At 42.9% G+C, this 131,002-nt stretch overlaps 7 protein-coding genes across 16 annotated transcripts in view; 4 read left to right on the top strand and 3 right to left on the bottom strand.

The window, feature by feature from the left end:
* Positions 1-10,795: 10,795 nt before the first annotated feature.
* Positions 10,796-16,318, bottom strand: opn8c (opsin 8, group member c). The gene is made up of 4 exons (XM_071528756.1): positions 16,219-16,318; positions 13,681-13,974; positions 12,225-12,556; positions 10,796-11,284 (listed from the first exon to the last, which is right to left on the bottom strand). Exons 1-4 carry the CDS (start codon positions 16,316-16,318, stop codon positions 10,796-10,798), a joined length of 1,215 nt encoding a protein of 404 aa, XP_071384857.1.
* Positions 16,319-18,587: 2,269 nt separating this feature from the next.
* Positions 18,588-61,091, bottom strand: ppp2r5a (protein phosphatase 2, regulatory subunit B', alpha isoform). Of its 3 annotated transcripts, none has more exons than XM_071528759.1 (13): positions 60,935-61,091; positions 41,670-41,866; positions 33,145-33,246; positions 32,948-33,040; positions 27,106-27,236; positions 25,072-25,131; positions 24,236-24,344; positions 23,280-23,333; positions 23,052-23,102; positions 22,835-22,954; positions 22,373-22,500; positions 21,678-21,779; positions 18,588-20,584 (listed from the first exon to the last, which is right to left on the bottom strand). In XM_071528759.1, exons 2-13 carry the CDS (start codon positions 41,808-41,810, stop codon positions 20,329-20,331), a joined length of 1,347 nt encoding a protein of 448 aa, XP_071384860.1. In that variant the 5' UTR covers positions 41,811-41,866; positions 60,935-61,091; the 3' UTR covers positions 18,588-20,328. The 3 variants fall into 3 exon arrangements, with proteins under 3 accessions (XP_071384860.1, XP_071384858.1, XP_071384859.1); XM_071528757.1 differs by lacking the exon at positions 60,935-61,091 and adding an exon at positions 59,378-60,480; XM_071528758.1 differs by lacking the exon at positions 60,935-61,091 and adding an exon at positions 59,378-60,480 and having other exon boundaries at positions 20,385-20,600.
* Positions 61,092-61,365: 274 nt separating this feature from the next.
* Positions 61,366-67,942, bottom strand: dtl (denticleless E3 ubiquitin protein ligase homolog (Drosophila)). The gene is made up of 15 exons (XM_071528778.1): positions 67,827-67,942; positions 67,277-67,414; positions 67,094-67,186; positions 66,942-67,003; positions 66,607-66,727; positions 66,120-66,185; positions 65,863-65,978; positions 65,688-65,761; positions 65,494-65,597; positions 65,296-65,400; positions 64,414-64,526; positions 64,233-64,322; positions 63,879-64,023; positions 62,758-63,440; positions 61,366-62,178 (listed from the first exon to the last, which is right to left on the bottom strand). Exons 1-15 carry the CDS (start codon positions 67,876-67,878, stop codon positions 62,113-62,115), a joined length of 2,028 nt encoding a protein of 675 aa, XP_071384879.1. The 5' UTR covers positions 67,879-67,942; the 3' UTR covers positions 61,366-62,112.
* A 979-nt stretch (positions 67,943-68,921) lies between these two features.
* ints7 (integrator complex subunit 7) lies at positions 68,922-77,649 on the top strand. 4 transcript variants are annotated; one of them, XM_071528772.1, is made up of 20 exons: positions 68,922-69,077; positions 69,250-69,379; positions 69,470-69,616; positions 69,966-70,103; positions 70,234-70,280; positions 70,488-70,687; positions 71,154-71,276; positions 71,376-71,493; positions 71,694-71,828; positions 71,992-72,089; positions 72,299-72,538; positions 72,977-73,114; positions 73,998-74,204; positions 74,438-74,632; positions 74,724-74,827; positions 74,940-75,008; positions 75,550-75,640; positions 75,952-76,050; positions 76,618-76,803; positions 77,228-77,649. In XM_071528772.1, exons 1-20 carry the CDS (start codon positions 68,984-68,986, stop codon positions 77,519-77,521), a joined length of 2,853 nt encoding a protein of 950 aa, XP_071384873.1. In that variant the 5' UTR covers positions 68,922-68,983; the 3' UTR covers positions 77,522-77,649. The 4 variants fall into 4 exon arrangements, with proteins under 4 accessions (XP_071384873.1, XP_071384874.1, XP_071384872.1 ...); XM_071528773.1 differs by having other exon boundaries at positions 75,550-75,682; positions 76,012-76,050; XM_071528771.1 differs by having other exon boundaries at positions 75,550-75,682.
* Positions 77,650-79,016: 1,367 nt separating this feature from the next.
* On the top strand, positions 79,017-114,848 carry lpgat1 (lysophosphatidylglycerol acyltransferase 1). The gene is made up of 9 exons (XM_071528780.1): positions 79,017-79,283; positions 80,052-80,304; positions 90,580-90,698; positions 95,613-95,708; positions 98,782-99,061; positions 104,082-104,208; positions 107,972-107,979; positions 114,475-114,573; positions 114,697-114,848. The coding sequence occupies exons 2-9, from the start codon at positions 80,067-80,069 to the stop codon at positions 114,846-114,848; spliced, it is 1,119 nt and encodes a 372-aa protein (XP_071384881.1). The 5' UTR covers positions 79,017-79,283; positions 80,052-80,066.
* An 8,881-nt stretch (positions 114,849-123,729) lies between these two features.
* Positions 123,730-128,688, top strand: nek2 (NIMA-related kinase 2). Of its 4 annotated transcripts, none has more exons than XM_071528769.1 (9): positions 123,730-123,971; positions 124,864-125,081; positions 125,292-125,532; positions 126,224-126,306; positions 126,404-126,530; positions 126,648-126,882; positions 127,634-127,688; positions 127,793-127,839; positions 128,160-128,688. In XM_071528769.1, exons 1-9 carry the CDS (start codon positions 123,876-123,878, stop codon positions 128,390-128,392), a joined length of 1,335 nt encoding a protein of 444 aa, XP_071384870.1. In that variant the 5' UTR covers positions 123,730-123,875; the 3' UTR covers positions 128,393-128,688. The 4 variants fall into 4 exon arrangements, with proteins under 4 accessions (XP_071384870.1, XP_071384871.1, XP_071384869.1 ...); XM_071528770.1 differs by having other exon boundaries at positions 127,793-127,844; positions 128,192-128,688; XM_071528768.1 differs by having other exon boundaries at positions 127,793-127,869; positions 128,184-128,688.
* Positions 128,689-130,481: 1,793 nt separating this feature from the next.
* Positions 130,482-131,002, top strand: part of slc30a1a (solute carrier family 30 member 1a) — a 5,502-nt gene continuing 4,981 nt past the window's right edge. For both annotated transcript variants that reach the window (XM_071528765.1, XM_071528764.1), the window contains exon 1: positions 130,482-131,002. This exon is cut by the window's right edge and continues 420 nt beyond it. In XM_071528765.1, coding sequence (XP_071384866.1) covers positions 130,837-131,002 — 166 coding nt within the window. In that variant the 5' untranslated portion in view covers positions 130,482-130,836.

Here is a 131,002-nt window from a genome sequence, read left to right as displayed (position 1 = left end):
CCCCAAATAGTATGGCAAAACATTCTAAAAGCATGTTTTCAATTTGCCATTGTGATGTATTCTGTGTAGATTATTGACAGAAATCTCAATTTAATCAATTTGGAATCCAGGCTGCAGCACCACAACATGTGAAAAATGTCAAGAGGGTTGAATGCTGTCATCCACCACAGCTTCAAAACACTGTATGAGAAACACAGAAAACAATATATAAACAGAATTTTCCACCTCTGACCTCTGACCTCTTCAGCAGGGAGAGGTGACATTTCTGTCCTTGGTGCCAATGGAATAACACTGACTGTAATGAATTCTATGTTCACCACGTGTGTTCAAGTCCTTCAGTCGATTAAGAAGGCTATGAACACGTGCTGACAATCACAAACAGTCAGTCAGGATGAGTATGAAGCCTGTCCATGTGCTTTGGCTTCACATGCTCTGATGAAGGCTAATCAGTTCATAGCTGAAACGCATCAGCATTTTTTTTTTTTTTTTTTTTTTACCTCACCCTGGATTAAAGTCAAGTAAAATGAAGACGTGTCTCTCTGCATGGAGTGCTGTAAAGTGCTGTAAGTAAATTCACAACTTTTAATAATATTAACTGATGATAGGTAATCAAATAATTATATGTAGTAGTTACATATTTGTTTAAATAAAGTTACAGACTTAGTTACAGACTGATGTGACTTGATGTGACTTCCTGAACATAATATCATTACAAGAATACACTGTTTTCTTAAAGTAGAACTATTAAAACTAACGAACGGATGAAAAGCGATTTTATGAACATGCAGAAAATTGCAAATATCATAAATGTTATTATTTTGTACAGAAGTTGAAAATTAGCACTTGGAAATTTAGGCAAAAACACTGAAGTTTATTGAAAACAAAGCGGTCAAAATGCATAAGATTCCCTTTCATATCCATATTTTTTGTGTTTATATAGTGAAAGGCCTAAGCCTCTTGTTGAAGCTCTTTGAAACAGCGGAGCAGAGCCAAACATTTACATAGTGTGACATGTGATGTTGCAGCATATAGATCCTAGTGATCCTTCCTGCTATTTACTCACTGATGTTCACGGACAAAGCTGTAACACATTCTTAGTTCATCCTGAGAAAATCTTCACTACACTCTATATAACTCTGTATTGAAGAGACGCAGCATCGGCTTTAAAGGAAGCACTCCGCTGCCCGTCTTCCATTGAGTGCCTTTCCCTCTCATCATGCCACAGGGTCAGAGGTCTGTCACATCCTCAGCCTTTCCTTCACCCATACAGTACGTGCTTCCCTCTAGAGAGTCGCGCCACAGTCAGTTTCGTTTCCGCTGGGCTGTTCGAAAGGTCTCATGCAGTGAAATGGGAGTGGGGGGGGGGGGGGGGCAGTATTTCTCAAGGATTTTTCAGCAGGTATGACCACACTCTATCCATTGAGCTATAAAGATCCTCATTATTTTGTGTGTAGCAGAGCTTTGTGAAAAAACATAAATCGTAAATAAACGCCATTCGAGACGACAATCAATGCAAATAACTATATTTTTCTTGATTATATGACTGTTTCCATTATGTTCATTCGTTCATTCTGTAAACACATCAACATGGTATTGTTCATTTGAGCCACTTGCAATCAGAGCAGAAGCACTTTCCCAGCGTGCTGAGAGAAAATTAAGAGATTCTCCATGTTGTTGTTGTTGACGCCGCTGCGCTCTAATTGCTCCATGCGAGACAGACAGAGAAACTGGGTTATGTTGGAGTGAAGAGAAGAAGAAAAAAAAAAAGGCGAAACAAAACAAACAAAAGCAAAGATACTTGACAAAGCCTGTCTTTCTCCGCTGGGTTTCTGGCCTCTCTCTCTCTCTGGCCTCTCCCTTCACCCAGAGCCAAGCTTGGCACACAAGTCCGCTGAATCATGATGGATCAGCGGTGGGCCACAAAGGGCCGGGGTGACCCACCTAGCTCAAAAGTCCAGGACGCACGCAGGCATGTGATGTGTGCGCTTCAGTGTGAATTATGAACATACTACAGGTCACAGCATCATCTCTAAAGGAAAATGCCAGCTGTGTTTACCTGCAAAAACTCTCCCACAGTAGAAGTTAGAAGCTTTACTTGCATGAATGACAGTTGTTGTTCAGTATCTTTTTTTCCACTTATGAGAAATTGGATTAAGCGCTTGCCATAGCCCTTCAGTGTATCTGTCTATCAAATGTATCGAAACCCACACAAAAAAATACCACATTTGAAGAAAAAAATCAAGTGACTCTTTCATCTAAAACATTGCTTCACGCCCACATTTGCAATATCAAAGTGTATCATGTTGGCAAAGGCCTTGTAACCAAGCGAAATGATGGAAATGGAACTCTTAATGTAATCATTCCCAATTCAAAGTCAGTTTGCATGTTCTTATTCAGTGCACATTCTGCTTTGTGAAATATCCGGTCTGCATGGTCAGAGGCAAAATAGTGCACATTTATCGAGTAATGAGCATTAGTGAGACTGTCTAGCTGAGAAAACGCTCACGTCTAAGATGACATCTATGTGAGCCCTATCTATCTATCTATCTATCTATCTATCTGGATCCATCTTTGTGTTGTATTGTATCTTCATGTAATGGGATGCGCTGTTGAAAACTGAATACCAAAATGATTTGGACGTTGAAAAGCTGAAATTCAATCAATTGACAGATACCGCAGTTGAGAATAAACACATTTTCCTTATTGCCATTCAAATCTACTTTATCAAACACATGAACTGAAGCTGAAGATCAAACAGCATCTTAACATACAGAGTGAGATCAAAAGGGCTTTATGCTGTTTATGCTGCTCTCCTCTCAGGTGTGTATCAGCACTCGTTGCTAAGTGTGAGGCTCAATTGATGTGCTACCAGGAGAAAAGGCTCCTACCATTATCAACAGATTAGTGCCGCTATGTTATTATTCTGGCTGAAATCATTCAATGCGTTTGGTCTCTGTCTGGTCGATACTCACGGGACGCAGAGAGGCTGCGGCATCATCGTAGCTTCCCCTCCTCATAGCCGCCGCTCCGTAGTCTCGGCCTCCGGTGTCCATGCTGGTGTCTCTGTCTCCTGCAGCGAGCGACCCCAGACTCCTGCTGTCCTGCAGTTTCTGTCAGAGTCCACACCGGTGTTCGCCGTTTACGTCCCGTAGTGCAAAGCAGAGGAGGAGCAGCAGCAGTAGGAGTCCCTAGTTTGTGTTAATGAGGGTTAGAACAATGGAGGCCCCGGCACACAAAAGAGGAGAGGGGCGGAGGTGGGGGGGGGGGGGGGTTCTGCCTGACCTGGACCTGCGAGTCCCACTCTGATCTGAGCCTCCCACTCTGCTCCCACCAACCAAAAACCGCAAACTCACTCCCTCTCTCCATCCCCCCCCCCCCCCCCCCCCCTGTCTCTCCATCCCCAGCCTGTCCCGTCCCGTTCCGCTCCAGCGGGGCGGCTTCCTCCCGTAATGAGATCGCCGTGCGTCCCCCAAACAAGGCCCACCGGCTCGCCCCCATTTCCAGGCTTAACAAGGGTGGGATGCCGTGACAGTCGGGGCAAACAATGCTTGTGGAAAAGCAGGGGCTCACATATTCCCCAACCCCCTCATGTGTCTGTGTGTGTGTGTGTACATGCACACACACACACACACACACACACACACACATACACATATACTACGACAGAGCGGGGCCCTTTCAAGCTAGCAGGGTCAGCCATCAATTTAGCCTATTGTTGTTGAGACTAATATCGAGTTTAGAAATTATTGGTTCATGTTGTGCATTTGTGGCGCAAGTTTACACAGCAATGACGTGCAGGAGGTCAAGTTCAACATCAACCCAAATGAGCACAAAAAGGGCGAAAGTATTGCATTGCACTGCTTAAATGAACAGTTTTGGTGACTTTTAAGAGAAGAATTTTATGATAAGTTTGGATAAAAATCCATCTTTCTGTTTTCATTTAGCCAGTGTGTGTGTCTCTGTGTGTGTGTGTGTGTGTGTGTGTGTGTGTGTGTGTATGTGTCCCTTGACAGTCTTGTCTTGTCTTCACTCTCCAAAGTTCTCAATGTCTGGGATTTTGGAGATGAGCAGACTGGATTTTAAATTGCTCTGGAGGCAGAAATAATCTGATTGGTTAGTTAAACCTCAGTGGGCGGAGCCAAAGAACCACCGTCTTTCTGGCTAAGTAACATTAGACTGAAGCCCAGTTAAACAGCTAAGAGGTAATAGAAGAGTTAGCTAATATCACCTTGACTGGTGATGTCATTGAAACACTAGCTAACTAGCTAACCTAGGTACAACATTATCTACATTAGCTAGCTGACCCTCCAAGTTCAAACTAGCCATACTTGCCATGCTATATAGGTAAGCTAGTTAGCTAGCTGCTGACCTTCCGCCATCATGAATGCCATGGTCATGAATGAATGAAAAATTAAGTAATTGTCATTTATAGTTGTATTTATATTTTGACCAGAGTTTGCCATTTAAGTTGTTAGCTAACTTGCACTCCAAAAACTCCAAAAAAGAATTGCTTGCAGAATTAAAACTCCAATCTTCATTACCCTAAAACTATACAGATCCTCATATCCGAGGCGTTCTTGGCTGATGTGGCTTGGATGAAAGTGCATATGTTACAGTCATATTTCACTCAGGTATATTTTGAGGTCACACACGTCTATAAGAGTTCACAGACGGTCCTCCACCCAAACTGACTTCTCTTATCGTCAGTACCACTTTCTTGCTTTCATTTTGAAAACCTAGGCTAAAAATCATTTCTAACACATGTGCATACAACAAAAATTGGACTCAGGGAATATTATTAAATTCTCTGTCCTAGATCTATGATAGTAATTTTATTTATCAGTGCATGTATTGCCACAGAGCTGTGGGGAAAATCCCTGAGATAACTGCTGTCCTACAAGATCCCCAAGCAACTGTTATTGGAGGTTTGTAAGATGAAAAGTGAAAGTGGTCTGCGGACGTGAACTGCCACGTTACATAAACAGATAGATACAGTCTGCGCTATACCAGAACATCAGCTAGGTTTCCATTGTAATATCAGGAATATTCAGTTTACGCAGGTATAAGTAGATACATGTGTTTAGATATGATGTTGCATATAGTGTATTCCGAATCAGACCTATATATAGATATATAGGTCTGATTCAGGTCAGATATAGATGATAAGACAAGACAAGACAAGATGAAACGTTTCTGATCTCCTTGTGTGTGTCTTATGTGTGTGTGGATGGTCAATTATACATTGATGGATTCAGTAGATGGACTTAAAGGCTTCACCTAAGACGCTGATGTTTCATTCACCAGAGTGATCTCCAATTCTTTCCAATTTACATCAATCACCATCACATCTTTTCGTGAGAGGCAGTCCAGATTTCCAAGAACAGGCCTTCATTCAGCAGGGATAATATTCCAACATTAAAAATCCGCTCACGACATTCAGATCTTTTTGTGCTTCAGAATACAGGTTCTCTTTACTGCAACCACTGGACACTAAACACACCATTTGCAACTTGAAATTACACTGAATGCATGTACTGCATCAGGAGCTTTATCAGTCAATGCTTTATTTCTCGCTCCATGTTAGCAGGGCTACTCTTTTATATTTCTGAATACTGATTCGACCCTGGAGAAATTTGGAACCAATGGTTGAGCTTTTGAGTTCTATAGAGCCCACACACCGGTTAATTAGGTTACATAAAGACTGAATAGCAGCACAGAGGGAATCTGTTGTTCTCCTAATCACGGCTATACTCATTCATTTTCTAAAGAGAATGTTTTACTTTTAATTCACAAGTTCATTCATACAACACAAATAGCAAAGACTGCATCCGCCCACCCGGTTTCAGCTTCGTTTTTGTTTTTGTTTTGGTTTTATGTTATGTTTTATGTTTCATTCATTGACAGTTTGGACTTGCTTTTGTATTTTCAACCCATAAGGAGTTTGCTTCCCTCCCTCAGCTTTCATGGTAAAAGTGCTGTGACTTTTTGTTTTCAATAACTAAACTGATGAATAATAAATTAATAAATTGTTGACATGAATGCACCAGTGCCACCAGTCTCCTGTTGGTAGTTTTTAGCAATGCATGTCAATGTGGTATAAAATGATTACTCTTTCCCAAAACGTTTACACATACTTCCATAGCTGGAATAGTTAGAAGATAACATTAGGTAAGATGAAACTTGGAGAGACTTCCATATGATTTTGAGAGCCCAGTTCCTTCTTGTCCTGTAGGCCTTTTATTCTTCTCAGCTACCTACAGAGATAATTTGTCAGCAGGACAACATTCAAATAGACAAATAGCGCTTATGATCTTTTGTTATTAACCTTCTGAGTTGGCCCTTAGTCTTGTTGTGGGAAGTTAATGGTTCCAATCCAGTAGAGAAAAGCCCAGCATGTAGCCAATTCTAAGCGTGTCGCTGTTTTCATAACTGGTTTGATCTTGGCTGTCTGGTAGAGTGGCAGAGATGGACAACAGTTACTTTATCACTGAAGTCAATTATTCTAAATACTGTAGTTTATTATGTTGTATTTAAGCAGAGCAGATTGTAACCTGCGCTGCCTCCTAAACAAGGGAAAAGCTGTTTGAAAAGCAGATGGTGCTGGAAACGCCGTTCATCTGTGTGTGTGATTGGCATGAGAGATGAATTAAGCTGCTACAGAATGACATGCCGTTCTCTAAAGCCTTCCCTGGCCCAGACATAACATTGTAGCTATCTCTTTTCATAGATTACTGTTTGAACATACTCACCAAAGGCTGCTGAGCACAATGTGACCCAGCCATGCAAGTCCTCCCTTTATTATAGCTGATTGCTTGTTCATGTTTTCCCCTTTATTTTACAGCGCTTTATAACTTCTAGGTAAGTGCTTGCAACGCTTCTAATCATGATTATCGTTAATATGATAAAAACTTGGATAAAAACCTTTGATGGGTTTTCACAGGGAAATGCAATTAAGGCGTAAACAGAGCTTCTGTGATTAAGGCGGGGGCTGATATTGATGGTGGGGGGAGATACTGATTTGCTCTGCAGCTATGTTCATCAATGCAGCCTATTGTGGAGACGTTATATAATCTGTGGCACGTAGCAAAAAGCCTGGCCGGGCATCACACTGCCCACCGGAAGAGGCCTTTCACCAACAACAAGCTCTCACAGACAGAAACCACTGAACTTCTCACAGCAGCTAAGCATTGTTTGGGTTTTTTTTTTTATTGAAATGGCAGTGTGTTTTGTCCTTGGTTCAGTGTCTGAATTCAGCCTTTCACTTCCTTGTATGTGCATGTGACTTGCTCATCACGAGTTGATGTATGTAAAGGCGGGTGGATGTTTACCATGGGAAAAATCCTGCAGCAGTAAATGATGGGGCAGTAAATAATGCCTTGAGAAAGCATGCTGCCAGGGCCTATAGAAACACCATATTGAATGGCATGTTACACCACATACCGCATACTGTCTACTTCAGATATGCTGTTGTGATGATTCTCACATTTTCTAGCCCTTACTTGAACAGGCGAACATGCAAACACCACACAGAAAGAAGGCATTCTTACATATAGCAACGGACTGGGAGGATGGTGACATCTTGTTTGCTGGAGTTGAAGAGCATCATTTAGTCATTTCCTTCCCCTGCTAAACTGCCTTAGATTCAAACTGGCAACCTCTCAGTCACAGGCTCACTTCTCTATACTTCAGCCTACTGTCACATTTCAAGCTAATGCAGTGCAGGGAGCCACTTAACCAGCGAGAGAGCAGGACAGAATAATCACAATGCAGCTCTGTCATTAACATGCATGACGCTGTCAAATTAGTTGGACTGAGGATTAAGAGATTAGAAGGAGCTGACTCTACTCTGTGAAGGAATATTATATGAAATATATTATACATTTCTTTCCACTTATCCCTGCGCCTGTGAAATCACTAGGGAATTAGCCTCTGGACTGCATGAAATGTGAGGAGGACATTAGAACACAAGGAGATTTCATCTGTTTATTATTCATTATTCTCTATAAACTATATTTGGCATCATTTTCCAGGATTAAATGTAAATTAAATTAAAATTAAATGTGTAAATTACAGAAATAAATGCCAGTATGGCAAGTTTCTCACATGAATTCCATGTCACAAGGAAAAATTTTGACAGCTTTGAATAAATACTACCAACCCTTTGATTACTGTGGTCAGAACACAATGGAAAACAAAATCACAATTAGGACAACAATCACAACTTTACTATTTATTCATATCTGAGAGCCAAGAACTGTAAACAGCCACTATACATCAGTTAGAGAAATAATTAAAATGCACAATTGGTGAGCACATATTTAGCATACACTCACACACACACTTCATAATCGCAGTAGAGTTAATGGCAGTGTTTTTGGTAGTAGCTGCAGGCTTGGCAGTGATGGTTTTAGTCTGTTAGGACGCTTGGAGGATGTGGGAGGGAAGCACAACAGCACTTAACAATGAATAAGCAGAGAGCACAATGACACTGAAATGAATTGAAAAAGCGCCTGGATGCTGGTGTGTTGATGAGAAAGCAACAAGTGCACAGCAGTAATCATGTGTGTGGGTACAGTGGGGCTGCGGAACAACAAGGGTTGTTTTAAAGATGAGACATCCACCATTTGAAGAAAGTGCCGGCCATTATTATGAGTGGTTGACAGCAGAAAATGAAAAGAAATTATTAGTCTTTTTATAGGATAAATGAAGCCCTTGACTGACAATTTGATTACACTTTCACAGATTGGATGCTCTATATTATATGCTGAATGATTGACTGAAGGGATATTTAAAAATATATATATACCACCAGTAAGTGTAGAGAAGCATAAACAAATTCAGTAATCAGACTTTGAGTGTCCTGCCAGAAGTATCTTTGCAAATTAATACACAATAAATTTACTGAACCATGTTTGATAACAGCACCATTCTTTCAAATGACATAACTGATACACAAAATTGATTGATATGGCAGTATAAAGGGAAAAGTAACTGGAACATGACTTGTAAAATCAATAATTGTTTGTGGAACATCTGAAGAAGTGAAATCTGCAGTGTTATGTTCTCTTTTCTTCTTTCTGTGGTTCTTTTTCCTTGTTGTGAAAGTGTACAAAGAATTAAGGTGGACATTGCATTATACCAACATGCCATTTAAGACGGATCATATTTGCATACATGCAACCAGTGGTCACAGTCAGTCAGTTTCCATGTGGATCGTGTCACTACAGGATGTCCAGAATGATGCACACACACTTTATATGTAAAAGATGGAGCAGATCACTGAAAATTGTCATTGTGTCATGTTTTGTGCCTCAGTTATGAGTCAAATAACAGCAAAGGGCACTCTGTGTTTCTCTCTAGGCAGGGAGGAGGATAAACAATTTCAATCCAATCTGATTATTGTGCATATAGACATGAGCATTGTTCCCTTATAGGCTGGTCAGGTACTTGCCACATACAGCCGACTCACTAGTGATGCTGCCAGTTTCTCTCTTTAGGCCAGTGTTACAACTGATGTTAGTAGTGAAAATGTGGCTGCATAAAACCAGTGAAACTGATTTAGGGAAAATAAAGGCAAAGAATTTGGGAATTAATTGCACTTTTTGTGATTTGCCAGCAGCACCAACTGAATTTAAAGTCACCAACATGGGTCTTTAATCCTTACTATTATTTACACTGTTGACAGCAGAGATGGCCAACTATGTACAAGTTGACATGACTGGATAATAAAAAAATAAATAAAAAATTGATGTTCAGATTTGGCACACCAACAACCTCAAAATATGCAGTTTGGATGTAAATGAATGAGTGGTGAACTCTGTTAGTATTTTTTATTCTTGCTTAGCTACGCTTATCTGTGTGTATCTACAGTATGCTGGCTTCCAGTGAGTTACAGCGTACTCCTCTCACTGCCCCAGTCTGAACAGCCTTCTATACTACATGTACACCATGGTACCACTCTGTGTATCCTATACCTGGTCTACACAACACTAGTGTGGCTATATTCTGCTTCAGTCCAAGTGTAGCTCCGACCCTTGACCTTTACCTGAAAACACATTCAGATGATGTAGCAGAGAGGTAGATGATCAGTTAGGCATAACTGTGTCCAGTTCCGGACACCAGTGGTCAGAGTTCCCTACCAAAAGGCAAGTGACGTACATATTTGAGAAGTTAAATATAAAATGTCATTAATATCTAAAGATATTTAAACATATAAAGACAATCATTTATGAACTTGGACATGGACATGTAGCGCCAATCCTTAAATTGCATTTTGGCTGACGGTGTCTTTATGTAGAGGATCCATAGTTAAAGGGGGATGAAACCTTAAATTCACTTTTTCAGCTGTCAAGCGTGAAGGAGGGCACAATTCCACTGTCATGTGTGAAGGTGGAAAAATGAATATCCAATAATAATATACAATATCAAGCTATCTTTACTTTATCTTTATCTGGTCGTGTACGACCCACAGCTGAATGGAACAAGCTCACGCCTGTTCTCTGTGGGCTGTTGAAGAGCATTCTGGGAACCATAGAAAATCACTAACAGAAGCAGAAGTAGACAAAGCAGGTTGAGGGAAAGTGAATACAACGAAAAGGTAAATTACAACACTTCATCACAAAGTAACTCCTGGAATGCATTGAACATCACAGATTGCTGATATATAACAGTACTAGAGTATCCAAAGGGATTTTCCTTTAAGAAAACAGTACAGGATGAATTATATTCATTAGAGTGACTTTGAATTTTTGGTTGATCGCTGTCCAGAATTGGACAGCACCCGTTCAGTCAGAGTTCACGTAGAGACGGGCAGGAACTCTCTGACGGGTTTGTGCTCCACGCTGGAGGGCGTCACCCTGAGTTTGGACCCCCAGGCGGGGTACACCATCCTGCCGTGGAGATGGTTGCTTCCCGAGTGCCTGCTCTTGCTCCGCGTTTTTTCCTGCAACAAGCAGCTTCTCCTTTGGACGCAGCCTCGCTCCTGGAGCTGAATGTGGATGGGATGGGGGGCTTGGAGGTCCGTGGCGGGGCAGACTCCCACCCGGTTCCCCACCAACCTGGGGCAGAGGGAGCGGAGCAGGCAGCGCAGCTCCTGCTGGAAAGCCTTATTGAAGTAGAAGTAGATGAAGGGGTTGTAGATGTGGGAGCTTTTGGCAAAGAGGGCGGGGAAAATGAAGCCCTCGGGGGCCATGTTCCAGTTGTCCTTATGGAAGATGAAGAGGAAGGAGACCACAGCGTAGGGGGCCCAGGCGCTCACAAAGCCCAGGCTGATGCAAAAAAACATCTGGAAGAAGAGGTACCATAAGATTACAACACATCATGACTGAAGACACATCAGCACTCTAACAAACAAAACCTTACTGAACCATTTCTTATGACCTACCTAGCACAGATCTTTAAAGGTGCGTTCACACCAAGCATCTCTGGAGCATTTACTCCTTTAGTTTGGTTTGTTTAGGCAAGTGAGAAAGCAATTCAAATTAGGGAGCACCAAATAACTGAACTGAGACGCCTCTTTCAAGCAAACTACAGGGCGGTTTGTTAGGTGTGAGAATGTAATCTGAACCAACCACAGGAAACGACTCCAAAACGCAAGGGATTATGGGTATAAGGAGATGGATGTTGACATCTGACATCCGGCAGCAGGTACTCATGCTTGGAAAGCCTAGTGTAACAAAATGAACTGAGGAATGATTGTGTAATGACCACAGCAGGTAAATTACAGCAAAAGGCACAGACAAGTCCGTCATGCTTAGCTTAAGTTACAGGGACTGGAGTCAGATTTGTTTTGACTCTTCCTCTGCTGCAAAAATCTCTAACCAGGCAGGATAACAGGTCACCAAAACTCTGTCCAATAGACAAGCTACTTCCATGTGACTTTTGTTTGCTTATAATTTGGCGGTGTGAACCCAAGAAAACGGAATACAAAAGTTAACTTTTCCACAACGGACCCAGAGAATACGGACTGTAGGTGTGATCGCGCCCTAAATTACTTAAATCACCAAGCACAATCAATGACAAAGACATATTGAAGACTTCAGTTTCACAGTACATAATGTCACACATGGTGCAAAGACAGCACCTCACATATAGTGTAAGGCACAGTAAATGACAGTAAATGACAGTAAATGACAGTCAGTGACAGTCAATGACAGTAAATGACAGTACAGGCAGCAGACTGCACATACATACATGACAGAAATGACAAAACCAACCCGGCTCACCATGGAGAGGCGTTTTTCAGCATAACGCAGGTTGTTGCGGATGCCTCTGGCAGACAGAGAATAGGAGAAGCGGTATACCTTGTAGAGGATCTGGCACTGGGACACCACAATGAGCAGGACGGGAACCAGCGTGAAGAAGGCGAAGGAGCAGATGACGTAGACGGCGTCCTTCACCGAGGTGTGATAGTTCCTCCAGGCGATGGTACAGGACAGGCCGTAGGGCTCCGGGACGTACTCCCCCCAGCCGAACAGGGGCAAGCAGGACCACACCGTGGCGATGAGCCAGGTGGCACAGCACACCAGCCGGATGTTGGCTCCCTCCAGCCACACAGCTGTGGAGGGAAACAAACGCCTTTATGCCTCAAGGCTTAAAAACCTTTCTTTAACCCGTCTCCTCCCTTTCATCTCCCAAGGGTTACGGTTAGGGTTCATTTGAATATGAGATATGTTTGAAGTATCATGTTAATCAAAAGGATTGTTTTCTATATATATCACAATATGGCTTACGTATGCAAAATCACGTTAAATAATCAAACTGATGTTTCATGTTTCATGTCTCATTTTGTCAGAGTTTTTAAATAAAATTTGCTTATCATCTTCAATTTAGAATTGTGTATTACGATATCACAATATCATCATATCATCTCGATATGATTCCACTGAAAAACGATATACGATTATATTGAATTATGGCCCAGCACTACAACTCCCCTTCTTGACTGAAGAGGATTTAAGAGGTGAAATCAATAAGGGATCATGCCTTTCATCTGGATCCAGTTGATCAGTCTTTTTTAGGGACTGAGTATATTTTATTGGTTCACTCAGTGTATATTCCACAGCTGTAAGTGGTTGGTTAGGGTTTTATGCAAGTGTTTTCTGTTGAAGTAAATCATTTCTCTTGCCTGGAGAGTCAATAATACGGAGAAACCGAGGACAAATTGGATTGGAGGAATGGCATTCAAGGAACTGAAGAGTAATAAAGGTGCTGTCTCATGTATTCTAGCACCTAGCTACCAAAAGTATCAGGCTAAAATGAAGGTTGAGATGGTCTTTGTGATGTCACTTCAAACCTTTTTCCAAAGCTGTTTTAATATTTTTTTTTTACCATGCCATAATTTCATATTGTGAAAATTGTGTGCTCATTTGGGTTGACATTGAACCTTCTGCACATCACCGTCAGTTCAATAGTTGCAGAGTTATATCATTTATTTTAGAAGGCTATGCAACACCCACTTCCCCTGTTTGGAAAAGTAAAACAATTAATAACAGTACCATAACATCTCAGTTGGATTTTGGCCTAACTTTGACTAGGCCAGTCAAAAACATTCAAACTTTTCAATTTCATTTCATATTCTTCAAGTAGAATGAAAGTCTTTGCCCTGTCCCCTTGTCCTCTAAAGTGATGTGAAAGTGTGAATAGTGCTCCAAAATGCCCGCCAACAACAACCCCCTTTACCGTAAACCAAGCTGTAGCAGGTCTTCAGGTAGCGGATGATGCTGATGGCGGCGATGGTGAACATGCCGCACAGGCCGAAGATGTAGCAGCCCAGGCCGTAGTACACGCAGGTGGCGTTGTGTCCCAGCCAGGCGTGGTTGAAGGAGGACAGGATGGAGAGCGGGTAGAAGCAGATGCAGGACAGGAAGTCGACCACGGCCAGGTTGACGCACAGCAGCTCCGAGCCCACCATCTTCTTCCTCCTGCGGTAAGAGATCACCAGCACCAGCCCGTTGCCCACGATGGAAAGCAGAACTGCACAGCGGGACAGAAGTTTTCTCTTTGAAATATTGCTATGAAATTGTCCAAAATAGGGTTTTGTAATACGATTGGTCTAAGGGGAAACATTTTCCAATTCACACACTGTGTAAATCCCTGTCAAGGCACTACACCTCTACCTGTTCCCAGCTGTCCCTGCTCTCTGACAACACATTCCTAATTACGCCATGTGTAATATGCAATTAAAGTGCTCTACAAAACCTCTATGGGTCATTAGCTATGCTCATGAATATGCAATATCACAACCAAGGGATTACATTGTTCATGTGCCATTTTCATGACTGCTATGTCCGACTGACACAGCAGGTAGGCCAACCTTTCTGCTGTTAAATGGTGTTTCCCCTCACTGCACAGCCCAAAGTCAATAAGTAAACAGAGGAGAGGTGTTAAAGATACTTCTGCAGGAGAGAGACTCGATGAGGAACTGTGGGGATGGATTTCCTGACGTTAGAGTCTGACCTCTGCTGGCATGGGCACTACAGTGTGTTTCCAAAGAAAACTATTTACCAGGACTAAAGTATCACGATACCAAATCTACCACATCTACTGCACTGCAATATCAAAGACTCTTATGTTGCATATTGAAAGAGTTCTAAATAAAGCAAAAATCAAATGTCATGATCCATAGAAGACAGCAGCTTCTGTGTTATTATATATGAAACAAGAGGCATCTTAAACACTTGTGCCATTAACTGTCTGTCATATCTAACACTGCTCCAACCTCTGAATATTAGTGATGTTTTCTGTACTTTTTGGTGATGCAATGCTGGTATATTATCATTTGATAAAATTGTGGTATGGTTGTAACATCACTATGTGCTGTGACTGCATGAATGTCAGTCATGGTGGGAGGGTTAGAAACTGCCTGCAGGGTCAGATGAGTCACGCAGCATGTAAGGAAGCAAACCTCCTCTTCCTCTCCTGTACTGCCCTTCACTCTCGTGTGTCACTGCGGAGCCACAGATGGATTCACCCTTCTCCTCCTCCTCCTCCTCCTCCACAGTGGCTCAGGAGGAAGGATCTACCATCCTTTGGCTGGTATCTAGTGTGAATTTCGAGCCCTGCTTGAGGGTGCAAAGTGTTTATTTTTATGCTTACAGCATAATGTTAGGGGGGGGAAAAAGGAATTGAAGACTATTTTGAAATGATAAGCTGAGATGGTAAAAGATGTATCCTTGTTTTAATGCAAAAAGATCTGCTTTCATCTAAAATGCACAATTGGACCTCAAAGAAGTATAATTTTTACAGACAAAACACAAACACACACACACACAGTTACTTTGAGGCTAAATACACCTTCACAGATAATGACTGGAGTGTGTTTTGTTTGTGTAAAAGCATGTGTGGCAATTAGACTTGCACCTAGCACAAAACATCCATCTTAACAAGTCATTTCATCTAGCATTGAGTGAAAAAAAAGTGAAAAAATCCACCGGTGAAGTGAGATAATTTCACTTCATTCCAGTGCAAATCAGGAATTTTCATTTGTTTCAGGAATTTTCTCAGATCAACTGGCATAACCTTGATATTAGAGGAATAATTTGGCTTTTTTCAAGATAGTGTCACTCGTTTTAAGAGAATGTGAAACAGTCTCACCCCACTGGCAGATTTGTTTTCAGGTGTTTAAAGAAAAATCTGATTTTCAGTAGAGGACTAAATTGCTTATTAAGATGGATATTGCTTGCATTGCAGATTTACCCTAATGAAAACTCACTATAATGTTCCTATAGGGACTTACAGTGACATCTGTAGTAATCAATAATGAGTTTACAGTGCCTTAATCATACTTGATGATATTCTATCTCCTTTGGTATCACAATAATATTCCTATAGGGACTATCTGTGGTACGCAATAGTGAATTTATAGTAGCTAACTTTATGGTATTTTTCCATCCTCAATGGAATCACTATAACATTCCTATATTCCAACAGGGACTTACAGTGTAGTAATTAATAGTGGATTTACAGTACCCTTATCGTACTTAATGGTATATTTTCACATCCTATAGCATCACTATATTATTCCCAACATATTTCTACAGAGACATATATTTTGCTGTTACATTTGCACACTATCCATCAACAATGTATTGCTATAGCCTAATTATTTTTGGACCAAAGATTACAGATCCAATATACAGCAATAGGCTAAATATGTTCAGGTGAGAAAGACGTTTTAAACAAATGAAGAGAGAGTAAGTAAAGCCAAACACAACATACCGACCGAGAGTATGGCAAGTCCTACACAGATGTCAGCAGCAGGAGCCAGTTTGGAGGTGAAGACAGAGACGGTCCGGTTATCAGAGGAGTTCACAGGCATGTTGTTGTTGCTGTTATTGTTGTAGCAGCAGGTAAAGTCCAGTCAAGGTGGGAAACAGCAGAGCATCAGCAGCAGTGACATCCCTGCTCCTGACAGCTCACAGCACAGCGCCGCACTGAATCACATGCTCCCATACCTCACCTGCATTAGCATAAGGTGGACTGGACTCATCTCCGCCACCAGCCTGACGGACAACCAACTCCTTAACTTTTCCCACAGCAAACACTCCCACATAGCCTACATACATACATACATACATACATACCGTACATACATACATACATAGGCTAGGTACATTAAACCACGGACCTGCATTTAGTAAGACCGCGTCCTGCGTACCTGGAAGATCCGTTATTTCAAAAGCGAAGCGAGTGTTTGAGATACAAAGACCTGCATTCCGGTGACTTTTTATGAACAAAATAACGATAAAAATGTAGGACAATAACTGCATCTGCGTATTTTAATTTCCAATAAAAAAGTTATTTATTGATTGATTTATTTCTTAAATGTAAATAAATTCCTAAAATCATTATAATTTCACTATTTGCATCTCGCAGGCTAATTCGTTCATATTAACTAATTTTTTCTTTTGCTTTTGCTTTTTTTGCACGTGCGTTTGACTCGCACCATCACTGAACTGAAACGTAACCATGGAAACCAGTGAACTCCATTTGGTGCAACGTATTTTGTTGACCGTTCGGAAACAACAGTGATAGTAAGGGAGCTAGATGTTTTGTGTTGCTATTTTTAACAAATGTAGCCGCCTATATGAGCAGATTTTGAAATTTGATCAAAATATGGGAGAAAACAGTCATCCTTATACATTCATTCGTTATGCCCACATCTAGTGAAATAATAGGCTACTGAAGTTCAACTATGCCTCATTTTGCTGGGACCCCATGAACTCACCTAAAGGACCCCTGCTGGTCCCCGGACCCCAGTTTGGGAACCAATAATACAGCCCACTCACTTAAACCACTGTTAGATACTGAAGTAGCAGAGGCTTCAAGTCCAGCTGAATTAAAATTTATATAACCACTAATTAGAAGAAGGGCCTTTACAGAGAATGTGTGGGCCTCCTTCAATATGTATCTATTTGTTAATTTGTAAAGTCATAAAGTCTTAACAATGATTATATATGCTATGCATGGCAGCTTTGTTTTCCTACAGTTTTGAGTGGCAACATCTCACAGATGAAGTGACAATGACAAGAAATTCTGTCAACATCCATTACAGCGTAATTTTTGATTGCCTTTTGGATAATTCAAATAAACTCAGAAAGAAAGCACTATAACAGGTCATGGATGTGAGTAGAAAATAAGGATTAATGCACTATTCTCTCCATGCAAATACAAGTATCTACTGAAAACCAGACAGGAGGCTGGAAAGCTTCTTAGCTTCTAATGTTAGAGATAGTGGGATTGGGTGCTCCACTTAAAGAGATTTAAGAGACCCAAGGCAGTCCAAAATAGGTTAAAAGCCTTTATTCTATTTAGCTATTCATTATGAAAACCATGTCCAATGTGTTTCAGCCTCACAGCCTTCAGTAGGGTCTAGTGCCATGGAGCTGTCATTCCTCATACTTACATTTATTTTTTTGCCAATATGTCCCATCTAAGCCTTTGCCATGTTGCAATAAAAGAGATAGGACTTTAAATTCCAGTCACTATCATGCCTGTTGATCACATAGGAATTGCTGTTATTGTAGTAGGACAAGCCTGCGGCCGACTTATCTGGATAGACAATTCTTTTAAAGGTGATATGACCAAGAAGTATGCAACATGTTGCAACTGCCCCTATCACTCAGTATTACTATAGTATTGATTTAGTATTATCTCACTAGTATGAACTGCTGATGTTTGTGTGGCAAATCCCATGGAACTGAATCATGTATTGCAGTTTCACCTACATTTACATTACATTTTGTAATTTAGCTGCATGCTTTTATCCAGAGCGACTTCAGTCATTCAGTAGATATAGATTCAGTGTTTTGGTGAACGACGCCTTGATGGGACATACTACTGTTGCAGAAATTTAACCTATGACCTTTCGGCTCTGGGAAGGTCTCTCTAACATTTTAGGCCAAGCTTCAGACTACACTTAGTCAAAAGAACCATCTGACATTTAAAAACAGGAATTATCCTTAACTATTGTCTATGAGCTCTATGCTGGTAGGCAAGAGGAAACAATCTTGCACCATCTGTTGACCTCCATGATGTACTACAGCTCAGTACACCCTGAAAAAACAGACACCAGATGTTGTGCTTTGAGTAGAAAGATAAAGTAGACTTTATTTGATGGCGTTGAAAACCTAAATAAGGTCTGCCATTACAAAACAGGTTCCCCACAGTTGTATGTCACAGAGATTGGAATGGTGTACTGACAGAAAGGCATCGGAAAGACTGGACCTAAAATATGAACTTAAAAGTAGAGAGCAGACACTCAGGTTCAGAGGGAACACCATTCAATTTAAGAAATGTTATATTAGTCCTATGATCCAGGACAGTCCAGCTGATTTTATGAACACAAGTAACAAGATAGAAATTGGAGAATTAAAACTCATGACATCAGGTATGAAGTCTGGAGATAAGCCATAGAGTGTGAATAGGCAAAGATGGCAAAGGTGCCTTGTAAAAACTGGTGTTAAGGAATCATTTTCTTATTCAGTACTGACATCACTACGATATAATGAAGTTCATTTGGATATAAAAACCTAAAAGCCTCCCATCTTCATTGTCCAATACCAGATAACATCACAAGTTTGAGTCTTAGTTCTTTGTTTTCTGGCTTTGGGAAAATACTGTTCATATTCTCAAATACTGACTGAACTGTCCCAGACCACAGAAATAACATGAATAAAATCTTAATTGAGTGGCAATTCCCTTTAAGTAGACTCCAACCTCACATACACATAAACACACAAAGACTCAAGCACATCCTGTATCCCATAATATTTCATCTGCAAAACTAAATCTGTTACCACGTTCAAAATCTTTGCCTCGTTAATACTCTGGAAAAAAATATATGGCTCATTTATTTATTCATCTACTGTTATTAATTAATTCTAGTCAGGCTGGAAAAATACGGTGTATATATATCTGTGCCCGTTTCATTCGCTCTCTGAAACTCCCAGCTCATCTCAGTACTTTAGTGTAAATATGGCTGCAGGTCGTGTGTTACAACTATTAAGTTCAGCTTCATGTATTCACCAGATAAAAAAAAATATATACCGACACCCGAAACACAAGAAAGACCTCACGAATATGACATTCTCTAATGTCTCCAATGGAGACTTTGAATAAGGTTTATCTCCAAAGTCGTAACCAGAGTCATTGATAGAGATATCGATCTATATCAGGGATGTGGTTTCTCAGGATTTTTTTTTTTTTTCACCTCCAGTGGGAGATGACCGTCTTCTGGCTTTTTTTCTACTCCTGATCGCGCACCCCTGCTATGTACATCAATAGATACGTGTCTATGTATGGGTCTGGTCCCATCTGCCCCGATCTTCCCAAAGCTCACACCTCCCTTCTCCCTTAAGGTTTGCACCCCTGTGTTGGCAGCAGTGAGGAAAAGCACATAAAAAATAGACAAAATCTTAAAATAGCAATTCAGCTTCTCTAAGTGCAGCACAATCGGAAACATTAATTTCAAGTCATTATTATTTTCTCCCCTCCCGTATATCATACAATGAATATCACAAAAAAAATCATTTTCAGTTAAGAAACTAAATGTGAAAGATTAATCTTTGATCAGACAAAAAAAAAAAAATGAACAATATACTGCAGCCACACTAACATCCAAAAATAGTCTTAAGTTGAAATATATATTTTCTGCCAAAGAATTGCTGGCATTTTAAGTCACTCTAAATAGATTTAATATACTGATGAGGTGTAACTTGTGTTTTTACCATCTCTTTAAAGTTCCTCCCTCTTTCCACCCCCCACCCTCTCCCTGACAGTCCGTATACGGTGTAAAACCGTTATGGAATAGAAAACTTAAATCCTGTGTCATTTGGCACATGGGGTGCTCTCACTGGTTGCCGCGGTGACGTCAGGATCTTTGTCGTCTGTGGCGACGGCAACGGCGTCGCTCTTGTCCTGGTTGTCATGGGGATTATTGTTGCTATTGTTGTTGTTGTTGTTGTTGTTGTTCTGGGCGTTCTGAAGCCCGTGGCTGTTGTTCTGTACCAGAGCGGTGTTGCTGAGCCGCAGCTCCTCAAGCTTCTTCCATAGCTCCTCCCTCTCCTGCTCCTTCTTCTTCTCCCTGGGAAGACAACACACTGAATCCAATTATAATTTACACAGGATTCAGATAGTACAGAGGTTCAATGTGGTTGAAACTGCTCTAGGCAACTTTGAACATAGGCAGCTCCAAATGGCAGCAAGAGGTAGCCGTTTCAACTTCAATACCCACAAATTATGTAATGTTACATTACTGGGGGGGGATTAGGGGGAAGGGGACGCTCTTCTCTATTGCAGCCCCACTTTGTGATTTAGGCTGAAGCGATGGGTGTATTTTTACATAAAAATCTTGCCTTGTGCAACTTTGAGGTTTAACACACATACAACCACACCTGAACATACATGCACACACACGTATTTTACGGGTTTTGTTTTGTGTTTTGTTCAGTGGTTTAGTTTGGTGGTTTTCTTTCCCATGACTACATCAAAGGGCATGAAAAGCATAGGACACTCAATACCTGAATGCTCACACTGTTGCCATTGATTATACAACTATAGCAATGTTATCAGAGGCAGGCAAAAAGTGACGGTTGTTTCACATATGAATCTTTCATCATTGCTTAACTGAGAAGTTCACATTTACAAACATGCAGAAGAGAGATTTTATAATATAATTAAACACAATCATTAGATCAGTGGTTTTCAAATCCTGGTCCTCTGGACCCAAAGCCCTGCTGGTTTTCATTCTGGCCATCTAATCAGGGACTGATTTACACCTGGTATGCCAGGTGAATGCAATTAACTAGCTGGTATAGGAGAGAAAACCAGCAGTAGTCTGGTCCTGATGACCAGGATTGAAGACCACTGCATTAGATCAATTTACTCTTTCAGAGAAAAGTCTGGATTTTTTTGATGCATTGTACATGAGTGTACATGACATGATCCTGATAGAGCTTTGAAAACTGTACATTGTGCACACTTAACTTTTCCCAACTGGTACAAAGGCCTTAGGGATAACCATTGAAAATGGCCCAGTTGGCAACAACTAATATCAGGTTAAAGAGTGTTCAATTTAATTCATCATATGCTTCATACCCTGTAAGTATTACATCTGTTTTAGGCAAGAAAACGACAGCTGTTGCTCATGTTGCTGCTGAGACATGAAGTCTACTCACCGCTGTCTGTCTGCTTTATAGGAGGCTGTCAACTCATCAAACAGTGTGCTGTTCATCTCCATCAGCGTCTTCAGCACATTGTAGACCAGCGCTACAATTGTCCTTCAACACACAAGAGATGTGCTGGCATCAATAACATGACTATAAAACATAATACACAGCACTCATTGCATGCTAGATAGTGGTCATTAATGTTGGGGTCAATTCACTTCAACATGTTAACCGAAATAGAAGTTAATTAAATGATAGAGAATTCATTCTTAATAATCTGTTGATAGGTTGGACAGGACAATCTTCTCCTGTCAAAAGTAGTTCAGTATTTGAATTTTGAAGAAAACTCCTTCCTGAATTAAATTTAGCATGTCTCTGTCCTGATTCAGTGGCAGCACACAAGATCCTCATTCTGACTGGGATGGGTTGAAATACAGGGCATAATCCTATATTACTTTTGGTAATGGATCACTTTCAGAGAAGCTTGGGGCTGTTAGGATTTTATACAATGGTTACTGACACATTCGTAGTGTATGAAAACTTCTCTTCAAAGTGCTGTACATACATTAAAAAAATAGGATAAACCAAGATCACTACCTAGAATTAGCATGGTGCTTTATGGGAATTAACAGCACGGTTAGACATATTTTTAACCAGTCAGACTGCTTGGCTGAAAGCAACTCTTTGTATACTAGAGTACTTACGGATTCCAGTGCTCTTTGGAGATTCTGTACAGGCTACCGAACATGATGGGAAGGACCTTGTCGATGTTCTCCTCTATGAGGCTGAGAATGTACTCGTTATTCCAGAAGTATAGCGCTCGCTCAGCTACCTGTGAGGACAGTGACAGGAAAGAAGATGGACTGTTGGTGAACAAGTAAAATGCACCCATGAAATGTACAAAATTTTAGGAACACTTTTCCATGAAACAGATTGACTGGGATTGACTGTGCAGATGAAAGCTATAGACCCTGTGTGGTTTCATCTATTGAATCCACTACATTCAGGAAATAGAAGTGTAGAAGAAGGGGCGGAAACAGGAGGAAGAAGGATTTTAAACCCTGAAACAAATGAAACATTGATTGTGCACAAGGGAGTGGAAGCTCTGTGTGTAGTTCTCTGTGTGTGTGTGTGTGTGTTTGTGTGTGTGTGTGTCTTCAGCGTACCTGAAAATGGGGGTTGGCCACACATCTAGAGATCTGTTTGAACAATGGCTCCTCAATTTTCTTGAATTGCGTAGGCTCAATGACATCCAGAATCTCCTCAATTTCACCTAGGAACATCACCTAATTGGATAAGGGATGCAGAATGTCAGGATCTGATTGGCTGCTGTCAGAACAGTGCCAGACAGCGCATGGTGTTTTTTATAGACAGATGTAATACCTCTTTCTGGCTACAGGTTTTAGGCCAAAACTTCAACAGCCCACGGATCACCTGCATATGCAATAGAGAATTTGTTTTAAAGCATGTCCAAAACAACAAACAAAAAAAACAGCCTGTTTGAGTGGGTGGTTGTTAGTGTCCGCTAGAAACTTCTCTGCAGTGTAGAGCAAGTCAAAGATGCTCCAAGCTGTGTGCCATATTGAGTGGGAGGAATAATAGAAGAAGTACCGGCTCAGTGAGGGTGGGATCCTTCTCCAGGAACTGGACAACGCAGTAGGCCAGCTGAATAACAGAAAACAACTACTGTAAATGTACAAACTACACACAAACACTGACATAAACTGTCTGTAGTTTAAACTAGGCAAGAGTTATCCAACTTTTTCAGGTCAAGGATTCACAGGCACACCATCTGAAAAGACTTCTGGTGTTAGAATTTAGTTTACAGTTGCAAAACTGTCTATACTGTCTACTGTGTCATTCTTATATGTGTCATTATTATATATTCTCTCACTCATAACTTCTAGGGAGAGAAGAAACAGTGAAGAAAAAGTATTTGTATACTTTATTATCACCGTGGGGAAATTTGTCCTCTGCATTTGACCCATCCTATACACACACTAGGAGCAGTGGGCAGCCGCAGTACAGCGCCCGGGGACCAACTCCAGTTCTTTTGCCAGTGCCTTGGTCAGGGGCACTGACAGAAGTATTAACCCTAACATACATGTCTTTGATGGTGGGAGGGAACCGGACCACCCGGCGGAAACCCACACAAACATGCAAACTCCACACAGAAAGGACCTGGGACGGACCGGGGTTCGAAACCAGGAAACTTCTTGCTGTGAGGCAACACTGCTAACCACTGAGCCACTGTGCCTATTCCTTCCTATTCTTTTGCTGGGGACCCCTGGCCTCTCAAGGACCTGTGGTGGTTCCTCGGCTCCACAATGGGAATCAATGAACTGGAGCTTGTTCATTTCACAGCCACTAGAAGGCGCTGTAATCCAAGGATTCCATTATGGCCTGCTTCATCCTGCTCACACAGTTCTTACTAACAGCTGTCTAGTTTAGTTACACATGACATCAGTTCCTTTCTGTTCAGTTTTGAATGATACAAATTATTTAGAGGATATACAGCCGCTATTACTGGTTATAATTAATTGGACAGTAAGGAGAATTTTCCCTACCTGGGCATGAAAAAGGGCCAGTCCTTTAGCAGTATGCATAGGGATGAGCACCTTCATCAGAAACTGCTTGTGCTCGGCCTTCAGAGGCAATGCAAACCCATTGATGATACTGTAGAAAAAATAACAGCACAATGTTATTACAGTAGCATGCAGACACACAAAACTGCAGCATGAACCTTATGCTCAAAGATCAGAGCAAGAGGTAGCTGTGCCAATGCAGTAAAGAAATATGTAGAAAATTAAATGCAATAATAGCACCAAAATGATAGGAGAGAAGAGAAGACAGGGGGCCTGAGGGGTCTTTTAGCTTTTTTTAGCTGGAGAGAGCAGACGTCCTCAGTGTGAATGGACTTGGTATGATTCTGCTGAAGGATGTTTAAAACCTTGAAGCCTGGATTAACTGCAGTGAAACTATGACGGAATGACAACCAAGTTGTTACGATACTTATGTGCAAATTAATTCAATTCCACTTCATAAGTTGATAAAATGTTCTTCCCTGAGTGAGATATCCACCATTTAAATAAAAAAATAGCACGATTGCAAAATGCCTGGTAGCAAAAAAGTTTAAGAAAATTATATTACTTCTTAAAGGACAGCAGGCAACTTGAGTTTATATACTGGATTCTCAGTATTTTTGCGAGTCATGTTTTACCCCTAAATGAGTATATAGCATTCTTAAGAAGTCTTAAAGTTTTGTTAGTAGGGTCTCAGAAAAATAATCCTGAGTGGGGTAAGCAGTTAAAGCCAAAGGATTTTGATGGCGATTGTTCTGCATGACTGAGTTTGGTCATGTGACGTCTGGCTTTGTGTCACATGACCACACGTCCTTACTCACCTTCCCAGGATCTCTAGGAGCTCAGCCACTCCGTTAAAGTGGTCAGTCTCATAGATGAACCTGCAGCAGCAACAAACAAAATCGACAACAGAAATTATGTAACACATATGAACCCAAACAAGCAGGACAGCTCTAAACACAGAGTGCACTGATCAGGACAGTTGATCGAGGCTGTTTCCATTTGATATACCTCCAGTGAAGAGAATACTGCTTAGTTTCCTCTTTGAATTTTGTTAAAGCTATGCTCTGGTGTTCTCTACAGAAATATTTATAGATGTGGAGGATGGGGATGAGCACCACTAAATTAATAAGGACTTTGTTGTGTGTCCTCATGGTATGCAATATGACACTGATGTACAGCTCTGTGGAGAATGGAGTGGAAAACATGTAAAAGGTACCTATTTGTACCCAGGGTGAATTCCTAGAAAGAAAAAGGTACTCTCAAAGCACCATTTAAGTCTATCTGGATGTGGATGTTCAGACTAACATCGTTGGTCTCTGATTCACTGTCATTGGAGCAATAGAGCAGCTCCATGTTGTATGACATGGATTACAGTCTTATCTCTAGTTTTAGTAGACAGGTGTTTAAGATAAACTACTTTGACTGACCTAAGCCACAAGAATAACACATGTAAATTCTGAAATTCTCGGGTAATGCCCTTTAACTGGCTGAATAATGGTTATGTGGAAAAAAATTAAACGTGTTTAGCCATGGGCCTTAAATCACTGCCTGTTATGCAACCTAATGACCCAAAAGCATTCACCTCCCCAAAACAACGCTTTGTTGGGTAACCCGTTTTCATCTCGCTGGGCACCCATGGCATGCAGTGCCTGACAACTGTGCCACTATTTTTAACCCCAGCGGCAGATGGTCAAAGCGGGTGCAACCGTTTCGCCATGCCACTTTGCCTGTTGGAAACGACATCAAGTGCCCCCTCTCCCAGTCACCTAAAGCCCATTGTCTCACAGCAACCAGAGAGGTAAAGAATCAAAATGCTGCTGTTGATACTATCTGATGCCTACACCCGTGTTTTTTTTTTTGGGTTACTGAAAAAAGCGTATTAGGGTGAATTATGTTTGGGCCTTTTACTGTCAGTGTACAGTAATGATTTTTCCCCACAAAATCATGATTCAACCAGTTAAAGTTGATAACCAGGCCAACAGATTACAATTTTGCTGTAATGTAAAGATGTGAAATGAGTGGACTATTTATTAGAAACTTGAACCATCAAATTAGGACCAATCACACGTGCAATGTGTTAGGTAGACAGTAATAGAGAATGGGGTCAACCAAAAACCAAAACAGAAATATCCGTTACATCTTGTCACATGGGCACTATGGCTTTGACACTTGCACTCCTTACTGTAGGTTGCTTTTAATATTGGTGATCTAGGAGTTTAAACTAATTAATCTGTTGTACTCATGGTAAGTTGCTCTGGGTCAGAGCGCCATGCCTAAAAATGTAAAGTGGGACTGATGTGAAAAGTGCTGCGATACCCAGTGAGTCGCTGTGGACTTCTGCCTTTCATGATAACAGTGAAAACTGTCTCAAGCTCACGTAGGAATCCTCAGTGTGATTCTTGATGCCTGACCTAAAAACATTTAATCTGCAGATGTGCAGAGGCTCTGCAGCGGGCTCACGCATGTCCATTGATCGTCAGCCCCAAGCTGCTGCCCACAAAAGCCTGACTTCCTACCAAGGACTCTCTGAACATAAAAGTTCAATTTCCCACCTCAGCTGGGTGATGACAGTTAAAAAGAAATGAAGGGGGCAGGTGTAGGGATCTAAAGACTGTTAGGGAGGTAAGAAAGGCTGCAATGTGATTTTTCAGTTTTTTGTTTGGACACACAACACCCATTGATTTCTAGCAGGGGATTAGTTTTCCTGCTTTTTAAAAAAAAAATATTCCTGATCACATGCTTAACCAACACACAGGTACCCCCTTCCTGTTACTGCAATAGGATTTCAAACACAGCTTGGTGAATCCTGGTGTGTTTCCTCCCATTTGTTCCCAATTGAACATTTCTCTCACCGCAAGAAAATGTTGTTGATCTGCTTCCTGATGAAGGCCCGCAACCCCAGGAACTTCCCATAAATCCGATGCAAGATGGTCTTCAGGAAGTCCCTCTCCCTTGGGTCCTCACTGTCGAACAGCTCCAGGAGCTGCAAGGATGGACAGAGATAAAGTTTTGAGCTACATTACAAGCTGTGACTTGTTTATTTTGGATTCTCCGGGAATTCTCCTCAGTGAGTCAAGGGCAAAGTGCAGAGGACTAAACTAGATGAACCACTTAAAAGAATCAGTGAAAAACTGGGGATGCATTTTTCCAAACAAAACAAGCAGTATGCCCACTGCATAGCAGTCATTTGTGAAGTCAAGTAAGTATAAATAATCAAATCATATCTTACCAGCTACCAACATCTTATGTAACAGCCATATGTGAGCCTGAAGGCTCTGTATTGTATATAGATCTAAACCCTGGCATAAAACAGCTATTTTCAGCAATGTGCGATGAGTCATTATTACAACACTGTTCAGGACAGCCAAGCAGTTTAAGAATATGCCATTGAGCCCACAGGAGTATTTCTCAGTTCAGGACAGCTTCAGTCACACGGTTGACAACTTGACATTCTTTTTTTAAAATTGCATTTATCCAGGAAATGGTTTCACTGAGCATGCATGCTCTTTTTCTGCACTACCCATGCAGTTACACACATTCACATCTGGGAGCTATGTGGTACAACCAGTCTTCCACTGTTGGCAACTGAGCAGCTCCACTGGAGCAACTGGAGGTTTGCTCAAGGGCATCTTGATGAGAGTTATAGAGGGGAGGGAAAGCATTACCCGTTTCCTTTCCCCAACCAGATTTTCCCAGCACACCTGGGAATTCAAAGTGGTGAGCCTTCCAATCACAAGCCTCCTTAACTAACCTTTAAGCTACCATCACCGCCTCCCATTACAAATAGGGCCCTATAATGTAATTACACACTCTTCCCTTGCTTACATCACTCCACTATTGCCAATATTACAAAAGCAAAGACGCTGTTTCCAGTACTGTCACCTCTATCAGGATGCAGGACAACTTCACTTAATGTACACAACATTAAGAACACTTGCTCTTTCTATGAAATAAGACTGACCAGGTGTATCCAGGTGAAAGCCACAAGCCCTTACTGATTTTACCTATTAAACCCTCCTCATGAAGGCGGGATCTAGATGAAGGGAATGAGATTGGTTAAAGAAGGACTTTAGCTGTGAGACAAATGGTATTTGCAAAAGGCTGTGCAGCTCAAAATTAGCCAGGTGTTATTAATATTTCTACACTCAGTGTTAGTGTAAAACTTGCATCCTTGCTGACCTGACTGGACAGATGAGGTTTTGATCTCTTTACTGCACGGCAGATAATCAGTGAGGAGGAAAGGGGATATAGACATTGGACATGGCAGTATTGGGAAAACAGACATGCAGGGTGCCTGAGGTAAGGGTCAATATTCAATCACAATAGTCACAGAGATTCAATCTCTCTGTTTTGATCACACTGGGATTTGGGATAGGTTTTCTCCTGAGCCTGACCAGTGCATGTCCCTGAATAACACATCAGCTACTGTAGGACTTCCTTGAGAAAAAAGCATCAATTTATATCCATTTGTAGCAAGACATCTGGCACAATGATAAAAGCAGGACACCAAACAGAAGGATCTAGAATGAGCCCACAAAGTCTCACAAATCAGACAAAACCACAGAATAATTTCACCTTAATGTCCTCCATGCTTCCTCTCATCCATAGCCTCATTTGACAAGGCTCTGATCACAACTAAAACAACTGTTAGATCAAGGCTGCATACAAATGTCTGATTTAAAAACTTGATGGCACTTTAAGAGAGTGCAAACCTGCACCAATGCTGAGCAATTCTCCAAGCTGCAGTTACACCTAAAAACATCAGTCCCATCACTTACATTTTAAGTTAAATTGATTTCTTGACCCTGCAAACACACCCATAGGATTTAGAATCAAGTCTATTTCCATTATTTTCGTAGTTATGGCAAAAAAATGATAATCGTCTAATGACAGAAATACCAAATCTGCATCACCACCAAAATCTTAATATGTTGTTCCTGTCCACCATATGTCATGGAAATCCGTTCATAAGTTTTTGAGATATCCCGCTGACAGACAGACTAACAGGGACAAAAACATAACCGCCATGGCAGAGCTAAAAAAATTGTTCACATAAAAGGACTGGATAATGGATATTTAATTTTTTCTCTTTATAGCTTTAACGGCATGACAAAAACACCAAAAAAAAAAAAGCATATTTGTGAAGGGCAGCTCAGTTAGAAAACCTCTATACTGATTCTCAAGCAAAACAGCTTTCTATTTTTAAAACCTTTCCCACTCTCCCACTGAGACTGGATGGAAAATGTCATTTTTTTATGGCTAAGGTTAATCTTGTACTGCATCAAGCCTATTAGTAAATGCAATTTAATGCAACTAAGATAACAGATGAGAATAATGCCATTTTGTATCTGAATTCAATTGAGAAATTAATTGACCTTAGGATTCTAGTGAAAATACACAAGTTACATTTGTTATTTAAATAACAATAATAAACAGCCTGTGTCATAAACACAAGCAAATATAAAAATCCATGATTAAAAATAACACTGTATGTGTCTCACACCTTGACAAACAGCGAGCACGATGCACACACTGTAGGTAGGAAAAAAAAGTGTCATTTTATCTGTATGTGTGAAGCTGTCAGGTTAATGTGTGAGTGTGTGTAGCAGTGTGGTGTGTTGATTGAAGAGGCTGAGGGAGGAAGCCTGTCTGGGGCAGCTAGGTAAACATGCTGTGTATCCACAGGGAGGTCGTGACCTCCGGCACTTCCTCTGCACAGAACCCTCTGCCTCAGTGCCCCCCAAGGTGCAAACAGCCTCTTCTCCCCTTTTCCTTTCACTGCATGCCAGCGGAGCGATGGTGCGGTTTAACAATAACCCCCTATGCATCAGGGCAGGAAGCTAACTTTTTGTCTACATGCCAGAGTGGCTGCTAAGGTCCAAAATTCAACAACCTCCAAATGATGGTTACTAGCCATATCCAAAGACACCAAAATATAGTTTTCAATTTAAACTGAGAAGGGTTTTCATGTGATTCCTTTAAATCTTTAGTGGGAATAAGTTACGCCCAAGGCAATGACAAGATTTACTGAGTCAAATTATGAGTCAAATACCATTTCGCATTTCGGGATAAAAATGATCAAAGCTGACATTCTCTACACCAAAGTCTGAGCATGGAACATACAAAGGTCAAGACTGAAGAAAAGAACAACATAGATTGGAAGTGTGTAGGGACCCCCATCTCCAAAACAGGTGCGTTTCAATTAAGAATCTTCATAAACACGTCCGAATACATTAACTGAGGAACTAAGTTACATGGAAATGAATGACAATCCTATCATATTGCAGTGAATTAGGTATGAATTCAAATGTATCAAATGATAACATGCTTCTGAGCATCTCAGAATTTTATATTGTAAACCATAAACTGAAAAAAATAGACCCTCCACACACACTAACATTTTACCAGTCATGTGGGGGGATGCATTTTCCCTGGCAGAAATGCCTTAAATACACCCTAACCACGTGCCAAAATAAAATGGGACCACAAAGCTGTGGTTCTGCTCTGAACTCCACATATGGTTCTTTTCCCATGTCAAGGGCTGTTTAGTGAACAACTACAGGGAGTGGAGGAAAAAAAAAAAACTGAAACACTTAACAACATATGAATATCAAGTACCTAATAAGGAGGAAGGCAACCCCAGGGTTTCTGCCAGGAAAGTAGTTAGTGGAGGTGCTAAGTGCCTTGGAGGGAGGAGGCAAACAGCAGCGCAAATAATAATCACCGCTAAGGAGCTTTGCTAAGTCAAGCAAGGCTGGGTAATTGGTGTGATGTGCAATTTCATATTTGACAAGCCAGTATAGGCATCTAAAGCCACCAATGATGGGAATGGATGGATCAAATCTGAATCAAATCTGACCCCTACAACATTTCCCATGTGGAAAAAACATAATAAACTTCTTTGCTCTTCCCAGACATTACAGGGTGTACACCATAGGGTGCACCTGATCCGGTGAAACGGCCACATATTCCTTGGCAGTTATACAACCATGCAGTGTAATCATCAGACCTAATGACTCCCAGGAGATGGCTACCCAAACCATTACAGATCCACCATGTTTAACCTTTGGTAGCAGACACTGTGAATTTAGGCATCTTTTGGATTTCTCCAAACATAAACCGGTCCAGATATACGGAAAAGGGTGAGAGACTCAGGCCATATTACGTTTGTCAACTGCTCAGGGTCCAGGTTCTAGGTTCTGTGTTCCTTACACCAGGCTATGTGTCAGTGCAACCTCGGATAAAGCCCGGCCATAAATTATGGCTTTTTTGTTGAGACTGTGGCACGGAGGTTGTAATTCAATTGTGTGGTAACAGTCTGTCCCTGTCAGTGGGCTTTGCCTTGCTGTTCCACTGTATTCGCCATATGTTGTCATGACTTCTGAGATTGTTCCCCTTGCTACATTATATAATGTTGCTGCTTTTGTGGCTGATACACCTGCAATTTGGTCCCTTGCAAAGCTGGCTTTGTAATTGTGATTTAGTTACTTCAAGTTAAACTTCCTGTGGCTGCATGGCAGCCTGGTGGTTAGAGAGACCGTCCCATAACTGTAAGGTCACATATTTGATCACCACACCACCAAAATGTGTCCATCCCTGTCAAAAGGTCCATGAGCAAGCCACTGAACCTCTGCAGACTCAAGGGGTGCTGCTCCTGGCTGCCGATGTGCTCTGACCTCTCCAGCTAAATGCATTTGTATCTGTGAGACTCAGAGGGATATTTGAGAACGCAAATTCCTAATTACACTGTGTGTATTATGGTTATTGAAGTACTCCAACGCATGGGCCTTCTTTCCCCCAAACCTCTACCTCATTTCCCTAGCTCCAACCACAGTCCCCTTCTCCCATCCTGAAGAGTAAACAACAGGGAGCTATTTAAAGCTCCCCCACGACACACTCACATCATGGAAAGTCAGCCCAGGCACCTCGGATGTGGCCCAGCCAACATTCCAGGCCCTGTGGTCCCCGTTAGCTGCTTCAGTCTGCAGCTTCACACAGGGAGAGAGCTGAAGCACTCCTGCAGTGGGTGGGTTGTTGTGAAATACTGAGCCAAGACAGATGTAGCCTAGCTACAATGGATTGATGGAGTTTTGCTGGCTTCACAAAAAAATCACATCATGTTTTGGTCATTACTGCTATAATGTTTACCCCATCTTTTCACCCCTGATGTAATGGATAGTGACTTAATTGAACCTTTGTAATATTACAATTCCAGGCATTTAACTTAGAATGCATAACAACCAATGGAAGCTGTCAATACATAAAAACTTGTGTGGCAGGTGGTGCGTTTTGCTATAATTTGTAGGTTTGTAGTTAGCTCACTACCTCAGCAATTTAAATCATTATTTACTTACCAAACAGGTTTGGTAACAATATACAGTATGTAGCTAGGTAATATATCTAGAAAGATTTTTGTTTTAATTTGATAAGGTTTGTCAGCAGCGTCTGTTTTGGCTTAAGGGTTAGCCAAAACCCTAACACTAACATTCCTGCACTGATCTATGAGGAGTTATGAAAAATCAATGGCACTGACACATTACTACTGTGAGGTAATAGCACACATTAATTTGGCAAGTCTGTTGATAAAGATACTTTTACATGATTATTATAATGAAAACTTAAGGCTGTGCACAGGTGGAGTCATGTTGGATGTCTTGGACAGAAGAAAAGGGTTGATGCCATGAAGACACTTACCTGAAGAACAAACCTCTGATCAATGTGGCGCTTTGCAATGCTAGGTTGAAAGTCTGGGTTCTCCAAAAAGCGCAGGAGAAATTCATACACAAGCTGGGAAAAGAGAGAAATACGCACCACATAAATAAAACACACAATGAGGTAATGAAGAGGGCAATAAAGAGAAGCCCAGACAGGTTGAAGTATCAGATCCTTACTTGTATGTGAGGCCATGAAGCCTCTAGAGTGGGTTCATCCTCCTCTGGGTCAAAATCAGGGTTTTCACTTGGCGGAAGAGTCCGGAATATATTGGTGCAGATCTGTGAGGATGGAGATGCTTGTTAACAACAGACACTGGGTTATCAGTTGTAACTAAATTATGGTACACATTCTTATTAGCAGCTACATCCCAGGAGAGCATTTACTGAAGAGAGAGATACATAACCTGACATTCACAGATAATCCATCAACAAGTGAGCAGACATGCAGACTAGAATGCTGAACTTTGATGGGATAAAAGGATAAAAAAGGTTAATTGAATAACATCCTATGTTTGCTTAAGTGTGTTGCACTCATTAATGACTCATTACTACACAGGATTGGTTCAATAACTAACAACAAAGAGACTCTGAAAAAAAAATCGAGCATTTAATAAGCCACTGGGCATCAACTAAGACTTCTATATTTTGCGGCTCTAACTGGAATGCTTTCATTTCGAAACATTTCTAATAGTGCCAAAAGGGTAAACCTAACTTCAAGTCTAACTTCAAGTCTTATGACCAAATAATAGTCAATGGATGTAATGTCTGATTAGACCTTTGGGGTTCCAAAAATAGTTTAACAGAATATGCGTGGAAGCTGGCAAACAAAAATATTTTTTGATGACAATGTTGTTATTAGACTGCAACAAACGGTATGGACTGGAACTGGGGGGCATTAACTGTTCCCGTAAGCAAACACTCTCTCATTTATCAGCATGACTGAACCAAAAAGTGCCCAGGTGCAAAAAATGTGACAAAAACCTGAAAAAGAGCAGACATTCTGACACTTAATTTGTCATGTTTGGCTATTTTCATCCTACGCACTGATTTATACTTACAAAGCCTGGGCATGAACCCCCCTTTTGGTTATAAAGAGGGGGGAAAAGAGATCTAATGAAGTGGTGGCCAATGAGCAAGTTCAAAATAGGCATGGGAATCATCAGGCCAACTGTACAAGACATTACTTGGAATGAGAGAAACTGGGTAAAGTAATGATCCTCACTGGCCCTTTTATGGAATTACCAAGCTGCTGCTACACTGCTAATCATAGAGGTCAAGTCATTTATGAAGGAGTTGATGTAAGGATTAAGTTGGGAAAAATCTTAGATGTCATCAAGAGACGTGGAGTTGCTCCATTCACAATGGATGGGAAACTTTGTGGTCTCAGTAGGATTTCCTTTTAACCTTGTTCACATCAATGGCCTATATTTGCAGAATTGCTAATAGATGTGAACCAGAAAATGTGCCCACATCCCTGGAAAACCACTCTGGGCAGTGTTTTAAGTGTCCACAAAGACAATGCGGGTGATGGAAGTCTGGCTATAGCACTTAACGCTCTGTGATTCAAAAAGCCTATATGCTCAACCACAGGTATTGTGGATCTGAACACCAATAAAGGTGTTTATTATACCTGAGGATTGAATGAGAAACAATATAACTCATTATATTTTGATGAATGCCCTGTTATTCTACAAAACTGTTGCTACCTCCCAGGAAGCAAATCTTATATAAAACACACAAGCATAAATAGCACTGGCAGCTGACCAAATCAATGCGGAGGCATGCATCTCTTTTTTCTTCTGGATTGTCGCTAGGCATGTTTCATTTAAGTGAGAGAGGATGTGGAATAACATTACCTAAACAGAGAGGGGCTAGATAAAACCATCACAGATTCTGCATGAGCCACAACTCCCTATTAAAATTCTGTGCTGAAGACGATGATTGTAGTCAGGTCATCACCACCACTATCACACCCTGTTATTTTTAGCCAGGGTAAATTGGAGAGTGACACGCACAGCAGAAGGGAGCAAGAGAGCCTGGCATTATGTGCGTGGGTATGTGTGTGTGTGGCTGCACACGCTCACATATAGGAGTGAGAAAGACAACATCCAATTACCTATTGGCAGCTGGAAAATCTAAATGACACTAATGGACAAGGAAAGTGGCAAAGGAATTTTTAACGTGACAGTGGCCCAACTTTTGACATGCTGAAAAGCTTCCAGCAAAACTTTCCTAGGGAATATCAGTTTTGAGTTAGTTGGAAGAAATGTCCTGGATGGAAATGGTAAAAACAAAGCATGGATACCAATTTACAGATCAGCTAATTAATTTATGGCTTAAGAATTGTAACGCCCTAAAAGATATTGCAAAGAAGCTCATTACACAAAGCTAAACACAGTGTAAAATAGCCTCTAATAACTGTAAGAGAGCTGGATTATAGCGAGTTCAGGTCTCTGGAGAAACGTTTCCAGAGGGCACAAAGATGTGTATATGATTACAGATACAGTAAATAACAGCCTGTTATTTTCCCTTTCTTTTAATCTTTTGGATGTAAACTGCTGAAGATTATTCACACTAAACCAGGGTTTCTGAAGCTACAGGAGACAATCACGCTGTGTTATATCACTGTCTTGGTGGAAGCAGTAGGCGGGTGTGTGTATGTGTGTGTGTGTGTGCTCGTGCGCACAAGAGTGATGGGTTGAGCTGGAAAGACAGAACTAGCCCTGGCTATGCACTGCAGGATAAAATAAAGAGGAGGAGAAATGGAAGAGAGAATAACAGAGAGGAGGAGGAGAAAGGGAGAAATGGAGGAGAAAAACACAAATTGCAGAAAATGGAAAGAGGGCAAGAAAAAGAAAGATGTTGCCTAGATGAGGACACAGATTGGAGTCTTTCTTTGGTGTTCAGATGAGCAACCTGCCACGGATACCTCCTACTCACACCCAGCAGACAGAGTGATGAGCAATAACAGAAGGAGCCGGAAGGGAGGCAGATTTACAAGCCTCCAGTCAGTCAGCCTTTCCACTCATCACCGCCGAGACACAGTGAAATCTATGAAGAACATCTTGATGCATATACTGTATATAGTTCATAGATAAGAAACAAAACCAAATATACAAAATGAATACAAGCTCATAACAGGTCTGTGGAGTATAGTTGTAAGCACAGGCTACTGTACTTGGATTATTATGATTTCCTTGACTGGGTCTTGCTGTGCCTGGCTCAGAACTCAAGACTTTCCAAAATGGAGAAATGGAGCTTTTAAGCTGTCCATCTCCAAAGACTAGACTCTGCTCACCTTGCTGGAGCCATCGTTGTGTCCACTACTGCAACATCTGTGTGACCCTGCCTGTCTCTGTCTCTCTCAAGGTTTAATGTGACCTGAGCATGTTAGGCCAGATATGGAACTGGCCTGACTCGTATGATATAGCAACCACATAGGATGACAATTTTCCACTCTCAGACAGATGACAACCAATATTAGGCCAACAATAAATTCAACTTTATGTAAGGTGTCACTCCTCAGGGACACCAGCACTCAGATAAGAGCGACCCACCTTCTACTCCACAGTAATTGCTTTTCGTCAGCGTCTGCACAGTATGCAGAGCTGATACTAAACAAGATGTCGAGGCAGGTGAATAAATCGAAGCCCTATCTCTTTCAGCTCTCAGTGGCATATTACTTTCCCTGGTGCGAGATGCTTCATTGGCCGAGTTGGAGTCACATGACCCAGATCCCAGGGTGGGTTGCCAGGCGGGACATTACGCCTCAGTGTGATGCCCATCTTGCCACTGGAGTGCCCCAGGGCCAAATGCTCACACACTCAAGATAAATGCTCAGGGCTGATGAATGCCAGTGAAACACAAGCATGGGTCTAATCTGAACTGCAAATTAAAGCCTGGTATTACTAGTAATGTACAACTATTGTTTCACAATGATCATAATAACCTTTTATTTAGCATAATCTCAGTTTCAGGAAATATGAATGCATTTAACTGTCACAAAAGAGGCTCCAGTGACCTGTCTCCAGTCAGTGTATTAAGCTGTGTATTCCCTGGCCTACAATCTCTGATGTTCACCATCTATATAACACAATGGGTTATGTAATTCACCACACAAATTACGCATGCCTATTGAAGTCTCCACAGTCAACACTCAAATGGATTGGAAAATAATGGCTAAGGATAGAGAGAACAGGAGAGAAATATCATGGAAGGATGGTAAAGATGGGAAGTGGCTGAGAGATTTCTATGGTAGGGAAAAAGGGAGAGAGCAAGGGGGAGAGGGTGATAGCAATGTAGGGGGAATATGGCACGGCTGCTCTTTAGTGACAGCGCTGCAAGTGAAACCAAACTAAGGCTTGCTGATGACAAGGGGGACTGTAGCTCTGCATGGGGTCAGTTCGCGGGTGACTCTAGTAGTACCAACACATAGCAATGCCTGAGTTGAAAGTATTTGTGGGGAACTAAAATAATCCTATGATTAATCAGTGGCTCTTTGTGTGTGTGAGAGAGAAAGAGAGCGAGGGGTGCAACATTAGAAACAGGGATATAGAGGGTGGGAGGGAAAGTGAATAAAAAGGAAATAATAGCTCAACCACGCTCTACTCAAATAATCCCTGTCTTTTCACTCTTATCCCTGGCATACAAACAGGAACAACTAAATTTGAGAGAAGCTATTTTTTTTTTTTTTAAATATGTAACTAATAACAACAGACTGGACAAAAGAGGCAAAACCCATGGTTACATTGATGAGAAACCTGGCTGTGTGTACTCTCAACAACCTCAATGATCAAAGCAGCCCTCACTGCAGCAGCATAATGGACTGCACTTTAAACACCCACCTCTTCATTACCATGTGATGCCAAGCATGGAGTATCCGGGAGAGCTATTACCAACCCGGCTGTCTGAAAGCGCAGCGGTTATTTGTCTAACCTCATTCAGAACCTACAGACCCTTGGCTCTTACCTGGGTCCCTGCTCTCGAACTGGACCCATGTTCCTCTGTTCCACCTTAAATGGATAAACCAGATTATGAAAAAAGACCACTGACAACACCTGAGGAGCAGTCCTAGTTAACATGTTCACACTATTTCACTTTTTTTGGTTGGGCAAACAGGTGGCAGTAGCCACAGCTGGAGCCTAGTCCAAGAGGTCAGTTGGGCTGAGTTTGCCAAGTTCAGCCAAGATAAAAAAAATGTTATGCAAAATGAAATATGCATGCACCATCCAGGGCCTGTAGGCAAGGCTCATGCAGCAGATGCCTGAACTGCTGCTTTGTCTCTGGCTTGCTGCCTGAAACATGTAGACATAAACTGTACTGTATTTGTTCCTCCCGGTCTTTTACAGGAGACTTTGACACCTAAGCAGGTGGTAAGTGTAAATTTTAAGTTGTAACTTACATCTATATTGCAACTATTTCAGTTGGTGCAACTGTTCAAATTTTGCAATGCGTAAAATTGGTGAGAATTAACATTCAAACTAGCCTACGCTTCAACTTACGGTTAACTGGTGCAACAGGATGAAATTGTAATTGCTGTCAGCTAATAAAAAGTACTCCTGGTTGGTATGGAGATAAATAAAATGTTTACATTATAAAGTAGCTGACTGCTAACATGAGCCAACATCATGGATAGGTGAACCACTTGTGTGAGCAGGTCCTACTTCAACATCATGAAGTGCCAAATCCAGTTAGTGTACCCTCTGATTTGGACCTTCTTGATTAAATTGGCCTCCAGCTCTGCTCATCACTCAACCAAAATAAGTATACACCAAAATTGTCCTTTGACCTTGTTTAGAACCAGAATGGCACAGCGCCTACTTGGCACTGGCATACCTAGTATTGTTCAAACTGGCATTGCAATTTTTACATCACAGTCAATGGGAAGCGGCAGCAAAGTGGATGGAAAGTGACTGCTTTAGAAAGGTGCCACACCTGACATCTTTTTAGGCAGCGCAGAGCACTGTCTGAAGTTGAAAACAGTTAAACTTTCAGAGAACACATAACGTGGTCTGCTTTTTAGTAAACAGACTAATCACAAAAAAAGAAGAGGCAGGGTTTCATGATATGTTGGCAGCTGAGAGTTTGCAATAGCAACCAGAATGAAAAACGTTAGTGCTGGTAGAAAAGTTGGTAGTAGTTGTTACTCGAATCAAAAAGAGTAGGTATGGAGCACATTGGTTGTGTGGTGCATTTTCTGCTAAGTGTTTGACAGTTGGGCATAAGTGCTGTTTGCTGATAGTGGCAGCTGGTTATTATGGAAACAAAGTGCACATTGCATGACCTGCTTTTTAAAATTATTAGCACAAAATGTAGTTGAGGGAGGGCTTTTAATACAAAAAAGCAGGGTAAGTGGCAGTGGCCTTTAGGTGAGAGAAGCAGGCTTCCGAATTTAGGTCTGCTGAAAATCTGGGCAGGGAAAATGAATGAATAACATTCTGCCCTCCCTTGTGGCATGAAGCCCTTGAGCAAAGCACTCGATCTCCAATGCTGAGGAAATAAATAGGAAACTTTGCCAGGTAAGAATGGTTTATTCATGTGGTACTTTGTTGTGAGGACATGTTTGCAAAAGCAGAATGACTACCAAAATGGGCTCAAAAAAAAAAAGATCCCTGAAAGAGTAAGCTGTCAGTTATATAGCGATTTAATTTCCCATGACACTCTTCCTATCAATCTCATTTTGCTTTCAATTGAATTCCAATCACTTAGTTCACATTGCTTTTCAGTTTGTATGCAAAGTATTTATGTTAAACTAAACTACGTTATGCACCTTAAAAACAATAGTGAGAGAGTCAAACTAACAGAGAGAAGGGCTCCCTTTCTCCCTAAGTCAATAGTTGTAAGGTATGACTCGGATTATTACCTATAGCCCATTAGTAATCTGAGGTCTCCTTGACTCAGCTAAGGATGTGCTCATTCTTATCTATCCACCACGGTAATCTGCAATGTGGACTGAATCACGGCAGCATTGACTGTGATACTGACTATTGCGTTCTGAATGTTGCTCATGAGTCATTACTGGACTGTGGGAGGGAACTGGGCTCCTCAGGACACCTGCTACAGGAACACAAATCTATACCATGCTGGCCTAAAGATACTTTGCAGGAGTGTGGATTGGTGGTTAAAGAGACTGGCTTGTAATAAGATGCTCAAAAACTAGATCCCTGCAATAGCCAATGTGTCCATCACTGAACCTCTATCTGCTCTAGGGGTGTCACCGACGTTGCCCCTGCGTTCTGACTTCTCTGGTGAAATGCATGCATAGACGTATTTCTCAGGGGAATATGTGAATTAAAAAACCCTAATTACACTGTGTGTAATGTGACAATTGAAGAAGTCAGGGGCCTCCCATTTCAAAGCCACATTACCAGGAAAGGGAGGCAATATACTTAGGACATACTTAGTTTGGCCAACACAATTTTCCCATATGACACGCATGTCCTTGCATGTCAGCCAATGTGTAACGCTCAATGCAGTTGCCCTGCCAAGTAGGTTAAACCTAACTGACAGGGAGAGCACATTTATTTTCATGGTGACCACTTTGAATGGGTGGTAAACAATGCTGCAGTGAAGAGGAGAACAATGGTAGATTATAGGAAAAAATCTACCTGTACTGAGCTGGCTGGTGAAACACCCGTTTATCAAATGTTCCTGTTTGGTATGCCCAATACCATGTTCTACACTCCGAGAAAAGTCACACACCTAAAATACATTCACTGAGTGATTTTCTGACAGATTAGAGTTTTGATAGTTTCCCATGCATGATGAGCACAAAATGCGTTTGCAGAATCCTAACAATAAATCTGATTCATGAGGAAAGAACCCTGAAGCTTTAAGAACAGTGAGGTGCATAATGCAGAAATGATCACACCAGACAGAGATGTCAATCCAAAAAATGACACCACACCTAGTGCTCCCTAAAATATCACGTAGCACAGGCACGCATCACCTGAAATGTTGTTTTTTTTGTCTGTTCTTAAGAGCTGCACTGAGGCAACTTCCTATCAACTGTGTTGACATGGCAATACAGTATTGAATTGAATTGAATTGAATAGTAACTTATCTTGTCATGGAATGTATTTTAAGATGATTTGGCTTATAAATGACTACAAATGTGTCCTGTATAAACAAGCTTTAGGCTTTGCTAGTGGGCTAGCAAAGGGGGCTAACTGGATTGCTCTAGTTTGACATCAGCTCCAACAGTGTGTGTAGGTTCAGACAAGGGCAAAGGAATGAATGTGATTAAAGTGGCTGGGTGAGGAAGCAATATCGAGTGCTGTCAACCAAAGTCTTTCACCTTCCAACCAAGTGCACACTTAGTTACTTCAGATTGAATAAGGAAGAAATGTATATTCAGAGCTGCCCAGCGCTGAGCTCTGGGAGCTTTTCCCTTGGTTGTTAACAAATGGTTCTTTCATCCTGCCCCTTTGAAAAATGAAATCTCGTCCATTCTGACATCAAATACTCTTTTTGATTTCCTTTGATGGCATAAACCTCTCCAAGGGCTTTGTTGTTGAAACCTACGATAACGCTGAAGGTTCTGTTTTGAATCACATTGAATTCATGTAATTTTCTAACAAATGAGAAATCTCAAAATCTCCCCATCACTTTTGTAAAGCTCACATCCACAACCGCCAATTTGCTGGCAGTGACAGCAGGTCTTGGTGTTTGCATAGAGCAGAAGACTAGATTTGTGTCCTCACCATATTGGTGATCTCCGGGTATGCAGACTCCACCAGCACCCCCCTGTTGGTGGAGACGTAGTCCACTAGCTCATTAAGTGTGGCCCTCTTGATCTCCTTGCTCTTCAGGTCCGTGACCGAGTCCATGAAGTCAAAGAGCATGCAGCACTGTTGGAGCTTCTGTGTGAACAGATCCTGCTGCTCTGTGGACGGGGCATCTGGAAGCACACAGGGAGGGAAACAGATTGGGTCATTGCTGATACAGACTAGGTAACATCATGTTATGCTGCTATGAACAGATTACGGATGAGACAAGTGAGGGGATGATGATTGTAACTGGACTCATAGGTTGTGTGATTTGCTTTTTTGGAATAAAAACAGTAAGAAATTAAGGTAGTGTATTTTTTAAACTTTAAATTCTCACAAACATGGCAGATTCAACCAGGCCTGAAATCAGTCTCGACCTCATGCAAAATCAAATTGACTGTTCCAGTCAACAGGTTTATAGCACACTATTACATGGACAGCTAAGTAGCCAGACAGACAGAGAGCGAGACAGACAGAGAAGACAGACGGATGTATTATGCCACACAGAGGCAGCCCAGTCATTCCCGGCTTTGATTGTAAAGCCTTTTATGGATTAGACGGTGAGTGCGTTCAGGGTTATTAGAGCTGTCAAACTTGACCCCAGCTAAGCTATAAACAGCATTTGGCAGCTGTCCAGAAATGCAGTGACACACTGTACAGTGATGTTCTGTTCCAGCACAGCACCAGCCTATAGCCGTAGACACAGGACCCTGTCTCTGCAATGATCGCAGGAGGATATAACTGAGCGTACCAACACTGCAGGTCTGATTTACAGCCACTCACGAACCCAACACCCAAAGGTTCAGAGGTTACGCAAATGTAGATGCCATCCAAAACACATGTTGACTCTATAGAGTGTATTGGGGTAAATGACACTGCAAGTCAATGTTGGTGTCTAAATGAAATATTTTCTGAGATCAATCAATCTCCATCTCATTACCAATTCCTTATTATTGCTGTATCCTTATATCTACCAGAACCCTACTCACATGCATATGATGTGACTAAACCCCTTGCATTTCTCAATATACTCCCAACATATCGCTGCTGTCTTGTGAAAACCTTGTAACTCCAAGTTTGGTGATTTTCATGTTTTAACTTCAATTGAAGGATTATATTGTCTTCTATAGGTTAAGAAAACTCTACAACCCCTTACATTAATTATACGCTGCAGCAGCAATATGATATATGCTAGATACTGGCTGATGACTAATGGACAGGCTATTGAGGCTTATCAAGTATTGATCTGCACCCTGTCCTCATCAAACACACACACACACACTCCACTGCTGCAAAGAGAATGTTGGTAACATCAAAGGAGTGGACTCGGTGCAAGGTGTGTCGTGGTGCAGAGTTTCTTATTGAGAGGCGATACATTTCTACATTATGCAACTGAACAGCCATTTCCCCAGAAAATACTGTGGCATGAGCACAATGCACAGGCAGGCACGGCCAAAGAATTCCCAACGACTTTCACACCTAATGAATATGTTCCAGTGGTGTTGAAGGCTGACGAAGTACTGACGCAACTGAATCCGAACAGGTCGGATCATTGGCTGCTGCTGTGAGAGAAGTCGATATCTGAGTGTAACTAGACCTAGCCCACTTGTTAACCCACAAGTTTGCCTTAATGTCAATTTCCCAATGTATCACACCTCAAAGGATTCCATATTGAAGGGCACTGTCTGACGCCAAACTAGAACAGGAAGGAAAAACCGAAGTTGAAGGGCCATAATGCCTCTGGACAGAGTGTGCAGTGAGTTAGCATGACACATAGCTCACATTCCTTCCCTGTATGCGCATAAATAGGCAAGTTGTAGACTTGTCTAGGGCAGGGCGTCATCACTTTGGGCAGGCATGCTGGATTCAAATCTTAAGCGTGATGGCTGGTTTCTATGCAGGCCTTTTACTTGGTACCCGATTTGAACATGGACAAAGCAGGTGCACAACCTTGCCAATGGGTGGAACATATCTGAGAGCCTCTGAGACAGAGAGAGAGTAATGTATTCTAACTGCACTTTAAGTCTGAGCAAAGTTTTTCCATTTGCGGATCTTAAGTTTATCTTCCTCTCTAAGCATGCTGCACAATTCTTCCATGGTTAGAGGTTATTAAATTACATAAGAAGACATAACCTTAGCCTCAGTCTCCCGATGTTATCAAGGAGCCTTAGTCTTCCTACTTCATGGAAACAAAATCAGGCAACATTGAGACCTGGCCTTCACATATTCAATATGTGCTTTCTGTGAGCTTTCTGAAGAACCAGAGAGTATGTGAAAAAAGGATTTCCTCTATTCATGTGGCTTCATCTTCATCCTCCTGGGAGTAGAGATGGCTGGGCCTGATACAGTCTGACATGTAGATACTTTTCCAAATGCAAAGCCATTTTGGCCTTTCAGAAATGGATGTGTTAGTGTACAAATTCCTTAGGGTGCTTAGGAAAATATTCCCATTCAAACTAATTGATATGAATCTATGGATGAGAACAAAGAGAACAAGAGCGCAATTGTGAGATTAGATAGAAACTCCAACTACATCAAGCTGACAATGTCCCATATAGATTTCCTTTCGGTGAAAAAAATAACATACAAAAAATTAGGCTACCTTATTTCAGAGCAACAAACAGATATCCTGATCTTAAGAAAAAAACACACACAAAAAAAAACAGGAAGCCTTCACTCCCATGTGACATGTTTTATCTTGACATCACAACTACAATGTAACCTAGATTATAACTAAGCCCAGGAACCACATTTTAAAAATAATCACCCTGTATTTCACTGTATTGTATTTCTGACTGATGCAGTTTATGGCAAACTTCAGGAATCATTCGATATCTAGATGTAATAACTAAACATCTAATTTCATTACCACATATGGACATGAGTAAGAAATTGGGAGATACAGGGGTGAAAGGAGAGACTGATACAGGATAGGGTATACCATTATGCCCTAGGTCCTTTTAGTAGCTCAGTACATCATAGACAAACAGGGCTATAGTGGTGTGTGTTAACCTCTGAAGGTATAGATGTCTTACTGTTAAAATCTTTTGAGTATAACTGCCTACTTTGGGAGGCAATCACTGTGCCACTGGAACTGGAAGAGCCCTGGATTATAGGGTCCAAACTTTTCAGTATCTTAAAGAATGACAACATGACCTCAGCTGACAGACACAAGGAGAGTCATTCTCCCCAACACAGTAATTAGTGATAAAAGCCTTTTGAAACCACTGCTGGTCAAAAAGATAAGGAATGCAACAGGATTTATCGGTAACTTAACTTTTACTCTAATTTTTCTTTTCACACATCACACAAACAGTGGCTGAAAATTGTCACACACATGCTTCAAGCATATTACTGTTTTTCATAGAATAAGTTACAAGGAGCACTCACAGTGTAAGCTGAGGCCTAAAATATACTGCTGCATGGCCTGTTGAAAAACTAGCAACACAAAGCAGCAAACCTGCTCTGTATTTAGCAACACTGGACTCCAGATGTAGATTGTTGTCACATAGCAACCAAATATTGCACTAGCTGTGCAGCCACAATGTACGGCGATAAATGCCTAATTGCCACACTAGTTTGTCACATTGAGACATACAGGGTTTCCTCAAGAGAACAACAATTGCACAAGAAAGCAGGTTCAGTTTAAAGTTCCATTATGTACAATGTTTTTATTTAAAAATATAATTGCTCATCAATCAATGTCAGCTGCAAATCCTATGGAACTGCCAAAATTAAATTAAAACTCTTGTACAAATTGGCATGAATGTTGGTACTTATAATCCACATAGTTACTTTACCAGAAACAAATAGGCAATTGTATGGTACATGATTTTAACAAAACAAATGATCATTATTCCTACTCTGATTGGCAGTTTGATCTTTTTGGTGCCAATAGAATTTGGTATGGAAGAAAAAGATACAGCATGCAGCATAGCCTATATCAAGTTGAACATACAAGTGAATAAGTATAAACTTTGCCATCAAAACACACCACAACTTATTTCATACTGTAACTGAATGAATACATGCACAGCTACCTCGCTTTTCAAATAACAGTTACAAATGCTTGTCTATTAGGATAGCACAAATAGCACTGCACAAATCTAGATGCAGATTGCAACAAGTAGGCAGGCAAACTTACTGGCTAGAACCATCACATGCTCAGAAATGTTGAGATGTTCAAAACAGTAGTCAAATTCTTGACAAAAGGCTAAAACAGCCTATCAACATTTCATCATATTTGTTGGAACCTTTGTTATAATTATTGAGCTTATTCTGAAAACACAAAAGTCTGTTTATTTCTTTACCAATTAGGCTTGCTGTTATTTGTTTTTACAAAAAGAATTGAACTCTAAGGCCATTTAAAATTTGTATGGCTTGGATTTTGCGCTGTTAAAAATCAATCCTTTATCTACCCAGACTAAGATACATGGAGAACACAATAGTGTTTATGAGAACAGTCTGCGCTGAGGACAATTGCAATTATGCAACCACTTTCCATTTTAGCAACTCATGTTTTTATTGCCCCAGCGTCTGATGTGTTGTGCGCTGAATGGGTGGCTCTTGGCTGCTTCCTACTGCAGCAGAGGGCAACAGCCATACAAAACACAGGCAACAGAAATGCAACACTCCCCCGGCGCATTTGTGGCAATGACATAGTTCTTTCTAAATATGAAAAGAGGATTGTGGGAGTTGTGTGAAAATTTGCAGCTCAAGTGTAAAGATTCATGGCTAAAGATACATTTTCACAATAAGACAACTTTTACTTCATTTTTTTCAATTAGATGCTGCTGTATAAGGAACAGACATGATTTGTATTAGGGATGCACCAATATGTTTTTTTGAGAACGATACCAATATTTCCCGCCCATAATGGCAAATGCTCATTTTTGTACGAACTTTAGCACAAATGCAGGTGCAAAACAAGTTAAACCTTTCAGACACGCCTATCTTAAGATAATTAAGTGTTTTTTAAAAGCCATATTAGTTTTATTTTGGTGCTAATTTGACAGTTGTATTAAGTGACACACTCTTAGAAAAAAAACCCTGATACTGGCCAATACTGATAGTCTACCGAATATCTGACTGAATGTGCCTTTTGATGATCACTGTTGTAGCATTAAGTAGCAACCTCTGGCTGTACAGAAAGGAACTAACGGAGACTTAAGTTAATTGGTCATCATGCTGACAAACTACAGTATATTGTAGGGAATTTATCAAACATCAGTATAGACCATATTTTACCTAGGTTTCTTTTACTAAGGCTACGACTTTAATGCTTTGGTAAAACTATAAGGCCAGTTTTGTATTGTGAACATGGGAAAACAAAATCACCATGATGGCAGAAACACTGTGGGTCTTGACCTATTCACTGCTAAATATACAACAAACATATTTGTATTATAACTCAGCAAACCTACACTCACCATGGCTGTAGTGCTTTTCACCAATGACCACCTGTACGGTACCCGTCAACATTTCATAGAACAGTAGCCAAGCAGAGAGAGACCAAAACAAATTGAAGGTACGTATGCAGGCCAGATGACCTCTGCTGTACACTGTGGTAGCACTGATAGCTTAGTCATGCAGCTGCCATCTCGTACTCTACACTTAGAGCGCAGAGTCGAGTTAGATTTGCCCTACAGTAAAACTATCAATGAGCCTTTCTCTTGAGATACAACACTACATGGATGTAACACTCCTGCTGTTAGCTTTGACATCACTGCCATGAATACACAGAGCACAGGCGGCAGGCCTACACAACCTGTGCAGTGTGATGACAAAGATAGGTTTGTGGATTTCACATACAAAACTGATGAAGTTATGCCATCAGCCTCTGGCTGCAAGAGGTGAGCTAGCTCTCCAATTACTGCTAAATTAAATCTTCAAACTGCAGAAAGAAAAAAAAGAAATATTAAAATAATCTAATTGTAGCAGTTTTGCTGTATTTTGAGTTAACAATGATACAGACCTACCTAGATATTGATTCATGATTAACAAACATAATAGTGTTTTGAGAGAGGTTTCAGGTTGCACACAGGTTCTTGATTGGTGGAAAAAAAACATCTACTTTTACAGATTTTTTTTAACTATGGGTGGTTCTAATCAGCCTTGATCAAAAATTACAAAATATTAGATTTTTTTGTATTATTTGGGTAGACACATGTAGACGTCAAAACTTTGAATAGATGTCAGAATAACCATAGGTACTTTTCTACTCTGATTATGACTGACTTTATGATTTACTTTTCATCCATGTATTTTTGACCATTAAATGTCAAATTGTTTAGGCAGTTTTTTTATGGCCTGAGACTACTTGAGAAAACACATTTTGAAAATGGCATTGTGGATTTTGACATATTTTACCATGGAAATCTAGGGGAGATGGCCTCAAACAACAACATGGCATTTAATATATGAAGATTGGAGAAATCTCACCTTTGGCTATAACTTTTATAGCAGCAGCTAACAAGTCACAGTAGAAGATGTCAGTAAAAGCCCTTGAGCTCTACATCTGTAGCTGCTCCTGTAAAGGCCCAAGTACTGCCTGCATTGGTTAAAACTGTATTCCTGGTATTACACAGCCATATGTTTTTTAAAACTAAGTAAAGAAGCAGATATGAGAAAATTATCTGAGTCTTCCCCATATCACAATACTGAGAAAGAATACAAAATGCCTCAACATGTGCAGAACATGACTGGCGAGTCGTAAAAACCAGCAGTGACAGTCTACTGTAGGCTAAATGTGGGCATTAATGCATGACAGGAGTGATGCCACGTAGGCCACACTCTCAACTTGCTGCCGCTGCAGCTGCTGAACTGGTCGGGTGAGACAGTATGCACAGTTTGATTCACACACTGGTCTCCACTTTTGTTTAGGGTTCACAGACAAATTGTGCTGGTAGAGCATGTCACAGCAGCGCTAAAAGCAGTTTTAAGAGTCACTAGAGAGAAACAACTTTGATGCAAACTACCAACTGTAAATGTGAGAAATAACGAAAATGCTATGGCCAAGACAAATTCAAGGCGTCTTCATCATCATACTGCACTGTGTATTGTATGTCCTGTGAAAAGATTCAGTGCTTAATAGGCTAAATGCCTAGATATGAACCAAAATGAATCATCAGAGGTCATACATTATTGTTTCTTGCCCTGATTCCAGTTATCTGTATGAAAGAATGTGGGTTTTAATAACTAGCATCGCTTGTTATTCTTGACATCGGCATCGAGTCCAGATCAGCGAAAACAAAGGGTCCACTCAACAGTTTCTCTGTAGCCTGGTTTCTAATAACAAACCCATACAACACCATAAACAGTATCCAGGGCTCATTTAGAAATGGACACAGAACACACAACAAGCACAAAGGCAGCGAGCCAGACCTCTTTACTCCGTCCAAGGATGATCATAACAAGAAAGGCAAAAGAATACCTGGAAGGGAATCGTACTCTTGAGGGGCTTGGGCCCATTTTAGATTTTACACCGTTGTACTATGAGTGTTAATCCAGCTTGTCGCAGAGAAACTACAGTGCCATTTTGCTCACATTACCTCTATGGGATACTGTGAAACTTGAGCATGTGTTACAGTTGCTGAGAAAGATGAATGTCAGATGTTCTGGCCAAGGGAGGTCAGGGATGTACATGAAGACGGGGTGAACAAATCGGTAGGCTGGACGCCCAGCACGTTCCTATTTTCTGCCCAGGCTACCACATTTCAACACATCTAAGTCTGCCTTCACTTCATTGGCAATTTAACCCCTAATGGTCGCATAAGGGCACCTTCACACTATTCAGCTTTTCAAACTGCCAGCACTTTTTTCATATTTAAGGCAATGGGGAACACATGCAACAAGGATGCTTTCTAAAGTTGAGTAAAGTTGAGTCAAGTTGAACAGTTCTAACATTTTAGAGGCGCACAAATGACATAGACCACATTTTTATGAGCCGACCGATGAAGAGGAAGAGGCAGGGTTTCACGCTGTTGTAAGCAGATGACAGTCTACAACAACAACTACAACCAGACTGAAAATAGAGAAAGCAGCCATAGAAAGGTTGGTAGTAGTTGCTGTCTGGTCATGAAGAGTCAGTATGGAGCAGATTGGCTGTGTTGCAAGAGTTTCTGGCAAGAGTTTGAGAGTACATAAGCAGTGTCTGCTGATAGTGGCAGCTGTTTATTACCAGCACAAAATGTAGGCTATTTGAGGCAGCATTATTATTTTTTTTTTTAACAAAAAAAGTGGAATAGTGCGAGCACACTCTAAGCTGCCATCACCAAACATTACAGGAACAAAAACAAAAACAGCATAAACACCCTCACAGAGCAATATGTGTCCCTTTTTTGCTAAAAAAAAATATATATTGATTTTCTATCTGCTGGCAGACGCGATGGAAACAGGCCATGTGACACACCCTGGCAATCAATAGACCAATAGTTGCCATTCCAGAGACTGGCTGTGTTTTTCATGAAGGGAGATGGATGCTGTGATCAACCCTGGCTAAAAGATCAACTCAGGTACGAAGTTGATGCAGTCAACAGCAGACTACATGTAGCCAAAGCAACACAATATAAGCATGACTGACACCAACCTAAGCCTATATGATAACTTTCTAGGCTACAACTATAGTTTCAGCATAATAGAACATAGAAGAATAGGGTAGAATAGAGTAGAACAAAACTGAATGGTATATTAGAACAATCTAGAACAGAACATTGCAGCATACTTTGATCTATTGAGAGGGAATTTCAAGCACTGGAAACCAAATTACTACACACTTATTGACTAATACTGGAACTCTATTTAGGCTATTGACAATAATCACCACGACCTACACCCAAGTCTAGGCTACTTTGAAAAGATGTCTCAGCTCAGCTCACAAATTCACCCCACTGACAGAAATATCAACCTAAATGAAGCAGTCTATCTTTGGAAAGTAAAAATTTGCCCGGCTTACTCTCAAGGCTTGTGGCTGCCATGGCAACCATGTTGGTCTCTCAGTGAGTCATCTTTTCAGTGTCTATCACACAACAGGGGCTATAAGCACTCCAACCTCTCCACTGCAGGAAAGAAGCAGCATCCTTATTGCCTCATGTCCATTAGGTCCTGATACATACTGGCTATGTTTATATGCACAGAGATCTCAAGTTCAAGTAACCAGGTTTAGGGTTGATGAATGTTAACTAATGTAACTCTGTTAGAATAAGCCAGGTAAGCTTGTATTTCAATTATAAGAAACCCAGTTAAGATGCCCGGCTTAAGCCAATATTAAAAGGGTTACTGTTGCATGTAAACATCTTACTCCTACTTTTGATTTGAAGCCATCTGTGTAATCTCTGCAAACTGTGCAGACTTGCAGTGCTTTCAATTGGTTGGCAAAAAACGATACCCCCCCGGGTCCTCCCTAAATTATATAAAGGCAAGTGCAACTTTCATACCAAGTTTTGTAAGGTGGGTGTGCACACAATGGGGTGGCAAGGCTGTATTATAAGCTTCATCGTGTCAAAGGCCTTCGAATGAGGCCCGTGACATGCAAAAGTTTTCTCTTCATTCTACATCTGTGAATTCGAGCACAACCGCCCTGTCCCACCAGCTCTGATCGCCAACTTTCATCTATAATAGCTTGATGGAGAAAATGGTATTATGGTCAAATTCTAGGGGTGAGTGCATTTCCAGCAGCAACTATAACCTGGTATTTTGTATACCATTAATGCCTTACAACAACAGAGGCATACATATTTGTTTCTTTCATCCAGGGACCAATGAAGACACCATGCACTTCATCAGCTTTCTGACCAGTTGGCCTGGAAGGATCAAAATCAAGGATCACATCTATGCATATTTCTTTGCTGGATTAAAGTTGTGAATTTTTATCTGATCATACAATGCTATCTTTTCATGAATACATATGTTTTCTAAATGTGTTGGAGACTTGAAATGACAATTCCGAACATTTAAGTCTCATGTGTGACAGGAGAGTAAAGTTAGTTTATTTTGTGACAGTATTTCAGTGCTACTAGACAGACAATTTTGACTGTAAGGAATAATTCCTGATGACAGATCTACAGCAATGAATAAAGGCGGGGAAACGTCTAACAGCTTTGTTCAAAGGAAGAAAAAGATTTAACCAGGAACTGATAGCAATGACATGCCAAATGTATTATAATTGTAATGTTACTATATTGTTATAATTGTTATTATCATTATGTATTATAATGTAGGTTTATATAGCCTAAATAACAAAAAATTACAGAATTATAAAGAACTCCTAAAATCCTAAGTTATATATTATGTTATTGGATAAAAGTAGGGTAATTTTGATTTTGATCTGTGTCCTTTTATAGCATGGTCTGGTCATGTGAAGTACTGCTTAAGTATACTGCAATCATAACAGTCCGCTGGTAATACTGAATCATCACTTGAGTGTACAGTATGCAGTACATAATGATTAGTATGCAGTAAGTTAGTATCCAGCTCTGAGCACAGGGAATGAATCTGAAAAAGCTTAAACCAATTGTGACTGGTCCTGCAATTGTTCTAGGGTTAGGATATTAAAGCTGCACTAAGCGATTTTCCGACCACTAGAGGGTGACAGAAACCACAACACATTTTGTAAATAAAGCACTGCAAAGCTGCTGGACTACGGAGGCCCCACAGGACAAACTGTGCATAAAGGCTAATAGCTAAGCTAAACGTACCTACAGAGAAATGTCGCCGCTATCAGTGTCGCTTTGCCAGATTTTTCTCCCACTGAGAGAGAACAAATGAAAAGCTACTGAATGGGTCAGGAGGAGCTTTTTTTTTTTTAAGATTTATTTTTGGCATTTTTATGCTTTATTCGACAGAGTTAGTGAGAGAGAGACAAGAAGGCATGGGATAGAGAAAGGGGAGGACAAATGACCGCGGGCCGGATTCGAACCCGGGTCGCTGCGGGAAGGATTGAGCCTTATGGTACGCTCTCTACCCAGTGATGCACCGGGGCACCCCAGAGAGAAGCTTTGTAAATATTAATATTGTATGGACCATCACAAGGATCAATTACAGTGCTGGCCCTCCAAAACACTATTATAAAGTATCACAAATCTTGCATATGGGTTTTCTAATTTTTACTATCTTTCTGAAACGGCACCAAACTGCTATTAGACATGCTCCAAGTCCTATTTCACCTATCACTGTTTATACAGGAATTCAAACTAATGCCTTGACTCATGTCAGTGCTATTGTTCGTCATATACCAAACTGCCATTGCACTTAGTTGAGACAATTACGCCTTGTGTTATCTCACTGCTGAAAGGGAAGTCTTGTGATATGATAGGTCTTCTTCAAGATGGCAATGGAGAAAATCCTGATTAATTTGCTGTATTATCACTTGAAACTGAACTTCTCTGTGATACTGTTAATGAACTCGGTTGATGTGGTAGCCTACCTTTACAATAATAATTTAGGTAATAAAGAAGGGGTATAGATAAATATGTCTGCGCAGCTACACAGCCATAATAGCAGAAATGTCCTAATATCAACTACACCCTTACAGCTACTTGAGATTATTTTTCAAAACTATGTACACGTCTGATTAGCTGCTTTGTACTTATGCACTGACTCATACCAAAGAATACTCATTAAGTTATTTGTGTTGTCTTTGTTGATAACGGTTGTGCTTTAGAAGCATCTGCAGGGTTTTGTCCACCTCGTCTGGTTTTGATGAGACTGAGCTTTTGCCGTCCTCATTATTTCACCCCTATCCCCTATTACGTACACAGAAGTTTCACCTGGATTCATCAAGACGCTGAGTTATCTCATCGTCTGTCACTGTAGAGGTTGCCCTGAATGGTTTTAATGGATGGTGAATGGTGCCTAGGGATTTGACTGGTCACCTGATTGTAAACCGCAGTATGTGATGACACCTGTTGATTGTAATAGAATATAAACAAAGCCTGCATCAAATCTGTTTTTAATACTTAGTCTAAAATCTTAAATGTGCTACCTTATATTGTACATCTGCACATCAGATTTGAATAAGTCAATAATAATAGCAAAAAAGACAAATTTCCTAAATTCTAAACCAGAACTAACCCGAGGACCCTGGAGCTTTTAGAAGAAAAAAGAGGGATAATTTGGCTGTCACTGCATGCTTGTCAACAAGGCAGTTACTGCCATGCTATTTCAAGTCAATTTTGGATGCTGCTGTAGTGCAGTGTTCTAGTTTTCCTGAGAAAATCATACCAACACTACAGTGTCTGAAACACAACTCATGCTAGAATACTGTGCCCCTTGTTTCTCTGTATTACTATCAGCTTCCCCTATGTATTATCCAGGAAATTAAAAATAAAATATTAAAAAGGTTACATTTTCCACTATGCTTTAAAATTATAACGATAGCAGCCATTGGTGATATACATTCATTCATAAAAAGTTCTGTTTTCAACATAATGAGAAGTTGCATCATGGTGAAAAGTTGCAGGAACCTGACCAGGCAAGCCTTTCTTCGGTTCCACTGGAAGCTCTGCTCTTTCTCCTTGTTATACAAACATGGTGGTAAGTCAACTTGTCAAGGCTTGTCTGCTTGATAAGTGCGAGCAAATTAAATTCCAATCACAAAGATTTGACAATGCCATTAGCTTAAAAAACACAACAAATTTTAATCTTGTGAAACGCTAAAATGATAACCAATAACAAGTGATAACAAAAAATGATGATAAAAACAGATTTGTGATGGAACCGGTGCTCACAAAATATCAGTCATGATTGGGGCTGCATACTGTCAAGGAATTCACAATGTGATTCAATTTCTATACTATGTCTATACTAGGTCATGATATGACACAATTCTATAGTTCACACAATATCAACATTATAGACAAAAATACATGACTGAAATTTGCAGTGAACTGATGCATACACAGTTGATAACTACAGTTTTTAGCGTTGTGATATATGATTATGTGAATAATATGGATAAGGGGACAAAACTGAGTCCAAAACTGAATTTAATATTTCCATACCTCTTTATTATGTTAATGTAAACAATGCACACTTCTGTGTGCTGTAGTGCACTGAAATAACTTGCACAGTGGAAATGCACAACTCTGTGCTCTAGCAAGTGGAACTTGAATACACATAGCAGCAGGCAGGATCAATTCCGTCACATTTAACCGCAGGCTGTAGGAAAACATCTGACTGGTGTCTAGTCAGGTGCATGCCTAAATCTGTCATGTTGCCACAGTATTTATAAAATACTTTTTGTAAAATGTATACAAAAGCATGTTTAAAAACTAATTTAGGTGGCAAGTCATTAATATGTGTTGAATATGAGCTTTGGGTGTACTTTTTTCTTGGTACTTGGTCGCTATGCATTCTTCATACCATTTTCTATGGCATGGTTTGAGGTGGTAGAACAAGTTGGTCATGTTGCCTCGTGCTGTCGCTACAACTCTGCAACATTTTTTCTCAGCACCTGAGTTTGTGGTACTTCTGCTCTCCTGAATTCAAATGAGTGCCAAATGAATGGTGTTGTCGTCTTTTTTGGGGACCATATCATCCTCATTTGCAGCAAGACAGTTAACCAACAACCTCCTCCTCTGCGTCATTCATTTCTTTCAGTGAGCTGCTTCTCACCTCTGCTCTTCTCATGATCTGGCTATCACTGCCTCTCTGGCCTCTGATTGGTTAACAACAGGCAAGGACGCCTCTAATTGGCCAACAAGTCAACATCAGCTCTGCATGGACACTGCAGAGTGGGATCCTCCAACAGACCCAAATCAATCTAACAAATTTGTTCAAGAGGTTGTGTGCGAAAGGGAATAATTAAAATCAAACCTGGAGCCCGATGTAGAGTGTAATATGTAGATATTGCATGTTCAAAACGCAACTGCAATTTTCATTAGATTAATCATGCAGTCCTAACACTGAATGACAAAGCTGACAGAAGAGTTTACTTTTGTTGAATTTATGTCGCTCCTTTTCATTTTGGAATCCAAATTGCATCCAAACACCTGCCTTCAGGTTAGTTGGCACTGTGCCATTACAATGAACAGACATAGTTTGGTCTGGTGGGGCTTCCGTACTTCTCAAAATTGCAGTGAAATTATTGCTGTGGTGACACCTAGAAGAGCAGAGTTCTTCATGGAAATGAAAAATGGCTGCTCCCCTGTAAAATAACAGTGCGGTGGGGCGCCCCGATGGCTCACTGAGTCCTTCCTGCAGCAACCCGGGTTCGAATCCGGTGTCGTTTGCTGCATGTCCTCCCCTCTCTCTCACATTGTCGCTATCAATAAAGCATAAAAATGCCTAAAATAAACCTTTAAAAAAAAAAATAACAGTGCAGTGATTCCCATACAAGGTTAATATTTGAGCAGCCCACCCAGGTTAAGTAAAAGCCTGCCAAGTAAATTTTTGTTTTTGATTCATTTTGCATGGAACTGGCCGTTTTTCAACAATCAAGATTTAATGTTGCCAAGTACTGAAAGTGTGTTAGTGAACTACAAAGACCATAATTCATTGCACCTATGACACAGTGCATCTGTGCTCCTTCAAGTCATGGTGTCTGCCTTTGATCTGTGCCGACACAAACTGAATAGAAGTATAATAATCAGCTAATGTTGCAATGTCATTAGCTTATACTAGATCGAAAGACTTTAGTGCCTGAAATAATAAGGGTAATTCTATATTTCATGTCCATGGAGTTTCTCACATATTTTTCATTAAAACATTTTAACATGCTTTATTTTCATACATGATCATGTTTGAGCAAATAGGCCTACCACCATTATGTATCATAGAAACTGTCATCTATTTATAAAAATAAGCTGTATACCACTGAAACCCATTTTACTCTGATTTTAATCACAACCTTTTAATTAGCTAAAAACAATAGAATTGGCTTATTTTTTAAAATTCTTTTCAGCATTTTCCTTTCATGAACATGAAATAGCCTAATGAGGACAGCCGTTCATCGCCTATAGGCTACACCAAACATCAGGTGTGACATAACATTTTATGGATGTCTGAGTATCATTGTCAACTAAGTTACCCCTTCAAAAACCTATTCTCAATAAGAAATGGTTCGTCCCAAAAGCATATGAACCGCACTATGTCATTTCCTCAGGAAGAAAACACTGTGAGGACTGGCAGGCATCTTCTTTCTCCTTTTTTTCTTAATGTTTGTTATAAAGTAAGGTCAACAGTGTTCCTCCAGCACCATTACTAAATGACATTTAACCACATTTAAATGGAATTTGGGCACAAAACAGCAAAACCTATGATACCTGATACATAGTTGACCAGTTCAAATAAATATCTGAAATCGTTATAGCTCGAGCTTGGCAGATAGTAAATATATTACATTTCAGGTATGCTTTGTGACAAACTTTCTTTTTTCCAGTCATCTACAAATGCAAAATGTCCCAGTTATAGAATCAGCCATGAGTTAGCCTACTCAGTAAATGAAATATCAATGACAAGTTGTCAATAACCTCCCTCACGACACGGCAGAAGAAAAGTGACAACCTGTGGGAAGCACTGCAGGGGTTACAAGTATCAATAACAGGATTTACAGAATTGATTCTGTGATGTGATGTGATTCATGATGTATTGTATTTACACCTAGGCTTAGTCATCATTGGGCATTATTTAGGAGATATCCACTTCTGAGACCGAAGGGGTAGTCAGAGACTGGAATATTGGATATCATGAAAAGCCCTCTGTATGGCTATGTATGAGTAGCACACTTTACCTTAAATATTCAACTTCCTCATGTGCAGTGTTCCTCATGTACAGTGTTATTCTGCTACAATATGGCAGCTGTGAATTTGAGCATATGTAGTTGTCTGCATGAGGCTGCATAGAAGAAGAATCTAACAAATACTAGAATTTTCTCAACATGCCTTATTAGTGGTACACATGAACTAGCAAAAAATTGTGTAGGTGGCTCATTTCAGATTTTTGTTGCAGGAATTCAACACAGTAAGGACAAATGACCATTTCTCCATAAATAATAAATTGGGGACTTGTCCTTTTGGGCAGAGCAGCAGTACTACTGACAGATAGCCACCTGATTACTCATTCAGGTCACATGCCAATCCCCACTCCCCACCTGCCAGCCACCAAGGGGTATGCAACAACTGGCCTGGCTATCAAGTCGGCTCTCCCAGTAATTGACAGCAGGCTCTCCAATGTTTGAAACTAGCCACCCGTATTACTAGTGCGAAAATTTCACATTTTGCTTGATGCATTTTTGCTGTCCTCTAGTTTCTTTTGTACTATCCTGGGGCTAAGCGTTCCCTTTCTGCTACTCACATATACAACACCACTGACACAAATAGCCTCAGGGGACAGACGAGCCCCTGTGGGAACTCATAATGCAATAGTCCAACTCTTGACCTTGAGAAGTGTAGAGGTTACAGAGGAAAGCTGACCTAAAGCGCACACTTAACAAGTCATTAAGAAATGTGTCCACTGTTTATTTGTCAGCAAGAATCCCACATCATGAGTTCATTGCAAAACCAAAAAACAAGAACTGCTGACAACATTGTCAAGTCTCAAACCCCAAAACAACACATGGGTAGGTGTGCATCAGAATTTCACCAGCCAACTGAAGTATTGCAATACCAAACCTTTACAATACTTGCAATACCAAAGTTTTTTAAGTATCAGTATTTATTGTCCATACAAGGGCCAGGAAGAAAGTTGCAGCCCAATAACTATATTTGACAAAACAAACTCGTTAAAGAGCTTATTAGCTTGTAACTTTGCACTGTTAGCTAGCTCCTGTGCCTCTGGCTACTCAAACGTTTTAATGTTAATCAACAGGTAGTTTTCATCTTTCTCAGGTGTGGTATTGTGATACTACTTGCTATGTACCTCTCAGGTTCGTGAAATATTGCAGAGTACAAGTGTGGCATCGTGAAAGCAGTAGCCTAAAGCTTAGAGAAGCAGGCTTGTGACCAGAAGGTCACCAGTTCAAATTCTCAGACCGGTTGGGAAGATTTGGGTGGCGTAAGGGAATGAGACACTCTCTCCTCCCTCAAAATGACTGTGGAGATTGCTTGAGCAAGTCAGTTAACCCCTAACTGTTCCAGTGAGGTTACTCGGTGGCCAAAAAAAGAAAGCTGTACTGGGTACGGTTAGTCCTGGTATGAAAACATGTAACAGAATGAATGAATGTGAAGCAGGGCAGCGCAGGAAAAGAGAATGTGTCTTAAGCAAAATAAGTTAAAAATAATTTCTTAATAGCTCTAAATAGTGGATCAGGTAGGGGCCACACAGGCCTCTTTGCCACAACCTGTAGGCCTGTAGAGCTCTGCTTTTGCTGCTGGGGGACTCTGAGAAGCACAAGACATGCACATACACCTTGATGGACAGGCTGCTTTTGTATTCAATGAAATGGAGGGGGAAAAAAAGGATAACAGGATAAAGGACCAACCGGGTGCATTTATCAATGCAGCAGACTGAGACACCCATACATGAGTAACAACAAATCACTGTTGCCAGTGAGGCCAAATTGTTTGATGTCATTTCATTCATGTCTACTAAAATTCTGGTAACTGCATATTGTATGTAATTACTACGAATCTACTACTGAACATAACACACAGGTCATTGCAAGTAGCCCATTTTAAGCAGTAGACCCCCTCATCCTCTTACCGTACCTTTGAGCTGTGGCAGCGGTGAAAGCTCAACCAGAGCGCTCTGAGTTCGGAACTGGGAAGACCCTTGAGATTTTTTCTGTTTCTGGGCCTTCCTCATGGATTTTCTCGTAAAACCGTCCACTTTCTCGGATGCAGAGATGGCCGACATTTTGATGCATGAACTGATAAAGACTTTAGACAAGCAATAATACCGCTAAATCAAATGAAAGGTTTCCTCTTGTGTTCTTCCGTTCGCATCAGCACAAAAAATATGGAGCAAACTGCACGCCTTGAAGCTCGTCTCCTGTCTAACTCTTATGCTATTCTGTTTGATCCAACATGGTCGGCTGGCATTGGGGTTAGACTGTTTCCAAAGCCTGCATCATTTGGGCAGTGTGTCTGTTTTCTGACAAACGGAGCAATTTACAAAACACGCATCAAAAAGCCAAACTACAACTCATGACACTGCCCGCAAAAGAACCTAATATTACTAACACAAGTCAAATAACATTAAGTGACTAAATTTCTGATTGTTTTTGCTGCTTAATCGTGTTTGCAAAAAGTATACCTGTTGCAAAACGTATTAAATGCATGGTCGGAAAAAACTCGCCTGACCACCCACTTCGTTACGAGGTCTTGACAGTACCTATCTACTGTACTACTGGGCTGGTGGCTAACGCACCTAGCTAGCTTGCTAAAATTAGCTGACGTTAATGTAAGCCACTACGACGACACAGTTTGCACCGCTGATTAGAAAAAAAGTTAAGAAAGAACGCGGTTCATATGAAGTTCATTCAGTTCTTCACCAAAAATGGCAAATCCGAGTCTTCAAGCACGGGTTTTGATCCTAGTTTGCGTTCCGTTGAGTATATTTTCTGAAGAACTGTCCGCGAGTGATGAAGTTGAATTTCGGTCGACGGCTGAGTCTCATTTAGCTAGCACTTAAAGTTAGCCGTATCCACATTCGTGTGCATTTATCTTACATTCCACATCAAATGAACAGCAGTAATCACGTCCCCGTCCCCTAAAAGACAAAGGCTTTTAAATACAACAAATTACTAGAAGTCGTGCTGAGTAGGCAGCCATAAAACACTTCCAACATTGCCGTTCCGTCGATGTCGGTCTGGACGGTTTGGTGGACTGCAGAGCCTGACAGGCGAACGTCATTGACTGACATCTCTGGTGGCCAATCAGCAATAGAGGCTTACAAAACTGGAAACTTTTTAAACCAATAGAATTTCGCTAAAAGCGGACCCTAAACATGTGACATGTGAAAACAAATAAGTGACGTTGAACGGTGAACTGAGGCGCAGCTGTAGCTCTTCATGACGGGCGAAAGTTACCCCAGAATATCAAGTCTACATCTTTTAGAGGGTTTTGACCCGAGCTGGACTCGTTACTCAAATAAATAACGTATTACTCATCACAGACATAATAATATTACTTTACGTATTACTCTCTGGGAGCAGTAATTCGTCTCACAGCTCGTTACGTTCCCCAAAATGGGCGGTTGCATTGTCTCAAAAAACAAAACAGGATAACTCATCTGCCTTTCCTGTGCGCGGTTGTGTGACTCACCAGGGAAACCAAATACCGTTGATATCCAATGTTCGTGTCATCCTTTGGCTCGATAACATCAAAGAAGCGGGAACGTTTCTTCCCAAATAAAGTAAACACGCCTAAAATGTCACCTCCTAGTTTAGTGTGCGAGAACGACGAGTAACTCCAAGGAAAACAACTGGCGGGAATCAACTTCAATCTGATACCTACAGGGAGTGACAAAAGAGGAACGACTTTTTATTCGTTCCCAATTATTTCACGGAAGTTGACAAAGTAATTCGTTACACTACTAGTTACTGGGGAAAGTAATCCATTACTACAACAGGCTGAGTAAAACATTACCACCCGACATTGTTTATCACTCCAACACACGGATGAAACCACATGAAACTGCCTTTAACACAGTTTGAAAACGTGTTTCAATTTAATAAAATTTGAACACAGCACATTTGAGTCAAGTAAATACAAATACACCAAGCCACAATCATTGGTTATTTTGTACATATAAACAAGTTGCGCATTTGCTCAAGAAAAATCACATTTTGCAGAATTTTATAACCAAGTAACACTGTCAAAAGTCAAAACCCATGCATGAAAAAAACATGGGAAAATAGACAGATGAAGACAGGAATGAATTGTAGGATTAACAGCTGATCCGAGACCAGCTTAGCTTTTAAGTCTTAGGGAAGTTCATAAAAGGGCTCCAAGATGTGGACCAAAAAATATACATATATACAGTATATATAGTGATTCTTTTGCTGAATTTAGAATTGGCATACATGTGGACACAGATTTTTCTCAGCACTTGAGGAAAAAACAATGTGGGGACTAACATGAAATGCTACTGCAGTTGCTTGCTTTGAGTAAAATGAAAGATTTACTCCAACATGCAACTTGATTTGTAGGCCAGAGATTCTGCACAACAGCAGAAAACTGTTTTGGAGGCCGCTGCAACACCTTTAACCCCAATAAAACAAAACACTGCAGCCTCTTGTAGAAATCGCAGTATCAAACATGGAGAAGGATTGTTCTGTCACTCTCTATGCAGCCCCCCATACAGTCATGTAATCTGGCCATAGATCAGTGTCCTTAGAGGCTTAATGTCTACAAGCTCTTATTAAAAATACCCCAAATAAAAATATATCCATTTAAATACAAGCACAGAACTCCAAGAACTTGAACTCAGTTCAAGTAGGTCACTCCAGACTCGTCCTCTGGAAATACGAGGAGATTTTCTTCATGGTCTGTGGGGAGCGGATTGTCTGAAATACAAGAATAGAAACGATTAAGTTGCCAGTCCTTTAAAAGTTACTGATAAGGAGGGACAAACCCTAATCACTGAACATCAGTTTCTCAAGCGTGTGTATTTCTGTCTCTTATATATTTAGATTTAAGGAATGCAGCTATTCTTACCCAGTGACTTAAAGCAAGTATACAAAAGACTAAAGCTTGAATTTCTAGAATGGCAACATTGCAAGCAACTGAAAGTGAGGGTTGTGAGGGTCAAAGACATGATGCCCAGGCAATTAATGCAACAAATATTCCTGTGCCTCTAAAATTATTCTACCAGAGTTTCCCCTACTGATGAATAGGTGTGGTGGGTCACCCTGCTGCACACTCTAAAATAATTTCATTAATCTGGGTTTCAAGGTTTAGTGTCTCATGATCTAAATGCTGTTTTAGAGGTTTTTACACCCTGATAAGAATACAATTCTGGCGGAAACAGTGGATTATATGTGATAGGGAAAGAAATTAGAATCAGGGAAAAAAAGGTTGAAAAACTTGTTCTTCGAAAAAAATTACAATGAAATCATGTCTGATCTTGGGATTTCTGTGCTTACCGGTGAAGCTGGTGTCCTGCCCTCTTGTTTCTTGGAGGCACTGGGGCTTCTGGGACTGCTAGAGCCTCCTTGGCCTTTCCTCATCCGTTGGCCCATCACTGACAACCAGTCCACCGCTCCAGGCGAGCAGTTCTCCTTGCCAATCTGTCTGGATGAGGCCTGTTTGCTGTCCTCTGTGCGAGAGTCTGTCTGCGCCCGGCTCTCCTTGCACCTCTCCGCTCGGTGATGTGGGTCCTGTGCGGGGCAGCAGACACCCGTCAAGACCCGGCTTCTCTTGGCCGCGGGGTAGAGCTCCGTAACACAGTCGCACTTCTCCGCGCCCTCACAGCCTCCCGCTGCTCCACCGCCCGTCTCCAGCCTGCGTTTGGCCCGGCGCTCTGAGGGAGGGGTGCCGCCCGCCGGGCTCTGCGGACACGGGCTCAGCACCCTGCGGAGCGGGGGGCTGGCCTGCTCAGGAGGAGACCCGAGGGTGGGGGTGAGCCAGCGTTTGATGGAGGACGGGGTTCTCTGGCGAAGGGCGCCGGCCATGGCCTCCTGAGCCGGGACGGGTGAGGTGGTGCTGGAGGGCAGGGGCAGGGCGGCTCCGCTGGGGGCGCAGGAGGCCGGCTGGGGCGAGGCTGGGCCTCCCAGACTCTCCGTCAAGCGGGTCTTGGCAGGGGTGCTTTCAACTCGGCTTGAAGTCCCTTAAAGACAACAAGACAGGTTGGTCAGTCTCAAAGCAGTCTTTACTTCAGGTGTGAAACAAGTATTTTGAATGAGAGAATTCAGTAAGGTTGATTCTGGATACATTTTGCATTTAAGTGCACCGTTCATGTGCAAGGATAGCTACATAGAAATTGAATGACACCAGAAAAGTTAACAGTATTTTTCCTGGCAAAAATAGACTAGAAAGACCCTTGTTTACTTGGTAGATGAAACGTTTCCCCTGCAGGATACCACAAGTTATCATTTTGGCAAATCAGCCATAACTGGCACCCATATCCACCATCTGTTTATAAAGGCTCTAATCGGCCCCAATTAATGACCAGCTTGACTAATTCATCTGTGCACTTTTATTATCAAAGGAATATTTTTTAATTTCCAGTTTGATAGTTTAAGCCAACTACCATTTGAAAGTGAACTCAAGTGAGCGCCGGCCCTCACTGAGGCAGACTTTGGACGCGCCCAACCCACGAGATTGGCCTCTCCCACTGAGGATTTTGCTCCATCCACTCCCCGGTCGAGCCGCCAGATCCGGACCGTGTTGTCATCAGAACAGGTAGCAATCTGCCAAGAGAGGAGCGGAGATTATACAGAGCATAAATCCATCTTCCTGGCCTATTCACACAGTTTGGTTTTGTAGCGGGGAAACACAAAAACATTCTGTATCAAACGTAGGTTTTGCACCAAGGAGACAAAACAGATGGTGCTGCTAGTGTGGCCGTTTGGAAACACTCACAAACTGCAGTAAGTAACAAGTCAGCATGCCGTCTCACCTTAGTGAAATCTGTGGGGCACCATGCAATAGACGTCACTTCCTGGCTGTGGCCTTGAAGCATCACGGGGGGGCGATTAGGTTCGGACAGCTGAAATGAAAAACCAACATATGCTGTATAACAATAAAATCTATTAATTTCACAAGAAAGATTAGATTATGGCACAACAGAAGCCACCAACCTTCCAGATGTACGCGTGATGATCACTGGAGCCGCTGGCCAAGAACTGGTCATCTGGGCTGATGGTGGACTTGACGTAAAACGAGGAGTTGAGGTGGCCGCTGAAGACGGCCACTGTGGAAGAAAACAAACAAATACTAAGATCTCTGACAAATGTGCAGTTCTGAGTGCAAACAAGGCAGAAAAAGAGCCTCTCAATCAAAGGAAAAAGAGAAAAGGGGAATATTTCTATAATAAACTGACTAGACAAGCCTAAATGGGATGTGGAGCAGAAGTACGGACGTACGGATGTATATGAATGACATTAGACAAGTTTGCTCCTTTAAAATAAAAAATATATATATTTCAGTCTTGACAGCCTTCAGAGCAAACTGCACTACCGCTCTTCAAGCAATTACGTGCAGAGAGCAGCATGTGGAAGGAGCCACACGCTCCGCGGCTTGCCAAGCAGGCCACTCTTCAGAGGATCTATCCCCACAGTGTGTGTCTCGGTGTGTGACAGCGTTTCAAAATGGCTGCCTGGCTCGCACGGTATTTGTCTGGCTGAAGATTCAACACCTCTCGAGACTTCTGCCGCACCGAAAAGCTCGGATTTTAAAAAGGCCGATTACGGCGAAGAGCAGAACGAGCGTGTGCAAGCAGGTCCCCCGCATCTCCACCTTTCCTCTGTGGCGTAAACAAAGCCTTGTTGCTTTCCCCTCTGCTGCCCGTTCCCAGGTGAAGGTAAAGCACATCAGTTTGCAGCCCCATCTAGTGATAAGCAGCTGTAATGTAATTAAATTAGCCAATATGTGAAGTGGAAATTGCCCATTTTGCACGTATACACAACACGCATATAAAACGAGGAGATTAAATGTTTTTAAGGACGGACTGTGTTGTTTACCTGGGGAGGTTTTCAGCCCGCTGACATTGAACATGTAGATGTTGTCGTCGGTGCAGTTGCACAGGAGGTTGGATCCTGTGGAGTCCAGGACGAGGCCGGAATAACCTGCAACACACACACAAAACAGTCATTAACTTTCCACATAAGTTTCCACATAAGTCTACATACGCGATTCCTAGTTGAAAGTAGAGAACCAACCTAGTTTGCGTGTGCTAGAACCTGGATACGGGTACGTCTGCAGGGGAACTGGATCATGGTGGTGTGCGGTGTAGTTTCTCCTCAGATCCCACGTCTTGATTATTCTGGCGAAGGGGAAAACGGATGTAAAGTCTGTTGGTTCTTACAGGCATTTCATATCGATCGCGTGGCGGTGACGCGGAGATGTTCCTTACCCATCGACGGCTCCGGAAGAGACGAGGGTGTGCTCATCCCGGAACAAAACCACCGTGACGCTTTGCTGGGAATCCTGGGAGAGGGGGGGAGGAGGGGTATAGAGGTTGAAGATTGGCCTTCATTCTATGTCGATGTATTTAATGGAACCTGGAAGCCGCGGTTGAGGAAACTCACCACAGAGGGAGCCATGCCGCGCGCGCCGGGCCGCCTCTTCTTCGTTTTGGAGGGCGTGGTTCTGTCCGCTTTGTTGTGAGCGCCGCTGATCTGCTTCACCTGTCTGTAGAAACCATCTGAGAGGAGAACACAAACACTATCAGACTCTCAAGCCCATTATTTGTTGCCATTTGACAAACTAAGACGAGTACGATAAAAGGAATGATTATCAGTAAATACAAAGATCAAACTTTGCGACTGAAATCTTCAGTTTGTACCTTTTTTGCTGCACCGGGTGTCCCAGACCATAATATTCCCATCTCTGCCAGCGGTACAGAATACAGCTGTTGAAGAGAAGACAAACAAAGCAGTCATGTAGTGTGACAATTAAAGTGACAATGAAATGAAAAAAATCTTTTTTCACATCGGTAGCTAATTTTCAGTATCAGAGAAGACACCCCTTTAACAATAAATGCCAAAAAAAAAACATTCAAATATTTTATATCACAATCTCATCCCATCATATAAAACCGGCAACCTGTTTCCTTTTCCTAAGACACTATGGTTGTGTCCCGGTAGCTGCAAGTTATTCATTGTGAAGAATCCAAAATGTGTGAAAGCTTAAGATTATGCACAAAGCATTTTAGAACACTTCAGAACAGGAGGCAAAACACCATCGAAATGCCGTTTCCATGTGACTTTTAACACACACACAGTGGGGAACAAAAATCCCCCGTCCATATGTTTGGTCTCTGTGTAGCATACCTTTCTCCTGCTGTGTGAACGCCACAGACTTGAGGCTGCACTGGTGGCCCCTGAAGCTGCCCAGCAGCTCCCCCGACTTCACATCCCACAGCTTGGCCATCTGGTCGCCTGAAGCGGTGACCTGAGGATCATACATAGGCATAATAATAATAGGAATATGCTTTATTTACATGGCATTTATCCAAAAGCAGGGTTTCCAAAGTGCTTTACAGGGAGGAAAAACAAGAATATGAGAAAATGTATGTATGAGGGAATACAAAGAAGCACAAAACATTAAAAGAAGAATAGAATAGAAATCAGATGAAACACAAGAAATGATCAAATGTTGTACTCACCAAGCTGGCCTCCCCCGGTACCCAGGCCAGGTCAAACACAGCATTCTCGTGAGCCAGCCACTCTGCAAATGTCCACACACACCATTAGCCACTGACATTTCTTGATGGAGGACAGATCAACTGTAAAGAACAAGGCGAGTCATAACACACACCTTTAAGAACGGGGTTTCCACGGTTCTCTGTGTTGTAGAGCCTCACCACGCCTTCTTCATTGGCCACTGCAAGGACATTCTGCAGGCCCTTTACTACAGACAGAGGAGAGGGAGTCAGACACATGACAACAACCCCCTGGTCTGATGCTATGACCCGGTGATAAAAGTCAGATGTATAGTTACCAGAGGAGAAAGCTAATCCGAATGGAGGCACTGTGTCACCCAGGTTTCCATAGGAGATGTGCTCGTCGTGCCGGGCACACTGGTACCCCTCCAGCAGAGAGGTCAGAGGGTATCTGGGGCAGGGATCTGAGGGTAAGGGGCAGGAAGGAGGGACACTGGTTAGTTCAACGCATTTTAGATGAATTCATGCAGATCCAACGTTGGATAACCAGCATCAACACTGGGGGATTCATCAAGGATCCCCTATTGATCAAGGACGCACCACATACCCAAGATAGCTCATTTACGCTCGTCTGAAAAAGTTGTGAGAGAGTTCTGAAATATATTCTGCTGTCAAAGCAACAAAAACACACGACCGATGGTGCAAAATGTAAAATATGGTGGCTTTGCAATTCTAAACACAAACCAGAGAGGAAGAAGACGTTGGATCTTAAACTACTGTAGCACAAGTTAGCTAGCAAAATGCTAACGTCGTTGGAGTAAGAACACAGCCATAGCCACAGGCAAGAGACCCCAAATGTTCCCAAACTCATTAACTGTATTTTCTCACCATTCTGCCTCCGTCTGCCGACTCCTCTGTCAACAATGGAGCGGAAAAGCATCTCTACGCTCTGGTAGAAGGCGATCTGAAATAGTTTTCTGATAATACCGGAATATTCCTCAGATCGGTGGTAGTCCTTTTTTAGGTGTCTTTCCCGCGAACAGAACTTCTGAACACAGGGACCGAATCCCCCGCTAAACCTGCGTCGCGCTCTGCCATTGGTTGAAACGGTTGCTTCCTCTCAGCATCATTTCCGCTACCGTTTTCTTTGTGCCGCGGATCTGTAAAGCTCGCCATAATAACTCCCGGTGCCGTTTCCTGTTTGTTATCGACGAACCCTTTCCTTTCAATATAAAAGCCACTCTTGCCTGACCCTGTAAAAACAGAAGTTGCCGACTGAATGCAACATTTTTCTCTAATATGCCTCGTTCAGAGAGATGATCTGTATGTATTTTGTTGAATGGGGATGTGTGGGCAATAGGGACTGACTAGATCTACTAGCTAGCCTGCCAATGCATCTCTTTCAACATGTAACAGGTTTTCTGAATCCATTGTTATCCATCATACCATCATTTGATTCATTTGACATCACTATTTACATTCCCAATGTTTCTCAGCTACTCAAAGTAACAATGGAACTACTGTTCTTTTAATATGCCTAAATAAATACACCAACCCTTACATTGCAAAAATATCTGTTGATAACTGCACATTTCTGAGTGCACTTCCCCTCTAATTCAGTTTTACCCCAATTTTGAATCCCCAATTAGGTATTGCACAGTATGCACACAGTTACACTGGAGGCCTGATCTTTGTAAAAGTGGAAGCAACCATCATCATCCATCATACAATCACAGGTTGTGATAACAAAATTAGTATTAAAACTTTAAATCCAGTCCAAGAGCAAACCACTAAATATACATTGCTTCAACAATTGTCTTGGTAAGAATGTATTTGCTCTTAACTGTGGCATTTTCTTTTGCAAATACTCAAAGAAATAAAACCTTAAAATGGAGGTTAATTTTGATAGCTTTTATTTTGAAAAATAACCGGAAGTGTTGTTGCCGTGACGCCTAGCTTGAGTACAGCTCGCCGTCTAAAGTGAAATGCTAGTGGTTTACAGGCGCTGATTTACAAAGTTATTTCTACTGTAAAACTAGCGAGTGATGTCACTTTCAACGGCCCGGTCATTCCTGTCAGAGGCCGGTTACGGCGAACAAGAACTTGACGCCAATTCGGCTCTTATGGAGCTGGACAAAGGTTTGTTAGCTAGCCAACATGGCTAACTCGTTAGCATACTGAGAGAGTATGGTTCTATGTGTTGTGTCGTCTTCATGTCTGTATCATGTGCATATATGTTGTTGTTGCTGCTCACTGATATCATGAGGGAATATCCCCGCTTTGTTTTGACCTTAAGTCCCTCTACTTGCAGGGTTGAGGTCGGGGAAGCTCGGAGAGCAGTGTGAGGCAGTGGTGCTCTTCCCCAAACTCTTCCAGAAGTATCCTTTCCCCATCCTCATCAACTCTGCGTTCCTGAAACTTGCAGACATCTTCAGACTCGGGTATGGATGTTGTGCGAGTAGTCGCCTTTGTTAAACAGATTTCATTGTGACACTGAACAATTTGTTTACAGAAGTTTTACTCTGTTTCAGGAACAACTTTCTGCGCCTGTGTGTGCTGAAGGTAACGCAGCAGAGCGAGAAACACCTGGAGAAGATCCTCAACGTGGACGAATTTGTCAAAAGGGTGTTTTCTGTCATCCATAGCAATGACCCTGTGGCCAGAGCCATCACTCTTAGGTAATAATGTTACGGAGCCCCTCTGGGGTCACATGGTAGAAAAAAAAAAACTGTGTGTAAACTGTGCGAACGGATTTGTAAACCGTGCCCTCAGATTCACAATACAAATCCGTTCGCACGGATTGTGAATCCGAGGGTACGGTTTAGAAATCCGTATGCACAGTTTACAAATCAGTTCGCACGGATTTACACATCAAGTTTTTTTTTTCTACCATGTGACCCCAGAGGGGCTCCGTATAATGTTTATTTAAATCAAAGAAGTCTGTTATACTCACTCACTAATTGGCTCATGCAATTGCATGGGAGTTTTTTTCCTACTAAAATCTTTCCCTTGGTGTTCTCCATTCAGGATGCTTGGTAGTTTGGCCTCCATCATCCCAGAGAGGAAGAATGCCCACCACAGCATTCGCCAGAGTCTGGACTCTCACGACAACGTAGAAGTGGAGGCTGCCATATTTGCTGCTGCAAGCTTCTCTGCACAATCAAAGTAAGCAGAGTTCACAGGTTAAGATGAGCTTTAATGCGTGTGATATCCTGGATGATGCTTTACATTACGGTGTAATTACTTTGGTCCACATGAGTTTAAGAGATTTTTTGTGCCGTCTTTTCATTTTCAGAGACTTCGCAGCTGGAATTTGCAACAAAATCAGTGAGATGATTCAAGGTAAAAACTTTCAGCACTGTGCGCTGACCAATCCCAGGTCACATTGAGAGAAGGATTGTGAATACTCCTTGTTTTATCTTCAAAACACTCACACCTCTCATCTCTGTCCTGGTAAATGTTGCCGTCCAGCAGACAGGTGTCGATTTATTCAGTTAATCTCTTACAGTGAGATTCCATTCATCTTCCGTCTCTACCTCCCCCTCCCAGGTTTGGACACTCCGGTGGACCTGAAGCTGAAGTTGATCCCCATGCTGCAGCACATGCACCACGATGCCAACCTGGCCTCCAGCAGCAGAGAGCTTCTGCAGCAGCTGGTCAACTCTTACCCCTCCACCCCCATGGTCATCGTCACCCTGCACACCTTCACCCAGCTGGCCGCCTCCTCCCTCATCGACATCCCTAAGCAGGTAAAAGTTAAAGACATAGTGATTAGGGATGGGACGAAATATCGAAATTCAATATATCGCAGTACAAAAATGTGACAATATGTATCGAAAAATGAATTCCATTTTATTCTGCTGTAGTAATCACAAATGAGACGACTTGACCATCACAATTTCACAAGCTCTCCATCCAAATAATATTTTCACTATGTAATGAGATTTTTTAAATTGTTTACATTCTAGCATGCCAAAGCCATTGGTAGAAAGATTTGTAACTCAGAAATTAACATAATTCGGCACAGTCAGACTTAATTGTCATTGAACTTTTATTTATTACATTGTATCATATCGTACCGTATCGTGAGATAAGAATATCATCCCATCCCTAATAGCGATGTTGCTTAGAAATCAAGTCTGTACTCGGCACCCTGGCACCCTATCAAGAAAATCAAAATGATTGTCTTTTTATTTGACCGCCTCCACCCAACAGTTACAGCTTCTCCTTCAATACCTGAAAGACGACCCAAGGAAAGCTGTCAAGAGACTGGCAATTCAGGACTTGAAGCTCTTGGCTAAAAAGGCTCCTCACCTCTGGATCAGAGAAAACACTCAGGTCGAGTTTCAGACGCTGATAATTGCATTGCTGGATTTACTTATTGCTGAATTTGAAATGTGTGAGTAATCTAATGGTGTTGATGCCTTGTGGCTGCAGACCCTGTGTGAGTGCGCCCTGACTAGCCCATACAACAGTCTGAAGCTGGGGATGTTGGCTGTCCTCTCCACTCTCTCGGGAACAATCGCCATCAAGCAGTACTTCAACCCTGTGACAGGTACAGTTGACTTTTAAATAAGTCTCCAACATAGACATTCTTGTCACACAGTAGACTGCTTTAAGTATGTGATAATTTTATTCAGACTAGGCTTTAGGTGCATGTTTGAAGTTCTGTTATTTGGCTGATTTGTATTGTGAAAATTGAGTATCTCAGGACTGATTTACAGCATGCTGGAACACAATCCTCTCTCTCTGCAGGTAGCTCTTCGGTCCCCCCTCGGCTCACTGACCTGGTTAAACTGGCGCAGGAATGCTGTTACCACAGCAACCTGGCAGTGGCCGCGCACGGGGTTATCGTGCTCGCCAACATTGCCATTTCCTGTCCAGAGAAAGGTTAGTTACAATGGGCACGACGCGCACGGGGTCAGGGAGTCCTCTCATACATGCCTCGCTGCCTGTCAGTGTTTTCATCTCTCTGTTTGTTTTAACTCATCCCACTGATATTTGCTATTGTCTGCCGGGGCTCAGTGCCATTGTGTGTATTTTCCTTCCCCAGATATAGTGCAGTTGGAGCAGGACACAGTTTTGGGAGTGGAGTCTCTGCTGATGCTTTGCAGTCAGGACAGCAGTTCCAGTGCACAGGCCACACTCAAAGTAAGACGACATACGACCACGAGGTTGTTCACATTCGGGTTTGATGATTGGACGAATACATCAAAGTATCGGGGAATTCCCTGGCCAATGTTTTTTCTGATTTTATCATTCATTTGGCGATATATGTGATGGTTACACTATCACCCAACCTACTTCTACATCATGACTTAGCAATATCCAGCTCCCTATCTACCTTTTTATATTTCTAGACGGCCCTCACCTCATTGGTTCAGCTGCTGAAGAGTCGACCTCACCTCAGCCAATCAGCCGTGGAATTCCTGCTCGGTCAGCTCCACTCCGCCTGTGACGCCTCTCGCGTTCTCATGTGCCACGCTCTGGCAGCCATCGCCACCCACCTGCCAGTGCTGGGAGACGGCATGCTGGGAGATCTGGTGGACCTCTACAGAGTGGCCAGTCACTCCTCCACTGACAAGCAGCAAGAGCTCCTGGTGAGAGACTCGGAGCACGAATCAGTCTGCAGGGCTTTAGAAAGTAAAAATGAAATCATCTAAATTGAGGGCCTTAATGGGTCTTAAAACGCTTAAATGGAGCTTTTATGTCTTAAATAAAACAGCTTTGGGAGTCTCATTTAACGGCATTTAACTGACAATTTAAGTAGTAATTGTGTAGTTTCTATTGAGAAATCAAAGTGGATGCACAAACCTGTTTTGAATTAGAAATACAGCTTGCCTCTTCTCACGTTTACATTTCTGCTTTTTGTTTTTGGCCTAAGCATCCTTCTGACAAACAACCTGAAATAATATTAGATGAATAGCTGACATGCAGTCTGAAGAATCGCTTACTTCTATTATGCCCCTTGTGTCCCGCTGATTTTCTTTTTTTTTTTTTTTAACACCTCAATGTCACACCCACTGTGACTGCTGCAGGTTTCCTTGGCAACAGTGATTTTCGTGGCCAGCCAGTCTTCTCTGTCAGCCGAAGTGAAGATGGTCATCAAACAGCAGCTGGAGAACGTGGCTAACGGCTGGACGGTGTACCGCATCGCTCGGCAGGCCTCGCGCATGGTGATCTCATCTGCTTGACTATAACTCTGACGCTCATACAGACTAGCTCACTAACCGTATTGGGTTATTTTAAAGGGACATGCACAGATATCATTGATCTGTTTACAGTATCTGATGCTCTGTATGTGTGTATAATTTTCAACACATCTGCCTCTAAGTATTAAATGCCATCTTTTGGTATTGGCAGCACATGTCAATGATACTTGTTAGATACTAGGAATGGGACGATATGCGTATCTCACGATACGAGTCGATACGCGATATGGGGTTCATGATTTAATACAACCATGATACAATGATAACAAAGTATGACTGTGCAGAATTATGTCTTTCTAGCAATGGCATTGGCTTGCTAGAATGTAAACAGTAATTTAAAAATATCATTACAAAGTGAAAATATAATTTGGATGGAGAGCTTGTGAAATTGTGATGGGCAAGCCATCTCATTTGTGATTACTACAGCAGAATAAAATGGAGCTAATATCGTTTCATTTTTCTGGCCTGCAATACGTACTGTCAAATTTTTGTATTGCGATACATTGAATTTGATATTTCAACCCATCCCTATTAGATACTGTATGCTTATGAAACTTTACTGCATTGAAGCTCTGACGGCCTTCAGTGCCCTCTGTGTTCTGTGTTTTTATGACTGGCCTTGTTTTTGATCCCCAAGGATGAGACCAAACAGACTGAGCTGGCAACGCAATGCTCCAAAATGGCTTAGTGTGCCTCCCCTAGGTCTCTTCTAAGACACGAGAAAGGTCCAAGAGGGCAGAAACATCCATTTGTTTGAATGAAAAGGTGTTTTGGAGCATAGCGTGTTGGATTTCAGCGAGCCCAGCACCTGAGACAGGACAGTTTAACTCCTGTCACTGATCCGCAGGGATGCCACGAGTTCTCCAGCGAGCTGTACCAGAGCCTGCGGACCCGCGTGGCGTCGGAGCACTTCTACTTCTGGCTGAACAGCCTGAAGGAGTTCTCCCAGGCGGAGCAGTGCCTGAGTCACGTGGAGGACGGGAACTACAGCGCCGCCATGAGCGCCATCGCCGAGGCCTTGCGCTCCTACCAGAAGGGCATCGCCTCCCTCACAGTCAGTAACTGCCAGGCATCTGCTTGTCAAAACGCATTAATACAACTCCGCCTCTGTCATCAGTGACAGATGCAACTGCTGATGCTCAGTCCACAGCAGAGAGTCTTTGTATCGGGGCTGAATACGCAGATCATTAATTAATTAAATTAGCACACCTGATACCTGTCTGTACATTGTTAGGCCATCTCATCATGATGTTTTTGTATGGTTATCATATGAATCTCTCCCCTCAGGCTGCCAGCACTCCTCTGAGCCCGCTTACCTTCCAGTGTGAGTTTGTGAAGCTGCGTATCGACACGCTGCAGGCCCTGTCGCAGCTCATTTGTACCTGTAACAGCCTGAAAACCAGCCCCCCTCCCGCCATCGCCACCACCGTCGCCCTCACCTCGGGTAATGAGCTGCAGCGCTGCGGACGCATCTCCATGCAGGTACGACCGAATATGCTCAAGTATGATATATAGGTCACTGCTGTTAAGTAACTATTTCCCCATCTGTTTTGTTTTTTTTTGTTTTTCTCAGATGAAAGTATCCATGGATGAGTTCAGAAGCCTTGCTGCTCGTTACTCTGACTTACACCAGTCGTCGTTCGATGCGGACTATGCCACCCTCCGTAACGTGGAGCTGTATCCTTTTCAAACAGTTAAATGAACACTCCTCAATCACATCACTTGTGTGGTATTTTTGAAAGCCCTGGTTTCTGTGCTGTAATGCATTTCTCTTTAACTGCGTATCCAGCCAACAACAGAGCTGCTTGCTCGTCTCCCATGTCATAGAAGCTCTGATTCTGGACCCACAGGCAGCCAGGTGAGTAGACCAGTCTGATGTATCTGAAATTGTTCGTTAGGTGATTTGGGGAAAAACTGATAATGAAATTCATGTTGTGTTCTATTATCCATCATTTAGCGAGCTGAGGAGAGTGCTTTATTGTAAAATGACTGAATTTGTTGGGGTTTGATGGTTTTGAACGGCTTGAGATATGTTTGAGAAAAGGTGGATTCTATGTATGGTACACTATATTGGTAAAGCCTGGGGGAAAACATCAGCTGAGTTTCTATGCATGATACTGTAGTTTAAGGAGTGTGTTTATGCTGTAACCAACTACGGCGTAATTTACAGATGTAGAATTTCTTTTAAGCCCTTGGGCTGCACACTTAGAGTGCATGACATGAATTGAATGAAAATAAATGTATCTTTTTTTTTTATTTGATATAAACGTTTTTCGCTACACAAAATACTTGTGGGATCGCTATCATAAGTACTTTGCCCTAATACAAATTCCCTGGAAGCATTCTCCGGGCAAGCATTTGATTGTAACAGATTGTCTCTCTCTGTTTCCGTAATCTAGTTTTCAGGAGTATGGCACCCTGGGGTCGGTCCAGACAGAGAGTGAATACGAGAGACGGATGATGTCGGTCTTCAACCGTGTGCTGGAGGAAGTGGAGGGCCTTAGCAAGAAACACCCTCCTGTTTCCTATCTGGTAAGGTCTACACGGTGCACCCAGTGACCACCAAGTTTGCGTATGCTTATTTCCTTATGCTTGTAGCTGTGCCGCAGGGTGTCTCGCCTTACAAAGTGCAGTGGTTGTGACAAATTCTCTGCTTGTGTCATTGATCTAGGAACATAAGAATTTTAGATGTTAAGCTTATTCTACTGTTTATTTATTCTTAGTCACTCTGGAAATGAGCAGCAGCGAAATGCTTAAAATGTCAAGATTGTAAATGTATTTTTGCTTGTATTGTTATTCAGCATACAGGTTGCCTCTGTGACGCTGTCATAGCTTTGCTCAAAGTCCCGCTGTCCTTCCAGAGGTATTTCTTCCAAAAGCTCCAGTCAACCAGCATTAAGGTAACTCACTAACTTAGATTCACTTTAATCAGAAAAGGAACCAAAACACACACATCCCAATCCAGGTGCCAAACAGAATCCACAACATGAAGAATGAAAGAGTCTGCACACTGTTTCTGCTCCCAAGGTGTGTAAATGCATGTATGTACACCTATGCACAGGTGACGTTTGGAGTGTGTAGGTATTAATACATTTACACAGCTCGGGAGCAGATAACAATGTGTGGACTCTTTCAATCATGTATAGAATCACTTCAATCACCAAACACATCACATGCACAGGGATTTGTCTCGGTGACGTTGATGCAGGAACATGTTGACGTACTGGCACACATGGGTGATTGACAACAGGACCTCACATACAGTGCAGAGGGGCTGTAGTCAACACATACAGTAGTATTATATAGCTATATATGTGTGTCCACTGTGGCATACAGTACAGTTGCAACTACAGAGAAACTGATCACATTTCTTGATCAGTTTGAATCGGCCATTTAGAGGACATTCTCTTTCTCGCTCATTCATTCTCTAAAATTGATCCAGACATGCATTGTTTTTATTTTTCCAGCTCGCCATCTCTCCGTCCCCGCGGACACCGACTGAACCGATCCCAGTGCAGAGCAGCCAGCAGCTGACTCTGAAGGTGGAGGGGGTGGTGCAGCACGGCTCCACCCCGGGACTCTTCCGGAAGATCCAGTCCGTGTGCCTCAACGTCACTTCCACTCTCCAGAGCAAGACGGGGCCTGACTACAAGGTGTCCAGCCTTTTCTTTTGTCTTTGGTTATTATTCAGATGGTGGTTTGAATATGTACAAGTCATATAAAACATAGGGTAAAAAAAATCCCTTCTACCTCTCTCTGAAGCTCTTATACATTTTTCTTAGCACTCGTCTTACGTGATTATAGAGTCACAGGACATGAGGATGGCTCTGACCCTTGTACTCCTGACTGCTGGTGGCTTGTATTTGGTGATCTAATAACTGAAGCATATTTTACTGTCACACTCATTAAAAGTGGCTCTGGATAAGAATGTCAGCTAAATGCCTAAAATGTCATGTAAATGCTGTATCTATTCAGTGAGTATTGTGATTTGTTCTTGCCTCCTACACAATACGTCATTGGGTTTGTAGCTATTGTTTGATTCATAATAATAACCTTCCCATATTTTCCACCTTTCAGATTCCACTGGACACCAAGACCAACGAGATTGAGCAGCGGGTAGAGCCCCACAATGACTACTTCAGCACCCAGTTCCTGCTCAATTTTTCCATCCTGGGCACCCACACCGTCACCGTGGAGGCGTCCGTGGTGGACGAGAGTGGCATCGAGTGGAAGACCGGGCCCAAGACAACGGTGTCGGTCAAGTCCCTGGAGGATCCTTACTCCCAGCAGCTCCGCCACCAGCTGCAGCAGCAGCAGCAGCAGGCCGGGGCCCAGCCCGCTCCACAGAGGAGCGCATACGCCCGCTTCTAGTCCAAGTCCCCTTGATGCTCTACCTTCTGAACTCATCCATGGCTCGCCTAGCTCATGTATTTGACCTGTTATGTCTTGTAGAATCCCAAGATAATGTGTACATATATTTTTTTTCATCGATTAAAAGATCCAATTTAATTTTAATGCCGCACACCATGCGTAATCCTTGTAAACTATCTTTAACCAGCCATAAAGGACACTCAGGATGATGTAATCATTTGAGTGCACATCAAGGTCTACACGTTATTGTCCATTATATAACTTGATGGTGTAGATTTTAAGCACACAAGTCTGCCGCTTGATATAATGCAACACTGGTCTTTATTCCCTGTCCATTTTGTTGTCTCGCTCCAACCACCATAGTATTGGATGTCCTTGGATTTACAGCCTTAGTCAGTGTCATCGTCTTCAGAAAGTGCAATAGACAAAAGGACCATCAGGGGGCAGACCATAACTATTCATTAAACAGCCTCTAAGCATCATTTTGGTCCAAAGAGCACCAAAATTGGTCTGATGCTAATTCTAGACTTTTTACAAGGCTGGATTGTATGGGAGACATGGTCAGTAGTTAGACTAGTGGATTAGATGGTTTAAGTGTTAATTACTCTAGGCCATCGACAGTATTAAGTTATATATCACCTTATAAAGCCACACACGTAAATGTTCTCGTTATTATTACCAATGGCTTTGAATACCTTGTTACAGTAACTATCTCAAATTTGTAACATACTTTGATAATGATGCAAGCTTTGTTCAAATAGCCCACACTTTCAGAATAAAAGTAAACGCAACAGAATGCCAACAGTGATATCACGCAAACGGATGAAATTGCAGATCTAGGAACATTTTGGTCACACTGTAGCTAGGAGTGAGTAAAGATGACTTAAGATGAAGTCATAGCATGTGGTCACAAAATCAGAATTGCAGTTCCTTGGATAAGGATAATGAAGCGGTTTGCGTTTGACTGAAATCAGGGAGCCTGCGCACTTAGTGGCTAGAAGCTGGCGTCTAGTGAAGACAGGTGTAAAACCAGCCGAAATAAAAACAGGACTTCCGCTCCTAGCTTTCAAAATATAATCCGTATTCAACATTCGTGCGGACGTTTTGAGTAATAGTGCAGCTTTTATTTTGAAGGCAAAATCGAGTCACTTCCGGACTCCTCTGGTTACCTCTGGGTAGCTTGTCGCAGCTCCGGTGAAGATCTTCTCTTCGTTGTGATGGCTGCGTGAATCGGGCTATGGAGAAAGATAACGGGTCATACCAGTCTAGAAACGAAAAATCGTTGCTCTCCGCACCTGATACGCACGGAGTGCATCTTTCGTTAATGTTTTTTGTATAACGTCAGTTTAACCGGCAGTCTTGATTCCAGGCCCGCATCGTCTTTCGTTCATATTTGCTAATGGAAGCTCACTAGCTAGCTAACTTGATGATGATGTTGCATCGGTGGAATTATCCCGGTGCCATTGATTGAGATGGAGCCAACGACGCTGAAGCGGAGTCGCTTGCTAGCCAGCTAGCGAGCCAGCGTTGCCCGGGATTCATTCTACCCGAGCAGCACTGAATAGCTAAATGGGTGGAACTGGAGTTATATCGCGCAGGGTATATTTTATCAAAAATGTCCACTAGTGTCCCCAGATTTGATCGAGACTTAACATGTTAACTAGCAAAAATTGCTAACTTAACCATTTAGGTTAGCTGCACGTGACACGATATCTTGCACTACATCTTTGCTGTCCTTGGATGCTTCAGTGACATTAACTGGGTGAGTAGCATCAGTGGTTAACTGAGACTTTTACTAAATTCCAGGGTCAGACTATATTCTGGAGCAGCCACTCGCTAAACACGCGGATATCGCGCTTTGCACCAGCTCTCAGTCATTATCCAGTGTGCAAGTAAACGTCTGGTACAATGTCTGGACATTTACCCAAGTCCTTCAGCTTACTAGCTACCCAAAATATGCATTTCAATATGTTTCACAGTGATACACGGATTGTCACACCTCATAACTGACACATTTCTTAACATCTGTTCCCGTTGTGCTAACTCAGCCTCTTGCTAGCTAGCATGCCAACTGTAGGACTCGATCCTGTCCCGTTCGACTGGTCCTTTTATGGTCCTATCATTGCATGCAAACTAGCGGCTAGGTAGCTAGCTAGCTGGTAGGCACGAAAACAAACCACAGTTCAGAATAAATCTCTTGAATATACATTGCAGTGCGACCTGTGAGTGTAGGATACATTAAGATAGCTTTCACTACACATTTGTAATATTCTCATTCCGCTAAATAGCCCGACCCTCAACCGGTTAGCGGCAGACCCACTACTCAGTTTTTTCAGGAGTGCATGACATAACATTATCTGGCGGATTTGTTTCTCATTCAGAACACGACAGGCGATTGTTTCGACTGGCTGTTAACAGCAAGTGCACACGTATGCCTCGGTGTGCTCTTTCGTGAGCAAGCTACTTATCTTGTTTTGAGGCAGTGGAGATGAAAACGGGATGCTAACCTCTGCTGTGTGTCTCTTTACAGACAGTGTGCATCAGGATGGCACAGCTCCTGGACGGCGCCCGCAAACTGGGCTTGGTTCTGCTGGGGTCGTTAATTCGTTTCGTGTTTATGTTCATTAACAACTGTGTAGCCATCCCATCGTACTGCTTATACCTGCTCCTGCTTCAGCCGCTGAGAATATGGGACAGTCCCACCTTTTGGCACATTGAAGGGATTATGTTCAAATGGATGCTGGCCATGGTGTCTTCGTGGGGCTGGGTTGCAGGTTATACAGGTAAGATACTTTATTATTACCCATACCACATTGTCACTGTTCCATGTACCATGAATGCAAACCTTTTTCCTGCTGTTGGCAGACAGGGCCTGGATTTCATGGCCATTGTTTACTGGTTAGGGAAGCATACAGGAGATTGCCATAAAACTTGTTTGGATGCACTCTTGATCCAAACTGACCACTGCATGGGTATGATATATAAATGTGTAGTTGTTATCCTACAGGGCCCTGTAGTGAAATGTTTTCCAAGGAGCATATGAGCTCCTGAATTGAAAAAGTAAGTAGCAGGGGAGAGACACATAGTAGTGTAATGACTGAAAATGACCATCTCTGCTTTGAATCTCAATCTGCACAGCTGCTCTTCGCTCCACTTTGTAGGGAGCATGAACTTATATTCAGGGGCATCTGCTTCTAAAATGGTAGTGCTATAGAACCCTTTCCCATTATGAAATATTCATATAATCAGCATAGTTACATATGCTCAGAGTGTAGCTGATTCTGCTTGAGCATTCATCGATAGTCAGCATCACTTTAATTGCTAAAGCGCGGTCAATGTACAGGAATTTGCCTTGGTGATGCTGCTGCAGAGACATATTGACAGCTCGCATAGTGACACAGTACAGACTGACACATGGTACGAGAACAGCAGGACCTCACAAGCGTTTGTTGGTTCCTCTCAACTGACCGGTTTCACGTCTTGGAAGTGATTCGGCCTCGTCAGTGGTGTTTGGTTGCACAGCGGCGCAAGCAAAATGCTTACAAATTACTAAGTGGTGAACATGGAGAGCAACAAGGAGTACTGATTAATTATGCAAAGCATTGTGCCTATAGAACACCTGGTCTTGCGTTGAGCAGTATATGTGTTACAGACCTCGATGAGCAGTGCTTGGAAGTAAGATATGACCATAATAGTGGTGATTAAAGTCCAGCCAAGATTATCAACATAGAGCCTAGATTTTTAGGAATTTAGAGCACCAGATCACTATACACACAGTGTAATTGGAATCTGGTACTTCTCATATTTCTCTGACACACACTTGTTGTGTATTAGATATAACAGAGGGGTCAGTATGCATGAGCAACACTCCTGGAGCAGGTAGGGGATCCGTGTCGTGACTCGTGCTCAAGGACACTTAGACAAGGATGGATCTAGGCTGGGGTGATCAACCCTGTTACCCTTCTCTCACAGGACAATCTTGTGTAACCACTAGTTCACTCTGCTGTATTTAAATGACCTTTTCATCAGGACAACACTTACAATTTAGAAGCCTCAGGTTGTGCCCAAGGTCACAGCTTTACTGCGATACTCTACATTTTTTCGTTCCATTCTGTCCAGGCCTTGTTAAGGACGAAAACAACATTCATCCATACGCTGATATCATTTCGATGAATGAGTGCTACGTAACTGCTGTCCGGGGTGTGTCAGCCTACTCATCCACAGCCTGAAAGTTTGCACTTTGCATGCTGCGCTTTGGTTAACTGTCAGAGAGATGATGGATGCTGCGTCAGTTCAGTTGGAGGAGCACAACAATGGTGCTTTGTACATGACGTGGGATCATGTTACAGTGACCAAATAAGGAGTATTGGCATATATATCCCTTGTCACTGGCACAGGTTGTACAAAAAGAATTAGGCTAATTCTGAAAACTCTTTGTTGGATAATTTTGTGGAGCGGCCCACAGCCTGAATGGAAAGGTCACCCTCAAGCTTCTCATAAAGGCTTAGTTTGAATCATTAGGTGAATGGCAGAACTGAGAGCAGATGGGGCAGTGTGAGGTGATAGCACTCCGGTACTCCCGAGTGAATATCATTACTTTTTTCCGGGAATCTAACTTACAACTCGGAGCAGGAGCCATGCTCCGCTTGCCTACAGCAAAACCATTTGAATGTTTTTGCCTCATTAAAGAGATGAGGCAAAGGTGTGAGGGGTGTGTGCGAGAGTTTCTTTTTTTTTTCTCTCTTCTTGGCACCAAAGAGACGAGATCAGTCTATTCCTATAGGTGTTGATTTCACCCGTATAGCATCCAGACAGGCTGCAATATTTGATCCGAGGAAAGGCGTTTCAGACACCCTTCAAACAGGTTATACTGTGAGGAGTCTCTATCGCATTCATGCAGCCTCAAAGAGTGCTGGTCTTTGATCACTACTGAGGTGCTGTGGCCGCACAACCTTCAGCATGTCTGAGGAGCACTGACATCCATCCCACTGTACTTGGAAAGTAATAATCACAACTATAGGGATTCCGCATAGCATTCAGTGAGCGAGGTCTGAGCACTGCCCAATGATATGACGTGTTTACTTCTGAAAGCATAACTAGCATAACTCATAACTCCCTGTGAAGACATCAGTTTTGTTGGTACAGCAGACTGATCCTAGCATAGCTAATTTAGGCTGCCTTTACTTAGCCGTGCATCATGAACCACTTTCCAAACCCACCATGTGCGGTATAACATTGTGTTTTGGCAGTCATTGCATGCATACTAGTACAGATGTTTCAGTGTTTCTCATAGGTTGTCAGTTTACTTCAGTGTAGGGAGGGGGGGTTATTGACGACTTGTTATTGACGTCTCATTTACCAAACCCAGTAACTCATTTTTTCAGGCACTAATGTCTCTCAGTCCAGTATAAGCTAATGACATTGCAACATTAGCTGACTATTATACTTCCATCTGATTGTTGAGGCGGTTTCAGACCGTCTCTCCTTTCAGTTTGTGTCTGTAGACACACTGCAACTCCAAGCAGATGCGCTGTGTCATAGGTGCAATGAGTTATGGTCTTTGAAGTTCACTAACACACTTTCGGTGCTTGGCAGCATTAAATCTGATTGTTTGGAAACTACATCGTCAAGAACCGCCAGCTTCATGCGTCACGAATGAATCCCGAAATGTATTAAAAAAAATGCTCTTGGCTGTTAATTTAGCTAGGCGGTCCGGCCCAATGTTAACAGTGTATAGGAAACGCAGTGTTGTTTTTAGTGGCAGTACTATCATGTGATCATTTGGACTGTCACCCTCTCCACCTCCCCCATCCCACCCTTTACCTCCTTCTGTCACAAAGCGGCACAACTGCATGTTGCCTCTCCAGAATGTCACACGTACAGCGGTGGGCACAAACAGGTGCCCTAAAGCCAGCAGGATTAAGTTACCATTGCATGTCAGATGACTGGGTGGTCTGCTGGGCCTGGCAGAGATTAAAGATAGTGACTATCAGTCATAAGTCTATAGAGCATGCAAACATTGTCTCAGTCCAAGAATGATCAGACTTTAGACTTGCTAAGCAGTAGGGCTTGAGTGAATTCACTTTGGATTGAATTCTTACCAGCAACTGCTGTTCATTTTGTTAATGAAAATGTTGTTATCATTTATCTTTCAGTGATTTGGTTATGACAAACTTTTCATGCAAAAAGTATTTCAATATTTGACCTTAAAGACAAGTGCTGCATAATTAATTGTAGATAATTGTATATCGCGATTTTATGTTTCCACAAATAAAGCCCCTATGTGTAGAATATTTACCTCATTATATCGTTCTCAAATTAATTTTGATAGCATAGTATAATGGCAGTAAAAAAAAAAAATGAGACCATTGCGGTTGAAATTGGTGAATTCTATATGTTGCTCTCTATGTGTTTATTCTGTTTGTCCCAGGGTATGATATATACAGGACTGACTTGGGGCCTCAGCTAAAACAGTTTTGAATTGCTTTGCTTGAATCCTTGAATTTGGAATTACTACTGTATTTGTTTTTACGGAAACTAATACACAGACAAGTCCAGATGCTGTCCAGTCCCACAGCAGCTAGCTAGATGTGCAGCATCAACTGTTGCTGTAGTTGAAGTTACTGCAGTCCTGGAATAATCAGGATAACAACATCATTCACCCAATGTATTGTCAAGAAGAATAGTTCCACTCTACTATATTGTTACACTCTGGTAGGTTAGCTGTCTTTCAGTATCATAGTAGCCTGTTTAATATTAATGTAATTTGGCAATATGGAAGTGTTTCTTATATTTTCAACTCCCCTGAAAGTCCTGGTGTGGTATATCAAGCACTTCCATTACACATGAGCAGTCACGTTTGGATGTGCAACGTGCACCATGTGACCAAGTCGAAAGTTAAGATCAGCCCAATGTTGGAGAGCAAAATATTTCTCCAGAGTCTGAACGTGAAAATGCTTTAGTTCGCTCATTAACCATGCCTGTTGTATTTTAAATTTTTGTCGCTTTGCAGTTCTGGTAGTCTCCTATTTGCAGGGGAGCGTTTATAATGTGCGGACATCCTGGCCTTTTGATTGGATTATTCAGTTTGTGGGCAGGGCCTTGGTGATGGCATAATCAAACTCCAGAAGCAATGGTGGATGAAGATGTAGCCTAAACACTGATCTTGTGATAGAAGCCACTTTTAAAAAGATTAATATACCTGCTCTAAAAGCCTTGCAGTATATGCTTTTAAAAGCTTTTATTCAGGGAAAGGACGCTTTTGATATCTTGCTGACAGACTTTGGTAAAAGTTTAATGTATCAACCGGCTCTAGTGCATGAAAACATAGGTAGACCTATTGTTATGGTCATGTCCTCATAGCACTGGTGGAGGACCAAGTAAAGGAGGCGAGCAAGCTTGGAATAACGGCACTGCAGCTCGGGGTCCATCAAGAGGACGATATTTTTTGATATATTTGTCTTTTGATAGAGGCCCAAAATTAGTCAAATTCAGTGCATGAGACTAACTTAATGTTATAGCTACACAACAATGGTTTAGTTACTGCGAATGAGGCTAGTATGGCGGAAGTCTTCTTGATGTTGTAGGTAGGTTTCTCTTCAAATGTAGTGGTACTCAGCCAGCATCCAGACCAGGCCATCATGTTTTGTCGTTTCTTTTTGTTGCTGCCGTGGTTTTAAATCAGAAAGGAGAAGTGAGTTTCAGGAATTGGTACGACTATCCCTTTCTGCTACAAGGAAATTGCAAGAATGTGTGTTATTGTCATCAAATGTTAAAGTATCCAGGAAACTGCGAGTATGATGCATTTCTTATTAAATTCGTTGACTGGTAAAACCCAAGACTCACTACAGCTTTCACTATTTTACCAGTTAACTAGTCTTTTAAAACGGAACAAGAACTCCAAATGATGGTCTGTTGCCTGCCAGAATTCACCAGCATTTGGCTGCTGGCTGGCATTAATTTCCCACTTTTTGTGAAGTGGCATTTTTGTTCTGAAAAATATTAAACAGATCATTGCAAATTTTCACTGTGTATTCTGGTTTACCACACAGGCCATTGGTCGTTTTGTTTTGGTTTTTTTTGTTGTTGTTTTTTTTTCCCCTGCTAGACTCTTCTCTGCTGCCAAGCTGAGTGTGGACAAACTGCCACTCACCTTAATTTACTGGAGAAACTGGTGTAATGCCTTGCCAAATCACCCTTCTCCTCTGAGAAGTATAGGAGGGGGGGGGGGGGGGCAAGGGCAAGGTCAGCGGTACGCCATTTAGCTGACCACCGTTACTGGATTAGACACTCTGCCTGCAGCACGGCTGTCCTCCTACCAGGCTAACTGTGTCATCTCTCAAAGACAATTTCCCTAATGTATTGTGTCTGACAGATGACCCATCTCTGTGATATCACTTACGCTCCTCTCGCACGACAATGGGGACTTCAGCGAGCATGAAGGTATGCTCCTTATGAAATGACATTGCCTTCAGGGGACGCGCACCACCCCCCCCCCCCGAGTGTGACAGGCGTGTCATTCGTCTCGAAGTGTGCTCTCAATTCCCGCACTTGAGAGGAGTGATCTTATTCTCCTGAGGTCAGGGGGGGGGAGAAATAGGCCTAAATTGAACATGCCAACACGTTATCCCCCTCCGTCCTTTTTTAGTATATGTTTTTTTTTTGTTTTTTTTTTTAAACTCAAGCCAGTGCCTGATTAACCCCAGCTAGCTTGCCTGAGCAAGAGTGCTTGATGTTGGAAGATCCTTTGTCCACTTGCATCAGAGGATGTAGATGTATGAACAGTGACCGCCCCGTTGCTCTGTATACCCAAGGATCAATGCCTAAGCTTAAACCCAGTAACTTTTCATAGGCTCTAAAGCCTATGTAATTGGCTGTAACACTTGTAACTGTTACTATATAATAAACAGTAACTACTGTGAGATGAAGTAAAAAGGAGCCTCCTGCCTTAAACCGTTGGCAGTTTTTGTTCATGCATCTACCCATGGAATATGTTTTCCAATATCTGCTAATGAACTGCTGAATGAATAATTTGTGCATTAGTAATCCATGACTAAATCTTGTTGTGAACATGCTGAATACTTAGCAGCTAGTATAGTGGGTTTAATTTGATGATGGCTTTTGAGAATGAGACCAGCTTGCTACCTTTATCACCATATATTAGTGTCTTTTACTGTGGGTCTTTTACTGTGGGTCATGCAGAAATGGTTAGGCCTAATCCTAATTATGCTCTCTTGGAGTGGTGACACAAGATCTCATCTAGTCTACACTTTGCATATAATTGCACAGTTTGGAACATAAAAGGCCTACCACATTTTTTTATATGTTGTACAGTATATTTCAATTGGATATCTGCCAACATGGTATTTAGATGACATGATGTATACATTTGAGCTGCTGATTTCAGGAAAACTCTTATTTGCCTGAGTAAATTGAGCGCATAATTGTAGGCCTGAGGTAACCTGATCATTAAGAATGTTTTTGGTTCCTATTCATCACTTTATTAGAGAATGGAACAATCAATGAAAGGCTCCCTTGAAGATGCAGATCAGATGTCACATCTCCTAGCAACAGCCTCGCTTATCTTGTGTTTAGGCAAACATTTTCGATCTCCTCGGGAAAGCAAAGCTGGAATGTCCTAGACTCTCAAGAACAGACATCTGACTTTTTTTTTCCCTCACCATCAGCTGAGCTCCTCCTCAAATACCCCGAGGCTTTAGTGCTAATGACAGGAAGGTCTTCAAAATGACGGAATACAGGCTATCTGTCAACCTCGCTGTGTTCTTCACATCTGTAATTTGTGCAGCTCTGGCTATTTATCAGCCGCGTTGTATTTTGCACATCTGTGACTTTGCTGCACCGGCAGATCCATGTCACTTTGTTTTGCTTTACCACTGCCTCACTGTGTTCTCAAGTTGATCCTATTGCTCCACCTTACCCAGAACTGTGACCCTATGGTGCACTGCACTACTGCACAATTAGAACCCTCTACCCCCCTCACCATGTATGCCAGTGCTGCTACACTTGAAGAGAAAACCCCTTGAATACTTTTACACTGTTATCTGTGATATTCTTCAGTTAGTAATTTCCTACATTTCCCAGAATGCCTTTTGACAACCCCCAGAGAGCGTGCATGAACTTGTTGCTTATGCATGTAGGTGGAGAAACCAAAACCATGTACAGCTGATGTTTTGATAGTTCTATCTAAATATCTCAATGTGACATCATGTCATGTACACTTGGCCAGGTATCCATGGTAATAAGAAAAACACACCACCAAACAACAAAATGGGCCCAGATATGCAAGGTTCATCGCCACTAGCTGGTTTTTTTGGGGTTTTTTTAACACTGTCAGTGTTTTAGGTTGTATTTTTCCTTGAGCAGTTCTTCGGCTCTGAATGTATACTTGTCATGTGTTTTAGTACGCTGTCATACAGGACGGCTTGTCTCCTCTCTTTATGAGGTCCTGTTACATTTTGTCCTGCACCAAATATGTCAATCCTGTATTGTGTAGCTGTCTCATAATGTGTGTACTTTGTTTCCTGACGTGCTGTACTAGGCGAATAAAAGCGATTTTGACAAAGCCCTGTCTACCTCAGCAATCTTAACCCAGACTCCCCAGTAGACGGGAAGTGCTCACTCACTCTGCACCCTCGGGCCCGCCTGGTACATGCATTTGCATTACACAGAGAGCTGGAGTTGGCCAGGCCCTCCCAGAACTACGGGGATTCCCACCGACTGATTGCATCCCAGCTGAATCTTCTCACCCTGTGGCTTTGGCTAGCCTACATCTTCGCAGGCCTCCTTGGCTTTCTGTTAATATGCGGAGTTGTCGAATTGCAAAGGCATGTGTTCTGCAGGAGGGCCATTGTCGTCACCCCTCATCTACCACGAGCCTCGTTTCCTCCTTTGTTGCAGCTCCTGTGTGTTTCCTGTCAACAGTCAGATACAGGCGGAATGGTTAATGAAGTAGCCTGTAAGCTTTGAATAGAGGCCCATCGATGTAAATCAGAAGGGGGAGCGGAGTGCCGTTGGGGATCTGCCCCAATAGGTGCTGATAGAGACACCGGTCATCAGTTTGAACATTGCATCACTGAAAACTGTGTTAGTATTTCACAATTCAGGTTTATTTACGGTGTAGCCTGCAGGCTTTCTCAATCTCCTCATTACACCATTGTTGGACATGTTGAAACAGACCTGTGAAATGGCTTTTTTGTGTCGTGGGAGAAAAGCGGAAACACGGTTACTAGGTTTCTGTGGTACAGGGTGAAGAGCAGGAGTAAATATGTTACAGTTTTCCTTCTATAAGTTTTATCACTTTGAGCGAGAACAGCTCCCTGGTTCTGTTATCGGCCTTGCAAAGATGCTGTGCGAGGTTATGCTTAAGGAGGGAAACCTTATTTATGTATCATATGAATGCAAATAAGGTTGATGGTCCTGTTCTAGCAGGATGTCGCTTACTGCTTATCCCAACAGGAGAATGTTATTTCAGAGCGAGGTAGCTCCCATACCAACAAGTCCGCTAATAACACTGTGTCTAGACATGTAACACGATGATTACTTCTTGCAACTTAAGGATATTCTGGTTATAATCTGTGTCAGGCTTCTGCAGTGCGCCTATTTTAGAAGCATATACTCCTAAAAATAAATTCACGTTACCTAAAAAAAGAAACTGAAATCGGAGCACGAGTGCATCTTCAGATTCAAAGTAGGGATGAGTATTTTCAGTTAATTTAAAAATGTTTCTATTTTCATTTGCTCCTTGGCAGAAAAAAATGTCAACGTAGAACCCTGTAACACTAATAATAATGTAATAACTTATCAAAATCGAATAAAATGTCCCTGAAAATGTAATATGATATATGAATGTAATATGCCAGTTAATGTGCTAAAGTGATGTTACTACATTATCCATTAGCAGTTTATTACATTAACAGGTGTTACTACATTTTTGACCCATTTAGAGGGACATTTTATTAAATTTTTACCCTGTTGATGATGGTCAGTGTATGGGTCAGCAATAATGTTGAAACATTGTCCACTAAGCTAATCGGAGTGTCCCACTTTTATATTTAGTGTAATCTGTAAACTTGAATTCTTTTCTATTTGTCGCAGGCCTGAGTGAAATATTAATTGTGAATAATTCCTGGTGTTTGTTTTAATCTTCTTGCAGTGCCAGATGGGTGGGGTAAGCCACATATGACAATACAATGAGCGCCAGAAAGACAATCAGACAATCGCTGGGAAAGGATTTGAAAGTCAATGTATTATGCCATGACAACACAGAGCATCCCTTGTGTGTTTTTTTTTGTTTTTTTTTACTCCCAGACAGTTTCCTCTGCCCTGTTCAGAGTGGACAATAGTGAGAGTGATAGTGATACCATTTCCTGAAACTCACTTCTCCTTTCTCATTGAAAACCACATGCTGAACATTTCTGTCACCCCCCTTTCCACCTAGCATTAATATGTGTCCTGGGTCATCAGACTGTAATTGAATATAGTAAAAATTAGAATAAAGACAAATAAATGCACCCAAGACAAAGATCCGATGAAGATCCGATCATCCAAAGCACCTCTGGAGGTGGTCAGAGACGCATTTGGCCACATTAACAACAAAGTGTAAATGCAGTGTGTCTCAGATCAGAAAGCACATGCAAATCAAATGGGTGTCAAGACAGCTCACACAGTAACTTGTCAAAAACTGGATGGTCAGGATGCAAATATTCTGTAGAGGAAGTGACACGTGACAGTCGGCATTTTGGCGAGGGGAAAGACTAATTGGGGTTCCGGTGTGTATACCGGAGACTCATTTTAATTCCAGGTTTAAATATAATTCAGCTACATCATACCTAGACACAATGTGGATACAAGACGCACATTAAGGCCAGGTGTTAAGGGGGCCTGTGCTTAACAACTTACCTGAAAGTGTTTGAATTGTGCTGATGCAGTGAGACCTACCCCATCTGGCACTCCAAGATGTTTAAAACAAATTTGTGGAAAGATGTTATTTGTACGTAGTATTTGACCTAAGTGTCTAATTTTGTACTGTTTCCCTACAGTAATGGAGTGGGGGGACGACGTGAGGCCCATCTCCGAAGAGGAAGCCATGGTCATCGTCAACCACCAAGCCACAGGAGACGTGTGCACCCTCATGATGTGCCTGCAGGACAAGGGCACGGTAAGAAGAGACGGGACGCCGTCGTCAGTTTGCGTCCCTTCGAGGAAGTCCGGGGATTAAAGCAGATGTTGAGGTTAAAAGGTTCACGTCGGTGTGAATGACAACGATGCAGAAATTGGAACCGGAGGGGGTTTGGCGTCCCTCTGTGTTTTAGCTGAGCGGCCCGCCATCTGCCTGGGTTGCCTGAGTGAATTGTACGAAGTTGGTAGGGATGGGTATCGTTAGGATTTTATTGATATCGATACTGATACTGCTTATCGATACCCATATTTATACTACTCTCCATAATTTGGTGCAAAAAATAAAGACATGACATGAAAAGATGTGAAAAGATTCAATGATACTTGTCCACCCATCAGTGGTTATGGCTACTTTTGACACATTGGCAAGCTCACCAATGATGTTTTTCTTCTCAACGTCATACCAAGCAGGTATGAGGGTGTTTGATAATGTGCCTCTAGAAGGGGGGTGGTAACTGGGGTTAAGGGCTGTGGTCATCTCCTTACAGGACAATATTAACAACCATAAGCAATACAAAATTAGTTATCTCTGGTTGTCAGGACAGCTCACACTAAGTTTAAGCTTAGGCTACCTAGCAGTTAGCGATTTATACTATGCTAGCTACTGGCTTGATTTGATTTGATTTATTTGACATATCAAAAACAAATATATATACAAAATGTCATACACTGTGACAAATACATATTCTCGGCTACCGAGCATACCTAAACCAACTGGACTCCACTGTAGTGAAGGGCTGTAAATCTTTCACTGTAAACTTGCCGTCAGTCCTGTGACATTCTGCTGTTTTTTCCTGTGTCATTTTCCCTCGTCTAGCGATGGAGAATGGGTTGGACTTGGGTGTCTGACTTCGGCTATCCACTGACGAAGCTGTGGCTGCTGCTTGACTGACGTGGTCTATGGGACTATTTAGGAACATAAATTAGAAGTGCTTAAAACCGATGCTAACTGTGTCCTGAGTTAATAACTACAGACTTATTTTTATAACGATAACGAGTGTTACCTTGACTTGACGAGGTCGACACAGTCGCATTTTTAGTTTGACAAATCCCATCAGCATCGGAGCCGGGGGGCTGCACTGAGGACATAACGTTAGGTGCAGCAGCCGCTTTGCCAAAGCAGTCAAACATGCTGCACTGCTTCAGATTTATAGAATGTTGGATTTGTAAGTGTTTCATGAGGTTGCTGGTGTTACCTTCTTTACACGCAACTACCTTTTTACATATATTGCATTTAGCTGCATTTTCATTCAATTTAGTAAAGTGAGCCCACACACGTTTTGTCCTGTCGGCCATGATTGGAGAGCACAGAACGTAAACACGCAGTTACGCAACGTAATCGCCTGACGCCGGCAGCTTCGTCATCATTAGGGGACGTTAGAATGAATTAACATTACATAAATAGCGATAGCGGCACCGTTTGTCCAGGAGTTCATCAATTTCGGTACTGACCAGTCAGGAACCGGTACCAATTTAGTACCGGTTCTCGATACCTATCCCTAGAGGTTGGGGAAAAACACCTCTCCCACCCTGTTAAGGATGTTTGCGTTAAGGATGTTTGCGTTAAGGATGTGTTTGTAAAAGATTACCTAACCTCACAGTTGTTTCGTTTATTTAGCCAAATGACATTTGCACAGAGCAAGTTCTCTCTTAATAAGCTTAAGGACTGCAGTTCACATTAAAGGCAATAACCAACCTCGATACTCTTGCACTGTTAGATATCAAGTTGTGATGTTGAATGCATTCTAGGAGGCATTTTGTGATTTCCTACATTTCCCAGAATGACTTTTGACTTAGTGTTGTATACGTGTGGAGATGGAGAGAGCGATGATGATGTCCTAGAAAGTTTTTCCAGCCGAGAAAAAGTGAGAGTGGAAAGAACAGTGCCGCGGTGTGCCGTGTCAGGTTGTTCAAGTTACAAAAAAGCCATTGAAGAAGCCGTTGTATTTCACACGCCACTGAAGTCAGATCTACAAAGGCGCGAGCTGTGGCTGCGTTGCATTCTGGTCTATTGAAACTGCTGCCAGTGGAGGAATTGGTATCTCTGCCTCGTCTAAGATGGATTTCTCCCGGTAACATTGTTGAGCGTCTATGTAAAATGCTGAGTCTAAAAAGAAGCCCTCGCTCTTTGGTTCTTAGAGACTGACATCAAAACCTGACGTTTACGGTTGTTTTAGATGGGTGGAAAACTTTCTATTAAACTCCATTGTAGCTTCGCTGGAAATATCTCGATGTGACATAATGTCGTCAGTTATCCATGGGAATAAGAAAAATATCAGAAATCCAAGGTACATCGCCAGCAGTGTTACAACAGTGCCTCAGCCAGTAAAACACACATGGAGGGAGGAAGGACAGAAACTATCCATGGAATGAGTGCGATTTTCTCTCCCCTGAGCTTGGATAGCGTACAGTGTCAGGCAGGCAGGGAACAGAATCAGCCCCAAACATCAGCGCACACACCCTTTGGCTCTGCTTCAGCAGGCCAATCAATAGGTTTACTTAACACAATTACCACCAGGCCACCTTTTTTCCTAGGTCGAGACGCTTCTGGTTCCCAATGACAGCCATTCTGCTTTGTGGTTTGAGCTGTAACCTTTGTGTGTTTGTGGTCATTCCTTTAACTTGTATGGTACTAGTAGGAGGGGGAGAAAGGACAACCACTTCTAACCATCCCTTGATGTTGATATGCTTGGAGCTGAAAGTTGAGCTGTGTTGAAGTTGATGTAATTCATGTTAAGTTAAACCTAACTTTAAACAGCTGTAGTCTGTATCTGGAAAGCATGTCTTATAGAATCAAGCATTGTCTGCCATCAGCTGTCTGCATTAGAGCTGGGAACAACAGGGGGGTATGCTACAAAGCAAGATTAGTGGGTTAGTGAGCTAACTTGGGGCTTAACCCTGGCTTTTCGGTCTCACAGCGGTGGCTCACTTTATAGCAGGGTAGATCACCATGGTAACTTAGGCTGCACAGCTAACCTGCTCTGGAGCAGGTGAGGTTCAGGCTATTGGATCCAAACATAAAAAGTCAGCCTCCTTATGAATCAACTCAATCAACTCAAAATCAAATCAATGGCATCACCCTTCCTCTAGGAAGGGCGATGCCATTGATTTGGCCATGTGGCCTTTTTTAAATAACCTTTACTGCAACAATTCCATCTCAAGAACCAGATATGAGCAAACACATTGCATGCAAAGGAATGAGTAAGTAAAGAACTGTACAGGGGGACAGGTCTATTATTAAATAAACATTTTTGCAGGGCAACAGTGTTTAGAGACCAGCAGAACTACTTGGCTTTTCCATGATGAATTATTATATCAGAGATATAGCCTAATATTTATTAGATCATTCTTATAATAAATGTAGCGTTTCCAGGTTATTTGCCCAGTCTGGCTATAAAAGAGGGCTTCTATCTAATAGCAGGTAACTTACATTAGTTGAGTGTAGATAACAATAGTGAATGAAATTTACTGTTGCATATTAAGTGCTGAAATTCTTTCATAGGATACCCGGTACTGATTGAAGCAGTAGATTGCACCCATATTCCATCAGCACAGCCCTGGGGAGCATGAGGCCTTAATGAATAGAAAATCTTTTCACAGCCTCAATGTCACGACACAATATTGTATCAATGAAAAGTATGCACACTGTGACTTAAGTAAAATTAAATAAATTAAATTTAAAAATTTTCTCCAACAATTCTCTCTAGCCTTGGCAGCAGCATTACTTTTTGCTGTTAACAATGTTTTGTATTGCTCATATGTTTTCATTATAATAGTTTGTTCTTGAGAGAAGAGAGAAGGACACAAATCCATTTAGTAATCCATTTCTTCCCCATACTTCCCATTTTTGCAGTCTAAATAACATTTTCAAATTGATCTGTCCATGTTGCATGCACTTGGATATTTGTTACAAACTCCTTCTCTGTTATGTGACCATGCTCATAGCTAGATTGGAAAATCCTCAGTTGACAGAGCCACCGTCGTGAGGCCAGTTATCCAAGATTGCCAGGTTTTGTCAAGCCAGCTGACGCAACACTTCCTTCGTAGTATTCCCCCAGGTCCAGACCTCCAGGAGAGGCTAGTCCTCCTCAGGCAGGACTGCCAACACACTAGTGACGTGTACAACTCCAGACTGTAGTGTCAGTCACTCTGTAGTTGCTGCGGCTGATCAATTCATCTGGGGTTTGTCGATACTGGTCAATCTGCCATTTATTCCAGACATTGAGTGGGCCTGATTGCTCGTATGAGTGCCTAGATTGAAGTCTGGTCACTTAGGTTTAGTTGTAAACGAATCTGTTGGATTTACATTGGTGAAGTACGGAAATGGCTTCCATTTCCGGCAAAATTATTCTCAGTAGTGCACGTGATTTTGAAAAAAGAATGTCAGGAAAAAAGCGGCATCGACTGTCAAATTTGAAAGTCAAGTCTGACACTTGCTCAAAGAAATCGTTTATTTGGCACCATCTCCAAACATTCAGCCTGCAGTCCCGCCACCCTCCACAAATCATCCCCGAGATCGGCTGTGGGTTTTTGGGATGGTGAGGGCGGTAGTGTTTTTTTTGTTTTTTTTTTGGCTGGGCTGGCACGGCAACGCAGCCGCCGAGCCGCGCTGCGCAAACACGATGACATGATCCGCCTCAACAACTGCATCCCTGGCCCCCGTTTATCCTCTTAGCGCTGAAACAACAAGCGCCAGAAAGGACAGTAAGCCAAAGCTGCCTTGGAGCAGATCAGACGGGTGGAAGGACCGTGCGGGGCGGTATCATTTTGGGGGCGTGGGTGTCGGCACACAGAAGCCAGTTTCCATGTGGTCTTGCTTACAGGGAAGTAGGGAATCGAACGAAATCGTGCTGTGTTTGTTGAAGTTCTACTTTTTTCTCCCCCTCTCTTTCAGGTGGTACGAAAAATGATGTGGCTGATGGACCACGTGTTCAAATACACCAACTTTGGCCTGGTGTCCCTGATCCACGGGGACTTCTTTATCAGACAGGTAAGACACCCACAACTGTTAAAAGCCGGCCCCAAATAGCTCAAACAAAGACCTAATTAGGTTAACTGTCAACATCGCCTGGGAAATGGCAGTATTTGTTCGTCTGTGTTTATCCTTTCGAACCTTTTATTCACCCAAGGAAAGTTAAATGGGCATGTGTGCTCTGGATTATGTATGCCCTGCTTCACATTCATAATGCTGTACACAATCACACCTGGGAGCCGCCCAGTACAACCGTTTTGTCTGTTGGCAACTGAGCAGCTCCACCGAAAACAGTCGGGGCTCAAGGCCACATCAACAGTAGTTGCTGAGGGACGGGACAGCATTTTCCCCTCACTCTCCCCCGCCCAGTTTTTACCAGAAGGAATCAAATCGGCGACTTCCGGGTCACGAGCCAACTTCTCCAACCTCTAGGCCGTTGCCCCCTACGTCACCAGGCTCCGCAGAAGGCGAGTCACTGCCCATCTGCTTGTTCCAGCTGGTCCGCGGATATGCGAGTCCGCTGCTACTGCCTCCTCTAAGAAGGATGACGGCAGCGGACAGTAGCGTAGTGTAGGAGGCCGCTCAGCCCCCCCCCCCGGCTCAGACTGACCCTTTGTTGTGGGGGCAGCTGGAACACAGCAGCCCGTTGTGACAGACCTACACACACAGCCCACAGGCGTCCCACTGGTCAGGGAATTCCTGCAATATCATGGAAGGTTGAGAGGTTAATTCTAGACAAGCAATGTCAGAGAGCTGAACAAATTCTCTGCATGTGATGGAATATCACAGAATGCGACAAACTGATCCACTTACAGGAACCTAGTGGGATATCTTTTACAGTTGGTTCCACACACATTTCCTGCAACAGATGGTGGTTATGAGCTGTTCTTGTTTTTTCTTTTTTCCTATTTTTCTCAGTGGCCACTTTTTCTCCGCAGGGCCAAACAGGGTTTGCCAGGGCCAGCTCCAAATGTCGACAGCAAAGACTTAAAAATGAATCAATTTTAACTGACTGCACCTCTGATACATTATCTCTGTGGATATCAAAATGTACTAAGTTCTGCCACGTTTGTTTTAGTGGAAAATAACTTAAATAATGAGTAAGCCCTATGTGGCACTGTGGATACCAGACTATTTATCCCTTTAGAACTTTTTTGAGCTGCAAAAACAGCACAAACGTGGCAGGAGGGAATTAAATTTTTTAGGTCATGGAAATGCTCTGCCATAGTGGTGGAATTTTACATCAGGCAGCGTGCCCGGGGTGGAGAACCCGGAATGTGCTAACAGCCAGCCAGGCAGGCAGCGTTGGACGGCCCGGGCAGACTCGGTCATTTCCACTGGCCCTGCTCCGTGATCCCCTCTGGCATTCTCGTCTCGTGCATTCCTGACATCCTTCCCCAGAATACCTCGCACGCCCTCACGCAGCCAAGCATCTGCCCCAGCCTCCCAAGCATCTGCTGCCCACTCAGACTGACAGACAGTCTCTCACATCGTTCTGCTCATCACGATACCAGCACGCTTTGATGGCTCAAGTCATTGTTGTACAGGGCTCTAAATTATTATTTTTTTTACCTGGTAGCACTGCTGCTCCCAACTTTCAAAACTTATAGACACGTGAGCACAGTTTGGTGCCCAGAAACATAAGTTTTACTTTCATTTTCTTGACGGAGCAGCTAGATAGGCGGGTTAGGGTTAGGGTTAGGCGCTTGCGGAAAACACTATTTCTTGTGAGAGGAAGTATCAGGAAGGGGATTTAATGTCAGCAAGTGCAAAAACTGCTTTGAGGTAAATATAGTCAGTTTGATGTTTGATTAGCTAAAACAGAGCAGATGACAGGAGAGATGCCATGCTCGCTGTAAAGAAGTTACAAAGTCACAACAAGGCAATTATTTGCAGGCGCACCAATGTGACCAAATGCAATTTCGAGGTCACAAAATTGGGTAGACGGGCTGCCTGAGGACTTCAGATCAGAGAGTGGATTCTATCAGTCCATACCTCAGGCCTGGATACACCCACTAATGATCCAGTCAAATCCCCCCCCCCCCCCCAAAGTCCAAATGCAAAATGTTATTTTTGCAGTAAAATAAACGGTTCTTCATCTGACAGTTGGAAATATTTCCATAACATCGAGCATGAACCTCAAGAATCATCAAAATAACCAAAAGATCACCAAGGTTGCTGCAGCACCCTGTCCCTCCCCCAACACGCACAAACTGTCTATAATGGGAAGTCTCCCTCTGTCCATCTGGCTCCTGTAGCCACACTAAAATCACAGCAACAATCTCAAGGTGAAGTACAGGTCTTTGGCAGGTTTAAATATAAACTTCACTGTCATAACAAAAGATCTCCTGTTGACTTTATAGCAGCAGATAAGATTAATACTGCAACTAATATTTAGGATTAATAATCAAGATCAAATTGTTTGGCAAAATAATCAGATCATTTAGCCATAGTTGTGTTGTGGTGTGCAATTTCACTACATACAACTGTACACACACACACACACACACACACACACACAAACACAATCCAGCCTGCCTATGCTAATGCATTTAGAATGGCTTTTGACCGGGCCTAACTAAAAATCAATCACAACTCTCCCGGTCCTCACTGTGCTGTCACTGCTAATGCTCTTAATGTTGCCAGGGCCAACATGTATTGCATCAGTTTCATTCATTCCATTACCGCTGGTCTGAGTGCTCCACAGTATCACTGCACCTAACCCCTGGTTTTTGGGCTTTTGTTTGTAGGTTTTCTCTTGTTTGGCTACTTGTATTAATGTACGGCAAACTGTACTCTTCTTAACAAGTCAATTAATTTAGCATTGGTCCTTAAAATCTTTTTTTTTCATTAGAACAGTTAAAGAAACCTGCCAGTGGGTTGAGATAATTGGACTTGTTATGATTTCCTTGATACTAGTAGAGTGATCTGCCTGTTTTGCATTGCTTCAAGATATTGGCACTTGTTTCTAAAATATTCCTGAGACAAGTCAAGCTAGATTGGAAAGGAGAGAAATTATCACACCCCACTGGCAGAATGTTTCACGTGTGATTGTTTTATCTATAAATACATTCGTCCGTTGTTCCCACAGGGTAAAGCTCACCGGGACAAGCAGCTGGTCTACCTGAAGGACCACCTGGACAGATACTACCACAGCCGCGACCGGAAGTGGATAGTGCTGTTCCCCGAGGGCGGCTTCCTGCGCAAGCGGCGGGAAACCAGCCAGTCGTTCGCCAAGAAGAACTCCCTCCCCCACCTGACCCACGTGACGTTGCCTCGTCTGGGCGCCACCCAGGTCATCCTGAAGACCCTGGGAGCCCAGCAGGAGAACGGCAGCGTGGGCAGCGAGACTGGGACCCCCAACCAGTCAGGTGCCTAACACACACACACAACACACACACAAAATCTTGATGTCTTTTCTCCCCGGCCTTTGTTTCTTTTCCCCAGCTCTTCTCTGTTATGCATCATGATTATTCTAACAACACAGGAGTATTTGTTGCATCTGTTGTCCAGCTGCTGTGGCTCTGATCCTTGTACTCCTTACTTTTGGTTGCTTGTAATGTTGGTGATCTAGAAATTTAAGATTATTCTACTTATAGATTCTTGTTAATTGCTCTGGAGAATGTAACTGTACACTCCTGACACCAGTAGGAAGCATGGAGTCTATGAATCACACATATACTAAGGCTGTCCGCAGCTAAATAAATTCTTGGCTGGCTAATGGTCAGAGGATTTTGTCAGGTAAACAAGTTGTCCGTTGCATAGAGAAAGCTGAAAATATGTCTCTCCCACAGTGTAATCCTCTGGTAAATCCATGCATACTGATAATAATGTGAACTTTTACTGATCCCAATAGGAAAATTTTCTTTCTGCTTGCCCTGCCTCCATGGGGAGGTCAGGGGTCAGCTACAGAGCAGCAGCCTTAGAGCTGGTAGGAATTCAGTGTCTTGCTCAAGGACACTTCAGCAGGGTAGATGCTTGCTGTCATGGGGCTTGACCCTGGGTCATCCAGTCGAATTACGACCTTTGTAACCACTAGGACACCCTGCCACCAGATCTGGTTTTCATCAAAGAAAACACATGCATATTTGTGAACTCTTGACCAAATCCAAGGCAAAAAATTCAAGCAAAAAGAAGTTAACATTCAGTCAGTTTACATTGAGATGATCATATTTTTTAATATGTTAAAAGCTAAAACTAAGTTCCATTCCTTTCAAACCATTGTACAGTGAAATTTAGGATAAAGTCAAGTAATAACCTTATAATGAGACCCCAGGCCAGCCCAGAATGCTTCATTTTTGGGTTCTCCATCCTAAGTACATCTCCCCTGGGTCACATCACTTCTTACACTGACAGAAAACTGCATGCTCCCATGTCGGCATGCCAGCTGGTACCCACTTTGCATATTTCACTGCTGTCAGATGAAAACCTTGTCGACTTAACAGGAATTTGGGAAAAAAAACAGCCTGATTTTTCAGATTGACAACCATGAATTTGAAATGTTTTCATGGATTTTGAATGGGTTCTGTTGGGCCTCGCTTAATGACGTTTGATTTATCTTTTATTAATGTCGCGGGATTTTTTTTCTTGCTGAGGTTTCCGGGTCTCAAAAAGTAGAATGCTCTGTTCTGGGGAAGTCTGGCAGAACATTGCAAGTTTTTTTCTTTTTTTTCTTTTTTGTCTTACCTCACAGTCCCTGTGAACGCTCCTGCTGCACTGGCTCTAATAATAGACTGTGTAGTACAGTTCTTCATCAAGTGGGGTTTTATGTTGGCTAGCAGGCCAGGGATGGACCATACTTCAAACCTAAAGCATTAAATCATCACGTCTTTGTCACAGTGTCCTCTGGGAACCTTGTTTTAAATGAACGGCGGCTGGCGCTGGAGATTGCGAGGAGGGGAAAGGGGTGACATGCACCGAGGTGCCAGAAATTGCATCAAGGTCCCTGAAACCCCAGCGGCGATTTGCAGAAGAGTAATTTATTCTGTCTAGAGACCAGCCCTAAATACAGCCAATGAGCTCGTCCATCTCTGCAATTAACAGCCTTTGAAAATTACATTTCTTTTCATTCTCTTCCTACTGTTTTTCCCTTTTTTCTTTTTCTTCAGCTGAATTTAAGAAACAAAAGTTTGCGTGTTTTTCACGCTACCAGGTGCAGAAATCTACTGCCATACACATACGTGTGCGGTGAGTCTCCTATGCCCACGCACACACAATTCCCACATTGGAGTTTCCTGGCTTTACCACAAAATCCATTTTAAAGGAGTGCTGCGTTAATAGCAATTTGAACAGTGTTTGGGCCAGCACTATTGAGAACGTGGCTCAGGGACTTTAGCCTTCCACGAGTTTGCTAACACAGCTCCTGCAGTCCTACAGCCTCAGCACTAACAGCCAGGAGCTAGCAAAACGCTCTGTTTATCCATCCGCAGGCCACAGTGTCAGGCCAGATGAAAAGTATCACTTCATCGGCTGTCGTAAAAATTCAGATAAGATAAGCAAGATTCATTTAGTTATGCAATTATTTGCTGTATGTGCAGGTTTTTTGTTTAGTTTTTCTGCTAATTTAGCACAAAGGCCTAAGCCATTTCATCATTGTCACACACTTTGATGGTTGCAGAGGTTCTGTTTATATGCTAAGACAAGGGTGGGATTTTGAACGTCAGTGTCATTCATTGACAGGAGATTACCCGTTTCCCTGCTTTTTATAGTTCCTGTTCATGTCCTTGGTGTTTCTTCATCTCCTGCTGTCCTTCTATATTCCAGCTGCTCAGGAGGAGAAGCTGGTTGGTGCAGCAGGACTTGTCCTTCCATTTGAATCTAGCTAATGGCATTAAAACAGAGGGAGAGTGGGGAGGAAAAACGCACACCCACAAGAGTGCCATGTCCCCCACCGTCCTGCACTCTGTGTGTGTGTGTGTGTGTGTGTGAGTGAGTGTGTGTAGGTGGGTATGCATGCCTGCATGTCCCTGGCTGATCAAAGGCGCAGCACCGTCTCTCTCTGACCCTCCCTGATGCTCTGCAGAGGCGCCCAGAGCCTGCTGACTCACACACAGACAAATGGGCCACTCGGAGGAAATGGGATTTGATGTAAATGCGTGTGCCTCTGTGTATCAGCCATGCAATGTCACCCGGGGTAAACGCAAACACTGTGCAGCCCAGACTCAAAGCATGCGGGTCAGGCAGTTCACAGCCTGCAGAAACGCTCTGTGTGCAATAGCAGCTATAAAGGACTGATAAATCTTGTTTATATGTTATAAAACAGTGCAGGTGGCAGGTGAGCAGAGTTCACCGCTGAGTGTCATTTTAGGGTTGGGCTGAAGCTCCTCATGACCTGAAGGTAAAACATCAAAGCGCGTGAGGCCTTATCCTCTGTACATTTAGCACCGACCAATCAGAGGTGGCCCTTAACCCGCAGCTCGGTCGATGGGAGGGACAGGTGTGTTCTCCGGCCGTTGCGATTGGCCCACAGAGTGGCCTGACGGAGAGCCAGACATCTGCCAGCGCGCTTCCTTCCTCTCTAAGTGTTTACAGAGGGCCGGGGCTCCTCTGATGTCGTTTTAAATGACCACGGCTGTTATTACAGTATTGTTTGTCACAGCGTGCGGGGAAGCAGCGATACTTTGGCACGCGGCCCGGTTCTTTGGCCGGCCACTCGCAGGAGACGATGGCTGCCTTTCAGCGCACCGGGGCCGAGATCCGGATCCGATTACCCTCACAGGGGGGATGGCTGCGCTGTTAGCCGTATTCGTCATTATCCAGTCACCGCTATATGGGTGTAAATGCTCGTCTGGTGAGCTCCCTCCTCAGCCTTTCGTTTCCGCTCCCTCCCCCATCTGGTGTTTGAACTTTGAAACAAATACACGTTATTAAGTGAACAGTCACATATACTTAAGAAAATCTCTCGCTCACACACATACGGGCCACATCTGTGTTAGGACATTATTCCGGCCTTATGCCCTGGATTAGAAACCTAGTGAGAGTGATGAGGTTTGTCCTCAGTTAATCACCTGGGCCATATCAGTGTTTCTACTGTGGCAGAGTGTACTCCCAGCTTGTGGATAGGGCTGGGCACTAAGAAACAATATCTTCTGGTACCATACTGATTTTCTGACGCTTCAGAATATTAGGTTGAACAACTGAGCTCAAGTAGTATATGTGAAAAAATCCCATTTTGATCCCATCCCATATTGAGGAAATGTTGAGCATTTCGAAAAGCAGGTGGGATGTACAAATGTTGCGCAGAAAATAATTTCGGCAAAGCGAGGTAGCGGATAAAGTTCTCAGAACCAGCATTAAATTTGAAGAATTGCAACTGTGTCTGCATCAGATATAGTCCGATGATATCCAGCTCCATTTGTGTGTCTCTGCACACTCATCGCTTCCAGTAGACACGCATAAACTAGAAAGACACGCATAAAACACACACAGAAAACAAATATGATTGTCAAATATATGCTGAGACTGGACATTGAATCAATTTGATTTTACACTGGATTTCCCTCAGCCTTGACAACCTTCCTTCAGCACTGAGAGATTCAGCAAAGTCATTGTTCCTTTACTCTTTTCAAAGCTACAGTATATTTAACAGTGAGGCAACTTCAATCCTGCAGGTGTTGATTAACAGCAGGCCGTTTTAATGGAGAGAAAAATGTGTTAAGAATCATCCTTATCAAAAAGCTCCTTTAATTAATTTTCAGTTCTTTATATAAAAATTGTGGCTGTGTGCAAGTGATGACTGAGCTGACCCTGCATACCGCACGTACATACGCACACACACACACACACAGGCAGCTGCCTCCAACTTTCATCATCTGTCTAGCACTCCCTCTCCCATCTGTCATCCTTCCTACCCCCCCCCCCCACCTCCTTTCCGCTCCCCCTCTCTCTTCTCCTTTCCACCCTTGCTCTCTCTCTCCTGGCTGCCATAGATGCAGTGTGAGAAATTAAAGCTGCACTAGGCTAGAGTTTTATGTAAAAAAAATACACCTGTCTTAGCAGTCTAAATCACCAAGTGGAGCTGCAACAGTGAACGTCCCCTCCATTCTAATTGAGGCTCCATAGATTTGCCCGATTTGCCCGAATGAAATTCTGGTGTCAGATAAGGTCACTGGCAGGAAATGTTCTCCACCCACTGGAACTGACAAATTGACACTTAAGAGTAAATTGAAACAGTGCTCCGTCTACAGAAAGTTGGACTCACCAATGTTGGATTTTACCTCATGCGAAAAGAGTTTCCCTATGGTGATCATTTAAAGTATGACATTATTATTGTTGCTGTTATAAAACTACGTAAAATAGCCGGTGAATTAGCCTAGCCACTCTAAGGTTCCTGCCCTGCCAAAGTGTCTTTTTTCTGTCTTCCTAACTGCATTTGTCTTTCTCTCATGACAGGCAATAAGCGTAAAGGCCTGCAGTGGGTGGTGGACGTGACCATAGCCTACCCCAAAGCACGGCCCATGGACATCCAGACCTGGATCTTTGGCTACAGGCCTCCTACAGTCACACATGTACATTACAGGTAAGACTAATACAGTGGTCATTACATTCACCTCTCATTTTTCATCAAATGGGTGATCAGAATACTTGTTTCTGCTTCAGAAGTGCACAGTGGAAGGGGGGGGTGACATATGTATCTAACTCTGACATTGCGATGACATGGTATCCACCACAGCCTGCTGAGCCACCACAACACCTTTAGCCTAAATTCTTCCACAGGCTGGCATCCCATAGACATTCAACAGTAACACTACGTTGTTAAACTTTACCATGCAGCTTCACTAAGCAGCCAAATAAGCTGGGTCTGTCCCCCATGCAAAGAAAATGTATGTGCCACATTATGAAATATAAGTATAGTATGATTTCAGTTTAGTATAGTGCTATTTAATCTTGTTTAGTAGTTTATTGCCAAGATATAATTTTAGAACAAAGACTGATCCTCGAGCTTATAGTTTGGTGTGCTGCTCTCCCCCCTCACTCTGTAATACAGTTCCCTGTAGCCCTCCCTCATTACCAAGTCTTCCCAAACAAACCAGAGAAAGTGTCCTTTAGGAGAGGAATCATATTACCGCGGAGTCGCATCACGGCTCCATAATGCAATTACAACTCATTTGGCTTTTGCACACTGAGACTCGGAGGCTCCGTACTTCAAGTCCCCGTTCATGTGACTCACTTCAGCGGTGTTCACTTGTATCTAGGAGAACTTTGGGACCGGGTTTGATATCCGCCCACTGATGAAGCAAGCTCCCTCTAGGAAAATCCCCCGCCAACTTTCATACCTAGTGAGTCACTAGGACACACCTGAGATTAAAGCGGAAGAGGCGTTTCGTCAAGTGTCACCTGTGTTTCGACCACTCTGTTTTTATTTCATTATTGCCTCTGTGTGGACTGCAGAAAGAGACGCTGATGCTTTTTACAGGGGCCTATACACACAGATTAACTGGTGTTGTGCAGTGAGAACTGACTTTGACCTTGGCTTCAGGTCTGCCGTTTCATACGCACAATGACGTGTTGGTGCGTTTACAGAAAACGCTCTGCCGACTGGATGCCAATCCGCTGCTAATGCCTAAACATTTCAAACCAGTGTCGCTTTTAGATTTGACACGGCGTATTCTGCTGTCATTGTGCGAGTAGTTAGATGTTAAATTGTTTTGGGGCCTTTTTCTCTCTCAGTGAAAGAAACAGTGCTTGTGCATCATCTTTAAGACTGGCTGCAGGGTTGGAGTTGTGTGCCGGCATTGATAAAGCTCCCAAAGAAAATCAGCACAGATTTATTGCTAGTCAGGATTAATCAGCCTTCATATGATTTAAGAAAATCAGAATCACTTTCATTCCCAAGTATAATGAATGTAGAGGAATTGACACACTGACACACATGGTACAGGGACAACAGGACTTCTCATAGACTGTAAAAGGACAGTGCAGGATATAAGATAGAAAGCAGACTATACACATGTATGCATTCACCATCTGATATTCTGTAGTTCAGAGGTAAACTGGTCTCAGATCTGCGCTCTTACTCAAAGCAAAAGCACGTGCGCGCTGCTTCCTTGTTCCCCCGCTCTCGGTGCCCCCGCACCCCCGTTGGTAATCCCAGTCCACCGGTGGAAGTGACGAGGGTGGGCCAGGATTAGCTTCTTTTGTTGGACTCAATTTAAGGTTAATGTGCTCCTCCGTTGCATTGTCTCAGAGAGGGCAGCATCCGGGTTTAAGATTAGCCATCAGGGAGTGGTCATCTCCCTGTGCACCCGCCTCCTGACAAGCTCTTTTGTGTGTTTGTGTGTGGGGTGGGGTGAGGGGTGATAAGGTGGGGGGGGGTGCAAAGTAAAAGGTGATTTATGAACCCTGGCTTGCTGGCCCCTCTCTGGAGGCTTCTCCACCCACTTGGACTAAAGCTAAGGACTCATTAAGTCTGTAATTAGAGAGGCAGAGGATGCTCTGCTCCCGCCCCACCTCGGGGACTCTCTCCCTCTCATCAGCCATCGACACAAGCAGCCCCCCCCCGGCGCGGTCAGCATGCTCCGCGGCCTGGTGGACGGACAGGGAGGCACCCAGCGAGGCGCACAGCTGTTCATGTGACGAGGCGTGCACACTCTCAGTTCCACCGAGCTTAGCGGCGAGAGGCCCACGCTGGTACAGGTGCACAGTCAACAAGAGGATTAATCCGCCTGCTGATTAAGGGAAGACTGCGGGGGTGTGAGCGCGTCGGTGCTCATTGGGTGATGCGGACAGGAAGTGTGCAAGACCAGCGTGCCGCCTAGAACCATGTTTTTATTGTCAGTTTTGAGCGATTTTCGGAATCAGCGGAGTGTTTGTTCACCAGGGTTTCCACTGGTCAGGGGATTTCTGGAATATCGTGGATTTTTGAGAGGTGTATTCCAGACGGGGAAAGTCAGGAAGTATCAGCGAATTTTACAAATAGGTCACTTTACAGGAATATACCAGAATTTATTATCAGAATAGTTTCCCATATTCGTTGGTGGTTTCCAGCTGTTTTTTTCCACTGTAAACCAGACTGTGTAACCCTTAAAAACTTTTCAGAATTGAAAACCAACATGAAGAAACCAGGAAGGACTCTTAACATTTTTTAGGTCATGGAAGCGCTCCAACTTAGTTATGGAAAGTCATGAAAGAGTCATCAAGGACCATGGTGGGAAACCGTGGCTCATATAAAAAGAGTCATGAATGTGGCCTCTGATATCGCTTTTATAGAGTTTTGTTTTTCAGAATCGCTTATATTAGTATAATACCTGTGGGCAGGAAAGCAAGCCTCACCTATAGGTGTTTCTGTGTGAACTGACCTTAGTAATAAGCTACTGTCCTCCTGTGCTGATGTTTTATGGGCCTGTATAGATTCCTCCTGCTCCTGAGCCGCGGCATCAAAACGGGCAGTTGAGTATTGAGTAATATTCTAGATGAATCCACACTGAGCGCTATGCACTTTTTCTTAATCCTTCCACCTCCCTCTCTCGCTCCCTGCCTCCAGTCGGCGGCCCTCGGCTCCACCCCTCCCTCTCTCCCGTCTCTCTGTCTCCGTCTATGTCTCTCGCTCTCTCTCTCTCTCTCCATATAATCTCGGTCTCCCAGATTGCAGCATTATAAGCCCTCTGTGAATGGCAGATGGGAGAGCTAGGTGGGTGTACAGAGGCAGAGGGAGGGCAGTAGTGGGTGTTAAATAGGTTGAATTCTTTTCTATTAAACGCGCCTTCTCCTTTTTTATTTTTTATGGGTTTTTTTGCTGCTGTGTGTGCAATTCTGACTGCTGCTGTTTGAGAATATGTGAAAGGTGACATGATTTATGGAGTCTGAGTCTGCCTGGTCATCAGATGGATGCTTTCTAGCTGCACACCTGGCTTTCTCTCAAAGACAAGACACACACACACACACACTCTGAATCGTTGAGTTTGCAGCCATACCGCTTTCTTAAGGTATCTGAGGCAGATTTTTTTTTCTTCCCCCAAGCACTTTGTAACAAAGGTGCAGCAAAGTCTGTCATTGCTAGTGGTGAAACAGGCACCTCTTTTACCTTTTTTTTTTTTTTACATTTGTCTGCTCAACACCTCACCCACAATCAGTCTCTCTCTCTCTCTCTCTCTCTCTCTCTCTCTCTCTCTCTCTCTCTCTCTCTCTCTCTCGCCCTCATTCTTTCTTTCCTATGAGGGTAATGAGTGCCTTGGTGATTAGAGATGGCGTCTGGGGGTAATGAATGAGAAGGGGTTTACCTTTTTTTTTTTTTCCTTAGAGGACTGGTGTTGTCATGGAAACCCAGTATGGGAGTGGACGAGGTTGTTTCATCCCCACCATGAGCCACCTCAGCGGGGTTTTGAAATTAACTTATGGCCGTAGGAAATTGCAATTTTTCTGAGAGCTGGCTCTCTAAATATGGAAGTTGGTTGGCCAAGGATCCAGACAGACAATAGGAAGTTTTGTAAATTTTCGAAGAAATCATTTGATTTGATTGGACTCGGGGTTAACAGCACTTATCAAGTTGAAACATGATTCCTTAGTAAAGTCTGAGGCATCAGTAAATGTTTTACTGTACATTTTGGTCTTACTCTTCTGGCTCTCAACAAATGTAAACTGATATTTACCGCAGTGTTAGTACCTCCTATGAAGTCTGGAAGTTTAGGTCTGCAAAAAGTCTGGAGTTTTGTAACAGGATATGTGCAAGAGGGGAGGTTTATAGTTTTCGATAACGTATCTGCTCTGTTCTTGCGTACACAGTTTGTCACAGAGAGGAGCATCAACCTTTCCGATCATAACTGCTGCTCAGAACTTAATCTGACCTGGAACACGCATCCACGTGAATACCCAGGTGTGCACTCGTCTCTGTGACCGCAGTCATTTCAGGCCACGTTGTCCAAATCCACCTGTGACTGTGTTTTTATGGACACTACGACCTCTGCACTGATAACAGATCCTTGCTCCCATGCTAAGCTGTCATTAACCTCTGCACTGCTCCACCCACACCCTCCATCCCCCCCTCCCGTGGCCTCATATGACAACAGTGGCACTTTGTTATATGGGCATATGGTCGTGGTCAGTAGGTGAAAGTGTGTTCACGCCATAAAGATGCGATCTGCAAGGCGGGGATAAGCTGTGAAAGCACGCTAGCGGGTTCAGGCCGATGTGTTGGCAAGTATCTGCACTGCTGAAGTGTCACTGAGCAAGTCATTGAATCCCTGCCGGCTACAGCTGGTTAATGCGTTGTATTTTGTTACATGAAGTTTTATTCCATTTTCAGCCTGTTTAGAGGGACATTTTATTACATTATGTCAGTCATTACATTATCAGTTGCTTCATCTCTCTGCTACAAGAGAAACAGAATGTCTCAAGGAAGGCATGTGGCCACAGCATCAGGCTTTTGTTGAATGCTCCTATCTTTTACATGGGCAAAATCATCTTAATAGAATAGCATAGAATAAACTTTATTGTCCAGCCGAGGCAGGAAAATTGTCCTTGGTCTCACCCAGGAAAATATAAACACAAACATGTCCACAAGATAAAAACATCAACAAAACATCTCCCTTGTAGATCTTTTTCTTTGCCAGGGCTATTCTATAGTGTCGCCCTGAGGGGAGCAACTCAAACTCAGGGTGGAGGGGATATGTCTTGTCACTGATGATTGACAGGGCTTTCCTGTGTACAGCTGTGCTGTAAAGGTCATCTAATGGCCTTCTGAGGAAGATGTATGAATCTGTGGACAGTGTTTCTTCTGATTTAACCGTCTCTTCCCCCTGGTCCAGCCCTCTTACATCTGTGGGAGGTGATTCTGTCCTTTCCGGTGTTCTGTATCAAACCGTTTCCTGGAACACAGACGGCCTTGAGCCACAGAGGAAGCAGATTAAAGACTAAATGGAGCAATTAACGAGCCGACTCCTACCGTCCCTCAACTTCTCTCTGATTGCAGATAAGGGCTTCTTGGCATTCTGCAAGCAAGAGCCCTTTAAAGCATAAGCACCATGCAGACTGTGCGGTTCACTTAGGGATCCCCATTGACCTCAATAGTAAAATTACACAAGGAATACTCCGCTGCACTTTCACCAATGATGCAATTTGGCCCAATTAAAACAAGGGGTGTGTATGCTGTTAGACATTTTTAATAAGATGAATGACGACCTTTAGGCCTTTTTTATTGTGCTTTTGTTGGTACAACTGACCACCGCCCCACAGGAGGTAGAGGTGTGTGAGAGAAAGAGAGAGAGATGTTGCCATGACGGAGTCAGTAGTTGAGGGATGTGGAGCGTCATCGCACACAGATGAGGACCCTTATCTTTCCTAGGGAGAGGCGGGGAGCAGGACGGCAGACAAACTCTTTCCTCTCCCGGCCACAGCGGCCGTTAATCTCAATATTCACCTAATGCAGCGCCGTGCCCGAGCGCAGGCCTCCCAGCGCAGCACTTTGTCACACGATTGTACAGCCAGAGAGATATTTAGAGCCGAATCGGGCACCCAAACAATGGCTGGTTACCTGCCAAAGACGCTTGTCGAGTAGACAAACTTTCCAGCCACAGTCAAAATTGAATTGTTCACTTCCACCACCCCGGCGGCGAGCGGAAATGAAGTCTTTAGAGTACGAGAGAGCTATACAGAGGCTCAACGGCTGAAACAGGCCAGTACTAATAATGTGGAGGATCAATTTGGAGCTACTGCTGCTGATTTTGCCCCGTTTTGAACCCAAATTTGTCTTTCTATTCATGAATAAACACCTACCTGGTTTGGGCAAATAACTGCTGTGATTTAAAGTCTGATAACTAGATTTGACTTCTGCTCTGTTAGAGTTCTGTTTATGTCATCGTGTGCCGTGTCCCCGCAGGTCAATACCCGGCGAAAAGCTGACATTGAAGGTTATTGACAGGAGAAACTGCAGCCGTCCCCAGCTGTCCGTCTATGTGGCAGGGTGTCAGGTTAACAGGCGGGCCGGTGCCAAGTGGGTTAGGGTGGAAATGAGCACACTGCCGTGGCCCGGCGCCAGCACATCACCACCGCTTCCTCACTACCACTACAGTACACTGTTACACACCACTGCACCACTCAGCACAACAAATACAACCCCCGTCATACTCCGTTTCTTTCACTCAGCACAATATTGACACCGTAGTGCAATGTTTCCATCTCTGAGCACTGCAAACAGGAGCGCGGCAGAACCGTGTTACTCGCGACTGCTTGGCGCGTCATCGTAGCTGCCGTTTATTGTAACCGGTCACCGGGAGTCTATTGTCCATTCTGTGATCCAAACCAAGGCTGCTATTGTTGACCATGACCAGCATTGGTCAACATTACCTGTCAGCAGCCAATCACAAGCTCCGGCGTCTGTACCACCTATCCAGGGTATCCACAGGTCCTTAAAAAGTCTTAAATCATCTAAATTTAAGGCCTTTAAAAGTATTCATATGTCTTAAATACAGTAATTAGAGTGCTTAATTTTTGTCACCATGTTACGCAGGTTTCATTTTGATGCAACTATAAAATTAGATAGCGGTATTGGCAGATTCTTTACATTCAGCGATATTTAGTCAAGGCAGAGTTGGAAAGTAAGGCAAATGAAATAAGATAAATGCATGGGACCATCAATATTGTGTTATTTTCTTATGTTGTATTACATCATTTGCACGTCCAATTGGTCACAGTATGTTTGACTGACATGCATGCCTTAGATTAATACAGGACAGTTTGCCAAACATGTCTTGTTTTGTATATGCTTGATAAACTAAGTTGGACATCATGTACCTAAACATTTAATTTCCTAGTGTCCTTTTTTGTTAAAAATTAATTATAGTTTAAGAAATTTCATTAGCTATGTTCAGTTGGAAATGGTCTTAAATTTAATCCCAGGTTGCATAAAAATAAAATGGCTTTTTCAAAACCTGCAGATACCCTGCTATCACAGCTACATCTGCACCTGCGCTTATCACTGGCTTGGCACTACAGTTAGCAATCAGGCAGTTCAACTCAGCCACAGGACAGGAGCATGCCAGTGTGATTACTAGCGGCCTAAATGCAGAGCAAGGTATTTTATATTTTCAGGATGGGAAATTAACACCAGCCAGCAGCCAAATGCTGTTTATTTTTGGCTGTGCCTGCTAAGTTTGCAGCCATTTTTTTTTCAGATGTCCAACCCTCACTTGGGGGCTCTTCTCTAAATCAGCTTGGCTGGTAACACAGTGAAAGCGGCTGATAGGGGGAAGGTAATGGGCATTGTTGCTGCAGCTCGGTCGTTGATTTCCCCTGGACCAGAATCAGCAGCGCCTCCTCCAACCTCAGCACCCTCGGGCCACGCTGCAGCTGCTCCGGACACACCGAGACCCTGATTCCTGCATGAATATTTCAGCTGGAGGAAAGTGCCGTGGCAGCCACCTGCTACCCGAGGCCTAAATGCTCAAACCTCTCCGTAAGAAAGTGACCGGGGCCAGCTTCCTTTTCCCCCCGCTAGGATTACACAGCTATCGGTTTACATTCAGAGCTGAGAGGGCCTTTGGTAGGCATGCTACACTGGAGCAGGTGTAAGGCCTTGTCTGGGCGCGCACACTTTCCTCTGTTTCCTCTACATTCATTCATTCATTCATTCATTCATTCAGTGATATGCCACCACAGCAATAACACAAACACCAATTCTAGAGAAAATGTGGCATTAACTGGATGTAATTCACCTTAATTCCCCTCAAAGCATAAACAGTTGGAGAGTCAGCAGAGAATTAATGATCATAGTAGCATATGTAAATAAGAATAGTTTTAGCGCTACAGTCTGCACTAGAACCAAAACTGGGTCCTGAATGAGGGACAGGTGTGGAGCCAAAACCAAAAATGACCACCTACCACCACAGCTACAAAGCAGTTACAGGGGAAACAGTAAAAACACTGCTTTTACTGCTCAGGCAGTGACTGGGTCTTGCTTGTCTCTTCCAACTGCTTCAGTTGTCACTTCTCGTCCACATATTAATGAGTCTTTCCTGGCTTTTTAGAGAGTGCTAATGGGTCTTCTTTCTCGTGCTCTGTGTTTCAAAACTCCCTTTCCCCTTGTAATCCAGTTAGAGAATATGTCAGTGCTCGTGGCTGGTTGGCTGTGTGACACATCAGTAACATGGAGGATATCTGATAGCCACAGCCACTGTGGCAGAAGCCTGGCTCGTTATAGTGCTGTGGCCTCTAATCGCACTATCAGGTAGCCAGAGCAGCTTAGCCCCAGTTTTGTCCAGGTCAACCACTCACACGGCCCAGTGCTGCTACCGTCCAGAAATCTTTTTATCTTCAAAAAGTCAACTTTCCAGGTTAACTTAGAAAAAACAGCCATTTACAGATCGATAGTGATGCGTTTTGCGTTTATATCTTGGATTTTCCAAGGGCTTCATGGGCCCTAGGGACAAGAAACTTGCTCAACTTCTACAGGACCTTGCTGGGCCCTGGTGAAGTGAAGGAGTTGCATTCAGACATGCCACAGAACAACACCCACACTATGCTGCTGGATAACGAGTAGAAGGGTCCGTAGCTATGTAGTCATAACACACATCTCAAACTGAAGTCTGGGTGAATCATTGGCTCCTGCTCTTATGATCTCTGAAGAGGAACAAGCAAAGCCAAGCCTTCAGTTCAAAGACCAAGGTGTTACTGTAAGGACTCTGAGTTCATCTGCACTAGTCATCATCATGTGCTTGTACCTGAGCACAGGAAGCTCCTTAAGCTCTTCTGGCTTCTTCCTGACAGAAGAACTGTTGCATTTGTGGAAATGACTTCTGAATGTGCATATTGATCAACTTCACAATCAATACTTAATCGCGCGCTACTTCCTCTCACAGAACTTCCCCCTCAGGCACACTTGTACTTTTACCGCGGGCATTATCCAGTGAGGATTGTTGAGCAAATGTGAGTGTATAGGAAGTGCTTTTTCCACGGGAGGAGACTGTAACCTCTGTTTGAAGGTGATTGGGAGCCGGCCGTGTGGGAGTGCAGCCTGCTGGGGACCCCTGCTGGCCGGGAACAGAACTGCGGCGGCGCCCTCATGAAGTGACCCCCCCCCGCAAGCCACCCACTGAGTTCACAATGTCAGCCAATACGTCAGTCAATCTGATGTCAGAAACTGTGCTTTTTCTGTTGCTGTCGTGCCAATTAGTCATTTTAGCCAGCTAGATGGCTGTGGATAATATTTCCTGAATATCTGTCCAACATCCCCCCCATTAAAAACATTGTTTATGGTTACAAAAAGCTAAAAGCATGAACAATCTTGTGCTCCTGAACATTTTATGGTGCTACTTTTGTCAGACCACAGTGCTGTAATGTTTCACACGGGCTTGGAATTATAAGATTTCATTTGCATTTATTTCCCCCACCCACTTAAATGAACGTTTTTCTAACTTGAGCCACATGTAACAGCCTGTGTGTTAGAGCCACATTACATGAATAACCGCCCTAAGTGCTTTGGAAAGCCTTTGAGTCGGGGGAAGGGACTCGGCTCGCAGGCTGGGCTCCCCTCAGCACTTCTGTCTCCACCGTGACACTCTGATGAGCCTGCCAGCTAATGAAGTCCTAAAAGAGCTGAGGCTAGAGCACACACACACACACACACACACACACACACACACACACAGACAGAGGCTGCTATAATAGACTCTACTTTGAGATAGACTGCTCTGCACTGGGACCGAGCTTGACACCCTCAGTTTGGACCGCCGCTTCAAAGACGGATCAATGCGGACAGCTTCTGCTGAGTAGGACTTCAATAATCCTTTTTTTTTTTTTTGCTTTTCTCTCCCTCTCTCTCTCCCCCTACCTCTCTCTCTCCTTCAGGATGTACCCATAAAGGAGGTTCCTGTGGAGACGGAGCCCCTGACCGACTGGCTGTATCAGAGGTTTGTGGAGAAAGAGGAGCTGCTGGCCCACTTCTACGACACAGGTCCGTCTCCCTCCGCCGCCCCTTTTTTTTCTGACATCTGTTTTAATCGTTCTGTTTTCTGCGGCGTCTTTTAAGAAAACAGACACAGACGCACCGCTTGACCGGTTTCTACTCCCTCGACAGGAGCCTTCCCTCCGCCAAAAGGCCAGAAGGAGGCGGTTTCCCGGGCGATGACCCTGGACCCGGTGTGGCTGTGCATCATCCAGTCCCTCGCTTTCGCCTCCGGCTACGTGTGGTACAGCGTCCTCCAGTACCTCTACTGCTGTTTATTTTGAGCGCGCTGATGAGGCGAGAGTCTTTAGCGGACCATTGGAAATGCCTCAGGATCCGTTTTTTTTTTTTTTTTTTTTTTTTTCTCTTCTTCGGTGTGTGGCCCAGCGTCATACTTGCCCCCCCCCGCCCCCCTACGATGGATGAATGTACAATTTGCAAAAGCGAGAGAGACTTTTAAAAGAGGAAAAAAAAAAAAGTCAACACACAAGTACACACAAATTACAAACACACCCCATACAGTATGAACCCGACCATTCACACGCATACTGACACACGCACACACACACACACATACACACACACACCCACACCCTAACACGACGACACACTCGCTCCCGACAAACCCCCCCCCCCCCGGCGGAATAATGGTTAAAAAAAAATTCTCTCGCACTCGTCACGGACTCACATTTCGATGTTTACACGTCCTCATACACACGTAGACACGCTCACACACACACGTACATGACTTTTTATTCGAAGATAACGAATGAGGCTCAGGACTCCCCCCCCCCCCCCCCCCCCCCCACCCCAGAAGCTGTTCTGGACCGGACTCTGTATCTCTCTCTCCCCCTCTACCCCCCACCCCCCCCCCTCCCTCCCTCCGGGCTTTAGCCGTAGTAGTTTTACAGAGTGTAAAGTGTGTGTGTGGATGGATGGATGGATGGATGGATGGATGGATGTGTGAGTAAAAAGCATAATGTCTGCCCTTATCCTTCCTGGCGAGAATCGCTGATGCCCACTGGACCTCTCTCTCTCTCTGTCTCTCTCTCTCTCTCTCTCTCTCTGTGTCTCTCTCTATCTCTCTCTCTCTCTCTCTCGGGCCGCTGAGGAGCCGGCCGGCCACACCTTCCAGAGAGAGCGGGCTGTAACGGAACGTGAACGTTTTAACAGACTCCGCAGCCGACCTCTCCTCTGGCCTTCATTGCACTAAAGGAATCCATACTGCCCTTCCTGCTCCCCGCCCCAGGAAATATTCCTGAACGGTAGCTGTCGGATGATTTTTTGTTTGTTTGTTTGTTTGTTTTTATGTTCTCCTCCCCCTCGACCCTCCTAACTCCACGACAACGGCCATCGTATTTGTTGTTGACGTCCTCTTTGTCGTCGTCGGGACTCTTTTTTTTTTTTTGTTTGTTTTGTTTTTGTTTGTTTTCCTGTGTGTCCGCCCCGTCTTGTCGAGGCTGTTGTTCTGAGCTCACTGAGAAAAAGGGGGGGAAATCTTGTTTACACTGGCGGCCCAAAGGGATGCTGGCTACGATGCGGTTGTGGGGGAGGAGGTGGGGGGGTGGGGCCGGGGGGGGCTTGAGTGAGGATGGTGACGGGGAGGAGGAGGAGGAGGAGGCAGGCGAGGTGGAGACGTGCCCAAACGCTGATGAAGGAACACTGATGGCACACAGGGCAGAACTAAAGTCCAATCACCTAAAGAGGAAAAAAGAAAAACTCCCCATTGCCCTCGACTTGGATTCACAACACCCCTCTCCCCCGCCCTCTGCTCTCCCCCACGCACACACACACTGATACAAATACACACACACACACACACACACACACACACACACACACACACAGAGCCATGTGCAGCTACACAAAGCAGAGTAGACCTCTGTGTCGAGGATCACCTCAGCGAGCCTGACTGAAAACTGAAAAAGGCAGAGACGCTGATTTTCCCCCATCGGACTACATAGTTTTACAAATATTTAAGCCATAATGCTTAGTGTCGTTTTGGGTGGGAAAATGACAAGGGAAAAAAAAAAAAAATATGAATTTTTATAGGAAGCTACCCTAATGTTCAGCATTCTAAAATAGCGATTTTGGCTTACAGAACTGTAGGTGTCATTACTGTAAATTTACAGCATAACCTGCCTAAGTGAGGTGTGTGTGGTTGTCTTCCCCCCCCCCCCGCCCCCCTCCCTTTTTTGATATATATAATTAATGTCGTGTTGCTCTGTGACGTCAGAGTGTGGCGGCGATTCACCGTTTTAGTGGTCATATTTTATTTCATTTTAAATTACTTGAACTGTCGTCCTCATGTCATGGTATGTTTAATCTTGTACATAACAAAGCTGAGGAAGAATTTCATTGTTATGAATGACTGCAGCGTTATCTCTCTCTCTCTCTCTCTCTCTCTCTCACTCTCTCTCTCTCTCTCTCTCTCTCTCTCTGTCTCTCTCTCTCGGTCCGTAATATTTCTTGATTTTTATTTTATATTTTTTGGAAAAATATCATGAATGTTTTAAAAAGAAAAGAAAGCAAGGATTTTCCCCGTCACTTCTCAGTGTTACCCTGTACCCCTTTTTTTTTTTTTTTTTTTAATGTTAACGCCCTCCTCCCCCCTGACCAGGATGTCGTTGTGTGCTTCATGACATTAGAGCCGGGCCAAGCTCCCGGCTCTCCCTATACGCCGCCCCATTGCACAGTGACACATGGGGCCCAGCTTCAAAACTTGCACCGCCTCCCCAAAAGAAGTACATGAAGATTTTAAGTAATCGGAACGGCGTTTAGGATCCTGTGGAGAACCTTGACTGTCCAAGCCTGACCGACGTCTCGGTCGAACACATCCCTAAATGAAGATACAGGCCTGAATATCTGGGGTGTTAATCAGTGAAAAGCTACATGGACGGCTTTCAAGCGGTCAAGCTCGAACTGGGTCAGCGAGGAAGGGATTCATTCGTCACTTTGGAGGGAAATTCTGGCGAGGCCCCCGGCGATGACGCAGCTATTTTCCCTCTCTCAAATGGACCTGTATGGCGGTTGCGAGGAAAATCATATGAAATTTTAGGAATCGTACGAATGCACGTAAGATGCATTTTTAGCGGCGACTGCCTTCCCTCTGCGGAAGTGTCGCCGCTGTGTGTGTGAAATGCAAAAAAAAAAAGGGCTACCTGACTGGGTAGGTGAGAGCGAGGCTGCACATGTGGATTCATCCTGCGGCCCTGTCAGATTCCCCTCCAGCGTGAGAGTGTCTCGAAATAAAACTTCATCTTTTTTCTTTCTTTTTTTTTTCTTTTATTTAATTTTTCTTTTTTTTTTTGACCGTCTTTCCAAAGAAGGCAGGGAAAAAAATTGTTTTCCTAGATGTGGTTTTAGGAAATAAACACAATAGGAATTTAAACAAATTATACTAGAACTGTCTGTAATTTTTTCCATTTTGTACTTCTCCTTTAATTCCTAGCTACACAGCCATTTTACAACACAAAAAACTTGTGCTGGAATAAAACATCGTAAAGATCCGAACAGCCTACTTTGCTTTTCTTTCACATTCTGTATGCAGGGAAGTTCATATAATCCACTGATAAAGCCTCACAGAACAAGTCCAGATAGAGAATAAATTATGTTTTATAATCACACTGAGGTAGGTCTTGCAGGCATTGATAGCTCAGTAAAATTACCATGGGAAAAGCCTCTAAGCCCCAGGCCCCCATTGAATATAAAACAATAAACCTCATCTAGGGGGGTTTGTTTGCTTGCCTGTCTGTAAATGCAAATGTCAACTTCCTCATTTGCTATTGACTCAAGTAGCGGCTGAGAGCCGTCTCCAGGTAACCGAAGCCTGTGTTTGCTCCAGTCTGTAGCCATTGTTTAACCACGGTGTCGCTCGCTTGCCGCCGAGAGTCACCGGTTTACATTACGCAGCTCTGATTTCAGCTGTGAAATCAGCTCCCTGTTGGGGAGAAACTGTAACTGCCAGCACAACACTGACTTCACTGCTGGGATCTCCTTACCTCGGCAGTAAGAGATTATCAATCTGGCCAGTCTAGAGCAGTGATTCTCAACCTTTTTCATATCAAGGACCCCTAATTTAGTCCACATTGGAGCCACGGACCCCCATTTGATGAGATTTTCTCTCTCGAACCCAAATCTGAGAATATTTTTGTCCAGAATCCCATGACTATCTGTATTATAGGTAGAGATATCAGTGAAACTATGATCAAAACAGTCATTCTCCTACATTCTCTAATTATGTTAACTAAATAATGGTGAAGTTGAACAGTTCATCAATTTGCTGGGGACCCCCTGGAACCACCTCACGGACCCTCTGGCGGTCCCCGGACCCCACGTTGAGAACCACTGGTCTAGAGTATAGGCAGAAGTGAACCCAACATCTTTTTATAGGCTTCTATAGGAGGATAGCTAACTACAGCAGGGGTGCTGCTAGAGGCTGGGAAAGAGGGGGGGGGCACTCTCAGGGGGGGCCATTCAGACAAGTGAGGTGATACTGTGCTAAGTTGAGATACGTGGCGTTCCAGCAGCACCCCTGCCCAACTATGAGTCCGGAATATCACTGACTTACAGTACATGGGACGGTCCAGTCTCAGTGTATATCACTTGTTTATCAACCACTTTCTGACTGCTAAGCCGCCTCACAGACATATGTTTAAAAAAATGGTGGATTTACAGGATAAACGGGAACGAAGGGCAGCGTGGCACGTCATCAACCACTAGGAGCGACGGTAGGAGGTGTGTGTGTGGGGTGGGGGGGGGGGGGGGGGCACATGCTTCAGGCAGCCAATGGGAGGCAGAGGGTCGAAAAGCAGCGGGGAAGCGAGCTGGAAAATGGGATTAGATATGCACGGAGCTTCACCCGGCGCACCAAAACAGCTGAGCAGAGCCCAGGGTGGGGGGTGGGGGGGCTGAGGAAGAGGAAGACGTGCGGGCCGGTCCTGTCCTGATCCTCACCGCTGAACACCGCTCTCACCTTCTGCGAAACAAGGTCACCCAAATTATAAACAGAGGAATTAGTCTCCGGAGTGAGGTCCGTCATTTGTGTGTGTGTGTGTGTCTCCCTGCAGCTGACGTCACCGGTGTCGTCACACACACACAGCAGAACACCTGCAACCCCCCCCCCCCCCCCCCACAGACACACACACACACTTCCCCCCCCCTCCCTCCCTCTCGCTTCCACGCTCTGATGCCCGTTCCCTTGATGGCAGCGGCGCCCCTTGAGTCAGCAGGCACTAAAACTTCCAGCTGTGGGACGGGACAGGAAGGGCAAGGGGGGAAGAGAAGGGGGGCCGGGGTGACCTGCAAGAGAAGGGGGGGGGGGGGGGGGGGGGGCAGGACGGTACAGAAATAGCCTCGGCGCTGGCGGCCAGGCGAATGAATGTCACTGCAGCAGCCGCAGGCATCGCCAACACTACACTTCCCCCCCCCCCCACCGCCGGCTCCCTCCCTCCTCCTCCTCCTCCTGTTACAAGAGAGCATGTCGGGTCTCTGAGTGTGTGTGTGTGTGTGACACTGACTGCTGGCCGAACCCCCTCAGTGTTATTGGGTTCACACACACATACGCAAGCGAAAAAGCATGTGTTCTCCTTTTAAAGTGGAGAGGGGATGACTTGACATTTTCGCATCCGTGTCATGACAGAAGGTTAAAGCGCACACGTCACTTCTTCATCTGGTGATGCTCGGTGAAGGTTTCAGTCAAACGATGCTGTGTTTTATGCGTCGTAAAAGCCCGGTACAGCCTGTAACGATCCATTCCACATTCCTTTACAGGTGTAAATGCTGAACAGTATGAAGGAGCGGTTCCCAAACCGAGGTGCAGGGTACCCACGGAGGTCCTTGAAGGAGGTCCAGATTAGGGTAGACATACAACAGACGTCTTCATCACTTTTGGGTTTCTCATCTAAAGCGTATCAGAGGCTCCAAGGTGTGAGTGTGTGTGAGTGTGTGTGAATATAAGGAAGTGTGTCACAGTTCTGGGTGTATTTCATCTTTTTTTTTTTTTTTGTCTGAAACCACACGATATGATATGAAAGAGGCAGAGGTGACGTGCGCGGGAGTCTTATTCCGTCCTCATGCCATAAGACGGCTGTCACCGCGGCCCAGAAGAGGCGAGTATTATGGGATGTGGCCGCCTGTCCTCTCTCCCTGTCGCTCCCTCTCAACTCCTCCTGGCCTTTTTTTGCGAGGGGCGGCTGACGTCAGGAGCGGGCCTCGGGCTCCCGACTGTCTCTTGTTGTTTTTAGCTGTCAGTTTTCCGCTCGACCCCCCTTCCCCCACCCCCCCTCGACTGTTCCTGGCTCCCGGCCAAACTGTAGTGTCACCGCTCCGGCTCGTTGTAGGAGTGACCTTTTCGCGGAGGCAGACTGGCAGACCGGCCTCTCTCTCTCTCCGGGTCGCTCTCCCGCTGGTGTGAGTGATGTCAGCGTGTGGTACTAGCGGGAGAGAGGCAGCGAGGGCCGAAAGGATAATTTGAACACAACTGTTACTGCGGTTGCCCTGCTGAGGGATGAGGAGGAGGAGGGGGGGGGGGGGCTGCAGATTGTGTATGTTTTGGAAGATGAATCACTCATGTACTAAAGAGCTGGCCCACCTTTGGGTCTGCGATAGCTCTCTCACGCATGCGCTCTCCTCCTGCAAAAAAGTCCTCAAAAGTCTGACATCTAATGGTAAAAAGCATGCTGCTGAAATTGCCATCTGCTATTGGCTGGTCTTTGGTGCCAGGTGATGTCACCACCTGGCACCAAAGATCAAGCAATAGCAGATAAAAAAAAAGATCAGCCAATAGCAGATGGCAAATTCAGCAGCATGCTTTTTACCATTAGATGTCAGGCTTTACACAGATTTGGGTTTGGGGTTTAGTTCCTCTTTAATGGGTTCAAAGTGTTGAAAGTGCATTCTTTTCTCATAAAGAATCTGTCACCTCGGCATCAATCTGATGCGATGCAGGTGTCGCATGTACTGGATTTACTCTAGTTATGCGTTGAATATGCATGCATAAACTAAAGCCAGTGTTATTATTTTTAAGCCCATTATTTTTCGAGCTCTCTGTGAAGTTTTCATGATGAAAACATTTCATCAGTGAATCAGAGTTGCAACAAAAACTTATGTTGTGATACTGCAATCAATAACCAGGTCTAGTCAGTTTAATTCTTCTTCTTCTTCTTCTCTTCTTTAATCTTTAAACCCTGTGTAGAACAACACAAACGCATGATGGATTAAGTGTGATCCTGGAGAAGCAGAGACGGCAAAGCCACACATAATGCCATTATCACAGTGATCAAGCTGGAACAGACCAGAAACTAAGTTGCTTCTCTTGAGAACTACTCATCCAAAATATGTAAATTTGAGCTGTGGATGTTAGTAGAACTTTTGGTCTGGGTGTAATTTGGTCCAAATAAACCTTTTTTTTTTTTTTTTAACAGAAGATACCTGCAACCATCGGCTATATCTCATAACATTAACACCAATTCATTGAGAGCAGAACATTTGTTGTTTTTTTTTAGCAGTGACCTATGTGGTACCCAGAAACAGGGGCAGAGTGAGAGGTCGCTGCTTCTTCCCCCTCTCAGGTGGTGACCCTTCAGGTATCCTGCTTGTCAAACGACCTCTGACCACTCTGATATCCATCAACCTCCACTGTGTCTTTTATATGCGGCCACGGAAACTGCTCTGATGACAATGAATGACCTTTTTTTTTTGTATTCAGGCATCAGTGGAATCAAATACTGAATCTGACAAGCCCAGCAGCTGCTGTGAGGGAAAGTCACTCACAGACAACATCGCAACAGGACAGTGAGATGATGTCACACATCACTAGAGGTGGAAAGTAACTAATTACAACCGCTCTATTTAGAGTTGTAGTGTATTTTTTAGATGCCATATTAGCTTCTCTGCTATTTTTACAGTGCCAAAATGGGTAATCTGTTCATTTAGGGTGAGGAGATTTTAGAGCATACACAAAACTTTTTTTTTTTTTTTATGATTTATGCTCAAAAGTTACTTGGTCCTTGGGTATTTTTAGTGAGCTATTCTTACCTTTACTTGATTAATTTTCTAGACAGCTTCTCTTACTCTGGCTTGAGCCCCAGTGCTCCTACTTGAGTAAAATGTTCCAGTACTCCTTCCACCTCTGTGCATAACCCAGTGGTAAAATCTAGGTTGTAATCACGGCATCTTATTAAATTGGCTATAGGTGATACTAATGAATAATGTGACCTAGATGAACTCTTACTGTAAAACACCAGGCAGGTCGTGGTGGAGGATGGAGGCCAAGAAAAAGTGTATTTTCTTACTAAAATCTATAGTAGATAGGGGAATGCATTCAATATTTTGTGCTAAGCAGTGGGGACAGCTATTGATTTCTGTATCTTCATCCTCAGTGTCACGATTTAATGGGAATGATCAATTCATTGTGTAAACAAGGACCCAGGCAGTGGAGTTAGTGGGTCATTAGGCAGTGTTAGGGACACCACTGTCTGATGGGAGCTGATCATAACACTTGATCCCAGAATGTGTAATTCTAATAATGTCAGCCGCTAACATTGTTTGAGCCACTCTGCAGGCCGGCCGTTGGTTAATATGGCAGCCAGACACTCTCAGTCGCCACCGATCTGATATCTATCAACAAGACAAAATGCTGATTAGCATGCCAAAGACTGACACAGATTGCATTCCAGTGGGACCTTGAGAAATCTATTGAAGAGAAATGTGAAAATGACTCCCCCCCCCTATTCCATCATCTCTTATCAAAATAATATGGTTATACTTTAGATCATGTTCAAATTCTATTTCAAATATTCAATTTTCTTACAGAATTGCATTAACCTAATCATATTTCCTGGAATAGGATTGCTACAATGACCAAACACAGTGATGGCTCTGCATTGACTGCGTGTTTTTGGCGCCACTTTGTGGAGAGTTAAAGACATGATAACTACCCGCGCTACTCTCGCGGGGTTTCAGGCGCTTAGCAACCTCACAACTTGTATCTTGCAATGACCAATCAGGATTCACTTTACAAAGAAAGGAGGCCAATCATATTCGAGAATTTAGGCACCAATTTAAACCGAGTGTGTTCGCTTCCTGTTTTGTTACCTGCAATACACACACGCTCAGAGGAGTACATGAGCAAACAAACCAAAAACTAAACAATTAAGCTAGCATTATCTGGAAGTGAGACTTCCCAAGGAGAGGAGTAAATTAAGAAACGAACTCAGGAGTTTCTGTCTGATGTTAATGGTTGACTAGCACCGAGTGTATCCTAACGTTGACTCGGTTAGTAACGTTAGTTTCGGTTGGAAAAGTGCAAGATGCCATCCCGTGTCGAGGATTACGAGGTTCTGTACACCATAGGCTCTGGTTCTTATGGCAAATGCCAGAAAATAAGACGGAAATCTGATGGGAAAGTGAGTATTCTTGTATGTTTTGCATGTTTATCTACACCCAGGGGTTTGCACCTTCGTCTCTCTAACGTTAAATGACTCTCGCTCGATAAAACGTTACGGTAATCTCAGGTGGGAGGGAGCACGATCCAAAACTGGGTGTGCAAAACTGCCCACAGTTAATATCGGTAGTCTAGTTAACGACAGTACTTCCACACAACTGGCCTAAGCTTATCAGTTGTTACTTTACTACCGTTACGAAACTGAAAAACGTCGAGGTGCAAAACTCTAAGCAACAAATGGCGTCCTATGACCGTAAGATGTGTGGAAATGCATGAACGTTATGTAACCAGGATTTTCTAAGCATAGTAAACTAGAGCGGGCCCACGCATGTGGTGTTTTGATCGCCTAAATAAAACTTTAATAAGAATTCAAGCAAAATGTTGTATTTTAGGTTTGTGACAGCCTTCAGACCCCTATATCCACACAAAACAAGTTAGTTTGCCTCTTAAGCCTCTCTAAATGCCAGGGGGAAATCCTGGAAAGATCAGCAGGTATTTTATGTACTGACTTCTCAAGAGATCATACATGGATGGCAGGTGGGTTGGCATGCATCATAGCCAGAGTAACCAAGGATCTGAACCACCAACACTCACACTTTGAGTATTTACTCTTATCTAGCACTTACCCAGGGCAGTTAGAGTATGTGCTAAATGTCTACATCACTCACAATACAAGCATGCAATACAAAGGAGTCATGGTCAAAACCGCAACCAGACAATATAAGTACCAAATGGTTGTGTCTCTAGAATATTTATAATAGAGATGTGTATCTCTATTATTAAAGTATTGATTTCTTTGACTTAATAGAATCCCTATCTTGCTGGTGCATGTAACCTGCTTTGTGTTGCTGTAGGTGCTAGTGTGGAAGGAGCTGGACTATGGGACGATGGCGGAGAGCGAAAAGCAGATGCTGGTGTCAGAGGTGAACCTCCTGCGGGAGCTCAAGCACCCGAACATAGTGAGGTACTACGACCGCATCATAGACAGGACAAACACCACGCTGTACATTGTCATGGAGCACTGCGAGGGTGGCGACCTCTCCAGCCTCATCACCAGATGCATCAAGGAGAGGTGAGTACGAGTTAATCCTTAAATGGGTAAATACATATTACAATTTGGCCTTGCATCCGCTTTCAGGCATGGGGCAAGAAACTCAGGAAAAAGGCAGGAAAAGGAATGTTCTGTGTCCAAAAAGCCTGTAATATCTCGCCTCTGCGCTTTACATCTTTGCTCCATAAAAGTGTCTGTAATGCTTAATTAAAGTGTGTGTGTGTTTTAAAGGCGTTACCTGGAGGAGCAGTTCATCCTGCGGGTCATGGCGCAGCTCACGTTGGCCCTGAAGGAGTGCCACAGGCGGAGCGACGGCGGCGCCACCGTGCTTCACCGAGACCTGAAACCAGCCAACATTTTCCTGGACGTCAAGCAGAACGTCAAGCTCGGAGACTTTGGCCTAGCGAGGATCCTGAACCACGACACCAGTTTCGCAAAGACTTTTGTTGGGACGCCTTACTACATGTCTCCAGTGAGTTATTAAATCCTGCAGCTTTATATAAGATGTATTCACTGATTAATAACATACTGTATGTGGAGTTGTACTGATATTAAGATTTTTATTTGGCTCAGTAAGGAAAAGAATAGGCACTAAGATTTTGTCACCAACATAAATGTAAACCATGCTTTAAAATATGATGATGATGCCTTAACGTGTGATCAAACCTAAACCAGAGGCACTGCAGTCAAGCCTATTTGACTGGTCAGCATAACCTCCAAGTCAGGCTAAAGGTTAATTATATTTCCATGAAGCAAGTTGGCCTTGGAAAATATATTGTTTTAGTTTCTTAGCTGACTCACACTTGAGATTTCATTTTGAAACTGAAAATCCAGCATGACTCATTCAGGCCAACCCTAGCTGAACTGAGTCCTGCATGCTGTGATACCTTACTGAAGGGTTTGGGTCAATGCACTTATATTTCAAACTGTTAAGTGAAACTGTTAATTATACAGCAATCATCCCCAGTTTGATTCAAAAATAGCCTTTTAACACTAAAGATTTTTGGGCTTTCAACGAAAATGCATCAATTGAATTGATTGAAATATGACTCCAAAGCCAGCTGTGCCTCCCAGGTTTCAAACTATTTCCGTCTCCCGATTTTGGAAAGAAAATCTCATCTTTTCTAATTAGCCCCCACCTGTCAACATCTTTTCTTTTTCAGGAACAGTTTAACCGGATGTCGTACAACGAGAAGTCCGATATTTGGTCGCTGGGATGTTTGCTGTATGAACTCTGTGCATTATCGTAAGTTTTGTCAACTCCTGTGCTCGAGCTCATTTCCCCTGCAGCCAGTGTGTTGACTGTGGATCTGACACATTTCCTCTGTTTTCCTCCTGTTTAGGCCTCCATTTATGGCTTACAACCAGAAAGAGCTGGCAGAGAAAATCAGAGAGGGGAAGTTTAGAAGGATCCCCTACCGATACTCTGAGGAACTCAACACCTTACTCTGCAAAATGCTCCATTTGAAGGTTTGAAATGCATAATTTAACAGAGCTATGGTATTTGACCAGGCTAGACATTCAGTTTGTCAGCACTACAAACTGGTTTCAGTGCTGTAGTGCAGTGTGTTGGTCTTCTGTTGCCAGGACTACCTGAGGCCCTCGGTGGAGTCCATACTCCAGAGCAGCCTGTTGGCCGACATGGTTGCCGAGGAGCAGAGGAAAGCACAGGCAAGGCCGCGGAGGAGGTCGGCCGAATCCGGCTGTCCCGTTCACAAGCCCGCTGAAGTGGCCCCCGCCTCGGCCGCGGAGCTCAGACTGAGGGAGCAGGTTCTGCGGGACAGAGAGAAGGCGCTGAAGGAACGCGAGGAGAGGCTGGAGCGTGAGTGATGGTTTTTACTCTCCTTATCCCCCGCAGTGTCCATTGTGCCACATGGGCCTCGTCTCCACGTCTGGCCAGGGTTTAATCATGCTGTGGTCTGGCCTCGAACCAGTACAGACCTCACTGAGCCCCAGCTGGGCTTACTGCATTTCACAACCTGGCCAAACTTGGACAAAGCTGCTTAACATGAAGGATTAATGGCTATGGATTCTCAATGGATTGTTTGGTATCTTGTGTGAAAAACTCATTCTATTCTTGTAGTAAGCAGTATTACATTCATAACTGTCTCATAAAAGAAATGATTAGGGGATTTACAAGTAAAGTTATGCAAGTCTGCTCATTTGTTTCCCTGTTTCTCTTTTACTAGTGCTAAAAATAATTGTTGTCTAGGTGTGCCTGACACACATCATTTTTAATTTATGACCAATAAATCATAGTTCCAAACCGCTGAACAAACCCAATGGAAATAAGACTTGTGTCTTCAATAAACAAATGTTGCCACTGCCTACAAGTTACTGGGCTGGCATGGAGCTTGGTGGTTGGAGAGCCTAGTAACTGGAACAGGTTTAGTGAATGCCTCTATGCCAGGGGCGCTGCAACTCTTGGCTGCCCTTTCACCCTTCTGCTCAAGTGCAAGCATGTCTGCGCGTCTCTCAAGGATACACAAAGAAACAATTTTTATTTTGTATTTTAGGAATTGAGTGCTCTAAATTCCTACAATTTTTAAAAATGGTTTATCCTTTCATGGCAGAGAGAGAGCAGGAACTTTGTGTTCGCGAGCAGCTGTCAGAGGAGAAGCTTGCAAGGTAAAACAAAGATCTTGTCATTGCACCTCTTTTGCTCGTTCCATAACCTCATTCCATGTAGTGTAATCTGTTCATGTTACCTAATATTATGTTGTTGTTTTCAGAGCGGAGAGTTTGCTGAGGAATTACAACCTGTTGAAGCAGCAGAAGGGCCCGGCTCCGCTCTATGCCAACGACATAGGTATGGGAATCAGACGAAGACCTCTGGACCACCTGAACTGAGACCAGAACTGAGCAATGTTTCTCCTTGCTTGTGTTTGGGGTGTGGGTTGCTACATCAAGAAGTGTATTTATTATTTTTTAAATCATGAAAATAAAGTTGTCTTATACATCAATAAACCATGAACTGAAGCTGGGGTGGGAACTGATTAAAGGGGAAATACAGCTTGTATTTCACACAAACGAGTCTTCTGAAAGCTGCTAGACCAGACTGACTGATTATATTAAGTTTAGTCTGAACTTTTCGATGAGTAACTCCTCACTGTCTGGTCCTAGATGCGGAGGAGAGCCTCTCCCCGGGCAAGAAGAAGGTCCACTTTGCGGGTGACAGCAAAGAGAACCAGCAGCCCGACCGTCGACAGACTGTGAAGAGCCAGGAGCTGATGGTGAAGCGGCTGCAGGCGGCCAACCAGCGAGCCCAAACCCTGGGCCGAGTAGAGAAGATCTACCAGTTCAAGAGCAGGCAGATCCTGGGCATCCGCTAAACACAAGTCACTGGTGACTGAATGTGAAAACTACTGAAAGCTAATAGTCAGAATAACCCTGAATGAAAATGAAGCTTTATTTATTTGTATCATAGTTTTGTAGCGTTGACATAGTCGGTGGTGAAACCGCATACTGGAAGCCAAATGATTCAATGTCCTGGTGTATTTGTCATTTCTGCTGTTTGTTCGTTCTTTAGTATGTAAGTGACTGAATCACATCAACATCAATTCATAACAGCATTGTAGATCTGTTGAGGATGAAAGCTTTGTAGTGTTCTGTTATGGTTGGTGATGCAAGAGATAACAGTGTGTTTAGTTTGGACCCTTATTGTGCTGTTGTATTGATATTAAAGGCAGCTATCCGATTGTTTTTATGATGAATGCTTTGACTATAAAAGTTGATTTATCGTGCATTACCATATTTTTAAATGTTAATAAGTTTCTCTTCAAACAATGTATGGCAATAGACATAAGAGGACAGTTTGCACCTCCATGAAATGATACCCCAAGCTAAAAGGTGATGCCACAAAAGTTTAAGAATCCATATTATCCCAGGATAGATCAATATTCATGAGCAAGAGCAAGGCCTTCCCAAAGCCAAAACTGAGACGTGAACATGTGATGACATCAAGATGTCAAATATGAAGTCTGCTTCTTTGAGAATTAATTGGGAAATATATCTAGGTTAGTGAACAATTCCTGATTCAAAACTGCTAATGCCATTACAGGTGGAGCTCATTTAGGTCTGAAATAATACAAGTGCATCATAAAAAATGTGATTGGGGGATATAGAAGTGAAGTTGTGTAAGTCTCATTAGTTTCACTGTCCTCTTGTGCTAAAAAATAAATGTCTAGCTGTGCATTGATTATGTCACAAGTTTGTTAGAAAATGATGTCCTGAAATGAGTAGTAGTTAATTTAAACTACAGTTAAAGTAACTGTAAACAATCGACTGTTTCATCTAGGCTGGATTTCTCCCACAAGGGGTCATCAATTTCCCCATGAAAAGACTCCACTGACCTGTCAATGTGAGACCCTCCCTGTCTTACTGATTATGACCTAAATAGAAAGCGAAAACAGGGATGAATAGAAACCAGAAAGTCGACTACTCTTGACATTAGATAAAAGAGCATAATTAAAATGGGTGTAAGTGATTGTTGTCAGGGTTGTGTTTGGTTGTTCTCAGATTAAAGTCTATTATTGGACTATTGGACCTTGAATTTAAATTTGATGAAGTGACAAAGCTGAAAGAGAAAGATAAATCTCTGATTTAGTACCGTTTTCTCCAACAATGAAAGCGATATAGGCCTATTTAACCTCATTATTTCTCTAGATAACTGTTGTAAAGATGAACCACTTCAAGGAACACCTTTCATATATCATCTTGTACCATAATGTCACAAGTTTGAGCCATTATTTGAAAACCTTTTCAGAAATTAGAAATGAGGGATAAGCATCTTACAAAACTCCTGAAACTATTTTGATTTCATTGCGTTTTATTCGGAATATGTTTTTGTAAACTGCGACTATGATTTTATTCATGATTTCATGAATTAGAAAGTGTTGAAGAAATGTAAAAAATGGTCTTATGTGAAATAGATGGTGGAGTAAAGACACATTTCAAGATGTTTAATACATTGCAATTAATTTATCAGCCTACATGAACAATATATGATCAAATACGATTAAATTAAATGGGCTATTTCAATAAATGGTGGGAATTTGGGCAAATAGTAGAAATATTCACTCGTAAAACTTTTGGATAAGTTGGCACTTTTAACAAATTCTTCGTAGGGATGTGCTGACAGGCGATACTCTTCTGTGTGGCTCTGATCGATAAAGTGTTGTACGGTTGTACCGCGAGATTACTGTTTCATCTAGCGTGCATAGCAACGCTGTTGTCTGGTTTGTTGACTCCGCCTACCTGCGAGAGTTGCAAAACTTGGCCAATCAATTTTGATCTCACATTCTTTCCGCCAATAGGACCGGCCGGGGCGTGTCCGTTACATTGCTCTGTTCCGTGTGGAAAGTTTACCGGCTCGGGTGCAAAGTTTCAGCCGTCTGCAAACCAGAGCTCGTCGGCCAACGTTTCTGGAATATGCTGGTGCCGACTATGGTCTACTTTTAGGGGAATCACTGTCGGTCTATTTCATATCTCGGATTAATTTCGCTTGTGACTAAACCCATAGACCAACCGAGTGATGCTGGTTACGGTAGATAACAGTAGTGTATTAAGATACTGTTAGCATTGTCTCGTATTGTCTCAGGTAGCCAGCTAGCTTCGTTCGTTAGCTTGGAGTTGTGAATGTGTACACGGACAGCTAGCTAACTGATGTCCTAGAAAGCTTGGAGAAAGCCAGACAGAGCAAAACGTTATCTAGCTCGCTTCGCTAGCTAGCTAAGTAAACGCGAAACTTGCGTCGACTAGGGATTTTGAAGGGAAAATGGCTTGTGAGCCAAACCGTGTCCGGCTGCTATGCATGCTTTCATTGACTTTTGGATTTTTCATTGTGGAAGTCGTGGTCAGTCGGATCACTTCATCCCTAGCAATGCTGTCGGACTCTTTCCATATGCTATCGGATGTCATTGCGCTTCTAGTGGCTTTGGTCG

Source organism: Centroberyx affinis, unplaced genomic scaffold, assembly GCF_046629955.1.
Source record: "Centroberyx affinis isolate AG114_WGS23_722 - 3 ecotype Tasmania unplaced genomic scaffold, CSIRO-AGI_Caff_v1 ptg001724l_1, whole genome shotgun sequence".
Lineage (NCBI taxonomy): Eukaryota > Metazoa > Chordata > Actinopteri > Beryciformes > Berycidae > Centroberyx > Centroberyx affinis.
This window is presented reverse-complemented; position numbering and strand designations above follow the sequence as displayed.

Coding starts and splice junctions, on each gene's coding strand:
- opn8c (XM_071528756.1), bottom strand. CDS start 16,318: ATGCCTGTGAACTCCTCTGATAACCGGACCGTCTCTGTCTTCACCTCC. Junction 13,975..16,218: donor ACTTGCCATACTCTCGGTCG/GTATGTTGTGTT, acceptor CCCGCTGTGCAG/TTCTGCTTTCCATCGTGGGC. Junction 11,285..12,224: donor CTGAAAAACGCCTCTCCATG/GTGAGCCGGGTT, acceptor CTCTTCTTCCAG/ATGTTTTTTTGCATCAGCCT.
- ppp2r5a (XM_071528757.1), bottom strand. CDS start 59,525: ATGTCGGCCATCTCTGCATCCGAGAAAGTGGACGGTTTTACGAGAAAA. Junction 23,334..24,235: donor TGGCCCTTTTTCATGCCCAG/GTAGGGAAAATT, acceptor TCTGTTATTCAG/CTGGCCTACTGCGTTGTCCA. Junction 22,501..22,834: donor TGGCCAACCCCCATTTTCAG/GTACGCTGAAGA, acceptor CTGTCCTCACAG/GTAGCTGAGCGAGCGCTATA.
- dtl (XM_071528778.1), bottom strand. CDS start 67,878: ATGCTTTTCCGCTCCATTGTTGACAGAGGAGTCGGCAGACGGAGGCAG. Junction 65,979..66,119: donor CACCCGGTGCAGCAAAAAAG/GTACAAACTGAA, acceptor TTCTCCTCTCAG/ATGGTTTCTACAGACAGGTG. Junction 64,323..64,413: donor ATCACGCGTACATCTGGAAG/GTTGGTGGCTTC, acceptor TTTTCATTTCAG/CTGTCCGAACCTAATCGCCC.
- ints7 (XM_071528771.1), top strand. CDS start 68,984: ATGTCACTTTCAACGGCCCGGTCATTCCTGTCAGAGGCCGGTTACGGC. Junction 71,494..71,693: donor GTACTTCAACCCTGTGACAG/GTACAGTTGACT, acceptor CTCTCTCTGCAG/GTAGCTCTTCGGTCCCCCCT. Junction 74,633..74,723: donor GCGGACGCATCTCCATGCAG/GTACGACCGAAT, acceptor TGTTTTTCTCAG/ATGAAAGTATCCATGGATGA.
- lpgat1 (XM_071528780.1), top strand. CDS start 80,067: ATGGCACAGCTCCTGGACGGCGCCCGCAAACTGGGCTTGGTTCTGCTG. Junction 90,699..95,612: donor GCCTGCAGGACAAGGGCACG/GTAAGAAGAGAC, acceptor CCTCTCTTTCAG/GTGGTACGAAAAATGATGTG. Junction 99,062..104,081: donor TGGGACCCCCAACCAGTCAG/GTGCCTAACACA, acceptor CTCTCATGACAG/GCAATAAGCGTAAAGGCCTG.
- nek2 (XM_071528767.1), top strand. CDS start 123,876: ATGCCATCCCGTGTCGAGGATTACGAGGTTCTGTACACCATAGGCTCT. Junction 127,689..127,792: donor TCAGAGGAGAAGCTTGCAAG/GTAAAACAAAGA, acceptor TGTTGTTTTCAG/AGCGGAGAGTTTGCTGAGGA. Junction 127,870..128,159: donor GCTCTATGCCAACGACATAG/GTATGGGAATCA, acceptor CTTTTCGATGAG/TAACTCCTCACTGTCTGGTC.